General features: G+C 38.0%; 1 long non-coding RNA gene across 3 annotated transcripts; it reads left to right on the top strand.

Moving 5' to 3' along the window:
- The first annotated feature begins 41,108 nt into the window (after nt 1–41,108).
- LOC129649911 (uncharacterized) lies at nt 41,109–126,766 on the top strand. 3 transcript variants are annotated; one of them, XR_008713425.1, is made up of 5 exons: nt 41,109–41,324; nt 52,897–53,043; nt 117,694–117,858; nt 121,158–121,336; nt 125,799–126,766. It is a non-coding gene; the product is annotated as an uncharacterized LOC129649911 (long non-coding RNA). The 3 variants fall into 3 exon arrangements; XR_008713424.1 differs by lacking the exon at nt 52,897–53,043 and having other exon boundaries at nt 125,799–126,764; XR_008713426.1 differs by lacking the exons at nt 52,897–53,043; nt 117,694–117,858 and having other exon boundaries at nt 125,799–126,765.
- Nucleotides 126,767–144,179: the final 17,413 nt, after the last annotated feature.

Raw genomic sequence — 144,179 nt, 5'->3', positions numbered from 1 at the left:
CAAAACAACCAGTAGAACAGCAGCAACAACAACAAAAAACCCAGCTAAGACCCATGCTTAACTAAGCCTAGGAGACACCACTGCATATGATTACAAGGTTATTAAAATCAGAGGATCAGAATGGGAGGAAATAATAGCAAATGAAACAACAGACAGAGGATTAATTTCCAAAATATACAAGCAGCTCATACAACTCAATATCAGAAAAACAAACAACCCAATCAAAAAGTGGGAAGACTTAAACAGACATTTCTCCAAAGAAGACATACAGATGGCTAACAAACACATGAAAAGATGCTCAACACTGCTCATTATTCAGTTCAGTTCAGTCACTCAGTCATGTCCGACTCTTTGCGACCCCATGAATCACAACACGCCAGGCCTCCCTGTCCATCACCAACTCCCGGGGTTCACTCAGACTCACGTCCATAGAGTAGGTGATGCCATCTAACCACCTCACCCTCTGTCGTCCCGTTTTCCTCCTGCCCCCGATCCCTCCAGCATCAGAGTCTTTTCCAATGAGTCAACTCTTCGCATGAGGTGGCCAAAGTACTGGAGTTTCAGCTTTAGCATCATTCCTTCCAAAGAACACCCAGGAATGCAAATCAAAACTACAATGAGATATCACCTCACACCAGTCAGAATGCTGCTGCTGCTGCTGTGTCGCTTCAATTGTGTCCGACTCTGTGCGACCCCATAGACGGCAGCCCACCAGGCTCCCCCATCCCCGGGATTCTCCAGGCAAGAACACTGGAGTGGGTTGCCATTTCCTTCTCCAATGCATGAACGTGAAAAGTGAAAGTGAAGTCGCTCAGTCGTGTCGGACTCTAGCGACCCCATGAACTGCAGCCTACCAGGCTCCTCCGTCCATGGGATTTTCCAGGCATAAGTACTGGAGTGGGGTGCCATTGCCTTCTCCGCTGGTCAGAATAGCCATCCTCAAAAAGTCTACAAACAATAAATGCTGGAGAGGGTGTGGAGAAAAGGGAATGCTCTTGCACTGTTATTGGGAATGTTAACTGATACAGCAACTATGGAAGACAGTATGGAGATTCCTTAAAAAACTAGGAATAAAACCAATATGATTGAGCAATCCCACTCCTAGGCATATACCCTGAGGAAACCAAAACTGAAAAATGCACATGTATCCCAATGTTCATTGCAGCACTGTTTGCAATAGCTAGAACGTGGAAGCAACCTAGGAGTCCATCGACAGATGAATGGCTAAAGAAGCTGTGGTATATATACACAATGGAATATTACTCAGACATAACAAGGAACACATTTGAATCAGTTCTAATGAGGTGTATGAACCTAGAACCTATTATATAGAGTCAAGAAAGTCAGAAAGAGAAAGATAAATACTGTATTCTTAGACATATAGAATCTAGAAAAATGGTACTGAAGAATTTATTTACAAAGCAACAATGGAGAGACAGACATAGAGAATAGACTTATGGACATGGGGAAAGCGGAAAAGAGGATGAGATGTATGAAAAGAGTAACAAGGAAACTTACATTACCATATGTTAAATAGATCGCCAACGGGAATTTGCTGTATGGCTCAGGAAACTCAAACATGGGCTCTGTATCAACCTAGAGGAGTGGGATCGGGTGGGATGGAGGTTTAAAAGGGAGGGGATATATGTATACCTATGGCTGATTCATGTTGAGGTTTGACAGAAAACAACAAAATTCTGTAAAGCATTTATCCTTCAATAAAAAGTAAATCAATTAAAACACACACACACACAGAACCTGGTTCTGGTTACTTAGAACCTACACTAGCAGAGAGAAGCAGAAGAATTACACAGGGAATAGGGTGCAGCAGGGTCATAGAGATGGCCCATCAAAGATAACACCTCATAAGTATTACATCTAAAAGACTGTATTCTATCTTTTAGTTCAGTTCAGTTCAGTCACTCAGTTGGGTCCGACCCTTTGCAACCCCATGGATCGCAGCATGCCAGGCTTCCCTATCCATCACCAACTTGTGAAGCTTGCTCAAACTCATGATCATCTAACAGGAGATGCCATCCAACCATCTGATCCTCTGCCGTCCCCTTCTCCTCCTGCCTTCAGTGTTACCTAGCAACAAGGTCTTTTCTAATGAGTCAGCTCTTCCCATCAGGTGGCCAAAGTATTGGAGTTTCAGCTTCAGCATCAGTCCTTCAAATGAATATTCAGAACTGATTCCCTTTAGGATTGAATGGCTGGATCTCCCTGCAGTCCAAGAGACTCTCAAGAGTATTCTTCAACACCAGAGTTCAAAAACATCAATTTTTCAGTGCTCAGCTTTCTTTATAGTCCAACTCTCACATCCATACATGACTACTGGAAAAACCACAACTAGACAGACCGTTGTTGGCAAAGTAATGTCTCTGCTTTTTAATATGCTATCTAAGTTGGTAATAACTTTTCTTCAAAGGAGCAAGCATCTTCTAGCTTCATGGCTGCAGTTACAATCTACAATGATTTGGGAGCCAAAAAATGTAAAGTCAGCCACTGTTTCCACTGTTTCCCCACATATTTGCCATGAGTGACAGGACCAGATGCCATATTTTAGTTTTCTGAATGTTGAGTTTTAAGTCAACTTTTTCACTCTCCTCTTTCACTTTCATCAAGAGGCTCTTTAGTTCTTCTTTGCTTTCTGCCATAAGGATGCTGTCATCTGCATATCTGAGGTTATCAATATTTCTCCCGGCAATCTTGATTCCAGCTTGTGCTTCATCCAGCCTGGCGTTTCACATGATGTATTCTGCATATAATTAAATAGCAGGGTGACAATATACAGCCTTGAGGTACTCCTTTCCCAATATGGAACCAGTCTGTTGTTCCATGTCCAGTTCTAACTGTTGCTTCCTGACCTGCATACAGATTTCTCAAGAGGCAGATCAGTTGGTCTGGTATTCCCATCTCTTTCAGAATTTTCCACAGTTTATTGTGATCCACACAGTCAAAGTCTTTGGCATAGTCAATAAAGCAGAAATAGATGCTTTTCTGGAACTCTCTTGATTCCATGATCCAGTGGATGTTGGCAGTTTGATCTCTGGTTCCTCTGCCTCTTCTAAAACCAGCTTGAACATCAGGAAGTTCACGGTTCACATATTGCTGAAGCCTGGCTTGGAGAATTTTGAGCATTACTTTACTAGCATGTGAGATGAGTGCAATTGTGGGGTAGTTTGAGCATTCTCTGGCATTGCCTTTCTTTGGTATTGAATGAAAACCGACCTTTTCCAGTCCTGTGGCCACTGCTGAGTTTTCCAAATTTGCTGGCATATTGAGTGCAGCACTTTCACAGCATCATCTTTCAGGATTTGGAATAGCTCAACTGGAATTCTATCACCTCCATTAGATTTGTTTGTAGTGATGCTTTCTAAGGCCCACTTGACTGGAATCAAGATTGCTGGGAGAAATATCAATAACCTCAGATATGCAGATGACACCACCCTTATGGCAGAAAGTGAAGAGGAACTCAAAAGCCTCTTGATGAAAGTGAAAGTGGAGAGTGAAAAAGTTGGCTTAAAGCTCAACATTCAGAAAACAAAGATCATGGCATCCGGTCCCATCACTTCATGGGAAATAGATGGGGAAACAGTGTCAGGCTTTATTTTGGGGGGCTCCAAAATCACTGCAGATGGTGACTGCAGCCATGAAATTAAAAGACGCTTATTCCTTGGAAGGAAAGTTAGGACCAACCTAGATAGCATATTCAAAAGCAGAGACATCACTTTGCCAACAAAGGTTCGTCTAGTCAAGGCTATGGTTTTTCCAGTGGTCATGTATGGATGTGAGAGTTGGACTGTGAAGAAAGCTGAGCACCGAAGAATTGATGCTTTTGAACTGTGGTGTTGGAGAAGACTCTTGAGAGTCCCTTGGACTGAAAGGAGATCCAACCAATCCATTCTGAAGGAGATCAGCCCTGGGTGTTCTTTGGAAGGAATGATGCTGAAGCTGAAACTCCAGTACTTTGGCCACCTAATGCGAAGAGTTGACTCATTGGAAAAGACTCTGATGCTGGGAGGGATTGGGGGCAAGAGGAGAAGGGGACGACAGAGGATGAGATGGCTGGATGGCATCACTGACTCGATGGACGTGAGTCTCAGTGAACTCCGGGAATTGGTGATGGACAGGGAGGCCTGTCGTGCTGTGATTCATGGGGTCGCAAAGAGTCGGACACGACTGAGCGACTGATCTGGTCTGATCCCTGAATTTACCTTGATTCAGGGACCTAACATTCCAGGTTCCTATGCAGTATTGTTCTTTACAGCATCAGACTTTACTTCCATCACCAGTCATATCCACAACTGGGCATTGTTTTTGCTTTGGCTCTGTCTCTTTATTCTTTCTGGAGTTATTTTTCCTCTCTTTTTCAGTAGCATATTGGACATCTACCAACCTGGGGAGTTCATCTTTCAGTGTCCTATCTTTTTGCCTTTTCATACTGTTCATGAAAAGAAAATTCTCTAAGTTTCTGCTTTGGAGGCTGCTTGGGTCTTGTTTGTCACCTACCCTTGACTCCCTTGGGGGAATATTTTTGGGGGAATAAAATGGATTTTATCTTTGCTGCTACTGCTAAGTCACTTCAGTCATGTCCGACTCTGTGCGACCCCATAGATGGCAGCCCATCAGGCTCCCCCGTCCCCAGGATTCTCCAGGCAAGAACACTGGAGTAGGTTGCCATTTTCTTCTCCAAATCATGAAAGTGAAGTCACACAGTCGTGTCCAACTCTTAGCGACCCCATGGGCTGCAGCCTACCAGGCTCCTCCGTCCATGGGATTTTCCAGGCAAGAGTACTGAAGCAGGTTGCCATTGCCTTCTCCAATTCTATCTTTAGAAGGGAAATATTGAAGAGACCAGAGACTTGGTAGTTTAGAGCACTAGCTACTAGGGGCTAAAAGAAAAGAGCATGGTGACTCTATTAGAAAGAAAGTACATTGAGGAAAGATAGAGGCAATTTGAAGAGAGGTATAGGTGTTTACAGGTTTATGGATGAAAAAAGAGATGTAACAACAACAACAAAAAAACAACTGTAAAGATGTTGAACAAAGATATCAAAAATTAAGTAGGTAAAACATATCTTTTTTTTTTAATTAATTTCACTATGGCTCAAAAGAGGTTGCTTAGTACCAAAAAAACCATTCAAAGCCATTATGACATGCCACTGAATTGTTGCTTGTCTAAAAAAGGCAATATAAACACAGATAAACATAAAAGAATCCAGTATCTATGAACATCCATTTAAGAAGGAAACAGAAAATAGAATTATAGATGTTCTATAAATGAAAGCAGTAAAAATAGCTAATAATCAGATGAAAACTATTACATAATATTCCAAGAGGATTTAAATAACATTAAACAAACAATTGGAGCTTCCCAGGTGGTTCAGTGGTAAAGAATCTGCCTGCCAGTGGAGGAGACAGAATAGACATGGGTTTGATCCCTGGGTTGGGAAGGTCCCTTTGAGAAGGAAATGGGAATACCCATTCCAGTATTCTTGCCTGGAAAATTTCATGGATAGAGGAGCCTGGCAGGCTGCAGTCCATAGGGTCACAAAGAGTTATATGATTACTATATTAAATTTTTCTATATGTTATATAAAGACTTTCTTTGCATTGAAAATACTCTGGGAAAATACATTATAGCAACCAGGCCCATTGTGAATATCTAAAACCTAAATCAGCCCTTTTGCTTTCATTTATTTATTTATTTATTTTGGTATAGCTCTTAGCATCTTATAGCACTATTCTATATTTACTGGAGTCAAACTAGATTTCATTTTCATAATAGTTTATATTTTGTTTCAGTGGAGTGAGGGTTTTATTTCAGTATTGCCATAATAGACCAAATTGAGTGGTAGTACTTTCTCCCTTTAAAACTGGCTTTAGCTCTGTCTTATCCATTCAGAAGGAAGTTATGATCCTTGGCTGATTTCTCAGTCTGAGACATTGCAGCTTAAGTCCACTGAAACACTTCAATCCACTTCTTGTCATCTAAACTGGGAGTTCTGATCATATTTGAGACAAGTTCTGTTTCTTGTTTGTTTGTTTTTTTTTTTCATACCCTTGCTTTGATGGATCAGTCTTATTTAACATGAACTTTGAATGACTTTTGTAAGCCTTTGTTTAGTGGATCTCTTCTCAGATGTCTGTGTTCAAACAAAATGCCTTTGAATGAAAGAAGCAATCTAACTGTATTAAACCACCAAAAACACTGGTCTTGTTCAAGGACATCTTGTTTGATGACAGAAGTGAACATCAGTCTCTTCTCTAGAGCAAAACATGTATTTGTAAGCTTTAAGCAATATGGTAGAAAAGTTGATTCCAGATGAATTGACACAAGCCCCTGTTTTTAAGTTCTCAGTTCTTCAAAATATGTTTGAGGAAATCCATTTAATGCACTGAACAAATATATGTTGAAGCTTGGTGGCAAAAGTTGTTGACTTTTCTCCCCAATGCTGATGCAGTATTTATCACTCACCTTTGTACGTGTCTTTATGCTGTGTCATACACAAAGATGACAAAAGGTCTAGTTTCAAGGAGTCAAGTACTGATCCAGGATATGGACACGTAAACTTATACTGCTGATTCTGTAAATACTATGAACATAAAGGGATATATGCACAGGGCATAGGAGAAAAGGGACCTACAAATCAAATCTAAATCCAGGAGTTCATAGTGCTATTTCAGAACTATTAAAAAAACCCCTTCCTTATACCATCTATTATGTTCATTTTCATCAACAGTAGGACTAGATTTATCCTTTTAGACACGATTATTCATTTAATTTCACTTCCAACATACAATACCATTCCTTTCATCATCATCATTTAATAGTGAAGTAAGTTCAAGAATGTGGGAAGTGAAGTTACATTAGTAAAAGATGGAAGAGATTTAATTTCCCTTAACATAATTACAACTGAACTCTGTGCCTCATGTTGCCTGCTGTCTTTTTTATTTATGGCAGTGATTGTTTTGTATATACATTTCAAACCAAAAAATTTCCCTGTGTTTAGATTTTTGATTCTTTCATCACTTCAGTCTGCAGTGGCATGTACTTAATCTTTTGTTTAGAATTTGCAAGGATTTTAGAGAATGACATGGGCAAAATTTCTATCACAGATATAGAATATTTCACTAAATTTTCCCATGAAAAAGTAAGTCATTTAGCCCTGAGAACTTTGCATTTAAAAGTCCAAGAAAAATTTTACACATTGCAAAGTCACTTTATGCTTCCTTCTATAGTGATCCAAACTATAGTGTCTCATGTTCAACATGGTGTTTTTCAACTTCAACTGTAATGTCTTCCTTTGTTCAGTATAGAGAATAACTATCACCTATAACCCAACACCTATGAGAACCTAGAATATTCAACACAATAATGAGGGACACAAAAAACTTTTCTTTAACTGTGACTTTTTATAACAGAGAAAAAGGTTTGATCATAAATTTTTGTATTTTTAAATGGTAAAGTGTATGATGTTACTCGACATATACTAACTACTAAGAAATATTAGTATCTTCAGTCCTCAATTATAAAAGAGATTAAGAGTCAGTGGCATGGAAAGTAGTATATGCATACTTTTGGTGGAAAGAGGCTGAGAGGATCCATTTGGTTAGGGAAAAAATCAGAGATTTTACATTTAATTTTTAATTATTACATTCTATTATGTTGACTATTTTTGTATGTTTTATGTTACATATAATACATTTATAAGATTTATAATAATTTGCTTTTTTGATTGGTACATCAACAGACTTTGGAATACACTTGATTAAACTAGTTTTGTGCAAACATCAGTCCCTCACTGTTTCATCAATTCTGCTCTATCTGACTGTCACTAAAGGTGATTTTAATGCACTACTGAAGATGACACCATGAAGGGCTTGGATTGGGTAGGTGGATGAATAGAGGGATAGATAGATAGATCAAAATCATCACCTTTCTCAGAAGACTTTCAGCTAAACGTTATTTAATTAATGCTTAGAACATTTATAATCATCCTCAGTACCACAACAGCAATTCATGTGTTCTACACAAACTGAATTCGAATGTCCCTACCTTATTTTTCATTTGTCCTAAAAAATAGTATCAGTTCAGTTCAGTCGATCAGTCGTGTCCAACTCTGTGACCCCATGAATCACAGCATGCCAGGCCTCCCTGTCCATCACCAACTCCCGGAGTTCACTCAAACTCACGTCCATCAAGTCAGTGACGCCATTCAGCCATCTCATCCTCTGTCATCCCCTTTTCCTCCTGCCCCCAATCCCTGCCAGCAGCAGGGTCTTTTCCAATGAGTCACACTCTTCACATGAGGTGGTCAAAGTACTGGAGTTTCAGCTTTAGCATCAGTCCTTCCAATGAACACCCAGGACTGATCTCCTTTAGAATGGACTGGTTGGATCTTCTTGCAGTCCGAGGGATTTTCAAGAGTCTTCTCCAACACCACAGTTCAAAAGTATCAATTCTTCAGCACTCAGGTTTCTGCACAGTCCAACTCTCACATCCATATATGACCACTGGAAAAACCATAGCCTTGACTAGACGGACCTTTGTTGGCAAAGTAATGTCTCTGCTTTTTAACATCCTATCTAGATTGGTCATAACTTTCCTTCCAAGGAGTAAGCGTCTTTTAATTTCATGGCTGCAATCACCATCTGCAGTGATTTTAGAGCCCAAAACTAACACCCAAAAAAGATGTCCTTTTCATTACAGGGCCCTGGAATGCAAACGCAGGAATTCAAGAAACACCTGGAGTTTGGCCTTGGAGTATGGGATGAAGCAGGGCAAAGGCTAATAGAGTTTTGCCAAGAGAACGCACTGGTCATAGCAAACACCCGCTTCCAAAAACACAAGAGAAGACTCTACACATGGACATCACCAGATGGTCAACACCAAAATCAGATTGATTATATTCTTTGCAGCCAAATATAGAGAAGCTCTATACAGTCAGCAAAAACAAGACCAGGAGCTGACTGTGGCTCAGATCATGAGCTCCTTATTGCCAAATTCAAACTTAAATTGAAGAAAGTAGGGAAAACCACTAGACCATTCAGGTATGACCTAAATCAAATCCCTTATGATTATACAGTGGAAGTGAGAAATAGATTTAAGGGACTAGATCTGATAGACAGAGTACCTAATGAACTATGGACGGAGGTTTGTGACATTGTACAGGAGACAGGTATCAAGACCATCCCCAAGGGAAAAAAAAATGGTATAGCTAGATGCAAATTATAGAATGCAGTTGACACTTGTATGATATATATTAAAATAAATATTAATCAGTTCAGTTCAATTCAGTTGCTCAGTCATGTCCGACCCTTGGCAACCCCATGAATCGCAGCACGCCAGGCCTCCCTGTCCATCACCAACTCCCGGAGTTCACTCAAACTCACATCCATTGAGTTGGTGATGCCATCCAGCCATCTCATCCTCTGTCGTCCGCTTCTCCTCCTGCCCCCAATCCCTCCCAGCATCAGAGTCTTTTCCAATGAGTCAACTCTTCACATCAGGTGGCCAAACTAAAATATTAACAGGTAACTATAAAAATAATTATGTAATAATTAAACATTAATACATAGCTATAACATAATTATGTAATAGTTAAATTAAATGTTAATATACAACTATAAAATACTTGCATAATAATTATTATTATACAGTTATAATTATATATTAATTTAAATATTAATACATACTATAAAATAATTGTGTACTAATATTTATTTTAATATATATTATACAAGAGTCAACTGAATTATTTAATTTGTATCCAGCTATACCATTTCTTAGGACAAAGTAGAAACTAATGTAGAGGCATTCGAACTCAGTTTGTATGCTGCCAAGTCGCTTCAGTCGTGTTCGACTCTGTACAACCCCAGAGACGGCAGCCCACCAGGCTCCCCCATCCCTGGGATTCTCCAAGCAGAACACTGGAGTGGGTTGCCATTTCCTTCTCCAATGCATGAAAGTGAAAAGTGAAAGTGAAGTCGCTCAGTCGTGTCCAACTCCAGCGACCCCATGGACTGCAGCCTACCAGGCTCCTCCGTCCATGGGATTTGCCAGGCAAGAGTACTGGAGTGGGCTGCCATTGCCTTCTTGTGTGGTACTGAAGATGACTAAAAATATTCTAAGCATTAATTAAAGTTTAGCTGAAAGTCTTCAGAGAAAGATGGTGATTTTGATCCATTTATCCATCCATTCATCCACTTACCCATTCATCTATCATTTCTAAAAATGATATCATTTGAAGCCAATGCCATTTAAAATACCCTTCTCATTCACTCTCAGTACATATACTTCATTCCACATTCAGAGTAATTAACACTAAATGCCCATTTGTTTTGATGACCACCGAGGTAGGTATGTACAATGAACATAAGATGTGGCAGACATCTTTTATTTCTGTCATATACTAGTTTTAAATGACTGAGCCATTAACTCACATTCTCTGAACTTCAGATTTCCTGCAAAGTGAAAATGGCTTACTGTGAATGGGAGATATGAGAATTTGACACAACGTAGAAGACTAGCTCAGCATTAGGCACATGGTAGGTATGCAATATATTAGAGCTACCAGCTACTATAACTATTAGTGTACCTTTTTTTTTGCATTTTCACTTGGTCAGAGCAATTTTTTTTTTTTTTTTTAGAAAGTGTTTTTATTTTTTTTAATTTATTTTTTATTGAAGGATAATTGCTTTACAGAGTATCGTGGTTTTCTGTCAAACCTCAACATGAATCAGCCATAGGTATACATATATACGCTTCCGTTGAATATCCCTCCGATCTCCCACCCCATCCCTTCCCTCTAGGTTGATACAGAGCCCATGTTTGAGTTTCCTGAGCCATACAGCAAATTCCCGTTGGCAATCTATTTTACATATGGTAATGTAAGTTTCCCTGTTACTCTTTTCATACATCTCACCCTCTCTTCCCCTCTCCCCATGTCCATAAGTCTATTCTCTATGTCTGTCTCTCCATTCAGTTCAGTTCAGTTCAGTTCAGTCCCTCAGTCGTGTCTGACTCTTTGCGACCCCATGAATTGCAGCACACGAGGCCTCCCTGTCCATCACCAACTCCCGGAGTTCACCCAAACTCCTGTCCATCAAGTCAGTGATGCCATCCAGCCATCTCATCCTCTGTTGTCCCCTTCTCCTCCTGCCCCCAATCCCTCCCAGCATCAGAGTCTTCTCCAATGAGTCAACTCTTTGCGTCAGGTGGCCAAAGTATTGGAGTTGTAGCTTTAGCATCAGTCCTTCCAAAGAACACCCAGGACTGATCTCCTTTAAAATGGATTGGTTGGATCTCCTTGCAGTCCAAGGGACTCTCAAGAATCTTCTCCAACACCACAGTTCAAAAGCATCAATTCTTCTGTGCTCAGCTTTCTTCATAGCCCAAATTTCACATCCATACATGCCCACTGGAAAAACCATAGTCTTGACTAGATGGACCTTTGTTGGCAAAGTAATGTCTCTGCTTTTGAATATGCTATCTAGGTTGGTCATAGCTTTCCTTGTCTTTTAGGAAAGATGCTTGTCTTTTAATTTTTAATTATTAAAAGACGCTTGTCTTTTAATTTCATGGCTGCAACCACCATATGCAGTGATTTTGGAGCCCCAAAAAATAAAGTCTGACACTTTCCACTGTTTCCCCATCTATTTCCCATGAAGTGGTGGGACCAGATGCCATGATCTTTGTTTTCTGAATGTTGAGCTTTAAGCCAACTTTTTCACTCTCCTCTTTCACTTTCATCAAGAAGCTTTGTAGTTCCTCTTCACTTTCTGCCATAAGGGTGGCGTCATCTGCATATCTGAGGTTATTGATATTTCTCCCAGCAATCTTGATTCCAGCTTGTGCTTCTTCCAGCCCAGCATTTCTCATGAGGTACTCTGCATATAAATTAAATAAGCAGGGTGACAATATACAGCCTCGACGTCCTCCTTTTCCTATTTGGAACCAGTGTTGTTCCATGTCCAGTTCTAACTGTTGCTTCCTGACCTGCATATAGGTTTCTCCAGAGGCATGTCAGGTGGTCTCTCCATTGCTGCCCTGTAAATAAATCCTTCAGTACCATTTTTCTAGACTACATACATATGCATTAGAATATGGTATTTATCTTTCTCTTTCTGACTTAATCGCTCTATATAATAGGTTCTAGGTTCATCCTCCTCATTAGAACTGACTCAAATGTGTTCCTTTTTATGGCTGAGTAATATTTCATTGTACATATATACCACAGCTTCTTTATCCATTCATCTGTTGATGGACTCCTAGGTTGCTTCCATGTTCTAGCTATTATACATAATGCTGCAGTGAACACTGGGATATGTGTCTTTTTCAATTTTGGTTTCCTCGGGGTATATGCCTAGGAGTGGGATTGCTTTATTCCTAGTTTTTTAAGGAATCTCCATACTGTCTTCCATAGTGGCTGTATCAATTTACATTCCCAACAAGAGTGCAAGAATGTTCCCTTTTCTCCAAACCCTCTCCAGCATTTATTGTTTGTAGACTTTTTGAGGATGGCCATTCTGACTAGTGTGAGGTGATATCTCATTGTAGTTTTGATTTGCATTTCTTTAATAATGAGCAATGTTGAGCATCTCTTCATGTGTTTGTTAGCCATCTGTATATCTTCTTTGGAGAAATGTCTGTTTAGGTCTTTTTCCCACTTTTGATTGGATTGTTTGTTTTTTCTGATATTGAGTTGTATGAGCTGCTTGTATATTTTGGAAATTAATCCTCTGTCTGTTGTTTCATTTTCTATTATTTTCTCCCATTCTGAGGGTTGTCTTTTCAACTTGCTTATAGTGTCCTTTGCTGCACAAAAGCTTTTAAGTTTAATCAGATCCCACTTGTTTACTTTTGTTGTTATTACCATTATTTATTTTATTTCCATTATTTATTCCCATAAGAAGTGGGTCATAGAGAATCTTGCTTTGATTTATGTCATTGAGTGTTCTGGCTATGTTTTTCTCTAAGAGTTTGTAGTTTCTGGGCTTACATTGTGGTCTTTAATCCATTTTGAGTTTATCTTTGTATATGTTTTTGCAAAGTGTTCCAATTTCATTCTTTTACATGTAGCTGTACTGTTTTCTTAGCACCATTTATTGAAGAGGCTGTCTTTGCCCCATTGTATATTCTTGCCTCCTTTGTCAAAGGAGGTGCATGGGTTTATATCTGGGCTTTCTATCTTGCTCCATGGGTCTATATTTCTGTGCCAGTAGCATAGCATATTGATGACTGTAGCTTTAAAGTATAATCTGAAGTCAGAAAGATTGATTCCTCCAGTTGCATTCTTCTTTCTCAAGACTGCTTTGGCTATTCGGAGTCTTTTGTGTTTCCATATGAATTGTGAAATTTTTTGTTCCAGTTCTGTGAAAAATGCCATTGGTAATTTGATAGGGATTACATTGAATCTGTAGATTGCATTTGGTAATATAGTCATTTTTACAATATTGATTCTTCCTACCCAGGAACATGGACTATCTCTCCATCTGTTTATGTCACCTTTGATTTCTTTCATCAGTGTCTTATGATTTTCTGTGTAAGGTTCTTTTGTCTCCTTAGGTAGGTTCATTCCTAGATATTTAATTTTTTTTGTTGCAATGGTGAATGAGATTGATTCCTTAATTTCTCTTTTTGATTTTTCATTGTTAGTATATAGAAATGCAAGTGATTTCTGTGTATTGATTTTGTATCCTGCAACTTTTTAAATTCACTGGTTAGTTCTAGTAATTTTCGGATACTACCTTTAGGGTTTTCTAAGTTCAGTATCATGTCATCTGCAAGCAGTGAGAGCTTTACTTCTGTTCGTAACTGGGTTCCTTTTATTTCTTTTTAGCCTTTGCTATGTTGAGGTAGTTCCTTTTTGCCCATTTTTTGAAGAGTTTTAATAATAAATGGGAGATGGATTTTGTCAAAGGCTTTTCTGCATCTATTTAGATTATCTTTTGGTTTTTATATTTCAGTTTGTTAATATGGTATATCACATTGATTGATTTGCATATATTAAAGAATCATTGCATCCCTGGAATAAACCCAACTTGATCATGGTGTATGAGCTTTTTGATGTGTTGCTGAATTCTGTTTGCTAAAAGTTTGTTGAGGATTTTTGCATCTATGTTCATCCATGATATAGGCCTGTAGTTTTCTTTTTGTGTGTTACATTTGTCTGGTTTTGGTAGCAGGGTAATGGTGGCTTCTTAGAATGAGTTTAGAAGTGTTCCTTCCTCTGCAATTTTTTGTAAGAATTTTAGAACAATAGGCATTAGCTCTTCTCTAAATGTTTGATAGAATTCCACTGTGAAGCCATCTGTTCCTGGGCTTTTGTTTTTGGGGAGACTTCTGATCACAGCTTCAATTTCTGTGCTTGTAATTTGGTTGTTCATAATTTCTATTTCTTCCTGGTTCAATCTTGGAAGATTGAACTTTTTAAGAATCTGTCCATTTCTTCCAGGTTATCTATTTTCATCACCATGTAGTTGTTCATAGTAGTCTCTTATAATCCTTTGTATTTCTGCATTGTCTGTTGTAACCTCTCCTTATTCGTTTTTATTTTGTTGATTTGATTCTTCTCTCTTTTGTTCTTGATGTGTCTGGCAAAAGGTTTGCCAATTTTGTTTATCTTCTCAAAGAACCAGCTTTTAGTTTTATTCATCTTTACTATTGTTTCTTTCATTTCTTTTTCATTTATTTTCTTTCAGATCATTATGATTTCTTTCTACTAATTTTGGGCTCTTTTTGTTCTTCTTTATTCAGTTGTTTTAGGTGTAAAGTTAGATTGTCTATTTGATGTTTTTCTTGTTTCTTGAAGTAGGATTGTATTGCTATAAACTTCCCTCTTAGGACTGTTTTTGCTGTATCCCATAGGTTTTTTTGAGTTGTCATGTTTTCATTGTCATTTCTGTCTAGAAATTTTTTGATGTCCCTTTTGATTTCTTCAGTAACCTGTTGGTTATTTAGAAACCTGTTGTTTAATCTCCATGTATTTCTCTTTCTTACATTTTTTTTTCTTGTAATTGATATCTAGTCTCATGGCTTTGTGCTTGGAGAAGATGCTTGATATGATTTAAATTTTCTTAAATTTACTGAGGTTTGATTTGAGACCCAAGATATGTTCTATCCCTGGAGAATGTTCCATGTGCATTTGAGAAAAAGGTGTATTCTTCTGCATTTGGATGGAATATCCTGAAAATATCAATGAGATCCATCTCATCTAATGTATCATTTTAAGAATTGTATTTCCTTAGTAGTTTTCTGTTTTGATGATCTATCCATTGGTGTGAGTGGGATGTTTAAGTCTCCTACTATTATTGTGTTACTGTCAATTTCTCCTTTTATGTCTGTTGGTGTTTGTCTTATGTATTGAGTTGCTCCTATGTTGGATGCATAGATATTTACAATTGTTTGTCCTACTCTTGGATTGATCCCTTGATCATTATATAATGTCCTTCCTTATCTCTTGTAATCTTCTTTATTTTAAGGTCTATTTTGTCTGATATGAGGATTGCCACTCTAGCTTTCTTGCTTCCCATTTGCAAGGAATATATTTTTTCCATCCTTTCACTTTCAGTCTATATGTATCTTTAGGTCTGAAGTGGGTTTCTTGTAGACAGCATATCTATGGGTCTTATTTTTGGATCCATTCAGCAAGTCTGTGTCTTTTGGTTGGTGCATTTAATCCATTTACATTTAAAGTAATTATTGATATATATGCTCCTATTGCCATTTTCTTAATTGTTTGGGGTTGATTTTGTAGATCATTTTTCTTCTGTTGTATTTCTTGACTATATAAGTCCCTTTAACATTTGTAGTAAAGCTGCTTTACTACAGCTTTGGTGGTACTGAATTCTCTTAACTTTTGCTTGTCTGAAAAGTTTTTTATTTCTCCATCAATTTTGAATGAGATCCTTGCTGGGTACAGTTTTTCCAGTAGATGTTTTCCTTTCAGTACTTTGAATATATCCTGTCATTTCCTTCTGGCCTGCAGAAGATATGTTCTTCAGGATAGAACATATCTTGCTGAAAGATCAGCTGTTAAGCATATCAGGTTTCCCTTGTATATTACTTGTTGCTTCTCCCTTGCTGCTTTTAATATTCTTTCTGTGTGTTTAGTCTTTGTAAGTTTGATTAGTATGTGTCTTGGCATGTTTCTCCTTGGGTTTACCCTGTATGGGACTCTTGGTGCCTCTTGGACTTGATTGACTATTTCCTTTTCCATGCTGGGGAAATTTTCAACTATAATCTCTTCAAAAATGTTCTCATACCCTTTCTTTTTCTCTTCTTCTTCTGGGACCCCTATAATTCTAATGCTGGTGAGTTTGATATTGTCCCAAAGCTCTCTGAGACTATCTTCAGTTATTTTCATTCTTTTTGCTTTATTCTGCTCTTCAGAAGTTATTTCTACCATTTTAATCTTCCAGCTCACTGATTTGTTCTTCTGATTCAGATATTCTGCTATTGATTCCTTCGAGAGTATTTTTAATTTCAGTAATTGTGTTACTTGTCTCTGTGTGGTTATTCTTTAATTATTCCAGGTCTTTGTTAATTGATTCTTGCATTTTCTCCATTTTGTTTTCAAGGTTTTTTATCATCTTTACTATCATTATTCTGAATTCTTTTTCAGGTAATTTGCCTATTTCTTCTTCATTTATTTGGACTTCTGTGTTTCTAGTTTGTTCCTTCATTTGTGTAGTATTTCTCTGCCTTTTCATTATTTTTTTTTTAACTTATTCTGTCTGTGGTCCCTTTTTCCCAGGCTTCAAGGAAAGTTAAATTCTTTCCTTGAAGAAGGTTGAATTCTTTCTTCTTTTTGGTTTCTTCCCTCCTAAGTTTGGTCCAGTGGTTTGTGTAAGCTTCATATAGGGTGAGATTTGTGCTGAGTTTTTGTTTGTTTGTTTGTTTTTTCTCTGATGGGCAAGATTGACTGAGGTGGTAATCCTGTCTGTTGATGATTTAGTTTGTATTTTGTTTTGTTTGTTGTTTAGATGAGGTGTCCTGTACAGGGTGCTACTCGTGGTTGGGTGATGCTGGGTCTTGTACTCAAGTGGTTTCCTTTGTGTGAGTTATCACTATTTGATACACCCTAGGGTTAGTTCTCTGGTAATCTAGGGTCTTGGAATCAGTGCTCCCACTCCAAAGGCTCAGGGCTTGATCTCTGGTCAGGAATGGAGATTCCACAAGTGGTGTGCTGTGGCATTAAGTGAGATTAAAACAAATATACAAAAACGAGAAACCAAAGTTGAACCCCAGACAAATGGCAGTTACAAAATCAGGCAAATAATAATTAAAATAGTGGAATATACACATATACATATACACCCATGAGCAAAGTCAAAACAGTCCAATAAAAATAAAGAGAAAAGAAAAAAAAAGGAAAACTCCACAAAACTTCAAAAGCCCAAGATAGAGGCAGATGTTTGTAACAACAATAAAAAACGTGACTGGGGGGGGGGGGGTGGGAAGCTCAAAAGCTTAATTGGATTTCATAGTGCCAAGAAAATCGACAACTACAATAGAGAGGGGAATAAAAGGAAAAAGAAAAAGAAATCCAAAAAATTCTACAGAACAAGTCAAAAAATAAGAATAATGTTTTTCTTGAGTCACTGCTATCAGAGTCCTTTCCCTCGCTGGGAGGCACGGTCCACCCTACCTCCCTAGGATGCCCTCCAACACTGTGCTGATCTCTGACCTGCTGTGGTGCGGGCAGCTCAGATTCTAATCTGGTCCTACTCCTGTGTGTTCTTGCCTCCAATGTCCACAGCTATCAGAATTAGTGTGTTTTCTTTTGTGGGAACTCTCAGTGACCTTTTATATATTTCACAGACACAGAGTCTGCCTAGCTGATCGTGTAGATTTAATCTGCAGTTTGTACAGCTGGTGGGAAGGTTTTGGGTCTCCTTCCTTAGCCACACTGCCCCTGGATTTCATTTGTGGTTTCATTTCCACCTCTACATGTGGGTCATCCACTGGGGTTTGTTCCTGAGGCTTCCCTGGAGGACTTGGGTTTGCCCTTGTGAGGGCCAGGTGTAAAGGTGTTGCAGCTGCTTGGGTTTCAGGGGTTCTGGCAGCATCAGGTACTCAGGAGAATTGGCGGCTAGGGCAGCAGGAAATATAGTGCTCTAGAAGGGTATGACAACCAACGGTGGCCAATACGCTCCAGTATTCTTGCCTAGAGAGACCCCTCCCTGACAGCCACAGTCTACAGGGTCACAAAGAGTCGGACATGACTGAAACAACCCTGCACGCATAGACACAAGAGTTTTTTTGCCTGTGGCAGCTCTGCCCCAGTGAGAGTTGAGCGTGAAGATGGCACAACTGCTCAGCTTATGGGGACCCTGGCGGCACCAAGTATGCAGGGATATCCTCCACCACAGGAGTTATGGCCCTATCAGAGTCTTTTTTCAAGCCTCTTGTAGCTGGCGATCAGTAGGCCTCTTTGTCCAGTCTTTCTCTGTAGCTCCGCCCATTCAGGCACGTAGAGGGTTCCCTTGCCTAGGGTCCTTCTCTGTTGTTCAGTGCATCAGGCACATAGAGGGGTCTTCCTGGCTGGGGTCCTACTCTGTAGTTCAGTGCATCAGGTATTCGATGGGCCAGCCTCTGTATTGTTCAGTTCCCCATGCTAGCATGTGGGGGGTGAGAGGCTCTGGTGATGGCTCCACGCCCTACACGTGACTCAGCAGTATTGCCTTGCTTCCATGGCTGCTCAGCTTTCCTCCACAGGCATTTCCCCTTACAGTCTCCTCCCTTACATCCCCTCAATCAGTCTCTCACAGTCTACAGCAGCCCTCATCCTGGGATTACTCCACAATCCCTAAACTCAAACTCCCAGCTGCTGCACCTTCCAGGGGACCATCATCCCTGTCCAGGGTGTGTATAGCTGCCGCAAAGACTGTCTGATTCTCATTCTATTTAGGCTGCCACAGATCAGCTGTTACACTCTCAGCCTTTCTCCTCTGACTCAGACAATTGCCCCAATGTGGGGATTGGACCCCTGCTTCAGCTCCCCCACCCACCAAGGGCAGGTCCAGTCCTACTAACACTCCTGTTTTTCCCCCTACTTCCTTCATCCTACCAAGTTTTGCATGGTTCTATATATTCTTTCCCTCTGATCAGGTACTCCTGTCTGCTTTTAGCTGGTATTCTGCATGCACTTGTGTCTGAAGGTACATTCCTGATGTATCCATGGAGAGAGATGTACTCCAGGTCCACCTACTCCTCCACCATCTTGTTCTCTCCCAGAGTAATTTTTTAATACTGATGCCATGAATCCAATCTTACTTAATAAGCTTTCATGTGCTGTCTTCCCCATGTTGAAAGCTTGGATTTATGACAGTGTCAAACCAGGAAATTAATTTCAGATTCAATTTTGCAACCTGCAGTATCCTTTTCTTCAGGTATCTAGATGTTGATTTTCTACATCGATGTTCATATACCACATATGAGGAAATGATCTGGTATCTATTCCCAAAATCGTTGCTAGATCTCAGTGCTCACAGCTAATATTGAGTCCTCTCAGACTCATTTCTCTAAGTTTCTGAGTTCCTTGAACTTCATCTAAGGTGGATACACATATCAATCTTTCTCATTCTCCTTTCAAAATGAAATTTCCTCTCGACCTTCTTCTCTGCCCAAAGCAGGAAGCAACTCTCCTACTCCCAAGCAATTCTTGCTGTTTTCACAATATTAGGAAGCACTGTGTGCAATTTGGAATCATTCTGGCTTATTATAAGGGCTCATACTGTACTTCATTAGCAGGGCTGCTGTGAAATTATGAAACATTTTGGTGAAAATTACAAGATATTTAGACTTGTTTTTTTGCTGAAAATATGCAAAGCCCTTCAGGGAAAATACAGGCAGATGGTGTTCAAGACATTTATTGTTTTCCTATGTATTTGTAAACAAATACTATAAATTAAGAGTTTCAGAATGATCTTTAGGAAGTCTAGTAGCAAGTTAACATATGAACCTCAAATTAAAGAAACTGTGCTATCCATTTCCTTTTTACCAGTGTTTTTCTTTCCTGTATTTAACGTTTTGAAAATGTTTCAGAATTGATCCAAAATTGATTGCTGAAAAGGTCCAGAAAAACAAAAGCAGAAGCCTTTTTTTTCCAGGTATAATTTTTGTGAATCCTATCTGCTTTGTAATTACACTACTAAAAATATTAATTCTCCTTCTATATATGCCCATATTGCTTGTATCTACCCAGAAAATCTTAGGTAGCTCAAATCCATTTCTGAGGAAGGGCTGTGATTTTTGGACATTTACACGTGCTATTTGGAGGACTTTATTGGAGAAGCGGTAGCACATGAGTAACTGTGTATTCATAGTTTCTAGCTGCTTTGGCCATGTATTACAAGCATCAAAGGCAAGAAAGTATTTACTGGTTATAATAGAGTTCAAACAGGACTCTCATGCAAACCAAGGAGGTATATTCTGAAAGTATAGATCATCTATATCTCTCCACTAATTGATTTAAACTGTTCCCTTTTACTTTGCCTAACACTATTTCTCCTTGTTCTCATAGCAGTCTGCCTTCTCATTCTGTCCTTTAATTTTCCAATTTTGTTTATAGAAAGGCAAAGAAAAGGTCCAAATGATGTGTCTGATCACCAGAGGATGTTTCTAAGTGTATGCAGTGGAAATAAAACACCATTTAGAGCATGCCTTTGAAGATATGTTATTGATAAGCAATGCTATTTTAGTGAAAGACATTTTATTCTATTTTGACATTCAGATTAATTTTCTGTGGTTGAAGATGAACATAGATACAGGAAGAAAACAATCTATTTTAATGAAAAAGGTTAAGATAGTGAATCATATTGTTTTTCTGACTTTTACAAATAGACATAGTCATTTCCTCCAGTATTCTCATTAGAATTGAAGTTACAAATTGAAGTGCCCATTCTTTATCCTTTCTCTCTCTCCTTTCCTACATTTCCCTCATATTCTCATATATTACACAGATATACATGTCAGAAATTGCTGAGAGTTTATGAAGAGGTATATTGACTTTGAAGATGCTCCTGATGTCATGGACAATACCCAGGTGTTCATCTTAAAATTGGTTGCTCATGAAGGATGAGCTGACATTCTTTACAGACTGTCCACATAGGTAGTTTAGTGAAAATAATTCATACTAAGTATCAGGCATTTCAATGTGAAGAAGAAACAGTCTCGTCTACTGAAAAGTCCCTCTAGTTGGGGAGATAATTACAATATAGTTCTCTAAGTCTTTATTAAATACAAAAATAAAGTCTTTAAAATGGTTTCAGGAGTACAACGCTGAAATCCTCTTCCAGAATGACATTGCCCAGTTCAGTTCAGTCACTCAGTCGTTTCCAACTCTTTGCAACCCCATGAATCGCAGCATACCAGGCCTCCCGCGTCCATCACCAACTCCCAGAGTTCACTCAAACTCAGGTCCATCGAGTCAGTGATGCCATCCAGCCATCTCATCCTCTGCTGTACCCTTTTCGTCCTGCCCCCAATCCCTCCCAGCATCAGAGTCTTTTCCAATGAGTCAATTCTTCATATGAGGTGGCCAAAGTATTGGAGTTTCAGCTTTATCATCATCATTCCTTCCAAAGAACACCCAGGACTGATCTCCTTTAGAATGGACTGGTTGGATTTCCTTAAAGTCCAAGGGACTCTCAGGAGTCTTCTCCAACACCTCAGTTCAAAAGAATCAATTCTTCGGTGCTCAGCTTTCTTGACAGTCCAACTCTCACATTCATACATGACCACTGAAAAACCATAACCTTGACTAGATGGACCTTTGTTGGCAAAGTAATGTCTCTGCTTTTTAATACGCTATAGATGTTCAAGCTGGTTTTAGAAAAGGCAGAGGAACCAGAGATCAAATTGCCAGCATCTGCTGGATCATGGAAAAAGCAAGAGAGTTCCAGAAAAACATCTATTTCTGCTTTATTGACTATGCCAAAGCCTTTGACTATGTGGATCACAATAAACTGTGAAAAATTCTGAAAGAGATGGGAATATCAGACCACCTGACTGGCCTCTTGAGAAACCTATATGCAGGTCAGGAAGCAACAGTTAGAACTGGACATGGAACAACAGACTGGTTCCAAATAGGAAAAGGAGTACACCAAGGCTGTATTTTGTCACCCTGCTTATTTAACTTCTATGCAGAGTACATCATGAGAAACACTGGGCTGGAAGAAGCACAAGCTGGAATCAAGATTGCCAGGAGAAATCTCAATAACCTCAGATATGCAAATGACACCACCCTTATGGCAGAAAGTGAAGAGGAACTACAAAGCCTCTTGATGAAAGTGAAAGATGAGAGTGAAAAAGTTGGCTTAAAGCTCAACATTCAGAAAACAAAGATCATGGCATCTAGTCCCATCACTTAATGGGAAATAGATGGGGAAACAGTGGAAACAGTGTCAGACTTTATTTTTGGGGGGCTCCAAAATCACTGCAGATGGTGATTGCAGCCATGAAATTAAAAGACCCTTACTCCTTGGAAGGAAAGTTATGACCAATCTAGATAGCATATTCAAAAGCAGAGACATTACTTTGCCCAGGATAACAAAATGTATACCTTTTTGAGTGACTTTATTAAAAAAAAAATTCTTGGGGTGAAATTTTTAGCTTGCAGCAGAGCCTCTTAATTGCCTGAACAACCAGTCCACACTTTTCTACTTTGTCCTTAAATAACTAATAAAATATCCTGCAGAAATCCTGATACATCATGCCAATGGATTGAGGGATATGAATAAATTTTCCCCAGAGCCAGAAGACCTAGACTATAACCCACTTTCCTCTGTTCTTCACAAGGAACATAATAGCACCTGGCAATATCATAGTCATCGTCCCTCTTTGCCTCTCCTATACTAAAATAAGTACAGGCACATGACATACGTTTTCCAGAAAACAATTCCCTGGCACCACCCTCTTTTTTTTTACCCATTCCCTGAAAAGCAAAATCCACCGTTTAAAGTTTATTCTCATAAATAGAAAAGATATCCAGATAGTATCCAGGAAGTCCTGGAAATGGAAATTTGGTTCCTTCAGAAAGCAGGCTTTTTTAAAAAACAAACCTGGAAGCCACTCATGATATATTTACCTGTAATACCTTAAGAACAAAAAGTAGCATACTTGGTACCCAGTATACGTGTCCCACAAAATCAAGTAGCTTAATCTTGTGCATTTTATGAAGTTTGTCAACTCAGGTTGTAGGAGCTTAGGAGTACTCAGCTACTAAGTTAGTAGCTTTGTCACCTGATAATGAATATTATCAATGTTTTTCCTTCTGGCCTATACTCACATACAAACAGTGTTAACTGGCATTTTTTCTTTGTTTTTTTTTTTTCTTTTCTTAGAGAAAATGTATTTATGTTTACAACTATAATATAAAGTGATTATATTGAATAAAGTGATTATATTTTATAAGCCCCTTAAAAAATAAAAGGAAATGGTGGATAAGGAATAGGGAGATAAGGAGTAAGGCAAAGTTGTTATTTTCTGCAATGTCTTCAGGAACAGCTTCAGTAACATTTAAGTGAAAACTGGAAGAAGTGGGCCATGTACTTATCTCCTCAGTCCTTTTCAGTCCTTTTGCATGAAACCAGGCTTTTTTTTTTTTTTTTTTTCTGACTGCCTACAACCATTAGAATCTTCAATTCTATGAAACCAATGCTGACTTTGTATATCATTGACAGTGTGTCCATAGATGAGGCCACATTTCTTCAGTACTAGGTGTTAAGGGGTTCAGTCTTAGTCAGAAGTAGCTCTCCTGCAGAGACCATGCTCCTAAATCACTTGAGCTAGCAGACTTCACTAGGCCCTCATTCTCCTTGATCTCCCCATCACTGCTGATATGTTATGAAATGCCTTTCTATCTTGGATATTGAGAAACTACACAATTCAGATTTTCCTAATAATTCTCCAAGTAGTGTTCTCTTTTGCTCTCTTCTTCACCAACTCCATGACTTCATTTGCCCATTAGTGCAAATTATCATATTCTGTGATCCATCTCTTTCTCTGCCATCCTCTTTACTGGCTAAAATTCTGGCTTTGTGAATAGATTGCCTGGGTTTGAAACCATGACTCTGACACTTGCCAGCTGAATGATTTTGTGGAATTTACTTAACCTTTTGTTCTCTCTTCCCTTGTCCGTTAAATAAGCACAATAGTAATACCTCCTTCCCAGAATTGTTGTGCAGATTAAGTGAGTTAATTTATGCAAAGCATTTAGGACAATCTGTGGCATACAATATATGCTCAATGTATGTTATCCATTATTATTAGTCTTAAATGTCACCTTCTTGTACAATAGATTATAGGTTTTTAAGTTAACAGTATAGGTTCTCAATTCTGTTCTAAGATTTATCTTTATATTTCCTGATTTATGTTGAGAATGTCTTCCTAGATCAAATTCCCAGTACCTCAAATTATTATGTCCCAACTTCACTATTTATTCTTCTCCAAATCACACCTTCCTTGTTTTCTGGACCATCATATCATTACTTTTCTTATACAATTCTCTACATACAGAGAAAAAGAGTCCAAATCAGAATATGCTTCCCAAAAATCAACCATAAATTGGATTTTTTCTTCAGAATTGCCTCATTTATTTTTAAGTAAAATTTAAAACCTAATTGGATAATACCTAAATGGCAACCCACTCCAGTGTTCTTGCCTGGAAAATCCCATGGATGGAGAAGCCTGGTAGGATGCAGTCCCTGGGGTTGCACAGAGTCAGACACAACTGAAGTGACTTAGCAGCAAATAGATATTTATTAATAATATTTTATACTAAAATGACTATCTTAAAACTTAATCTAGAAGCAAAATGTGACAAATCAAATTTTGAGTCATAAGACAAATAAAGAAAAGGCAGTACACAACTTTTATTTCACCTTTTTTTCCTTTGCTTAATATTTCTGTTTTGTTTCAGCTATGACTCTAAAATAAATTACCATCTTTGTTTTTATAAATACATATTTATAAATCTATGCATGTATATGTACATATCTATAAAATGAAGAAAGAATGTATTTACCAGAAGATCTTAATAACAGCATTCAGAGTGAGAAAACTACACTTCCTTGTACATGTGCTATGAAGTTGCTGAACCTCCAACCATCACTAAAGCAGCCTTCATGATTCATGGGTGGCTGCAGATATCCTGGAAGTCACTTCCAGCTGGGAAGCACGTAAAAGACCAGAGAAAACAAAAAGAAGTGAGAAAAAGAGAGAAAGATTTATTGCAGTTCTCTGTGAAATATGAGAACCCAGAATATGTGCCTGCCAAGAACTGTGTGTTATGTATATAAGACCCTGGGCTGGCCTCCTTAGGAATATATACCTATAAGAAGGGGCTTTCCTGGTGGCTAAGCAGTAAAGAATCTGCCTGCAGTATAGGAGCTGTAGGAGACACAAGTTCGATCCCTGGGTCAGGAAGATTCCCTGGAGGAGGGCATGGCAACCCACTCCAGGATTCTTGCTTGGAGAACCCCATGGACAAAGGAGCCTGGAATGCTGCAGTCCACAGGGTTGCAAAGAGTTTGACATGACTGAAGCAACTTAGCATGTATGCTCATACCTAGATCTGCCTCTTAAGAAATTTGTATACTGGTCAGGAAGCAACAGTTAGAACTGGACATGGAAAAACAGACTGGTTCCAAATAGGAAAAGGAGTCCATCAAGGCTGTATATTGTCACCCTGTTTATTTAACTTGTATGCAGAGTACATCATGAGAAATACTGGACTGGAAGAAACACAAGCTGGAATCAAGATTGCCGGGAGAAATATCAATAACCTCAGATATGCAGATGACACCACCCTTATGGCAGAAAGTGAAGAGGAACTACAAAGCCTCTTGATGAAAGTGAAAGTGGAGAGTGAAAAAGTTGGCTTAAAGCTCAACATTCAGAAAACGAAGATCATGGCATCCAGTCCCACCACTTCATGGGAAATAGATGGGGAAACAGTGGAAACAGTGTCAGACTTTATTTTTCTGGGCTCCAAAATCACTGCAGATGGTGATTGCAGCCATGAAATTAAAAGACGCTTACTCCTTGGAAGGAAAGTTATGACCAACCTACATAGCATATTCAAAAGCAGAGACATTACTTTGCCAACAAAGGTTTGTCTAGTCAAGGCTATGGTTTTTCCAGTGGTCATGTATGGATGTGAGAGTTGGACTGTGAAGAAGGCTGAGTGCCGAAGAATTGATGCTTTTGAACTGTGGTGTTGGAGAAGACTCTTGAGAGTCCCTTGGACTGCAAGGAGATCCAACCAGTCCATTCTGAAGGAGATCAGCCCTGGGTGTTCTTTGGAAGGAATGATGCTAAAGCTGCAACTCCAATACTTTGGCCACCTCATGCGAAGAGTTGACTCATTGGAAAAGACTCTGATGCTGGGAGGGATTGGGGGCAGGAGGAGAAGGGGACGACAGAGGATGAGATGGCTGGATGGCATCACTGACTTGATGGGCGTGAGTATCAGTGAACTCCAGGAGTTGGTGATGGACAGGGAGGCCTGGAATGCTTCGATTCATGGGGTCAAAAAGAGTTGGACACGACTGAACGACTGATCTGATCTGATAATATGTCATGTTATTTAGGGTTCTAAGTGGGATTTGTAGTTTCTTCAAGAGAAACTCCATGAAAACTGAACCATATATGAAATACATAAACAGAAGATATTAGACTGTAACCCCTTAAAATTTTATTCTCTATTCTTATGGCATGAGGTGAACTTAATCTAAACTAGTGGTATGGAGCCCCCAATAAATAATCTTTATTAAAATCCTAGTCCAGAAATCAGTATCCAGACACATGCACGTAAATATAAACAATATGATGACAAAACTCTTACAGTTCTGATTCTGTTCTGTGATCAGATTTGACTTCAAAATCAGTGACAGTGAATGTAGGAAAAGATATATTTACCTGATACTATAGGTTAGTTTCAAAATTATGCTGTTATTTACAAACAAGTAGATGAATCAGAGAAATGTATGGGATCAGCAAAATGACTAACCTGATTCCCATTTCCTTTCTTCCTTCCAGCTTTTGCTAATGGGTCTACTTCCTTTTCTGCAGATGCTGTCCGTTAGAAATAAGACTTCTACACTCATCACTGATAATGTGACTGCCACAGAGAAAATTCAGGCCAGTTACAATGCATGTACAAAGCTATCTAAAATACAAGTGTGGGTGTTTCAGCTTGGGTCTTATCTCATTTGAAATTGAAATATGTTTGCATGCTTGAATGTGGGAAGATTAATTATCACCTCTGTTTCAAAATAAGCAGCAGTAGAAACCCATCACATGAAAATGTGGAAGTGACATTGTTGACAGCTAACAAGAGAGGGTTTCAGCTGGAAAAGGGTGCAAACAGAAACAAATGCATTCATAGTTCTCATCTGCAGTCAGACAAAAATGGTGTTTGATACTGGTGAGCTTGCCTCAGAAAACCAGGGTCCTATTTCAGTTAGGACTCTAAATGTGGCAAGATGAACCATGGAGTTTTGCCTCCCAATTATACCAATGATTTTACATTTTCAAAGCAGTACAGCTCTCACTTTGGTTTTTTCCCCACTAAGAGAGGGAAAAACCCTCAAAGGCCCACCACTGACTAGCAAGGTGGCAAAGAAATTGATCTCTCTAAGCCTTAGTACTCTCCTCTATAAAATGGACCTACTAAGTACATACTTAATTCATAGAGGCGATGTGAGTCCACCGTGTACTGGTACAGACAATTAGCATAATTTCTGGCATGCAATAAGAGCTCAATAATTATTAGCTACTGCTATTTCAAAGTCATCCCACTACTCTAGGACATCTAAAACAAAAATTCTGGCTTCCTGTCTGAATGCAGGTCTATCTCAAGTAGAAAAAGTATTATCCTTTCTTCTTAAACTTCACTAATTATAAGAGATCATTTTGATGCTTCATTCTGTAAAGATACTTCTTTTGTTTTGTTTTGTTTTAAATGTCATGTCAGGATCCCCATAGTTAATTCAGGTCTTTAAGAAAGATCCCTGGGGCCGTTTGAGCACTGGCATTGTGAAACCCAGGTGTTATTACGGATCTCTTTTGTTAATGGGGACGTTTGAAGTTAGCAAGTCTGCTGTCTATACCGTGCATTAAGATAATGAGATGAAAATCATATAAATTCAAATCATTTGGCCCCCTACCTCATCTCTATTTCTCTCTCAGTTTATGTTGCACAGTGACATAAAGTACCAGTTTTGGAGGTGAGCCTGCCTCATGGTTAATCATCCCCATGCACACTAAAATACACCACACTATAATTTAACATGAAGAACAGCTAGGGGTTGTGTTGAAACTGTCATGACTCACAGAAATCTACTAATTTTGTCCTGTTCACCTTCATTCTATAACTTTGCAAGAATTTCTGCTAACATTGGCAAGGGCGGGGAGAGTGGAGGGGAAGAAAGAGAAAAGAGACTCTGTGAAATGGCACCTCGAGTCTGTGCCATTGATAGCATCTTCCTGACTTCCCAGGCAAGCTCTTTCCGAGCCACTCTAAGCCCTCCAGAGACAATTTCTTTTATAGAAGTCAAGCTTCCTTCTATCAGGCTCTCGCATGTTCGACAACGGCAATCATTTTTGAAGCCGGAAGTGTTGTTTGCTATCTTGATGTTGCTGGTGCTGCAAGAGGCAAACAAAGTCAGCTTGATTGTTTTAGGTTTGGATTAATCTGGAGTGTATAGAGAAACATTTTAAAAGACTTATTTTGACTATCAAAGTGAGTCGATATGACAGCAGTCGTCAGGGGAAAAAATCTGCACCATGCAAACACACAAACATCCCACAGCAACCAGCTCCTGCTACTTTGCAGTAGCACATTAGAGGGGAAATTGCTTTCCTGAGCAACAGTGAGAAAGAGAGCATTTCTCCAAGTTACTTAGGAAAAGATACAACCTCAGAGTGACACCCAGGATGACATAGAGGTCAAAGGAGTTTGGAAATAAACTCGTAAAGCACATAATCTCACTACATTATTCTGTGATTTGGTATGCATGTCTTGGTGAAAATGTAATTATTTATAAATCATTCACAGATAGGCAGATAGTGGTTTATTGTGCCCAAATTAATTAATAGAAAAGAGGATAATTTGGGTTAGGAAATTGGGGAACAATGAATTAACATTTAACAAAATAAAAAGTAAAAGCAAGATTAATGACTAGCTATGGTAACATTTACTTGCTGAAAGCAGTTTGAGAATACAGCTCAACCACCTAAATATGAGTTTGTGAATGAAAAGCTACCTCGACCATTATAATTATATTATGAGGTGCCTTTTTAGATTTGTCATTCAGGTAAGAAAATTCCCATTAACCTGGCATGGAAACTGCATGACTCCTCACCAAAATGCATGAAATTAAAGATGGATTTTTGCTATTACTTCCAAATAATCAAATTTCTATTTTATCAGTTAGAAAGGTCATATGACTGCCACTTTTCAAGAGAAATTAAATCTGCCAGGGTTTATCCCAGCAAAATATTGATGTCTACCTAAACACAATTTGCATTAACAAGCTCTTTTGTTAGAAAAATAGAGCAAAAATACTAACTCACTTTGGTACAAACAAGTATTATTTGGAAATAGTAATCCTCAATATGTTTCCAAGAGGTAGACACACTTGTTGTATGATATGAAAACAAAATGCTGCAATTTATTCCTGTTACTTAAAAAGAGTTGTACAGAATTCTCTTTCAGATCATCTAGAAAGACTATATAAAATCATATTTTAAAGCACTTCTAAAAGAAAATATTCAAAATTCAACATCCATTTATGATCAAAACTCTCCAGAAAGCAGGAATAGAAGGAACATACCTCAACATAATCAAAGCTGTATATGACAAACCCACAGCAAACATTATCCTCAATGGTGAAAAATTGAAAGCATTTCCTCTAAAGTCAGGAACAAGACAAGGGTGCCCACTTTCACCATTACTATTCAACATAGTTTTGGAAGTTTTGGCCACAGCAATCAGAGCAGAAAAAGAAATAAAAGGAATCCAAATTGGAAAAGAAGAAGTAAAGCTCTCACTGTTTGCAGATGACATGATCCTCTACATAGAAAACCCTAAAGACTCCACCAGAAAATTACTAGAACTAATCAATGACTATAGTAAAGTTTCAGGATATAAAATCAACACACAGAAATCCCTTGCATTCCTATACACTAATAATGAGAAAACAGAAAGAGAAATTAAGGAAACAATTCCATTCACCATTGCAACGGAAAGAATAAAATACTTAGGAATATATCTACCTAAAGAAACTAAAGACCTATATATAGAAAACTATAAAACACTGGTGAAAGAAATCAAAGAGGACACTAACAGATGGAGAAATATACCATGTTCATGGATTGGAAGAATCAATATAGTGAAAATGAGTATACTACCCAAAGCAATCTATAGATTCAATGCAATCCCTATCAAGCTACCAACAGCATTCTTCACAGAGCTAGAACAAATAATTTCACAATTTGTATGGAAAAACAAAAAACCTCGAATAGCCAAAGCGATCTTGAGAAAGAAGAATGGAACTGGAGGAATCAACCTACCTGACTTCAGGCTCTACTACAAAGCCACAGTTATCAAGACAGTATGGTACTGGCACAAAGACAGAAATATAGATCAATGGAACAAAATAGAAAGCCCAGAGATAAATCCACGCACATATGGACACCTTATCTTCGACAAAGGAGGCAAGAATATACAATGGATTAAAGACAATCTCTTTAACAAGTGGTGCTGGGAACTCTGGTCAACCACTTGTAAAAGAATGAAACTAGAACACTTTCTAACACCATACACAAAAATAAACTCAAAATGGATTAAAGATCTAAACGTAAGACCAGAAACTATAAAACTCCTAGAGGAGAACATAGGCAAAACACTCTCTGACATACATCACAGCAGGATCCTCTATGACCCACCTCCCAGAATATTGGAAATAAAAGCAAAAATAAACAAATGGGACCTAATTAACCTTAAAAGCTTCTGCACATCAAAGGAAACTATTAGCAAGGTGAAAAGACAGCCTTCAGAATGGGAGAAGATAATAGCAAATGAAGCAACTGACAAACAACTAATCTCGAGAATATACAAGCAACTCCTACAACTCAACTCCAGAAAAATAAATGACCCAATCAAAAAATGGGCCAAAGAACTAAATAGACATTTCTCCAAAGAAGACATCCAGATGGCTAACAAACACATGAAAAGATGCTCAACATCACTCATTATCAGAGAAATGCAAATCAAAACCACTATGAGGTACCATTTCACACCAGTCAGAATGGCTGCGATCCAAAAGTCTACAAGTAATAAATGCTGGAGAGGGTGTGGAGAAAAGGGAACCCTCTTACACTGTTGGTGGGAATGCAAACTAGTACAGCCACTATGGAGAACAGTGTGGAGATTCCTTAAAAAACTGGAAATAGACATGCCTTATGATCCAGCAATCCCACTGCTGGGCATACACACTGAGAAAACCAGAAGGGAAGGAGACACATGTACCCCAATGTTCATCGCAGCACTGTTTATAATAGCCAGGACATGGAAGCAACCTAGATGTCCATCAGCAGATGAATGGATAAGAAAGCTGTGGTACATATACACAATGGAGTATTATTCAGCCATTAAAAAGAATACATTTGAATCAGTTCTAATGAGGTGGATGAAACTGGAGCCTATTATACAGAGTGAAGTAAGCCAGAAAGAAAAACACCAATACAGTATACTAACGCATATATATGGAATTTAGAAAGATGGTAACAATAACCCTGTGTACGAGACAGCAAAAGAGACACTGATGTATAGAACAGTCTTATGGACTCTGTGGGAGAGGGAGAGGGTGGGAAGATTTGGGAGAATGGCATTGAAACATGTAAAATATCATGTATGAAATGAGATGCCAGTCCAGGTTCGATGCACGATACTGGATGCTTGGGGCTGGTACACTGGGACGACCCAGAGGGATGGAATGGGGAGGGAGGAGGGAGGAGGGTTCAGGATGGGGAACACATGTATACCTGTGGCGGATTCATTTTGATATTTGGCAAATCTAATACAGTTATGTAAAGTTTAAAAATAAAATAAAAAAAAAAAAAAAAAAAGAAAATATTCAGAATACTTTTTTCTATATGTTTGTAGAAAAGTCTTGCCTCTTAATTAGATTTCTATGCCAGGAAACAACACATATTTCTGATTTATTATAGAGATAAATATTTTAAAAGATCATAAAGGTAACAAAATAAAAGTAGACATTCATCTTATTTGAGAAGCACTCATAATTTTAAAGGTACCTGCTCAGAACGTCTGCCAAGAATATAGACTTAACAGAGGAAAGCTTGGGCTTCATACCCACCTCAGGGTAAGAGCTCCTGTGGAACTTGATCCTCTCTTTAATACTAGGAGGGACTCCCAGGTGGCTCAGACAGTAAAGAATCTGCCTGCAATGCAGGAGACCCAGGTTCTATCCCAGGGTCGGGAAGATCCCCTGGAGAAGGAAATGGCAACCCACTCCAGTATTCTTGGCTGGAGAATTCCATGGAGAGAGGAGCCTGGCAGGTTTCAGGAGGACAAGTTCAGGCAGGCCTGCAGTGAGGTCCCTGATCTAGAATTCCAAGCAAAAGAAAATTCGTCCTGAGATATTTTAGACAGAGTAGGCCTAATCCTATAGTCTTGATTTATCTCTGTTCTCTTCATGAATATGTATTCCTAGAATAACTTTCCTTATTATTTCACTTAGAGAGCTTGGATACCAAGTTTAATTTTCTTCTTTCCAAGAATACTCTCTAGGTACAATAGACCCTTCTAGTGGTCAGGGCCATTGAGGTTGGTAGAGGCAGAAATGTAACTTAAATCAGGCCAAAGAAAAGGCTTATGAACATGGGGAGGATGGGGAAGACCCTGAGATGGACCAGGGACATCACATAGTTTCTTTTTCCTGCTGTTCCCCACCAGTCACCTTCCTCCCCTCCCACACTATGTGTCACCAACAGTTTCTGTGCTCATCCTTTTCAAACCCTCCAGAGAGAAAAGGGTTCTTCCTACCCCACTGCACTTCCAAAAGATTTGGGGGAGATAGAAATAGATTCTGATTGGCTTAACTTGAGCACATGTTCAACGTTATCTGTGGTCAGCAAGTGACGTGTTACAAATGTCAGACTCTCCTTGAACCACATGTGAAAGATAAAGAGTTTCCCAAAAGGTTCTAGTTGGGCAGAAATGGTGATGCAGGTCTGTGTTATCAAAGAAAGTTAAGGGAATGGGGATGACAGAAAGCATTGATCCCCGCTACATCTTCCTGTGCCATGGGCAGATGGCTATTAGGGATACAATTCATCAAATTAAACACATTCACAGATGTTTGATTCCTCTGCCATTTACCAAATGATGCACTCATTCCACAGAAAAATATAAAATTACCTCTGTGTGCTTACACTGTCTGTGAGAGGTTCAGAAGCCAAGGAAAAACACAGGAAGCTTAGAAACCCCAAACAGAATATGGGTGTGCATTGTACTAGATGGAGACAGAATAATTGACATGACCTACTGCAATCCACAGGAAAAAAGAAATTCCTAAGTCAGGATGTCAGTCCTGAACCAACTGGGTGGACTGAATGGCAATTCTATACTTTTGTAATTGTCATAATATAGAAAGCAGGATCGATCTCTAGGCAATCAAGGGTTGCAACAAAGGGAACTCCTCACTACTCCTCCTCATCCTTCAGCCTCAGCACTCCTGTCACTGTACCTCATGGAGATTTCATGAAAATGAAAATGAGCTACTGTATATTTTAATACATTAAAAACATTTTAATGTTTCCCCCGTGGCACTAGTGGTAAAGAACCCGCCTGCCAATGCAGGAGATGTGGGTTCAATCCCTGGGTCAGGAAGATCCCCCGGAGGAGGATATGACAACCCACTCCAGTATTCTTGCCTGAAGAATCCCATGGACAGAGGAGCCTGGCAAGCTATAGTCCATGGGGTCACAAAGAGTCCTACATGACTGGAGCGACTTAGCACACATGCTTGTTAAAATGTCTATCAAAGATTTTGACACAGAGATACTTGATAAAATTCAGTTCCCTTATTTTGCCTTTTTTCTCCAAATAAAGAGTTAACAGAGCAAGACTAAGACAGCTATGAAGTCCTGCTTCCAAGATTAGTCCTTGGCTAACTTCTTAGAATTTGGCTTTCTTGTAGGTTCCCACCATTCCCTGAGAGATATTATTGGCTCACTGTGCCTAACCTATGCAAACTATATGGTTTATGCTGAACAACCACTTTTCTTCTGGGAATCTCAAATTTTCATCCGTGCTAGGCAGATGGTGCTTGTCTAACCAAGCCCCAATAAAAACCTTGGGTACTGAGTCTCTAATGTGCCTTCCTGATAGAAAATACATCATAATTTAATTCTAGGTGGTACTGAGGGGATCCAACCCAGCCTTGAAATTCCTAGTCACAGTGCTTCAAATTCAATTCAGCTTTCCAAAATCTCTTGTATATAACCCTATGGCCTATTTCCTATTAGTTCTACATAAACCCCACATGCTCAGGAACTATAATATATAATATATATATAATATATATAGTATAACCTGAATATATACCTAAAGTAATATTAGATTTAGAATAGCAATCATTCTTTCTATGATAATTTACCAGTAGAGTTAGTTATCTAAAGAAAATATAACCATATATTCTATATACAAAATTTCAGACTATATCCCTAGTGAAGTAAACATATTTTACATATGTAATTAATGCCCAAGGGTTTATGTCATATGCATAGTTATAGCAGCTTTCGTCTAGAGAAGTTTTAAATCAGGTATAGCCAAGATGACTACCTGAACCACACCAAAAAAAAAAAAAAAAAAAAAGAAAGAAACTTGTAGAATGCCTAACTTTTGAGCAATGCTCATTTATAGCAAAATTTCCAAAAATAAAATAACTGTAAGGTCTATATAAAAGTAACTGGGTGCGATGACAGACAAATGGAATTCTGCATAAAACCAAGGTTGAATAAAGGTATTTTTAGTCATGTAAAAGAATCAAAGGGAATTCTCTGGTGGTCCAGTGGTTAGGACCGTACCATTTCAGTGCAGAGGCTGCTGCTGCTGCTGCTAAGTCACTTCAGTCGTGTCCGACTCTGTGCGACCCCAGAGACGGCAGCCCACCAGGCTCCGCAGTCCCTGGGATTCTCCAGGCAAGAACACTGGAGTGGGTTGCCATTTCCTTCTCCAATGCATAAAGTGAAAAGTGAAAGTGAAGTCGCTCAGTCGTGTCCGACTCTTCGTGACCCCATGGACTGCAGCCTACCAGGCTCCTCCATCCATGGGATTTTCCAGGCCAGAGTACTGGAGTGGGGTGCCATTGCCTTCTCCGTCAGTGCAGAGGGCCTGGGTTCAAACACTCATTGGGGAACTAAGAACTCACAAACCACACAGCAGCACCTCCCACCCCCAGAAAAGAAAAAGACTCAAAAATCTAACTTTCTTTTTACCCATACTGTAGGCATGTGCTCACTAAAGTGAAAGAATAAATCTAGAAAGAGAAAGAAATGGGATCCACAAAAACAGGGCAAACAACAGTTAAAAGGGACAAAGGAAATTCCTAAAATAACGAAGAAAAACCACTGGATAAATATGCAAGGCCTACCAAGCCATCAGTCCAATTGGAGCAGAAATATAGATGGCTCTGGAAGTGATATCTTTCAGAAGAATATGGAACCTTTAGTTTGTTGATGTGCTTGTTCCCAGTGGAAAGACTTTGTCTTTCTGTCACAGAATTTAAGGAATATTTTATGATCTATCCATTGAAAAGTTTCACCAGAGAAAAAAATACCATTTTTAACTTATAGGAAAAGAAATAAATGTATTACTGTGTAGATTAATGCTGAATTATATTTCAGTTCAGTTCAGTTGCTCAGTCGTGTCCGACTCTTTGCGACCCCATGAATTGCAGCACACCAGGCCTCCCTGTCCATCACCAACTCCCAGAGTTCACTCAAACTCATGTCCATCAAGTCGGTGATGCCATCCAGCCATCTCATCCTCTGTCGTCCCCTTCTCCTCTTGCCCCCAATCCCTCCCAGCATCAGAGTCTTTTCCAATGAGTCAACTCTTCACATGAGGTGGCCAAAGTACTGGAGTTTCAGCTTTAGCATCATTCCTTCCAAAGAACACCCAGGGCTGATCTCCTTCAGAATGGACTGGTTAGATCTCCTTGCAGTCCAAGGGACTCTCAAGAGTCTTCTCCAACACCACAGTTCAAAAGCATCAATTCTTCGGTGCTCAGCTTTCTTCACAGTCCAACTCTCACATCCATACATGACCACAGGAAAAAACATAGCCTTGACTAGATGGACCTTTGTTGGCAAAGTAATGTCTCTGCTTTTCAATATGCTATCTAGGTTGGTCATAACTTTCCTTCCAAGGAGTAAGCATCTTTTAATTTCATGGCTGCAGTCACCATGTGCAGTGATTTTGGAGCCCCAAAAAATAAAGTCTGACACTGTTTCTACTGTTTCCCCATCTATTTCCCATGAAGTGATGGGACCAGATGCCATGATCTTCATTTTCAGAATGTTGAGCTTTAAACCAATTTTTTCACTCTCCTCTTTCACTTTCATCAAGAGGCTTTTTAGTTCCTCTTCACCTTCTCCAATAAGGGTGGTGTCATCTGCATATCTGAGGTGATTGATATTTCTCCCAGCAGTCTTGATTCCAGCTTGTGCTTCAATTCATAATTATAATACTATTATAATAAATATTGACTTAAACAAAATTTTAGATATCATTATGTTGAGATTTGGAGGAAGAAAGGTTTGTGTATGAGTATGTAGAAAAAGAGACAACAGTGTCATAAATGAGTCAATTCTAATTTTCCAATAAATTAGAATTATAAATATCAATAGATCTTGTCATTGTGCCTAATATTGTAAAAGCAAACAGTCTAATCATATTTACTTAGAACTTATCAGTTGAATATCTAAAAGTGATGAGATTGGTATCAGAGTAGCTGGAGATGGGAAGAGGTGGGGCAGAAGACCAGAAGACTATAGTTATTTAGAATAAATCTTGCCTATATATATGTATTTATGTGTATATATATATATATATATACACACACATACACATATGTTGTAGAGAAGAGAATATAGCATTCACTGTGATAAATTGCTTATCATATACAATGGGAGGGCTTCCTTCATAGCTCAGTCAGCAAAGAATCTGCCTGCAGTGCAGGAGACCTGGGTTCAAATCCTGGGTCAGGAAGATCCCCTGGAGAAGGAAATGGCAACACACTCCAGTATTCTTGCCTGGAGAATCCCATGGACAGAGCAGCCTGGCAGGCTACAGTCCATGGGGTCGCAAGAGTCAGATATGACTTAATAACTAAACCACCATTACCACCACACACATGCAAACACATATTTATATATACATGTGTATATAAACATTTATATATAAATATATGTGTATATTATATATTTTTAAAAAGTAAAGATTTTATTTTAGAAAGCAAAAAGATAAACTAAATCAATTATGTAATTATTTACTATATGACAAAAATCATGAGCAAAAGCCCTAAGGAAAATAGAATTTAGTAATAGATCAAATCATAAGTAAATTGGAAAAAAGAAAAATTATAAATAATTTTTATGAATAATATAATATTTTAAAAGATCTAAGACTAATCTAATTTTAGTGTGATATAATTCATAATAAATTTGAATGCCTAGAAGCAATACAGCATGCAAAATGGATCCCCATTTTTCTCATATCTCTTAAATAAAAAGATCCTAGCGCATAGACTTTCAAAACTCTTATAAAAATCCCCTTTCTACAATACATGTCTTCTCTAGAGTGTTAGATCACTTGATGCTCTCAGCTGCTGTACAGATCTAGTACTCAGGAAAATTCATTCCAAGGTCCTAGCCTTTGCCTCAGTATAACTTAAATGACTCAAAATTCAGCCAGAAATAAGAAACTAGTAGATTAAAGCTCTTTCGATATGGTTCATTAAAATTTGGAAACCCAATAATTGGCTTGAAATAAGCCAGCTTCCTCACTTGTGTCACTCAAAGCACAAATGTGAATTTCCAAATAGGCCATGGTAGACAGATCCTTGCAGGTCTTTGGTCCACATGCCTACCTCGATTGTAGCAGACAAAAGAAATGACTGAGATGAGGCAGAAATATGTATTTGAAACAAAACATGTAACTTTGAATTAAAAGAAGAGGTGATAATTTAGATTCAATAATTATCATAAACACTATGTGGCTCAGACTGTGAAGAATCTGCCTGCAATGCAGGAGACCCAGCTTCAATCCTTGGATCAGAAAGATCCCCTAGAGGACAGTATGCAACCCACTCCAGTAGAATTCTTGCCTGGAGAATTCCATGGACAAAAGAGCCTGGTGGGCTATAGTTCATGGGGTTGCAAAGAGTCAGACATGATGGAGCAATTAACACTTTCACTTTCATAAACATTGCAGATATGGGTGGGGGAAAATTTAAGTCTTATCTTCCATTAATTAGTATAGGTAGTAAGTAAACATAAGAAAATATTTTTAATACTCAAGGTTGAATTCAGGGTAAATCAGAAGGAACCAAGAATGGGAACCCGTATTGTACCACTACAGATTAAATCAGGTTTTCACATCCAGTGTGAGGCAATGGTTCCTTCTGGAAGGATGGAGAGTATTTCTGAATAGACATATATGACAGCATTATTTACAAATTTCCACGTTTCTGTAGTGAAAGTCTAAATTTAGTCCTTCCTTTGAAGAAAAGGGAGTCTTGTGAACCTGGAAGAACAGCTTCTTATTTGAAGTAGTGTGTCCAAATACGCTGAGAGGTTGTAGGCAAACACGTCTGATTTGTTGTCACTAACCCTTCCATGTTTCTAACACTATTGGTATCAGGTTTAAGGAGTCCTCCTCTATAGGCTTTAACCGTGGCTGCAGCTGGAGATGTCTTGTCTGTTGTCCAAAGCAGTTTATTCAAATTTGGAGAAATTGCTTTTCTACAGTCTCAAAATTTTGCCTTAGTTTTCTTCATTTAAGGTTTTATATACAGTGGCTTAATAACTGTCTCTATTCTCCCATTCCCAACACACACACACACACACACAAATAGTTTTTTGCAATTAGCATCTTTTATTGAACATGTTTAACATTTCTATTTTTTAACTTTAGTATGCTTAAAGAATAGTTCACATAAAACATCCTCTAACACTGACTTATGGATAAGTCACGTGGTCATGTATGGACACTTTATGTCAGGAGTCCCCAACCTCCAGGATCTAATGCCTGATGATCTGAGGTGGAACTGATGCGATAATAATAGAAATAAAGTGCATGATAAGTAAAATACACTTGAATCATTCTGAAACCATCCCCCTCCATCCATGGGAAAATTGTCTTCCATGAAGCCAGTCCCTGGTGCAAAATTTGGGGACCACTGCTTTACACGATGAAACATGAGAGAGATAACTGTGTGAAACTGTGAGGATTCAAAACAACCCAAAAAGGTTGAAACCATAAGTAGACTTTTACTGTCTTTTGGAATATAAAATCATGTGTTTGTCTTCCTCAGGGGACATGATCTGACTGTCCATCAGAATGGTGGTAGTTTTTGTAAGAACTTCTCAGTTGTACACTCAGATGATGGATAAAATTGCCTTGATGGCGGGTTAAAAAAAGAAAGACGTAGTAGAGCAATATGCAGAACTTCTCTAACTTCATTCTCAGTCACTGAAGACTTCAAAAGCCCTGTGGTCAGTCCCTGTGGTTGGGTTCCTACTAAATCTTCCAATTATGGTATATGCCATTCTTCGGCTGGTGACCAGTGAAATCTGGATATGGTTGCTTCCAACTATCAGAGTGACACATTTACTCATTCAGCAAAATAGTTGTGAAACACAGTCTACATCCCAAGCATTATCCTATGTGCTTGGCATACATTCATGTGCAAACAGAAATCTCTGCCAACATAGAGCTTGTGTTCTATCTAGCATAGGTGTTCTAGGGATAATGAGGTGTGAAAAAAATAATAGCCATAATAAACAAGTAAATTACAGTATATATTAGAAGTGACAAATGTTATGGTAAAAATGGAGTCTGGGAAAGGGAAATAGGAGTGCTGGGGTCTCTAGTTTCAATATCAAATAAGGTCATTAAAATAAGCCACAGCAGCAGCAGCAGCAGCATGATGAAAATGATGAGCAAAGACTTGAAGTGATACGGAGTTTACCACTCAAGTATCTGGGTGAAGTGCATTGAAGCAGAGGGTCCAGCCAGTTCCTTAAATTGTGTGGCCAAAGGCAAACAGCAAATTTTTCACTCCAACTCCAATGGTCTGTCTCTGCCTATCATGTCCTAGATTTTCTGTAAGTAAAGAAAACCTAGTCAAGTCTTTACTTAGGAAGGATAAAGACAAGAACAAGAGATGATAGGAATCAGAGGAAGAAGAGAAGGGAGCTGGCATTAAAATTTGGGTGAAAAGCATCTGTAGTGTCACATTCAGGTAAGGATTTCACACTACTGCCACAGGAAAAAAAAAAAATGTAACTGCCCCTGTTTCTTACCCAGACACACAGACACACACACATATTTATGAAAGAAACCCTTCTCTACACTTCTTTACCCTGCTTCCTGCCATAGGAGTGGCAAAGAAAAGTCATCTAGCCCAACATACAAAACACAAACGAACAGCATCATCTTGACTAAAAGTCTCCATGCATTTTCTGGAATGTATATTGTATATTTATTGCTTCAGACTTTTAAAGTTGTTCTGAGTCTTCACAGTGATAGGTGAAGTTTTGCATAAGTTTACATACTTTTTATCTCTCTCACACACATTTTGTCATGGAAAGGATCCATACATTTGATTTCTTCATAAACCAGTGTAGAGGTAAGTGTATGGTCAGGCCATTCTATTCTCTTGCTCTGTGTACATTCGCTGCTCAATCAGGCCCTACTTCACTCACATCACTACCTAATTCTCTTGATTACTAGGCTTAGTTAGTCCTTGGTAACTGATGAGCCCACCTGACATCAATTCCCTATAAATAGTAACCTTCTCTCAGCAAACAAAGACTGCTGCTGTGTCCTATCCACCGCCTGCTGCACTGGGTGAGGTGTCACTCCAGGACTCTTTGTGTTGAGTCCCCTGTCGAGTAACCAACTGAGGTCTCTGTGGCTGTCTTCAGGCTCTTCAGTCTCAAGGCTGGGCAACTACAAGGCTTGCAAGCCTGCAGGGTGCAGCCCAACAGTAAGGTAAGAGGCAAATTGCCCACATCACCCCAAATGAGTGTTCTGTAAAATTGTGTGTATGTGTGAAGGAGAGGAGATGCTACCCTGGAATTTTGTTCTTTGTCCGTACAAAGGACAATCCTGTCCTCTTTCCTCCTGCCTCCATTGACCTTTCCTCATGCCTTAACATCCTACTCCATACTGAAATATGACTGTTCTGGAAAGTGACAGTATCAATTTTGATTCCCTACACCCTGAAAACATCTTTTTCAGTGGTCCCTTTTTAAAACTTGCCTTGCATTATCCTAATTTGAGCATACCATCTGTTTCCTGCTGGAACCGTGACTGATAAAAGCACTATCTCCCCTTCTTCTAAGCCCACAGAAATAATAAAGTATAAAATGATAAAAAGTGAAATGAAATATTGGTGTCCAAATAGGAAGATAAGCACTGCTATGGTCTCTCAAGTGAAAGAGGGACTCAAAGAGTAATAATCTGTCCCCAAAAGCAGACCTAGAGAACCTCAGGCTTGAAAGTGAGGAGGTCTATTCCTTTGGATAATGAGGGATAAAGGTTTTTCATGTGAGGGCCAGGTGGACTGGGTCTAGGTCTCTTATATGAAAAGTGTGGTTTCAGCTTTCCTTCTCTACCTACTAAAGGAGGCAAAAACAACCTCTCAGACTTGCCCTGAATTGTGACTGCTTACACGAATCTGAGAGTTTCCATGGTGGCCCAGTGGTAAAGAAGCCACCTGCCAAGCAGGATACGTGGGTTCAGTCCCTGGGTTGGGAAGATCCTCTGGATAAGGAAATAGCAACCCATTCTTGCCTGGAAAATCCCACGGACAGAGGAGCCTGGTGGACTACAGTCCATGGCATCACACTAGAGTTGGACGCGTCTTAGCGACCAAACAACAACATGAAGCTGAAAACTCAGGGGAGAAGGTAGTGGGACATATCCTGGCAGGTAAAGACTTGAGACAAGCTAGTATCTCTCAGTGGCTGCAGTGTTCCAAATTATCACCTCATCAAGAACTTTGAGCTATGAAGGTGTGATTGCATCTGGATTGGGACCCCTCGGGAGACAGGTAGAAACATTTACAAAATTTGTAGACATTGCAGTGTTTGAGAAAAGAAGGAAGAGCAAGAGAATGTGGGTTTCCTTGTTGACGAGCAATTCAAAACACATGAGTAAAACTAACTGCAAGTGAAGCAATAAAATCAACCAGCTGAATTCTCCCTGGAAAAACTGAAAACCATAGAACAATCAAAAATGACTTTTAAATGTGTGTATTAACTTGTATTAATGATATAAAATAATTGTATATTAAAAATAGAAAATTCATACGGAGAGACATGTAGAGAAGATTCATGAGTTCAAAAGTAGTTCAATAGTGGTAAATAGAAGAAAGTGGCAGGGGCAGGAATCATTGAAGAGACACTAGCAAGGAATCTGCCTGAACGGAAGAGCCACATGCATCCTTATACTGAAAGTGCATATCAAGTGCTGTTCAGGATAAATAGAAAAGTCCACTTCTATTTCTTAAAGACAGAAGTGATACTTCAAATAGTTAACAATCTGAGTGAAACAGGCAACATTGCATTGCAGGGTTGCAAGCCTTAAGGCTAAAGCAGAACTCAGGATTCCCATCCTGAAGTTTCTTAAAATTACAGTTTTTTGGTTCATAGGGAAATCTGGAGGTTTCAGGAAATGGGCTGAGTATACAAGTCAGGAGCTTTGGCTAGTAGCTATGTACCAAAAGCTGTAGAAGAATTTTAGTATTCCTGCAATGAGTACAATCTTACGGATAAACAGCAATACCACCTCCTGCCTATACTGTTTGGCTAACTTGTCCCCTTCCCTTTGTTAATACAATTGCTGTTTCTCTTCTCCTTATCATTCGTCTAGGCAACTGCAATGTTCTATTAACTCTAAGTCCTTTCCTCATAGTGATGATTCGAATCCTGTCTGTCAGTGTTTTCACTTGTTATACTTTTGATAATACCAACATGACTGAGGCATTCAAAAAAGAGTAGTTGCTTTATTTTTGCATCTTTATTTTAAATAGAGTAAATATGTGCTTTGGGCAGCGGGGGAGGCATGCTGGGAGTATGGTATGGAAAGCATCACTGAAAGCAGCAAAATTCCAGAAGAAACAAAATAGCATTAAGAAAACACCTTTAAAAACATATTTTTTTATTACCCTGAAAATTTGGAGAAGAAAGCATCACTTATCTTTTACTATAACTGATATAATTGTGCAGTCTCACATTTGGGAATAGATCTTAATTAATAGCTGTATGGAAGGTGGTAAAAGCTCAATATTTAAGATAAACCCATTTTGTCATTTTAGTTTGTAGCATTGTGTATTTTTCATGACAGTGGGTGATATTTAGTTTTCTCCATCTTAGAAGATTTGAAGATGTTTTTGGCTTAAGCATAAATTCAATTTGCATCTTATTAAATAGTAAACAAAAAAATATCAGCTAATATGTATATTATGGGGATCTTTTCATGTGCTTTCAATGTACAACTAGCTTCTGTCATACACAGATAGCAATTATCTGCTAATTTATGCAGTTTAAAACTCATTTGGAAATTAAAATGACCCCATAACACACATCTCAATGTTATTCATGGTGGTCACTTTGTGAGAGTGAAGATAAATAATATTTTATAAATTTCTTAGCATTCTCCTTTCTAGGTCAGGTCTCTTTAAAACAGTTATGTGACTTTCTTTTAAACAAACTATTTCTACTATTACACTTAATAGTAGAATTTAATACTTAATATTCAATTTTATTTTTTAATGAAAACATCTATTTCTTTAAAACATTCACATAATTTTCCATAATGATTCCAAAATACAAATAATGCTAGTATTTTATGACTAAAGATTGGATTCATGATTTTGGAAAAGTCTGAATATAATTTTAGAATCAATGAAATAGGATATTAAAAAGCGTGACTAAGAAAATTCAAGATGCATGTTTCATTGCTTGATACAAATCTACAAATACACTTCTAATTTCTGTTTCTTAAATTTTCAGAGTAAGCAAGCAAGTTTTTTTCGCAATATATGTTACCTCATCATATGTTACAGATCTGCTAATATTAACCAATATAAGAGTTTCAAATAATAATATTATATTTTATTTATAAACAGAATCATCTGTGTGTATATATAGCAATGCATAGTAATATTATATTCATTATTGTCACCATAATAATTGTGACAATAATATTGTTACCATAGTTAAATGTGTGTTCTAAAAACAGGAAGTAATATTTCAAACAAAAAGCAGGAAGTATTATTTCTCTAAAAGGATTGAAATTCTAATTCTTGAGTTTACAGGACATTGTAAATCCTTAAAAATATTAAGGATCTCAACTTACATCATGTTGGGATTTAGGCATAAGCCATTTTAGTATTTTTTTAATATTTTTTTAACTTTACAATATTGTATTGGTATTGCCATATATCAAAATGAATCCGCCACAGGTATACATGTGTTCCCCATCCTGAACCCTCCTCCCTCCTCCCTCCCTATTACCATCCCTCCAGGTCGTCCCAGTGCACCAGCCCCAAGCATCCAGTATCATGCATCGAACCAGGACTGGTGACTCGTTTCATATATGATATTATACATGTTTCAAAGAGACAAACATTAACCAAAGTGAAGATTTTTATTCTTACTTATTTTTAAAATTGTTTATAACAATGGCCTTCCTACATGAGTAGATTTGAGATCATAAATGTTTTAATATTCCCATTAGAATTGAATCCCAAGAAGAACAGGAATTATTTTCTACTTTATTCATCTTTACATCACCAGGATCTCATAGGTGTCCAATAAATATTTGTAGTGTGGCAAACAATTGGTATTCAATTAATGGTTATCTAATATCTTTAATTAAAAATTGATTCTTAGAATGCTCATTCAACATATAAGTCTTCATTTTTAAAAAATTAATGAAAGACAAAAGGTTCTATTCTTGATATATGGAGAAAAGAATACAGCAAATCAAGTGAGAGCATGAACAGAAAAGTTACAAAACAATATAAACAATTGATAAACACTAACAGAACATTCCATCTTACTAGCAAGTGTTCATAAAACCATTCAAATACTATAGTTTGTCCTTATAAAATTGGGACTCTTTTTAAATGACAGTAACCAGTTTGGATGTGAGTAAGGAAGAGAAAGTTGATATCAACTCTAAAGAACTAAAAAAGTCCTTTTGAACATTTTAAGATTTACTTCAAAATTGTTCAGAGCAATCCCTAACCACAGGTAGTCTCTAAAAACTAGTCACCATTACAAAGAATCAGGTCTACTGAGGGGGAAAAAGTGGCTGATACCAGGTCTAGGACAGGAAAACTTGTCACACCAGAAAACAAGTTTATCAAAGACCACCGGGATCATGTCAAAAAGACACAGGAGCCAAGTCAAAGATTCCCACTGGCCAAAGATGGAACCGTTTTAGAATTCTAAAAACTGATTTTTAAAAATTACATGAGAATACGTTTCTGTATTTTTTAGTCTTAAGGATGATTGACAGATATTTTAAAGCTATATTCCAAAGGAAAATCTAATATTCTACAACCACTGTGATATAAGCACAGTACTATTTCAGTACAGCAAAGATTTAATGCATGACCAAATCTATGAAAAAATGGAAAGCTTTTGTATATAAAAAGTGGTTAGTTTTTACATTTGAAATCAATAACCTATACCATTTCATTACAATTTAATTATATTTATTATGTATACATTCAAAATTTTAGTACTTAAATCCTACCTTTGGCTACATCTTCAAAATCACTTACTTTGGCTACATTTTCCTTTTTAAATAAATAATGAATTCTATACCATTTTATTCAAATTTAGATTATATTAAGAAATTTTTAAACTCCTGCTCCCGGTATACTCTTGTCTTATTATTCAATATATAAAAATCTATCACTTTCAGTGTTGGAAACTCAGATTCCATATCAGCCCTTTAGGGCTATCATTGAACCAGAAAAACACTCATTAATCTCTACCTGGATTAAGACCAGCATCTATAGAATTCTTGATAAAATGACCCCCTCTTATCAGTTCTCTCATACAACTTGATACCATATAGATTGCCCCAAATGTCTCAGATAAATAAAGAAGACATAGTATCTTTCCACAGAAATCAACATCCAATTGCTCAGAACTTCCTGCCAATGTTAAACTTGATAGAAATTTATTTATTTAAATAATTCTAGAATTCTGTGTGAAATCACTAACTTCCAAGTGACCAATTTACTTTTAAAACAGTGAAAGGAGATGTTCAGTTTAATCGAGAAGATTAAACAGCAAATTTTAAATAAAATAAAATGCCAAACTGAGTTTGCTCTTTCTCAAATTACTCACTTAAATTATTTTAGAGAATGTAGGTAACTTAAAAATGCATATACCTCATTGTTTCTCAAATCTGAGCATGCTGAAGAATCACCAGGAGAATTTGTTAAAATACAGATTCCTACATTCCTCCCGCAGAGATTCTAAACGTATGATTGAGTTCACTTGGAAGAGAGTTCTAGAATTTGCATTTCTAACGAGCTCCCAGGTCAATTGGAGCAGCTAGAAGTCGGCACTCCCAGTCGAATCTGTCTTGGTCCGAAGATAATTTGACACTAATTTTTCCCCAATCAGTTTTCTCCCTTCCAATCACTCTCCCTTATTTTTAACAACACCTGCTTTTATGTCAGTTTTTATTTTTAAGTGCCCTTGGAGCTACTATTCACATGCTCTTCCTTTACCCAGAAGATGACCTTAAATAGTTCTGATTATCATTTCATTGAAAGAAACGCTCTACTATAGATACAAGTTTAAATAGCCTCTGGGTCTTGGTCATTACACCATACACTGCTGGAATTAGACAGCTTCATTTCAGTGTCTCAAGAAAACCTTTTTGCTTTGGGTGATAGTGTTTATGTGGCACAATCCAAAGTAAGAGTCTTGACCTGACGTTGCCTTTGAGTTTGAAAAGCTTTGCTCCCTTTATAAACTTGTTGGAAATTATACAATATCCATTTTCTCATTATTTTGCTTCCTATGAAATCATGTTCCATAGATTGAAGACTCATATAGTGTTATGTTAGAAACTAGTTTATGTGTAGACGTCTATTCCTTATAGTATAGTAAGACTAACGGAAAAAATAATAGCAGATACAAATATGGTAAGATTTCTAGGATAAAAAATATTATATGCATACTTATAATTTACAAACAAAGCTAGTGGAGGTGATGGAATTCCAGTTGAACTATTTCAAATCCTGAAAGATGATGCTGTGAAAGTGCTGCACTCAATATGCCAGCAAATTTGGAAAACTCAGCAGCGGCCACAGGACTGGAAAAGGTCAGTTTTCATTCCAATCCCAAAGAAAGGCAATGCCAAAGAATGCTCAAACTACTGCTGCTCAAACTGCTGCTAAGTTGCTAAGTCCATTCTTCTTTCTCAAGATTGTTGGCTATTTGGGGCTTTTTGTTTTCACATACAAATATTAAAATTATTTGTTCCAGTTCTGTGAAAAATTTCATTGGTAATTTAATTGGAATTGCATTGAACCTGTAGATTGCCTTGAGTAGTATGGTCATTTCAACAATATTGATTCTTCCAATCCAAGAAACCAGTATATCTTTCCATCTGTTTATGTCATCTTTGATATCTTCCATCAGCATCTTATAATGTTCAGAGTACAAGCCTTTTGCCTTCCTAGATAGGCTTATTCTTAGTTTTTTATTTTTCTGTTGTTGTTGCAGTGATAAATGGGAATGTTTCCTTACTTTCTCTTTCTGATCTTTTGTTGTTAGTGTATAGACATGCACTATAGCCTTTTGTAATAGACTTCTGTAATATTACTTTTGTGTCCTGCAACTTGACTGAATTCACTAATAAGCTCTAAGTGCTTTTCTGGTAGTGTCTTTAGGATTTTCTGTGTATATTTTAATGTCATCTGTCAACAGTTTTACTTCTTTCCAATTTGGAGTCCTTTCATTTGTGTTTCTTCTCTGATTGCTGTGTCTTGGACTTCCAAAACTATGTTGAATAAAACTAGTAAGAGTGGACATCCTTGTCCTGTCTTCGATCTTAGAGGAAATGCTTTTATTTTTTAACTGTTGAGTATGATACCAGCTGTGCATTTGTCCTAATGGCCTTTTTTATGTTGAGGTATGTTCCCTTTATGTTCACTTTGTGGAGAGCTTTTATAAAGTTTATGTCTTTTGGCTGGAGCATTTAATCCCTTTACATTTAAGATAATTATCAATATGTATGTCCTTATTGCCATTTGTTAACTGTTTTGCGTTTTTTTTTGGTAGAATCTTTTCTATCCTGTTCTTTTTTTGTTCTCTTGTGATTTGATAATTATCTTTAGTGTTATGTTTGGATTCCTTTTTCATATATATATTTTTATAAATTTTTGGTTTGCAATTACCATGAAGTGTTTGCTCAATAGTTTATATATATATATATATATACACACACACACACACACACACACACACATATATATACACACACACACACATATGATTGTTTTAAGTCGCTGATCTCTTAATTTCAAATGAATTTTTAAAAACCCTTTATTTGTACTCTCCTCCTCCATGATTACTGTTTTTTAGATCATATTTTACATCTAATTTTTTGTGGATCCCTTAACTGCTTATTGTGGATGCAGATGATTTTACTAGTTTTGCCTTTTAACCTCCCTACTATTTTTGTGTGTGGATTATTTTCTACCTTTATTTTATGGTTGCCTTTCCCAGTGATTTTTTATTTTTTGTAATTTTCTTATATCTAGCTGTGACTTTTTCTTTTTTGCCCAGAGAAGTATCTTTAACATTTGTTGAAAAGCTGGTTTGGTGATGCTGAATTCTGTTAGCTTTTGCTTATCTGTGCAACTTTTCATTTCTTCATCATATCTGAACAAGAGCCTTGCTGAGTAAAGTTTTCTTAGTTGTAAGTTTTTCCTTTTTATCCCTTTAAATATATCATGCCACTCCCTTCTGGCCTGCAGAGTTTCTGCTGAAAAATAAACTGATAACCATATGGATGTTCACTTGTATATGATTTGTTGCTTTTCCATTGCAGCTGTTAATATTCTCTCTTCATCTTTAGTTTTTGTCATTTTGATTACAGTGTATCTTTGTCTCTTCCTCTTTGGATTAATCCCATATGGGACTCTGATTTCCTGGACTTTAGTGACTGTTTCTTTTTTTCCCAGGTTAAGGACTTTTTCAGCTATAATTCTCTTCAAATATTTTCTCAGTCCTTTTCTCTCTTCTGCTGCTGCTGCTACTGCTGCTAAGTCGCTTCAGCCGTGTCAGAGTCTGTGCCACCCCATAGACGGCAGCCCATCAGGCTAAGTCCCTGGGATTCTCCAGGCAAAAATACTGGAGTGGGTTGGCATTTCCTTCTCCAATACATGAAAGTGAAAAGTGAAAGTGAAGTCACTCAGTCGTGTCCGACTCCTAGCGACCTCATGGACTACAGCCCACCAGGCTCCCCCATCCATGGGATTTTCCAGGCAAGAGTACTGGAGTGGGTTACCATTGCCTTCTCTGTCTAGGACCCCTATAATGTGAATATTAGTACACTTGATGTTGTCCATGCCACAACCAGCATACAATACTGACTTTATCGATAAAAAATTTTTGTAGGTGTTTACTATTGTTTGTCGGAGAAGGCAATGGCACCCCACTCCAGTACTCTTGCCTGGAAAATCCCATGGACGGAGGAGCCTGGTAGGCTGCAGTCCATGAGGTCGCTAGGAGTCAGACACGACTGAGCGACTTCACTTTCACTTTTCACTTTCATGTATTGGAGAAGGAAATGGCAACCCCCTCCAGAGTTCTTGCCTGGAGAGTCCCAGGGACGGGGGAGCCTGGTGGGCTGCCGTCTCGGGTCGCACAGAGTCGGACACGACTGAAGCGACTTAGCAGCAGCAGCAGCAGCACTATTGTTTGTATTTTTTTTTTTCCTATGAAAAAGAAGGGAAATAGAGAAAAAATGAAGCAGCAAGAGAAAGGAACCATAGAGATGGAAAAAAGCTCTGCCTTCAGAGCTGGTGTGACTGAAAGGTTGTTTTGTTTTTTTTTTTTTAAAGAATCTCATACTGTACAAGTATGAGAATCTCATACTCATCAAGTACAATCTCATACTGCTTGCTGCACAATAGGCCAGTAAGACAAGCTGTTGGGGAAAGAAATAACTTGATTTGGAAATTCAGAAGACTGACAAGTTAGTGGACCATCTCACCCAAGTTAGGATTCAGGCTTCTATCATACTAAAAGAGGAGGAGTGTGGTTGATTGTTATAAACTTCTTGGGGTCAGAATCCTTTATTCTTATAGCTCTCCAAATAGACCAGGCCAGATATTCCTATAAACCTCCAATGGGACAAATGTTATTACGTGTTCTGCAACTTTTTATCTGTATATGAATGGGAAAGAGTTATACCTTTAAGGTCAGAACTTTGAGAACTGGGCTATCCTATATATTTCAGTCTATAAGCAATATTCTAAACTTGCAGCAAAAGCAATAGAATACAAAGGTTTAAAAAAAATAGATCCAATGTGGAGTTAGATTTTTTCTTCCCTGTTATAAGAATAGGAGTGTTTTACATGACATGTTACATTCTTTTATTCTTCAGTGCATATTATGGCCCCCTCTCATGATGCCCAAATCAATAGTAAATCTAAAATCATAGTCTTGTAGAAAACAGCAAAGGGGTTAAGTTTTACCTCTGGGTTAATGTTGTACAGAATGTAGATTTCATGGGGGCACACACACACACACACAAAAGAAGCAAGAGCCCCAAATTAGAATTGATCAGCTAATCATAATCCCAGGTAGTTTCAGAAATCTTGGATCAGGCTTTGGACTTCCAGGCTATGGAATTGTGGTTAAAATAAAACTTTTCTATATCTCAAGAGGAAGGGAGTTCCAATAGACACTTGCATTTCATTAAAAATTTTTTATTGAAGTGTAGTTGGTTTACAATATTGAGCTAATGCCTGCTGTACAGCACAGTGACTCAGTTATACACATACCTACATTCTATTTTTCTATTATCTTCAGTTATGGTTTATCCTAGATTAGATATGGTTCTCTGTGCTTTACAGTAGGAGCTGTTTATACATTCTAAATGCAATAGCTTGCATCTACTAACCCCAAACTCCCAGTCAATCCATCTCCCACCCTCTCTCCTCCTTGGCAACCACAAGTCTGTTCTCTGTAAGGTTGCTTCTGTTTTGTAGATAAGTCCATTTGTGCCATATTTTAGATTCTACATATAAGTTATATCATATGGCATTTATCTTTCTCTTTCTGACTTACTTCACTTAGTAAGATGATCTGTAGTTGCATCCATGTTACTGCAGCTGGCATTATTTCATTCTTTTTTATGGCCAAGTATTTCATTGTATATATGTACCACATCTTCTTTATCCATTCATTTGTTGACGGACATTTATGCTGCTTCCATGACTTGGCTACTGTGAATAGTGCCACTGTGAACGTAGAAGTGCATGTATCTTTTTGAATTATAGTTTTGTCCAGGTATATGCACAGGAGTGAGATTGCTGAATCATACAGAAACTCTACTTTTAGGCTTCAGAGGCGCGTCCGTGCTCTTTTCCATAGTGGCTGTAACACTGTGCTGAAAGCATTTCACTTTAAGAAAAATATTTTATTTTTCTCCACAATAAATTGAGGATGAGGATGGCCTATATTAGCAAGTTTTAATAATGAAGCACCATTGCTCAAAGGCCACAATGCCTATTTTAGTTATAATAGAAAACTACATGGATATTTTTAACATTAAGGTAAGATTAATAAACAAGAATACTTTCAAAGACTTTTCTTTGTCAGTGGACAGCTCAGTTTCCATCGGATAGGTAATTGCCATTCCAGTTTACTTTCAAACCATAGGATGTGCTTTTTTTTATCATAAAGATATATTTCCATGGGGCAAAAGTAAATCATTTTCTTTCATCTATAAAGCCAAAATTTTCTTTCTCTTATATGTGGCACCACAGTCCAAACAAGAACAGGCAGGTTGAATAAGGGCCATTTCCAGGCCGGTGACCTGGTTTCTTATGTACACTAGCTATTATTTTGCATCAGAGCCCCTGAGGATTCCCAGACAGGGCTTTAGCAGGTGGGTTTCCTGATAGTGTCAATGAGAGCACTAATACACTAATCTCAGATAGATGATATCCTGTGCATATCTTTGCATTTCTTTCTTCTTCCAAGGAAGTGCTTGCAGCTCACCACTTACAGTGTTCCCATTGGTCTGGATGTTTGCACAGACTTATTTGTTGCACACACAAATAACTTTTTTGGTTGTTTCTTCTTAGTTGTCACAAACTTTTTAAAAGACTAAGAAACTTCAGTGACTTATAAAGAAAATATTTTTGTTCATTCAATAATTAAAACTGTTATGGTGAAGATCAATATAATCTTAACCCTATGCTAGGCATTCTGGGAGGTACAGATAATAATAACAGTATTCATTGTTTGCCACTGTGGTAAGCGATTTTTTTTTAATTTTATATTAGATTCCCTGGTGGCTCAGCTGGTAAAGAACCTGCTTGAAATGTGGGAGACCTGAGTTCGATCCCTGGGTTGGGAAGATCCCCTGGAGAAAGGAATGGCAACCCACTCTAGTATAATTGCCTGAAGAATTCCACGGACAGAGGAATCTGGTAGGCTACAGTCCATGGGGTCACAAAGAGTCAGACATGACTGAATGACTAACACTTTCACTTTCTTTTCACTATAGCTAGTTAACAATATTGTGACAGTTTCAGATGAACAGCAAGGGAACTCAGCCTTACATATACATGTATTCATTCTCCCCCAAACTCCCCTCCCATCCAGGCTGCCACATAACGTTGAACAGAGTTCCCTGTGCTATACAGTAGGTCCTTATTGGTTATCCATTTGAAATATACCAGTGTGTACATGTCGACCCCATACTCCCTAACTCAATACACCATCATGTTTAAACCTCATTACAGCTGTATCAGATATATTGCTGAGGCATGAATTAGGAAACTGAGGCTCAAAGAGGTTATGAATTTTGCACAAATCCAAACAGCCTCTAGGTTACAAAGGCTAGGTATTATTTCTGGTTATGTGACTCCAGGATTCATTCTGTTAATACTTAAAGTAACAAATGGTTCTTGCCCTCAGGAAGTTTATAGTTTAGAGACATACAAAACTCAGTTTAAGAAAAATCAGAATGCATTAAGTGCTACAATAATGGCATGATCCAAGTCCATTAACAGAACAGACTGAAATAACTCTGCATTTTTCACTTTTCTTTGGGGACAATGAAAATTACTCCAAATCCTTCGGGCAAGAAAATACAGGGGCAGGTTTGGGACAGCATAAAAGTCATGCTAGGAAAAGCACAACAAGTTGAATGTGATGCTCGGAAATATGGTTTGAGGCCAAATCAAGAAATGTCTTAGAGTTTACAATCACAATTAGAGAACATCAATGTGTGGTGGTTTCTGGTAAGGAAAACTCAAACTTTAATCCAGTTTCTCACATCAGTGTGTTCATTGTCTATTAATTAAGACCACCAGCTTTTGTGAACTTCTTCTATTTCATAGATCTTTTCTCCTCTCTCTAGTTAACATAGACTGGATTTCACTAAGTGAACAATCCATGTAATCCTAGGTCATGAGGTGAGAAGTGAAGTGAAAGTCACTCAGTCATGTTCGACTCTTTGTGACCCCGTGGACTATATAGTCCATGGAATTCTCCAGACCAGAATACTGGAGTGGATAGCCTTTCCCCTCTCCAGGGGATCTTCCCAACCCAGGGATCGAACCCAGGTCTCCCACATTGTAGGCATATTCTTTACCAGCTGAGCCACAAGGGAAGCCCATGAGGTGTAACAAGCTGCAACTATAGTCTTGTATTCCCCCTAGATTCAAAGTTTAGGTTACCTTATTGGTGGACAAGACAATGTCCAATTTTCCTTGATAATTATGTGAACAGGAACTGAAATCAACCTTCTGATTCTGTTCTCATACAAAGACAAAAAGGAAAAAAAGGAAGGAGAGCTAGATATATCAGAGTTCTCTGGTACACATAAATGTTCCTGTTTGTGTGTGTATGTGAGTGTGTGGGGGGGGGGGGGAAGTGCTGTGGAAGGAGGGAGGGAGGAGGAGCATGCAGGAAAGTGAATATGGTTTCCCTTTTCCCTGTATTAAGTGGGCTTCCCTGATGGCTCAGACAGTAAAGAATCTGCCTGCAACACAGGAGACCTGGCTTCAATCCCTGGGTTGGGGATATCCCCTGGAGAAGGGCATGGAAACCCACTCCAGTATCCTTGCCTGGAATCCCCAAGTTCAGAGGAGCCTGGAGGGCTACAGTCCATGGGGTCACACACTAAGAGTCAGACTCGACTGAGCAACTAAGCACAGCAGAGCTGTATTAAGTAAGCAAGCTAGGTATGTCCATAGTGATAGGATAACCAGTATTTTCCTCTTTTAGTGAAGACTTGGAGTTAATCTTTTAGTTCAGGGGAACAATAACATGGTGAGAGAAGAGGTAACATATATTAGAATTTAAAAACTAAATATTATATGTATCTTGTAACATTGAAATTTCTGATTGCTCATCCTTCAAATATGTTTCCTGTTCTTGGCTGTTTGGGAATGTTGTGACTTCAATAGAACTTGGTAATGTGTATCCTTCTCTGGAGAAGACAACGGTACCCCACTCCAGTACTCTTGCCTAGAAAATCCCATGGACGGAGGGGCCTGGCATGCTACAGTCCATGGGGTCGCAAAGAGTCAGACACGACTGAACGACTTCACTTTCATGCATTGGAGAAGGAAATGGCAAACCACTCCAGTGTTCTTGCCTGGAGAATCCCAGGGACAGAGGAGCCTGGTGGGCTGCCATCTATGGGGCCGCACAGAGTTGGACATGACTGAAGCGACTTAGCAGCAGCAGCAATGTGTATCCATATTATACTTTGTTCATAGAATTTCTTAAAACTTCAAATGTGCCCAATGGAATGTGAATGGGAAAATTATTTTCACCCTTGCAAATCTATTCACTAGAGAATTTTAAGACTTTGCCTTTTTAAATCAATGTCTTTCTGCATTTCTGAGTCTTACCAGTTAACACAGAGTGAAGTGTTTCCTTCAGGAGCCCAAGATAGGGATAGGCAATTGGGGGTCTTCTGTTTGTCTGTCCTGTGTGAAAAGTTGATATAGAGCAGGATTAATTCTGTAGTACTACTGAATGACCTCTCCTTAGCCCTTCCTTGGGGAAAGGCAAAGTTTCCAAGGTACCATTTTGCCCTATAAAAGAGAAGTTAATCCTAGTAAACTGGGGCTTTCTGTCCTAAACATTTATGGGCATGGAATATACACTAATAGCTATTGTCCTATTTTTGCTATGGTGAGAGCAATGCGTTGTCATCTAAATCATTGGGCATGCATAACATCAGAGGCATGGAGCCGGTAGGACTAACCACATTAGGGTGGGAAGTTAAGTTGATGTCAGTTCCCTCGTTTTGTTTTAATGTCCTGCTGAAATGTCTCTGAAGTCTCACAAGAGACTTTGCTTTGATCAACATCCTTCAACCTTCAAAGGTATCCTGGAGGTGTTTGTAAGACAGCTGCTTGCTGAAATAACCTTGATTACTTGTTCTAAGAATTGTCACTGCATGTCTCATAGATTTGTGGGGAGTCTCTACAAAAAGCTGCTGACATTGGTACCCACGTTCAACTACATTCACTGTAATAAGTCCCTCTGACTATTGACACCTCAATTTTTTTGTGTGTCCAAATATGTTTAAATACAAGTTACCTAAGATACTACCCATCTTCTTATTCTAAATGTTCATGTAATTTTTTTTCTTACACAAAAGTAACACATGCTCGGTTATAGAAAATTTGAAAATTCTCCAGTAAGAGAGAAGGAAAGATATCCCTCTTTGAGATCACCACTAAAACATAAGAGTACTTTTCTAGTAGTCTGTAATGTGACTGGTTTTAGTTTTGTGTATTATTATTAAAAAATTATAGTAAAAATATATACAGAGTAGAGTGTACCAGTTTATTTTTAATTAATACATAAAACATGCCTTTCAAAGGTGAAAAAAGAATCATTCTGGTGTTACACTGACTCTCTGATGAAAACTTCCCTTATTCCATTCTTATATTTTCCTTTATAAGAAAATATAAGTTCCTCAAGCTTTACCAATACTCTCTGTTGTGAAAAAGGAAAAATGCCAAGTTAATGGTTGGGTGCTTGAAGAATTGTTGGTTTGGAGCACATAAAAAATCAACTTCTGAATTGTAGTTTCTTTTTTATTACTGCACAAAAACATACTAGTCTTTAAAGTATTCTGATTCACTGGACTGTGTATAAAGAAAGTGAGTTTTGCAATCACTGTTGGAATGCTCATGGAGAATATTGTCAAGGTGATTGGTAGAAGATAATTAGCAGCCACCTGGCATGGACTGTGAAATAGTAATAGGGAGATATTGAAAGCCATATGGAGGAATTGGAGGAAAAAAGCCACAGAGACATAGAAAATTTTGTAAACATAATAGTAAAACAATGAGATAAGAATAGGAGGAGGATAAGGAACTAATATCTTGATTTGTTACTTGGATCAAGTACTGGGCTTATCAATTTCCAAATATTATCTCTTTAAATCTTTATAATTATACTATAAAATACAGTGATACAGTGAACACACAAATGTTAAGTAACATGACCATTTTCTTAGAGTCAAGAGCAACAAAAAGCTGTCAGGTAAATATTAAAAACAAAATGAATCCGGTTTGTTGTGTGTGTGTGCATGTATTTTTGGTTTTTAAAAGCAGCTTTATTGACATATAATTCATATACCAATGCAATTTAGCCATTTAATATATACAATTCAATGGTTTTCGGTAGATTCAGAAAAATGTGCAAATTTCACTACTGATTTTATAATATCTTTATCACCCCTGAAAGAAATGGACCCATGAGAAGTCATTCTCCATACTTGCCTTCCGCAAGCCTCTGGCAACTGCTAATCTACCTCCTGATTCTATAGATTTGGCTATTTTCTCATATCTTATAAATGAATTCATATACTGTCTTTTATAAGTAACAGGAAAATTTGGCCTTGGAATATGGAATGAAGCAGGGCAAAGGCTAATAGAGTTTTGCCAAGAAAATGCACTGGTCATAGCAAACACCCTCTTCCAACAACACAAGAGAAGACTCTACACATGGACATCACCAGATGGTCAACATCGAAATCAGATTGATTATATTCTTTGCAGACAAAGATGGAGAAGCTCTATACAGTCAACAAAAACAAGACCGGGAGCTGACTGTGGCTCAGATCATGAACTCCTTATTGCCAAATTCAGACTTAAATTGAAGAAAATAGGGAAAACCATTAGACCATTCAGGTATGACCTAAATCAAATCCCTTATGATTATATAGTGGAAGTGAGAAATAGATTTAAGGGCCTAGATCCGATAGAGTGCCTGATGAACTATTGAATGAGGTTTGCGACATTGTACAGGAGAAAGGGATCAGGACCATCCCCAGGGAAAAGAAATGCAAAAAAGCAAAATGGCTGTCTGGGGAGGCCTTACAAATAGCTGTGAAAAGAAGAGAAGCCAAAAGCAAAGGAGAAAAGGAAAGATATAAGCATCTGAATGCAGACTTCCAAAGAATAGCAAGGAAAGATAAGAAAGCCTTCCTCAGTGATCAAAGCAAAGAAATAGAGGAAAACAACAGAATGGGAAAGACTAGAGATCTCTTCAAGAAAATTAGAGATACCAAGGGGACATTTCATGCAAAGATGGGCTCGATAAAGGACAGAACTTGTATGGACCTAACAGAAGCAGAAGATATTAAGAAGAGGTGGCAAGAAATCACAGAAGAACTGTACAAAAAAGATCTTCACGACCCAAATAATCACGATGGTGTGATCACTGACCTAGAGCCAGACATCCTGGAATGTGAAGTCAAGTGGGCCTTAGAAAGCATCACTATGAACAAAGCTAGTGGAGGTGACGGAATTCCAGTTGAGCTATTTCAAATCTTGGAAGATGATGCTGTGAAAGTGCTGCACTCAATATGCCAGCAAATTTGGAAACCTCAGCAGTGGCCACAGGACTGGAAAAGGTCAGTTTTCATTCTAATCCCAAAGAAAGGCAATGCCAAAGAATGCTCAAACGACCACACAGTTGCACTCATCTCAATGATAGTAAAGTAATGCTCAAAATTCTCCAAGCCAGGCTTCAGTAATACGTGAACCATGAACTTCCTGATGTTCAAGCTGGTTTTAGAAAAGGCAGAGGAACCAGAGATCAAATTGCCAACATCCACTGGATCATGGAAAAAGCAAGAGAGTTCCAGAAAAACATCTATTTCTGCTTTATTGACTATGCCAAAGCCTTTGTGTGGATCACAATAAACTGTGGAAAATTCTGAAAGAGATGGGAATACCAGACCACCTGACCTGCCTCTTGAGAAATCTATATGCAGGTCAGGAAGCAACAGTTAGAACTGGACACAGAACAACAGACTGGTTCCAAATAGGAAAAGGAGTACGTCAAGGCTGTATATTATCACCCTGCTTATTTAACTTATATGCAGAGTACATCATGAGAAACGCTGGGCTGGAAGAAACACAAGCTGGAATCAAGATTGCTGGGAGAAATCTCAATAACCTCAGATATGCAGATGACACCACCCTTATGGCAGAAAGTGAAGAGGAACTCAAAAGCCTCTTGATGAAGGTGAAAGAGGAGAGTGAAAAATTGGCTTAAAGCTCAACATTCAGAAAACAAAGATCATGGCATCCGGTCCCATCACTTCATGGGAAATAGATGGGGAAACAGTGGAAACAGCATCAGACTTTATTTTGGGGGGCTCCAAAATCACTGCAAATGGTGATTGCAGCCACGAAATTAAAAGACACTTACTCCTTGGAAGGAAAGTTATGACCAACCTAGGTAGTGTATTGAAAAGCAGAGACATTACTTTGCCAACAAAGGTCCATCTAGTCAAGGCTATGGTTTTTCCTGTGGTCATGTATGGATGTGAGAGTGAGACTGTGAAGAAGGCTGAGTGCCGAAGAATTGATGCTTTTGAACTGTAGTGTTGGAGAAGACTCTTGAGAGTCCCTTGGACTGCAAGGAGATCCAACCAGTCCATTCTGAAGGAGATCAGCCCTGGGATTTCTTTGGAAGGAATGATGCTAAAGCTGAAACTCCAGTACTTTGGCCACTTCATGTGAAGAGTTGACTCATTGGAAAAGACTCTGATGCTGGGAGGGATTGGGGGCAGGAGGAGAAGGGGACGACAGAGGATGAGATGGTTGGATGGCATCACTGACTCCATGGACGTGAGTCTCAGTGAACTCTGGGAGTTGGTGATGGACAGGGAGGCCTGGCGTGCTGCGATTCATGGGGTCGCAAAGAGTCGGACACAACTGAGCGACTGATCTGATACAACATATTCTGTTGCTTATCTATTTTATACATAGTAGTTTGCTTCTTCTAGTCCCTGAACCCTAATTTGCCCCTCGCCTCTTCCTCTCCCCTCTACCATTTGACAACCAAAAGCTTGTCTTCTGAGTCTGTGAGTCTATTACTGTTTTGCGCGTACATGTTTGTTTTATTGTTTAGATTCTTACCATAAGTGATATCATACATTATTTGTCTTTCTCTTACTTATTTTAGTCAGGATAATATTCTCTAGGACTAGCTACTTTGCTGCCAAATGGCAGTATTTCATTCTTTTTATGGCTGAGTTACATTTCTTTTTATAGATTCAATATAATCACATCCTCTTTATCTTCTCAAATGTTGATGGACACTTAAATTTTTTAGATATGTATACTGACCACTCCAAATTGATAATAGCTAAGATTCTGCAACATCTGTTTGAAATTAAGAATATTTTTATTTCAAATTAAAAATAATCAAGAATTCCCCTTATTCCAGACAGTTTTATCTTCCTGCTTACAGAAAGTAATACTCTCATACACATCTCCTGTCCTTCCACCTTATTATTTAGTCTGTTACCTAATTTTGAAATGTTTGATTTTAGCCACATATTTTTGTTCTGGAATATAGATAACTATTTTAAAAAAGGTAGTATGAGGAACTCAAATATTGAAAAGCAACAAGTTAGAGAAACATATAGGTAAGATACTCTACTAGAAATTTATGTCAAAATAATAATAATAATAATTCAGTTGCCAGATCCAACTGAATTCATCTTAGCAAATTCCTAAGTGGCACAGCAAGAAAATGTTGAAAAATATACTTAGTAACATTTCTTTTCTATTGTGATTTTCATATATGAGAAACAAATACCTTATAAATAAAATCAGACACTAGAATTTAAAATGATTCATACTGGTAATATATCTTTAAAGGAGAAATACTTGCAAAAAGTACCTAGCATGGTCTCTCTTATTTTGTTATCTAAGACAATATATGGAAGTTAATTTTTAATTGCTTAAGAATTCTAAACATGAGGACATGAAAGCAGTTTTTATCCATTTTGATAAAAGCATATTTCATCTAAACACAAAAATATAAAATAGAGCCTTTACATTTTTTGTCATCAAAGCTATTTTTTTCTTACATATTTATTTAATGTGAATTAACAAATGGAAGAGATAATGTAATTTTATATGTATGTATATTTTGGATGTTTTATTTAATTAACATTATGCTATTAGATATTATACCCAAGTGATTTAAAATATTTGGCTTATAATCGGTGTCAGTTCAGTTCAGTCACTCAGTCCTGTTCTACTCTTTGTGACCCCATGGACTGTGGCGTGCCAAGCTTCCCTATCCATGACCAGCTCCCAGAGTCTACTCAAACAAATATCCATCAAGTCAGATATGTCATCCAACCATCTCATCCTCTGCTGTCCCCTTCTCCTTCTGCCTTCAATCTTTCCCAGCATCAGGGTCTTTTCAAATGAGTCGGTTCTTTGATTCAGAGGGCCAAAGCATTGGAGTTTCAGCTTCAGCATCAATGCTTCCAATGAATATTCAGGACAGATTTTCTTTAGGATGGACTGGTTGGATCCCCATGCAGTCCAAGGGACTCTCAAGAGTCCTCTCCAACACCACAGTTCAAAAACATCAATTCTTCATCACTCAGCTTTCTTTATAGTCCAACTCTCACATCCATACATGACTACTGGAAAAACCAAAGCTTCGACTAGACAGACATTTGTTGGCAAAGTAACGTCTCTGCTTATTTATATGCTGTCTACATTAGTCATAACTTTTCTTCCAAGGAACAAGCATCTTTTAATTTCATGGCTACAGTCATCATCTGCAGTGATTTTGGAGCTCAAAAAAAATAAAGTCTCTCATTGTTTCCATTTTTTCCCCATCTATTTGCCATGAAGTGATGGGACTGAATGCCATGATCTTAGTTTTTTGAATGTTGAGCTTTAAGCCAACTTTTTCACTCTTCTCTTTCACTTTCATCAATAGGCTCTTTAGTTCTTCCTCACTTTCTGCCATAAGGGTGGTGTCATCTGCGTATCTGAGGTTATTGATATTTCTCCCAGCAATCTTGATTCCAGCTTGTGCTTCCTCCAGCCTGGCATTTTGCATGATGTACTCTGCATATAAGTTAAATAAACAGGGTGACAATATACAGCCTGAGGTACTCCTTTCCTGATGTGGAACCAGTCTCTTGTTCCATGTCCAGTTCTAAGTGTTGCTTCTTGATCTGCATGCAGATTTCTCAGGAGGCGGGTCAGGGGGTCTGGTATTCCATCTCTTGAAGAATTTTCCACAGTTTATTTTGATCCACACAGTTAAAGGCTTTGGCATAGTCAGTAAAGCAAAAGTAGATGTTTTTCTGGAACTCTCTTCCTTTTTTGAAGATCCAGCGGAAGTTGGCAATTTGATCTCTGGTTCCTCTACCTTTTCTAAATCCAGCTGGAACATCTGAAAGTTCACAGTTCATGTACTGTTGAAGACTGGCTTAGAAAATTTTGGCCATTACTTTGCTAGCGTGTGGGATGAGTGCAATTGGCATTGCCTTTCTTTGGGATTGGAATGAAAACTGACCTTTTCCAGTCCTGTGTCCACTGCTGAGTTGTCCAAATTTGCTGGCATATTGAATGCAGCACTTTCAAAGCATCATCTTTTAGGATTTGAAATAGCTCAACTGGAATTCCATCACCTCACTAGCTTTGTTCATAGTGATGCTTCGTAAGGCCCACTTGACTTCGCATTTCATGATGTCTGGCTCTAGGTGAGTGATAACACCATCATGGTTATCTTGATCATGAAGATCTTTTTTGTATAGTTCTACTGTGCACTCTTGCTACATCTTCTTAATATCTTCTGCTTCTGGTTAGATCCATGCCATTTCTGTCCTTTATTGAGCCCATCTTTGCATGCAATGTTCCCTTGGTATCTCTAATTTTCTTGAAGAGATCTCTAGTCTTTCCCATTCTACTGTTTTCCTCTATTTCTTTGCATTGATCACTGAGGAAGGCTTTCTTATCTCTCCTTGCTATTCTTTGGCACTCTGCATTCAAATGGGTGTATCTTTCCTTTTCTCCTTTGCCTTTATCTTTTCTTCTTTTCACAGCTATTTGTAAGGCCTCCCCAGACAGCCATTTTGCCTTTTAGCATTTCTTTTCCTTGGGGATAGTCTTGATCACTGCCTCCTGTACAATGCCATGAACCTCCATCCACAGTTCTTCAGGCACTGTCTATCAGATCTTATCCCTTGAATCTATTTCTCACTTCCACTGTAGAATCATAAGGGATTTGATTTAGTTCATACCTGAATGGTCTGGTGGTTTTCCCTACTTTCTTCAATTTCAGCCCGAATTTGGCAATAAGGAGTTCATGGTCTGAGCCACAGTCAGCTCCCGGTCTTGTTTTTGCTGACTGTATAGTGTTTCTCCATGTGTGGCTGCAAAGAATGTAATCAATCTGATTTCAGTATTGACCATTTGGTGATGTCCATGTATAGAGTCTTCTCTTGTGTTGTTGAAAGAGGGAGTTTGCTATGACCAGTGTGTTCTCTTGGCAAAATTCTGTTAGCTTTTGCCCTGCTTCATTTCATACTCCAAGGCCAAATTTGCCTGTTACTCCAAGTGGCTCGTGACTTCCTACTTTTGCATTCCTGTGCCCTATAATGACCAGAGAAGGCAATGGCACCCCACTCCAGTACTCTTGCCTGACAAATCCCATGGACGGAGGAGCCTGGTAGGCTGCAGTCCATGGGGTCGGGAAGAGACCTATAATGAAGAGGACATCTTTTTTGGGTGTTAGGTCTAGAAGGTCTTGTAGGTCTTCACAGAACCATTCTGTGTAACTCATATCAAAAACTTGAAGTTAGTGAGAAATTTCCATAACTGTTCACTAGAATTATATTATTATGAATGAGTTTAGCAAATTAAAAAATAAAATCTCTAACTGAAATGCAGAAACTAAAATTCTGGTTTGGAGGCTCTCCAAAGCCTTCCTCTTCTGAAATGTCATGACTAAAGGATTCTCATCTAGCTTCCATCCACAAACTAAAGGCCTTGATGGAAAGAAATGGAAAACAGAAATAGATAATAGCTCAGGTTAGACAGATGCATATATGAGGTATAAATCAAAGGGAAAAGACTGGATTATTTCTAAGAAAGTCTTTAGACCCCCAACTCCAGATGAACTTTCTTGGACAAAACACTATAACAAAACAAACTGCTAAGTTCAGTAGTTATATGCAACACTAGATCCCCAAACTATTTTGACCAACAGATATTTATATTTCCTTGACAGCACATTTCTAACATTACAATTTATTTTAATTTGTGTTTTCTGCACTATTGGCTAATTAACAAAGTTAAAACATGTAGCATTTGGTAAACCTGTCATGGCACAAAATGACTGATGCCGTCTGTCCTTTCTCTGGATTGAATTTCCTGTTGTATTTTGGGGAAAGTACTGAGTGTGCTAGATAAGTAACTAGTGCACTCTGGTGTGAGAATTATGGTGAAATATATTAAAGGGTTGAATGTAGCATTATGACAAATTACCTAATCTAGCCTTCTGGCACAAAATAAGCAGCCTGCTTTGCACACATTTGGAAGGTTTTATTTTATTTTATTTTTAATTTTATTTTATTTTTAAACTTTACATAATTGTATTAGTTTTGCCAAATATCAAAATGAATCTGCCACAGGTATACATGTGTTCCCCATCCTGCACCCTCCTTCCCCCTCCCTCCCCATACCATCCCTCTGGGTCGTCCCAGTGCACCAGCCCCAAGCATCCAGTATCGTGCATCGAACCTGGACTGGCGACTCGTTTCATACATGATATTTTACATGTTTCAATGCCATTCTCCCAAATCTTCCCACCCTCTCCCTCTCCCACAGAGTCCATAAGACTGTTCTATACATCAGTGTCTCTTTTGCTGTCTTGTACACAGGGTTATTGTTACCATCTTTCTAAATTCCATATATATGCGTTAGTATACTGTATTGGCGTTTTTCTTTCTGGCTTACTTCACTCTGTATAATAGGCTCCAGTTTCATCCACCTCATTAGAACTGATTCAAATGTATTCTTTTTAATGGCTGAGTAATACTCCATTGTGTATATGTACCACTGCTTTCTTATCCATTCATCTGCTGATGGACATCTAGGTTGCTTCCATGTCCTGGCTATTATAAACAGTGCTGCGATGAACATTGGGGTACACGTGTCTCTTTCCCTTCTGGTTTCCTCAGTGTGTATGCCCAGCAGTGGGATTGCTGGATCATAAGGCAGTTCTATTTCCAGTTTTTTAAGGAATCTCCACACTGTTCTCCATAGTGGCTGTACTAGTTTGCATTCCCACCAACAGTGTAAGAGGGTTCCCTTTTCTCCACACCCTCTCCAGCATTTATTACTTGTAGACTTTTGGATCGCAGCCATTCTGACTGGTGTGAAATGGTACCTCATAGTGGTTTTGATTTGCATTTCTCTGATAATGAGTGATGTTGAGCATCTTTTCATGTGTTTGTTAGCCATCTGTATGTCTTCTTTGGAGAAATGTCTATTTAGTTCTTTGGCCCATTTTTTGATTGGGTCATTTATTTTTCTGGCGTTGAGCTGTAGGAGTTGCTTGTATATTCTCGAGATTAGTTGTTTGTCAGTTGCTTCATTTGCTATTATCTTCTCCCATTCTGAAGGCTGGAAGGTTTTAAAAACAAATCAATATAAGACATACACTTAGGACTACGCTAAAAAGAGCCACTGATCCACGCACACCACTCCTCCACAGTGGGCCCATTATGGAGAGCCGCCACATCCAAAGCACCTTGCAGCTGTTGGAGGAACCCACCAGAGGAGTGCATGCACATGCAGATATCCTCAGTCAGATAATTACCTTGATTAAGACTCTCAGAATTGAACAGGGTTTAATCAAGGACCCTGTGAAATTGTGAAAGAGCCAGTTTCCTAGGCTTGCCATCCTTTTCCATGGATGGTGAGTTGCCAAACAAAATCAAAGAAGTCTTAATTACAAGGATAAAAGGCAAAGTCAAAAAGGAATGAGAGAAGCTGTCCTTTGTGACAGAGATGAACCGGCACCAATCCCAGCAAACTCAGCTCTGCTGTGTGGAGAGAGCCACAATGCATATCAGCGGAGCACCATCAACATGCCTGACAATTCTCAGGACTGAATAAATAGCTATGCCAGTATATTTAAGGTCAGGGCTAATACTGAATTCTTTATGATACAATGATGTATGTGAACTTTTTAAGAAATATTTGGGCTGATAGAAAAAAAGCCCACGCCACTCCAGCTGTTACTAAGAAAGCATAAATCAGCTTACATCTAAACTAAATCATTATTGGAAATAAATCCCCACATAAATGGAAAGCCTGAGAATCAGTGATACAGGGAGGTCAATACTTTTTTCAACTTTCTTGCTTCCTTGAATTTGAATCACAAATAGAAGTGATTATAAAAATGATGCATTCCATAAATATGTCAATGTCTCCTAAAGTCCACTCAATTACAACACTAATGTTCTTTCCAGTTAAGTTTCTCCTAAGCCTTTCCACAGTTCTGTATGTCTATACTTAATCTTGTGATTTGCGGGACCTTATATTGATTTCTATTAGTTTTATTTTCATAAAATTTGACCTGCTATCAATATTATAAGTATCATCGATGAATCATTACTTCAGTTCACTTTGTTCGGTCTGCTGTTGCTGCTGATGCTAAGTCGCTTCAGTCGTGTCCGACTCTGTGTGACCCCAGAGACAGCAGCCCACCAGGCTCCACCGTCCCTGGGATTCTCCAGGCAAGAATACTGGAGTGGGTTGCCATTTCCTTCTCCAATGCATGACAGTGAAAAGTGAAAGTGAAGTCGTTTAGTCCTGTCTGACTCTTAACGACCCCGTGGACTGCAGCCCACCAGGCTCCTCCGCCCATGGGATTTTCCAGGCAAGAATACTGGAGTGGGGTGCCACATATCCATATTCTTTGTGACCCCATAGACTGTAGCATGCCAGGCTTCCCTGTCCATTACTAACTCCTAGAGCTTACTCAAACTCATGTCCATCGAGTTGGTGATGCCATCCAACCATCTTACCCTCTGTCGTCCCCTTCTCCTCCTGCCTTCAATCTTTCGCAGCATCAGGGTCTTTTCAAATGAGTCAGTTCTTCACATCAGGTGGCCAAACTATTGGAGTTTCAGCTTCAGCATCAGTCCTTCCAATGAATATTCAGGACTGATTTTCTTTAGGATTAACTCGTTGGATCTCCTTGAAGTCCAAGGGACTCTCAAAAGTCTTCATCAACACCACAGTTCAAAAGCATCAATTCTTTGTCTCTCAGCTTTCTTCACAGTCCAACTCTCACATCCATACATGACTACTGGAAAAACCAAAGCTTTGACTAGATGGACCATTATTGGCAAAGTAATGTCTCTGCTTTTTAATATGCTGTCTGGGTTGTCGTAACTTTTCTTTCAAGGAGCAAGCATCTTTTAATTTTATGGCTGCAGTCACCATCTGCGGTGATTTGTGAGCCCAAAAAAATAAAGTCTGTCACTGTTTCCATGGTTTCCCCATTTGCCATGAAGTGATGGGACCAGATGCCATCATCTTAGTTTCCTGAATGTTGAGCTTTAAGCCAACTTTTTCACTCTCCTCTTTCATTTTCATCAAGAGGTTCTTTAGTTCTTATTCACTTTCTGCCATAAGGGTGGTGTCATCTTCATATCTGAGGTTATTGATATTTCTCCCAGCAATCTTGATTCCAGCTTGTGCTTCCTCCAGCCCAACATTTCTCATGATGTACTCTGCATATAAGTTAAATAAACAGGGTGACAATATACAGCTTTGAGGTACTCCTTTCCCAATGTGGAACCAGTCTGTTGTTCCATGTCCAGTTATAACTCTTGCTTCCTGACCTGTGTACAGATTTCTCAGGAGGCAGGTCTTGTATTCCCATCTCTTTCAGAATTTTCCACAGTTTCTTGTGATCCACAGTCATTACGTACTGGTGCTAATTAACTGGTGCAACCACTCTGAGGATAGAATATTATAATAACCATTGTATCCCCTCCCCGAGTTGGACTTATGATAATATGTTTTCACATGTGAATTTCATGTTTTTAAATAATATTTTGTAAATTAAACATAAATCTGTCCCTGTCTATTTTCCTATGATTCACCATTATTATAAGCCACAGACACAAAGAGTTCCTGGGTAATCAATTTCCCTACAGATTTTCCTTATGTCAATGCTCTATAATTTCTAGATCTAGGACCTTTATTTTTTACTACTTCACTTAATCCTTCAAATATTTCCTTTTTTCTTTGTATACTTCCTATATGTTGGCATCTAGAGCTGTATGTTTTCTCTTTTTCTCAGGGTTTATGCCATGACCATCATATTTCAAAATGTAGTGAATGATAGATTCTTCTACTTTGGGCTTTTTATTCTTATGATTTAATCATATTTTTCTTCCATTCACACATCTGGAATGATCTCTGTAGTTTCCATTTGTATACCTCTGTGGACTAAACAGCTAACTCTCTGACCATATGGCTGTTAATTGCTTTCACCCTGCAAGACCCATCTCTACACAGCATTTTTGCAGTTCTTGCTCCTTCTTGCTTTGTTTTCCTTCTGTCTCTTCTCCCTTTATAATTTGCTGTCTTAGTTTTTCACAAGATGAAACACAAAATCTGAATATCACTATTAATGAGAGAAGTTGAATGTGATTAAAATGTTATTCCCACAAAACCAGTGTAAATAAAATTTTCTATAATAGTAATATTATCATCACAAAGACAGGTACTATTTTATATTATGATTATGTTGTAATTATTAGTTCTATAATAGTTATTTGTTAACCATACAAATTAAGGTATAAAATTAATGAATTAACTACAAATGACAGATATTACATAAAAAGTGTAACTCTGGCAAGAATACTGGAGTGGGTTGGTTGCATTTCCTCCTCCAGGGGATCTTCCCAATTCAGGGACTGAACCCATGCCTCTTACATTTCCTGCATTGGCAGGAGGATACTTTATGACTAACACCACCTGGGAAGCGTGCCATGTACTGTGTTACAGGTTTATTATTACTTATACAGTGTTTGTTTTGTAACAGATATTTTACATATAATATCTCATGTAATACAGCCATTCTGTGACTCAGGCATTATTATACCTTCTTTATAGATGAAAAAATAAAGTTCAGAGAGGTTAATTACCTTGCCTAAACACACACAGCCTAGTAAGAGGCACAATAGCCTCTAGTGTCCATTGCAGTGGATTGAGCTTAGAAGCTGGAAGGAAGGATTTTGATAATATTCAAATATTACTAAATACGGTGATCTGTGTAAGGTGGTACTATTCATGAGGTTAAGAAAAAATAATAATGAGTCAAGTTCTATGTGTTTGTAAAAGTCTTGCTAAGCGCCAAGATATTAAGAAGCGGTAGAAAAACTACACAGAAGAGCTATACAAAAAAGATCTTCATGACCCAGATAATCATGATGGTGTGGTTAGTCACTTAGAGCCAGACATCCTGCAATGCGAAGTCAAGTGGGCCTTAGGAAGCATCGCTATGAACAAAGCTAGTGGAGGTGATGGATCCCAATTGAGCTATATCAAATCCTAAAAGTTGATGCTGTGAAAGTGCTACACTCAATATGCCAGCAAAGCTGGAAAACTCAGCAGTGGCCACAGGACTGGAAAAGGTCAGTTTTCATTCCAATCCCAAAGAAAGACAATGCCAAAGAATGCTCAAACTATCAATAATTGCACTCATCTCACACGCTAGAAAGTAATGCTCAAAATTCTCCAAGCCAGGCTTCAACAGTACGTGAACTGTGAACTTCCAGATGTTCAAGCTGAATTTAGAAAAGGCAGAGAAACCAGAGATCAAATTGCCAACATCTGTTGGATCATCAAAAAAGCAAGAGTTCCAGAAAAACATCTACATCATCTTTATTGACTATGCCAAAGTCTTTGAATGTGTGGATAACAATAAACTGTGGAAAATTCTTTAAGAGATGGGAATACCAGACCACCTGACCTGCCTACTGAAGAATCTATATGCAGGTCAAGAACAAAAAGTTAAAACTGGACATGGAACAAGAGACTGGTTCCATATTGGGAAAGGAGTACATTAAAGCTGTATATTGTCACCTTGCTTACTTAACTTTTTGCAAAGTACTTCATGAGAAATTCTGGCTGGAATCAAGATTGCCGGAAGAAATATTGATAACCTCATATATGAGGATGACACCACCCTTATGGCAGAAAGTGAAGAACTAAAGAACCTCTTGATAAAAGTGAAAGAGGAGAGTAAAAAGTTGTTTTAAAACTCAACATTCAGAAAACTAAGATCATGGCATCTTGTCCCATCACTTCATGGCCAATAGATGGGGAAACAGTGAAAAGAGTGAGAGACTGTATTTCTTTGGGCTTCCAAATCACTGCAGATGGTGACCATAGCCATGAAATTAAAAGATGCTTGCTCCTTGGAAGAAAAGTTATGAGCAACCTAGACAGTATATTAAAAAACAGAGACATTACTTTGCCAACAAACATCTGTCTAGTCAAAGCTATGGTTTTTCCAGTAGTCATGTATGGATGTGAGAGTTGAACTATAAAGAAAGCTGAGCGCCTAAGAATGGATGATTTTGAATTGTGTTGGAGACTGTTGGGAGTCCCTTGGACTGCAAGGAGATCCAACCAGTCCCTCCTAAAAGAAATCAGTCCTGAATATTCTTTGAAGGACTGATGCTGAAGCTGAAACTCCAATACTTTGGCCACCTCATGCAAAGAACTGACTCATTTGAAAAGACCCTGATGCTGGGAAAGATTGAAGGTGGGAGAAGAAGGGGATAGCAGAGGATAAGATGGTTGGATGGCATCACCGACTCAATGGACATGAGTCTGGGTAAACTCCAGTAGTTGGTGATGGACAGGGAGGCCTGGCATACTGCAGTCCATGGGGTCGCAAAGAGTCAGACATTACTGAGTTTCTGAACTGAACTAAACTGAAGTGCCAAGTAGTGTGTTCTAAACAGTTCACAATCATTATTATCTTTTTTTCACACCAACTCTTAGATGTTGAGAAGTGAGAACCAAAGAAATTTGATAACTTACTTTCACTAGATTATGCAGCTAGCAAATGAAGAAACCAGAATTCATACCCTATGACTCCTAAGTCTTGCACTTTTAAATACTGTATTGTGGAAAAATAGTGAATCCAAGACAACCAATGTTGAATGTGGGATGTCTTATTATTTAGATAAGTATCCTTCTGCTTTGGTCCTCAAAAAACTGTTACAGTTTTGGGGAATATCAGGTAGTCATCGAAGCCATATTAATTGTTGATATGATCCATTCTATTTGTGTAGACAAAAGAGCTGCCATTTTAGTTTTAGAAAAGTACAATAAATCTTATTGTACTGAGAGATTTATTAAAGCTGACAACACATTTCCAGAGTTGACACACCACCCATTCAAGTTCACCTCTAACCTCTTGAGGTAGTATATAATTGAAGCTGAGAATAAAAGGATTTCTTGGTATGTGAGTTCAGTTTGAGTGTAGAGGTAGGAAAAGGAATGATGTCAGAAGAGAAGAAAGATTTTGAGTCCTTCCTATTTTGTGTCATCTGAATTGTTTTGTGAATTCCGTTCTGGTCTAGACCTAACAGGGAAAGTCAAAACACTGAGTTTAATTATAATCCAATTAAAAATTAATTAATTATACCCCAATTAAAAATTAATTAGTTTAAAGAAAGAGATTGGGCATCAGGGTGAGTTTCTCAGAAAGTACTTCTAATATTTTAGGTAGGAAAAACATGAAAGCTAATTATAAATAAAACCTGTAAATAAAACTACCTCCTTAAAAACACAAGAAAATTGCATTTTCTCCCTTTTCAATATGGACATTGAGAAATCCAGCCACCTTATTCCTGGTGAAGGTGCTGACAGGAGAGGACAGCCATACCACAGCCCTGGTGGGGACCAGGGCCCACACCGCAGTAACCATGGATCTACACATCCATACCATGAGCTCTCGGGCATCAAAAGAGGGAGAGTGGAGACTTCTGTGTGACCAAGCAGCCTCTGATTGCTGTGACTGGGCAGGAGACATAGGGCCTGCCAAGAGGACCACAGGCAGAAACTCACCATTTACTCAGTGATGGCAGGGAGAGTAGGAGATTGCTAAATCCCATGATTCTGCACAACCAACTGAACAGCCCTGGCTGCCATGGCCTGAGCAAGCACACATTTACTAATTGGTCATTCTTTCCTGTCACCAAGAAATTTTTTTGAGCTCTAATATATCCAGTTATAGTCAATCATTCTAAAACTTGCTCCAAGGAAGATAGTATGGAGATTCCTTAAAAAACTAGGAAGAAAACTGCCATATGACCTAATAATCCCAGTACTGGGCATATACCCTGAGAAAACCGTAATTGAAAAAAAAAAAAAAAACACACATTTACCTCAGTGTTCATTGCAACACTGTTTACAATAGCTAAGGACATGAAAGCAGCCTAGATGTCCATCAACAAATGAATGGATAAAGAAGCTGTGGTACATATATACAATGGAATATTACTCAGCCATACAAGAACCACATTTGAGTCAGTTCTAATGAGGTGAATGAACACAGAGCCTATTACACAGAGTAAAGTCAGTCAGAAAGAGAAAAACAAATATCATATATTAACACATAAATATGGAATCTAGAAAGATGGTACTGATGAATCTATTTGCAGGGCAGCAATGGAGATGCAGACACAGAGAACAGACTTGTGAACATGGGGGAAAGAATTGGGTGGGATGAATGAAGAGAGTAACATGGAAACATATACACTACTATATATAAAATAAATAGCCAGTGGGAATATGCTGTATGGTTCAGGGAGCTCAAACTGGTGCTCTATGACAACCTAGAGGGGTGGGATGGGGTGGGTGGTGGGAGGGAGGGCCAAGAGAGGGGGAGACACATTACCCCTGTGGCTGATTTATACTGATGTATGGCAGAAACCAACACAATATTGTAAAACAATTACCCTTCATTAAAAAAAATAATAATAACCTGTCCCCAGAATCCTGAGTATCTAGTTTAAGATCAAGCTTTCTTTTTATAGAGGATACATACAAAGTCCTGGATTTATAATGCAATGTTTTACTATTGTCAGCCACAAGTTTAATATTCTCCATATTATATTTATTTGGTCTATAATTTCACTAGCCTCTTTGATGTTTAAAAAATAACAAGGTTATACATACATGTAATTAAATATGATACATGCTCAAAGAAGTATATCGTGAGAAATTAAAGTCTCCCACAATCCCACACTCTTGAATCTCCTAAAGAGAGCCACTATTAACATTAATCCTACGTGTGTGTAAGTCCAGAAATTGTTTCTGTGGACATAGCTGCATATCTCAATTTTAAAACATGAAGAATAATCATATTCACTTTTCTATACCAGGTTTGTTTATTAATTCAAGCTGTAGATCTATGCTTCATAGATTAATTGTGGTTTTTTCCAATATGGTATTGGGATATTTAAAGAGTGAGAGGAAAAAAAACCCTTTTGAAAACTTTTGAAATTAAAGAAGATAGGAAAGTCTATTATAAATTATGTATTTTCTTTGTCTCCCTTAACAAATCAGCATGGAATTACATAAGAACCCCAAATATTGAATTTTCTGGAAAAACTGAATACTTGTCTTGGAATGGAAAAATACATAGTCACTAAGGATGGTTAAACAAATTTATGAATAAGAAATACATTTTATCCCATCATAGGATGTATTTCATTGACACGAAGCTTTTACTATATTGATTTTAGAAAATAATTTTTATTGTGCATTTGTACTCTTTTTAATAGCATAGTCATTGACAAAGAAGAATCAAGGAGAGAGACGGGTCATGGAGGGAGAGGAAGAGGAAAAGAGATCAGTGGAGTAAGCATAAGGGAGAAGTAGAGGGAGAGAAATACTGTTGTGAAATGACCAGCTTTCATTTCTTTGTGGGATTCCCTTTATTACTGACAGATATTTCTTTCTGATATAGAAGATTCATGCCAAATAATCCCCATGTATAACATTGTCTTCTGAATTTTGACTTGTTTTTGATGAAGCTGATTCCTGAGTCAACTGGGTTCTCATTTGGGGATTATCAGGTATAAGTTAGAAAATAAAATTCTAAGATGAAAATTAATGATAATAGAAGACATTTCAAACAATTTAGTTTCAGGGAATTCTCATCTGAAGTGATCACTCATGAAATGAACACCATTAGCTGCTTTGTTTTCAACAACATAGGACACACTATTCAACTGGATATACAAGTGTTAAAAAAAAGAAACAGGCCAAAATGGAATCACTGATGCTAACCCCAGGTCAGTAAAGCAAGACTTAATACCTAACCTAATTATAGTTTCAGCCTCTTCTAAGAAGGTAATCTTAACTATTTAGTCTGGAATTTCCTGGCACTACACCCTTGCCTTCCCCCAAAGGAAGATGACCTTACTGAAATAATCCTCTTTTTTTTGCTTATGACTTCCCTGTCCCTCCCACTTTAAAAACCTTTCCTTTTCTGCAACTCTTTTTTTTTTTAATTTTATTTTATTTTTAAACTTTACATAACTATTAGTTTTGCCAAATATCAAAATGAATCTGCCACAGGTATACATGTGTTCCCCATCCTGAACCCTCCTCCCTCCTCCCTCCCCATTCCATCCCTCTGGGTCGTCCCAGTGCACCAGCCCCAGGCATCCAGTATCGTGCATCGAACCTGGACTGGCAACTCGTTTCATACATGATATTTTACATGTTTCAATGCCATTCTCCCAAATCTTCCCACCCTCTCCCTCTCTCACAGAGTCCATAGGACTGTTCTATACATCAGTGTCTCTTTTGCTGTCTCGTACACAGGGTTATTGTTACCATCTTTCTAAATTCCATATATATGCGTTAGTATACTGTATTGGTGTTTTTCTTTCTGGCTTACTTCACTCTGTATAATAGGCTCCAGTTTCATCCACCTCATTAGAACTGATTCAAATGTATTCTTTTTAATGGCTGAGTAATACTCCATTGTGTATATGTACCACTGCTTGCTTATCCATTCATCTGCTGATGGACATCTAGGTTGCTTCCATGTCCTGGCTATTATAAACAGTGCTGCGATGAACATTGGGGTACACGTGTCTCTTTCCCTTCTGGTTTCCTCAGTGTGTATGCCCAGCAGTGGGATTGCTGGATCATAAGGCAGGTCTATTTCCAGTTTTTTAAGGAATCTCCACACTGTTCTCCATAGTGCAACTCTTTGAAGCTCCTTCTAACGGGGTAATGGTTTGCCCCAGGGGAAGGGATCTATGCTTTGCTCTTTCTGTTCCTGTGACATTACATGACCCATCAAACTCACCTAAAATAATACTCTTAGTTTATCAGTCTAGGACATTCATAGTCCTATTGTAGACAACAACTAATATAGAGGTTCACATTGGCACTGTGACTCCATTTTGACTACTTAACATAGTTTAACATAGCTTAAATCCTATAAGTTTCACATAAGATGACCAGGAGTCATAACACAAATCACATCATAACAAGTACAGAGCACTTAATTCTTGTTAAAGGCAGTAGACTGAGGATGTACAGGAAAAGCTATATTTATTGTGGGTATTTCATAACTGAGGTCATGATTCCTATCTCCAAGGCTTACCATGCTGGAACTGGATTGGTTTACTCATTATGTTAATGCAAAGGATGAGTTCATTTTTTAAATCTTTAAGTATCTCTTTCTTTTAAAGTCATAAAACTAAATTAAGCTCAAAGTCTAATTGCCTGAAAAATGTTAATCCCTTTGCTTGTAATTTTTTATCCTTCTCAAAATAGTATGCTTAATGTTCAAGTTCAGCCCATTCAAATGATTTCAGCCCATTTCAATTCATGAACACATATTCTAACCAGAATATAGCATCTCCTTGGTACTGGTTTTAGGGAAATACTTTCAGATTCTTCTTTGGGTATTCTAGAAAGGGCTTTTATTTGAGAGAGTGTGTTTCAAAAGAATGTGTTTGACCTGAGGCATACCTGAAATGGAATAATGGAGACATGAGTCAAAATAACCTATTCTGTTACCTAAAACATTTCCCCAAATCTCCCACTGGTAAAATAGTGATATTTTGGTTCTGAAAACTAGGTCCACTCATGGGAAAAGGCAGAGTCACAAGATCATTGCTTCTGTATTTCCTAAAATCTTGAGATTTTGTCACATTTTTCCCATTTGAGAACTCAAGTTAAAATGACTTAAAAATAAAAAATAGTGAAAACTTTTTTTTTAGATTTGATATAAATATTTTAAAACTTTATTGCGTTTGAGATTTGGGTCATACACACAAAAAGTTAAACCCTTTATAATGTTTGTCTCTAAAACAAAATGGTTATATTTTGGTTAACCTTATATTGACCATGGGCATGATGGGAATCTGAATTTAGAGCTGCACTTAGAATACTTGCCTCCCTTGGGCAAGCTGATAAGCCTCAATTTTTCCATGTTTGGGTTTCCCTGGTGGCTCAGATGGTAAAGAATCTGCCTGCACTACAGGAGACCTCTGTTCAACCCCTGGGTCAGGAAGATCCCCTGGAGAAAGAAATGGCTACCCACTCCAGTATTCTTGCCTGGAGAATTCCATGGACAGAGGAGCCTGGTAGGCTACAGTCCATAGGTGGTAAAGAGTCAGACACGACCCAGAGATTAACACTTTCACTTCACTTTTTCCCTATGATTACTTCAGAGATTTAAAATGAGTATTAAAATATGATTATATATAGCATGGTAGTTATGTAGAAGAACCTCAACAGAAGTAAATTCCCTTTCACTTTGTAGAAATAATCCAAGGACATCATCACCCAGATAACTAATATAGGAAAAAATCAGTATGATTATCTGCCCCAGTTTCAAAGCTATGAGTTCCTGAAATGCACTGCAAGACACAGTAAGTTAAGACAGTTGCATTCATCTGTTCAAGCAGCTAGCAATTAGCCCCCTTTGCCTACTAGCTAACCTGACTGAAGTAACATAGTATAATGTTTAGAGATTGGCTTTTCAAGTCTACCAGTTATGAGTTCAAATCATAAATCCACCAATCTACCACTTAAACACTGAATCACTTAAAAGCCACCTTTACTTTCTGAGGCCTAGTTATCTCACCTATAAAATGAGGTAAGTGTCAAGCACAGTGCTTTCTACTGTATGTTGTATGCTTTTATGTTTTCTTCAAATTTTCTTTCAAAGAAAAAAATAGCTAACATATGGAGTTTGAAAATAATCTGGGGAAAAAGAAAGAAGAACATTAAACACAGGACATTGACCAGAAGAGAAAATAAAAGTGTTAATTCTGTAAACATGAATTAGCAAGTGGCAAATAAGACCATCCCCAAGAAAAAGAAATGCAAAAAAGCAAAATGGCTGTCTGAGGAGGCCTTACCAATAGCTGAGAAAGGAAAAGAAGTGAAAAGCAAGGGAGTAAAGAAAAGATATACTCATTTGAATGCAGAGTTTCAAAGAATAGCAAAGAAAGATAAGAAAGCCTTCCTCAGTGATCAGTGCAAAGAAATAGAGGAAAACAATAGAATGGGAAAGCTAGAGATCTCTTCAAGAAAATTAGAGATACTAAGGGAATAATTCATGCAAAGATGGGCTCAATAAAGGAAAGAAATGGTATGGACCTAGCAGAAGCAGAAGATATTAAGATGTGGCAAGAAAACACAGAAGAACTATACAAAAAAGATCTTCATGACCCAGATAATCATGATGGTGTCATCAGTCACCTAGAGCCAGACATCCTGAAATGTGAAGTCAAGTGGGCCTTAGGAAGCATCACTATGAACAAAGCTCGTGGAAGTGATGAAATTCCAGTTGAGTTATTTCAAATCCTAAAAGGTGATGCTGTGAAAGTGTTACCCTCAACATGCTAGCAAACCTGGAAAACTCAGCAGTGGCCTCAGAACTGGAAAAGGTCAGTTTTCATTCCAATCCCAAAGAAAGGCAATGCCAAAGAATGCTCAAAGTACTGGACAATTGTACTCATCTCACATAATAGTAAAGTAATGCTCAAGATTCTCCAAGCCAAGCTTCAACAGTATGTGAACCATGAACTTCCAGATGTTCCAGCTGGTTTTAGAAAAGGCAGAGGAATCAGAGATCAAATTGCCAACATCTGCTGGATCTTTGAAAAAGCAATAGAGTTCCAGAGAAAAAAAAAAAATCTACTTTTGCTTTATTGACTATGCCAAAGCTTTTGAATGTGTGGATCACAAGAAACTGGAAAATTCTTCAAGAGATGGGAATACCAGACCACCTGACCTGACTCCTGAGAAATTTGTATGCAGGTCAAGAAGCAACAGTTAGGACTGGACATGGAACAACAGACTGGTTCCACATTGGGAAAGGAGTACCTCAAGGCTGTATATTGTTAGCCTGCTTACTTATACGCAGAGTACATCATGAGAAATGCCAGGCTGGATGAAGCACAAGCTGAAATCAAGATTGCTGGGAGAAATATCGATAACCTCATATATGAGGATGACACCACCCTTATGGCAGAAACCAAAGAAGAACTAAAGAGCCTCTTGATGAAAATGAAAGAGGAGAGTGAAAAAGTTGTTTTAAAATTCAACATTCAGAAAACTAAGATCATGGCATCTGGTCCCATCACTTCATGGCAAATAGATGGGGAAACAGTAGAAAAAGTGAGAGTCTTTATTTCTTTGGGCTCCCAAATCACTGCAGATGGTGACTGCAGCCATGAAATTAATAGATGCTTACTCCTTGGCAGGAAAGTTATGACCAACCTAGACAGCATATTCAAAAGCAGAGATATTACTTTGCCGACAAACGTTGGTTAGTTAAAGCTATGGTTTTTCCAATGGTCATGTATGGATGTGAGAGTTGGACTATAAAGAAAGCTGAGCACCAAAGAATTGATGATTTTGAACTGTGGTTTTGAAGAAGACTCTTGAGAGTCCCTTGGACTGCAAGGAGATCCAACCAGTCCATCCTAAAGGAAATCAGTCCTGAATATACATTGGAAGGACCGATGCTGAAGCTGAAACTCCAATACTTTGGCCACCTCATGTGAAGAACTGACTCATTTGGAAAGACCCTGATGCTGGGAAAGATTGAAGGTGGGAGGAGAAGAGCACAACAGAGGATGAGATGGTTGGATGGCACCACCAACTCAATGGACATGAGTTTGTGTAAACTCCAGGCATTGATGATGGACAGGGAGGCCTGGCATGCTACAGTCCATTGGATCACAGAGTCAGACATGACTGAGCAACTGAACTAAAATAATCCCAAACCCCCCTGTTTCAGAAGAAATATATTTTCTTCTGCAATCCCTGGTATTACAAAAATGCTATGCCCTCCATATGACACCTCAAAATGACAGAGAAGACCTCTTATTTACCCCAATGAGATTCTTGAATTTGATTTCCACCTGTGGATCAAAGTGCTACCTTTAATCCTAACAGTTCCTGTCACTGAATAAACCTCATTAAATTTTATTGAAAAGCTATCTTCATAGTACTGTGGCCATCCAAAGCTAATAAGTAATCTGATATATTTTCCACATTAATTTATAAAATCCATAAATAATGATGTGAAATCTAATTAATACATTTTAGACATAAATGTTTATCTTTAAGAATGTTGTGATGGACTATATTAAATTGTAGATATTGTTCTGTTAAGAAATTTACAATTTAACCTCTATCTCATCTTTATCCTGCACATTTGGCTTAGTCTCTAGGTGACTACCTGTCTGCCACCAAAATAACAGATGGTAGAGTTAAACAGACAGAGAAGGAAATGGCAACCCACTCCAGTACTCTTGCCTGGAAAATCCCATGGATGGAGGAGCCTGGTAGGGTGCAGTCCATGGGGTCTCTAGGAGTCAGACACAACTGAGCGACTTCACTTTGACTTTTCACTTCCATGCATTGGAGAAGGAAATGGCAACCCACTCCAGTGTTCTTGCCTGGAGAATCCCAGGGACAGGGGAGCCTGGTGGGTTGCCATCTATGGGGTTGCACAGAGTCAGACATGACTGAAGCGACTTAGCAGCAGCAGCAGAGTTAAACAGAAGTCATTACTTGTAGATGAGGCTTCAGATTTCATATAAGTGGTACAACTAACTCAGTAAGCCAAAAGAATTCCTCTCCTCCAAAATAAGGTATGTGCTAAGTGGAATAGAGTTCTCTCAGAAAATCACCTCCAGGAAATCCCAAGGGATAAGTTTCATTCATTGTTTCATAGCCTAGGTTTATTGATTCGGCCTAAGATAGCAAGAAAATTAAAAGATTGGTTTTTTGTACAGAAGACATCATCTACTTTCAATACTTTTAAGTGAACTAATCTCATTCTTATTCATGGAAGGAAAACACCCACACACTTCTATGAAACCAAAGTCAATAGAAATATTCACATATCCAAAATAAGTATTTTTGCCAAAGAGAGATATGTCCAGAGTATTCTTAATATGAATAACTCTGTATTTTTTTTTAATTTGACCATGTTTCTTTTGCTAAAGTAAATGGAAATGCAGCTCCAAATTCATAAGCTAAAAGCTGTGTTTTTCAGAACCTGCCCAAATATCCAGGAGTATGAACTCTAGACCTCTTCAAATATTAAATGAAAGACATTTATCTTACTTATAATTATATAAATAAAAATTAAAAAACAGTTATGAAAACAAGGTTTTAACACATTCAGTATTGGCAAGTGAATGGAGAAACTGGCACTTTCATATATTTTTGATCAGGGTGTAAACTGGAATTGCTTTGGAGGACATCTTGACACTATCACTCAAATTAATCTTTTACAGACCTTTAAAGACAGAATCTTTCCTGTAAGAATTTATTCTATGAATTTACTTGTATATGTGAACATGAAAATGACAACTGTCATATTTGTTTGTAATAGCAGAACACTGGGGGCTCTAGGAGAAGCCACCACTCCGTGAAAAATGTATGAAAATAAATCTGGCTGCTTTAAGCAAAGTTTTAAATCTGGTTGGGTTAAGCATTCAGTCCCTAGAAGGATCTCAAATGGAGATACCCTCCTATGTGGGCTAGGAGACAGTGAGCCATATTTCTAACATCAGATGGAAGGAACAATGCCAAATGTGAAGAATGAATAAATGAATTAGCATTTCTTTGGTGCTGACCTGGTAAAGCTATAAAGTGCATAACACCTGGTGTTCATCTTTCTGACTTCACTGTGTATAATAAGCTCCAGTTTCATCCACCTCATCAGGATCAGAGGACACATGTACACCCGTGACTGATTCATGTTGATGGATGGCAAAAACCACCACAATATTGTAAAGTAATTAGCCTTCAATTAAAATAAATAAATAAAAAATTTTTAAAGATTTTTAAAAGTTCATAACACCTGGCTATCATGAAAGTCTATTTCTATCTCTTCTTATCATGCTTATGTTTTACAAATCATGATTCTAAGCACAGTGATCCCTATAGATATATATTCTTCTCAAAATAATTATCATGGAAATTACATTTACAATTAATTTTGATTCCACATAGGAGCAATTTGTATAGTACACATATAAACTGATACTTGGGAGCTTCCCTCATAGCTCAGTTGGTAAAGAATCCACCTGCAATGGAGAACCCAGTTCAATTCCTGGGTTAGGAAGATCCCCTGGAGAAGGGATAGGCTACCCACTCCAGTATCCTTGGGCTTCCCTTGTGGCTCAGCTGATAAAGAAATCGCCTGCAACGCAGGAGACCTGGGTTTGGTGCCTGGGTTGAGTAGATCCCCTGGAAAAGGCAAAGGCTACCCACTCCAGTGTTCTGGCCTGGAGAATTCCCTTGACTATACAGTCCATGGGGTCACAAAGAGTCAGACATGACTGAGTGACTTTTACTTTCATTTTCTCTTTTTTTTTTTTAATAAATTTATTCATTTTAATTGGAGGCTAATTACTTTACAATATTGTAGTGCTGTTGCCATACATTGACATGAATCAGCCACAGGTGTACATGTGCTCCCATCCTGAACCCCCCTCCCACCTCCTTCCCCATCCCATCCCTCTGGGTCATCCCAGTACACCAGCCCTGAGCACCCTGTCTTATACATCAAACCTGGACTGGCGATCCATTTCACATATGATAATATACATGTTTTAGTGCCATTCTCCCAAATCATCCCACTGTCGCCCTCTTCCACAGAGTCCAAAAGACTATTCTAAACAGCTGTGTCTCCTTTGCTGTTTTGCATATAGGGTTATCGTTACTATCTTTCTAAATTCCATATATGTACATTAGTATACTGTATTGATTCAAACTCCAGTACTTTGGCCACCTCATGCGAAGAGTTGACTCATTGGAAAAGACTCTGATGCTGGGAGGGATTGGGGGCAGGAGGAGAAGGGGACGCCAGAGGATGAGATGGCTGGATGGCATCACAGACTCGATGGACGTGAGTCTGAGTGAATTCCGGGAGTTGGTGATGGACAGGGGGGCCTGGCGTGCTGCGATTCATGGGGTCGCAAAGAGTCAGACACGACTGACTGATCTGATCCGATCTGATACTGTATTGATGTTTTTCTTTCTGGCTTACTTCACTCTGTATAATAGGCTCCAGTTTCATCCACCTCATTAGAACTGATTCAAATATATTCTTTTTAATGGCTGAGTAATACTCCATTGTGTATATGTACCACTGCTTTCTTATCCTTTCATCTGCTGATGGACATCTAGGTTGCTTCCATGTCTTGGCTATTATAAACAGTGCTGTGATGAACATTGGGGTACATGTGTTTCTTTCAATTCTGGTTTCCATGCTGTGTATGCCCAGCAGTGGGATTGCTGGGTCATAAGACAGTTCTATTTCCAGTTTTTAAAGGAATCGCCACACTATTCTCCATAGTGGCTGTACTAGTTTGCATTCCCACCAACAGTGTAAGAGGGTTCCCTTTTCTCCACACCCTCTCCAGCATTTATTCCTTGTAGACTTTTGGATAGCAGCCATTCTGACTGGCGTGAAATGGTACCTCATTGTGGTTTTGATTTGCATTTGTCTGATCATGAGTGATGTTGAGTATCTTTTCATGTGTTTGTTAGCCATCTGTATGTCTTCTTTGGAGAAATGTTTGTTTAGTTCTTTGGCCCATTTTTTGATTGGGTCATTTATTTTTCTGGAATTGGGCTGCAGGAGTTGCTTGTATATTTTTGAGATTAATTTTTTGTCCATTGCTTCATTTGCTATGATTTTTTCCCATTCTGAAGGCTGTCTTCACCTTGCTTATAGTTTCCTTCACTGTACAAAAGCTTTTAGATCCCATTTTTTAATTTTTTCTTTTATTTCTGGGAGGTGGATCATAGAGGATCCTGCTGTGATTTATGTCAGAGAGTGTTTTGCCTATGTTTTCCTCTAGGAGTTTTATAGTTTCTGGTCTTACGTTTCGATCTTTAGTCCATTTTGAATTTTTTTGTGTATGGTGTTAGAAAGTGTTCTAGCAGATGACATGATCTTCTACATAGAAAACCCTAAAGACTAGAAAATTACTAGAGCTAATCAATGAATATAGTAAAGTTTCAGGATATAAAATTAACATATAGAAATCCCTTGCATTCCTATACACTAACAATGATAAAACAGAGAAATTAAGGAAACAATTCCATGCACCATTGCAACAAAAAGAATAAAATACTTAGGAATATATCTACCTAAAGAAACAAAAGACCTATATATAGAAACAATAAAACACTGATGAAAGAAATCAAAACAAATAGATGGAGAAATATACCATGTTCATGGATTGGAAGAATCAATATAGTGAAAATGAGTATACTACCCAAAACAATCTATAGATTCAATATAATCCCTATCAAGCTACCAATGGTATTTTTCACAGAACTAGAACAAATAATTTCACAATTTGTATGGAGAGGGAGGAGCTAAGATGGTGGAGAAATAGGACGGAGAGACCACTTTCTCCCCCACAAATTCATCAAAAAACATTTAAACGCTGAGTAAATTCCACAAAACAACTTCTGAATGCTGGCAGAGGACATCAGACACCCAGAAAAGCAGCCCATTGTCTTCGAAAGGAAGTAGGAAAAAATATAAAAGACAAAAAAAGAGACAAAAGAGGGAGGGATGGAGCTCCATCCCAGGAAGGGAGTCTTAAAAAGAGAGAAGTTTCCAAACACCAGGAAACGCTCTCACTGCCGAATCTGTGGAGAGCCTTGGAAGCACAGAGGGCAACATCTCAGGGAGGGAAAAATAAATAAATAATTAAAACCCACAGATTACGAGCCCAACGGTAACTCCCCCAGCAGAGAAGCAGTGCAGATGCATGCACCCACCACTAGCAAGCAGGGGCTAGGCAGGGAGACGCAGGCTGCATTGCTTAGAGTAAGGATCTGGCCTGAATGCCCCGAGCACTATCTGAGTGAACTAACTTGGGCTAGCAAACCAGACTGTGGGATAACTACCCACACAAAAAGCCATCCCTAACCTAAGACACCGCCAGGCCCACGCACAGAACAAAGTACTGAATAGAGATAGCTGGCTGCAGACCATCCCCATCCAGTGACAGGCAACCAGAGCTGGAAGGGGCAATTGCAGCCCCAGAGAGACATTATCTACAAAACTGTAAGAAGGCTTCTTTGCTAACTAAAACTTCTTGGGGTTCTGGACGGCCAACATCCACCTGAGAAGGTGCGCCGGTTGTACACCCAGAAAACCGAGCAGCAGGGACAGGGGAGGCGATAAGTCGCAGCAACCGCACTCACCAAACACCTCATCACCTACAGGCCAATATCACTGATGAACATAGATGCAAAAATCCTTAACAAAATTCTAGCAATCATAATCCAACAACACATTAAAAAGATCATACACTATGACCAAGTGGGCTTTATTCCAGGGATGTAAGGATTCTTCAATATCCACAAATCAATCAGTGCAATACACCACATTAACAAATTGAAAAATAAAAACCATATGATTATCTCAATAGATGCAGAGGAAGCCTTTGACAAAATTCAACATTCATTTATGATAAAAACTCTCCAGAAAGCAGGAATGGAAGGAACATACCTCAACATAATAAAAGATATATATGACAAACCCACGGAAAACATTATCCTCAATGGTGAAAAATTGAAAGCATTTCCCCTAAAGTCAGGAACAAGACAAGGGTGCCCACTTTCACCATTACTATTCAACATAGTTTTGGAAGTTTTGGCCACAGCAATCAGAGCAGAAAAAGAAATAAAAGCAATCCAAATTGGAAAAGAAGACGTAAAGCTCTCACTGTTTGCAGATGACATGATCCTCTACATAGAAAACCCTAAAGACTCCACCAGAAAATTATTAGAACTAATCAACGAATATAGTAAAGTTTCAGGATATAAAATCAACACCCAGAAATCCCTTGCATTCCTATACACTAATAATGAGAAAATAGAGAAATTAAGGAAACAATTCCATTCACCATTGCAGTGAAAACAATAAAATACTTAGGAATATATCTACCTAAAGAAATTAAAGACCTATATATAGAAAACTATAAAACACTGGTGAAAGAAATCAAAGAGGACACTAATAGATGGAGAAATATACCATGTTCATGGATTGGAAGAATCAATATAGTGAAAATGAGTATACTACCCAAAGCAATCCATAGGTTCAATGCAATCCCTATCAAGCTACCAACGGTATTCTTCACAGAGCTAGAACAAATAATTTCACAATTTGTATGGAAATACAAAAAACCTCGAATAGCCAAAGCGATCTTGAGAAAGAAGAATGGAACTGGAGGAATCAAACTACCTGACTTCAGGCTCTACTACAAAGCCACAGTCATCAAGACAGTATGGTACTGGCACAAAGACAGAAATATAGATCAATGGAACAAAATAGAAAGCCCAGAGATAAATCCACGCACCTATGGACACCTTATCTTTGACAAAGGAGGCAAGAATATACAATGGATTAAAGACAATCTCTTTACCAAGTGGTGTTGGGAAAACTGGTCAACCACTTGTAAAAGAATGAAACTAGAACACTTTCTAACACCATACACAAAAATAAATTCAAAATTGGCTAAAGATCTAAACATAAGACAAGAAACTATAAAAATCTTAGAGGAGAACATAAGCAAAACACTCTCTGACATAAATCACAGCAGGATCCTCTATGACCCACCTCCCAGAATATTGGAAATAAAAGCAAAAATAAACAAATGGGACCTAATTAAACTTAAAAGCTTCTGCACAACAAAGGAAACTATAAGCAAGGTGAAAAGACAGCCTTCAGAATGGGAAAAAATCATAGCAAATGAAGCAACTGACAAACAACTAATCTCAAAAATATACAAGCAACACCTACAGCCCAATTCCAGAAAAATAAATGACCCAATCAAAAAATGGGCCAAAGAACTAAATAGACATTTCTCCAAAGAAGACATACAGATGGCTAACAAACACATGAAAAGATGCTCAACATCACTCATGATCAGACAAATGCAAATCAAAACCACAATGAGGTACCATTTCACGCCAGTCAGAATGGCTGCTATCCAAAAGTCTACAAGGAATAAATGCTGGAGAGGGTGTGGAGAAAAGGGAACCCTCTTACACTGTTGGTGGGAATGCAAACTAGTACAGCCACTATGGAGAATAGTGTGGAGATTCCTTTGAAAACTGGAAATAGAACTGTCTTATGACCAGCAATCCCACTGCTGGGCATACACACCATGGAAACCAGAATTGAAAGATACACATGTACCCCAATGTTCATCGCAGCACTGTTTATAATAGCCAAGACATGGAAGCAGCCTAGATGTCCATCAGCAGACGAATGGATAAGAAAGCAGTGGTACATATACACAATGGAGTATTACTCAGCCATTAAAAAGAATACATTTGAATCAGTTCTAATGAGGTGGATGAAACTGGAGCCTATTATACAGAGTGAAGTAAGCCAGAAAGAAAAACACCAATACAGTATACTAATGCATATATATGGAATTTAGAAAGATGGTAACAATAAACCTGTATATGAGACAGCAAGAGAGACACTGATATATAGAACAGTTTTGGACTCTGTGGGAGAGGGAGAGGGTGGGATGATTTGGGAGAATGGCATTGAAACTTGTATAATATCATATATGAAATGAGTTGCCAGTCCAGGTTCGATGCACAATACTGGATGCTTGGGGCTGGTGAGCTGGGATGACCCAGAGGGATGGTACAGGGAGGGAGGATGGAGGAGGGTTCAGGATGGGGAACACGTGTATACCTGTGGCAGATTCATGTTGATATATGGCAAAACCAATACAATATTGTAAAGTTAAAAAATAAAATCTAAAAAAAAAAAAATTTTTTTTTCTATGGAAATACAGAAAAGCTAGAATAGCCAAAGCAATCTTGAGAAAGAAGAATGCGTCTAGAGGAATTAACCTGCTTGACTTCAGGGTCTACTCCAAAGCTACAGTCATCAAGACAGTATGGTACTGGCACAAAGACAGAAATATAGATCAATGGAACAAAATAGAAAGCCCAGAGACAAATCCACGCACCTATGGACACCTTATCTTTGACAAAGGAGGCAAGAATATACAATGGATAATAGACAATCTCCTTAACAAGTGGTGCTGGGAAAACTGGCCAACCACCTGTAAAAGAATGAAACCAGAACACTTTCTAACACTATACACAAAAATAAGTTAACTTTCATTTTCAAACTGATACTCACTTAAATGTAAATTTCTCAATGAAATGTAAGTTTCATGGAAGCTAGATTTTGTTTTCTTTAAGTTTGTATCCCCATTCCTAGTACCTGGAGAAAGAACAAGAGACTCATAATAAGCAGGCAATATACATGTGCTAAAAAATCAGTTATCTCTGAGAAAGGTCTTCAGTTGTAACTATTTCTAATATGAACTACATTGTTCTATAAAATAATAATATAACTTTTGTTCAGGATTCAGGCTTGTCTGTGCACGTTTTTACATATTTATCTTAAGAAGATTGGTTAATTTGGGTAGGCCACTGATTTAAGTCTGCTGCTGCTCCTGCTGCTAAGTCACTTCAGTCGTGTCCAACTCTGTGTGACCCCATAGACGGCAGGCCACCAGGCTCTGCCGTCCCTGAGATTCTCCAGGCAAGAACAGTGGAGTGGGTTGCCATTTCCTTCTCCATAGCGTGAAAGTGAAGTCTCTCAGTCACATCCGACTCTTAGTGACCCCATGGACTGCAGCCTACCAGGCTCCTCCGTCCATGGGATTTTCTAGGCAGGAGTACTGGAGTGGCTTGCCATTGACTTCTCCAATTTAAGTCTAAGAAATACCAAAAACTAAAAGAACATTCCAGTAGAATCTATTTTTATTCCCTATATATTTACTAGAATTATGATTTTATGGAAAAGTCCCAGAAATATTAAAAAATTACAGCTTTGTTGTAGAAATGGCTCTACTGCTGATAAGTTTTGTAAATTAATCATGCTCCTCAATCCTGAGTGTCCAAATTTTTCTCTGTAAAGTTGTGGGATTTGGGCTGGGAAATCTCTGTTTCCTTCTAGCTTTAAGTGTTAAATTGTACCACTTCACATCTACCAGTGTTACAAATCTTACCAACAATAATGGAATTATTTTACAGAGCATATGTGCCAGACAGAAACTCACCAATGAGGAAAACAGAACAATAACAGTCTACTGTTTTTTTCATTCCTGCTCTGTTGTGTTTACTTTCGAAGATAACTGAAAAATAAATTGACTCGGATATTTCTCTAAACGCAGTATCTCTTCCCTCTCTCCCTTATCTGTATAGGTTTTACATTTCCTTAGTCATCCATCTTCAATTCAGAACTTGCTGATACATTTAGTAAAGAGTAACAATCTCTTTTATACATGGATTATTTTTAGATAACTTGCTAATTGAGCAATGAAACAGATATTCACATACTGCTGTACCACTTACTGATATAAAATGACAGTGTAAGAGACACGTGTACCCCAATGTTCATCGCAGCACTGTTTATAATAGCCAGGACATGGAAGCAACCTAGATGTCCATCAGCAGATGAATGGATAAGAAAGCTTTGGTACATATACACAATGGAGTATTACTCAGCCATTAAAAAGAATACATTTGAATCAGTTCTAATGAGGTGGATGAAACTGAAGCCTATTATACAGACTGAAGTAAGCCAGAAAGAAAAACACCAATACAGTATACTAACACATATATATGGAATTTAGAAAGATGGTAACAATAACCCTGTATGTGAGACAGCAAAAGAGACACAGATGTATAGAACAGTCTTTTGGACTCTGTGGGAGAGGGCGAGGGTGGGATGATTTGGGAGAATGGCATTGAAACATGTATAATATCATATAAGAAACAAATCACCAGTCCAGGTTTGATGCAAGATACAGGATGCTTGGGGCTGGTGCACTGGGATGACCCAGAGGGATGGTACAGGGAAGGAGGTGGGAGAGGGGTTCAGGATGAAGAATATGAGTACACCCATGGTGGATTCATGTTGATGTATGGCAAAACCAATACAATATTGTAAAGTAAATAGCCTCCAATTAAAATAAATAAATTTAAATTTTTTTAAAAATGACAATGTAAAAAGAAAGCTTTCAAAATATGTATAACATTTGATCCAATAATTCCAATTCTTCAAATATACTCTTTTAAATTATTTTGAGATAATTCAAAGTTATAGAAGAGTTGTATAAGTAGTTCAGAGAATTCCTGTGTATCCTTCCCCCAGGTTATCCAAATATTGACATTTTACCACATTATCATTCTCTATGACTGTGTCTGTCTCCATATATATTAGAAGCTATTCATTGGAGCATAGTTTATAATGCAGGAAACTGGAGGACCTCTAAATGGCATGCATCAGGAAAATGGTTCCTTAAACCATATCTATTATGTGAAATATTAAACAGGAATTAAGATGTTTAAAGTGATTACTGTGAAGGTTAGGCATGTTAGATAATGCTAAGTCAAAATGAAGTTATAAGTGATCATTATAAAGATTAATATAACACTATCTAAATATTACCCAGTGAAAATCAGGGCACATGTGACAAAATGGAAATAGATTCATGTAAAAAAAAGACAAGGGAAGATGCAAAAATAAATGTAGTTTTACCAAGTTAACTAAGATAATGGATAAAACTTCTTTATTTTCTAAATAGTATAACTCTCTTGGACTGTTATTTAAGATCTTATGGATGGCTACTTGAAGGTAAGCAAGAGAAAATACTGAATTTGCAAAATTATTGATAAGATTGTTGAGTAGAAGCTATAACTTAAATTGCATACCATAAACTCTCTGTTTCATGAAAGAAAGAAGAAAAGGGGTCATTTTCCCCAAGGAGAAAATAAATAGGACTCAAAACAGAGAAAGATTATTTGGATTGAGATTTAAATGATTATTTGGATTGAGATTTAAAAAAAAAAATCAAGCTCACATTTGTAATGAATGTTTAGCAAATAGAATTCTGCAACATATAAGTTCAAGATTTTTATAGTATTACATGATGAAGTTGGATTGCTTTAATGTGAAATTTCACTGGGACATTTTATTTTCTGGGTGTTACTAATAAATATGTGCAATCTGACTGCCAAACTGAACACAGACATATAAACTTATAATGAAACAGGTATTTTTTAAGCAGTTAGAATTTCTGATAATTAAAATTTAAAAGAAAAAGATTATAATCTCTTAGCAGAGAACAATCAATATACATGACTTTTAAAGCTTAATTGTATACTCAATAGAAAGAGAAAAGTTTCTGAATATGAAATATTAAAGAGTCACTGAATTCTCCTGCCAAGCTGATTTGGATTGTAAATAGATCTGTTTTGGAGATTTCAAGTATGAGATGTTTATCAATCAAGTGACAGGAAATAATATCAAGTGGGCAGTATTTGTAATATTACCTGATGAATTTCTAGTAAGAAACCTCTTTATCAGAAAATCTAGTTTACATATGGCAGAGATAATCAATTAGTAAATTAGTAAAACAATCTAGGTATAGACAATCTAAATTCCTTGCTAACATGTTGTTGTTGTGTTAGTCACTCAGTCGTGTCCAACTCTTTGAGACCCCATGGACTGCAGTCCACGAGGCTCCCCTGTCCATGGGATTCTCCAGGCAAGAATACTGAAGTGGGTTGCCATATACCACCAAAATTTAACACTTCAGAAACTGGCTCTTGAACCCCAGACTGTATTAATGATGTTATCTTTATTATACTTATGATATACCTTATGGGGCACCAAAACTACACAAAGATTGTTGAAATTCTAAAGCTGATGTGATTCCAGAATGAAACTGTCTTTTTTCTTTTTTCAAGAAAAGGATACATTTCTTCTCCTCATAGCTGAGTTTGTCATCTGTTGTTATTTCACAGATGACATAATTCACAAGTTATTAAAGGTTTCAGTGCAGTCTGAATCTTTTATTCCTACACATTCCAAAACACTCTCAATTTTCTCCAACTATTCTCTAAAGTAATTTCAACCCCAAAGAATAGAGGAGGAAAAAATATACATTGATATATAAAATAGAGGCAGAGCGCTGATCTATTATGACATTTATCTCTATGAAAGAAGATGGAATGACTTGCTCGTGGCTATATTATTTATAAGTTCTTTCTTCTTTTATCTGTCTTATAAAGACAGATGTTTTAAGAAAGGTTACGATTTCTTTACATTTTACACCAGTTATCTCTTCATCCTTCACCATTTTCATAGTTGTCAAAATTCAATTATTACAGGACAATTTATTTTTTTCATAGGTATCATAATGCCCTTCAAAATATGGGCTACTGTTTAGGCGTTAAGCCTTGAATGGAATTATAACCATAGTTAAATATTTTATAAACAAATTAAAAATAAATATCTGTAAAATTCAAAATAGAATTCAGGTGATCTGATGTTAATAATCAGCATAAAAGGGACCTTCAATCCTTCAATGTGATGTTTGTTATTACTTCTCAATTATATAGTACTAAAATCAGTTATATAGGATACAATATTGTATCTATTGCTAACAAAACTGTATTGTGCACTTCAAAATGTGTGACAGGGTAGACACCACATTAAGTGTTCATAAATAAGTAAATAGTTCTATGTCCATCAAGGTATACATAAATAAGTGAATATATAAAATATCAATAAGACATGTTTGTATGTGTCTACAGGTAAATAATTTAAACTAAAGATATGTAAAACTATGTACTAAATATTAATGATTTTCTTCATGGAGTAGGAAAAAGCAATTATTACTTTTTTATGCATTTTTATCTTCACCTTTTAAACAGGCATGAGTTGTTTTGGAAAAAAAGGAAAAACAAAGTTACATGAAAAACTATGGGAAATGAAATAATTTAATTATGGGAATGAAATAAACATACATTTTATGGGGATGAAATAAATATACTTTATATAGGAATGAAATATACACTAATAAATTCAGTAACAAAGCAAATTCAGAAGCCTAATGCAATGTCTTCATAAAGTGATAAAGGTAAAGTGATCTTAGGAAACATGGAACATAAAAGAAAAAACTGATACATTGCTATTCAAAATTATAAACATCAGCTCATTGAAAGTGTACATTGAGAAAATAAATAAGTAAGCATGGGAAAAAATATTCACAATATAAATTGTGACAAAGGACTGGTAGAGTATGTAAAGAACAGCTTCAATTCAATAATAAGATAACATCTCAATAACAAATAGGCAAATTAAATACTTTGAAAAGGAATATATATATATATATATATATGCTACTAATAATCAGTTGAAAAATACCACATTATTTGTCATAAGGGAAATATAAATTAATGTTAAAATATCACTATACCTCCGTCTAGAATGGCTTAAATTTTAAAACCCTGACAACACTAAATGTTGTCCAGGATGTGAAGCAGGTAGGATTCTCATGCATTGGTAATAGGAGTGCAAAATGGTACTACCAATTTGGAATCTGGAAGTTTCTTAGAAATCAAAAATACTACTTACCTTATGATCACATAAGTCCCATGTATTACCCAAGATAAATACAAGCATATGTCTACAAAAAGATTTTTATACACTTTATATAAAATTATTCATGGCAGATGTATTAATAATCACAAAAACTGAAACAGTTTGAATAGCTACCAACAAGAGAATGGATAAATTGTGTTGTAACCATACAATAAAACTGTACTCACCAGTTTGAAGAAGGTGATAAATTTGAACATTACTAAGGCATACTCAGTTTTATTACTGTTTGGTCACTAAGTCAAGTCCAACTCTTTGTGACCCCATGGACTGTAGCCCACCAGGCTCCTCTGTCTATGGTTTTCCCAGGCAAAAATAGTGGGTTGCCATTTTCTTCTCCAAGGGATCTTCTGAATTCAGGGATCGAACCTGCGTCTCCCAGTAGGTAGGTGGATTCTTTACCACTGAGCCACCTGGGAAGCCTCAGAATCAATTTTAGTTAGTGACTAATGTAATGAGTTCAGTTGCTCAGTCGTGTCCAACTCTTTGCGACCCCATGAATCGCAGCACACCAGGCCTCCCTGTCCATCACCAACCCTCGGAGTTTACCCAAACTCATGTCCAACAAGTCGGTGATGCCATCCATCCATCTCATCCTCTGTCGTCCTCTTCTCCTCCTGCCCTCAATCCCTCCCAGCATCAGGGTCTTTTCCAATGAGTCAACTCTTCTCATGAGGTGGCCAAAGTATTGGAGTTTCAGCTTCAGCATCAGTCCTTCCAATGAACATCCAGGACTAATCTCCTTTAGAATGGACTGGTTGGATCTCCTTGCAGTCCAAGGGACTCTGAAGAATCTTCTCCAACACCACAGTTCAAAAGCATCAATTCTTTGGTGCTCAGCTTTCTTCACAGTCCAACACTCACATCCATACACGACCACTGGAAAAACCATAGCCTTAACTAGACGGACCTTTGTTGGCAAAGTAATGTCTCTGCTTTCTAATATGTTATCTAGTTTGGTCATAACTTTCCTTCCAAGGAGTAAGTGTCTATTAATTTCATGGCAGCAATCACCATCTGCAGTGATTTTGGAGCCCCCCAAAATAAAGTCTGATGCTGTTTCCACTGTTTCCCCATCTATTTCCCATGAAGTGATGGGTCCAGACACCATGATCTTCGTTTTCTGAATGTTGAGTTTTAAGCCAACTTTTTCACTCTCCACTTTCACTTTCATCAAGAGGCTTTTGAGTTCCTCTTCATTTTCTGCCATAAGGGTGGTGTCATCTGCATATCTGAGGTTATTGATATTTCTCCCCAGAAATCTTGATTCCAGCTTGTGCTTCTTCCAGCCCAGTGTTTCTCATGATGTATTCTGCATATAAATAAGCAGGGTGACAATATACAGCCTTGACGGACTCCTTTTCCTATTTGGAACCAGTCTGTTGTTCCATGTCCAGTTCTAACTGTTGCTTTCTGACCTGCATATAGGTTTCTCAAGAGGCAGGTCAGGTGGTCTGGTATTCCCATCTCTTTCATAATTTTCCACAGTTTATTGTGATCCACACAGTCAAAGGTTTTGGCATAGTCAATAAAGCAGAAATAGATGTTTTTCTGGAACTCTTGCATTTTCCATGATCCAGCAGATGTTGGCAATTTGATCTCTGGTTCCTCTGCCTTTTATAAAACCAGCTTGAACATCTGGAAGTTCACAGTTCATGTATTGCTGAAGCCTGGCTTGGAGAATTTTGAGCATTACTTTACTAGCATGTGAGATGAGTGCAATTGTGTGGTAGTTTAAGCATTCTTTGGCATTGCCTTTCTTTGGGATTGGAATGAAAACTGACCTTTTCCAGTCCTGTGGCCACTGCTGAGTTGTCCAAATTTGCTGGCATATTGAGTGCAGCACTTTCACAGCATCATCTTTTAGGATTTGAGAGAGCTCAACTGGAATTCTATCACCTCCACTAGTTTTGTTCATAGTGATGCTTTCTGAGGCCCACTTGAGTTCACATTCCAGGATGTCTGGCTCTAGGTCAGTGATCACACCATCATGATTATCTGGGTCATGAAGATCTTTTTTGTACAGTTCTTCTGTGTATTCTTGCCACCTCTTCTTAATATCTTCTGCTTCTGTTAGGTCCATACCATTTCTGTCCTTTATCAAGCTCATCTTTGCATGAAATGTTCCCTTGGTATCTCTAATTTTCTTGAAGAGATCTCTAGTCTTTCCCATTCTGTTGTTTTCCCCTATTTCTTTGCACTGATCACTGAGGAAGGCTTTCTTATCTCTCCTTGCTATTCTTTGGAGCTCGGCATTCAAATAGGTATATCTTTCCTTTTCTCCTTTGCTTTTCGCTTCTCTTCTTTTTCACAGCTATTTGTAAGGCCTCCTCAGTCAGCCATTTTGCTCTTTTGCATTTCTTTTTCTTGGGGATGATCTTGATCTCTGCCTCGTGTACAGTGTTTTGAACCTCCATCCATAATTAGCTCTCAGTTTTGTTTTTTCTGACTGTATAGAGCTTCTCCATCTTTGGTTACAAAGATATAATCGATCTGATTTTGGTGTTGGCCATCTGGTGATGTCCACATGTAGAGTCTTCTCTTGTGTTGTTGGAAAAGAGTGTTTGCTATGACCAGTGCATTCTCTTGGCAAAACTCTATTAGCCTTGGCCCTGCTTCATTCCGTACTCCAAGACCAAATTTGCCTATTACTCCAGGTGTTTCTTGATTTCCTACTTTTGCATTCCAGTCCCCTATAATGAAAAAGACATCTTTTTTGGGTGTTAGTTCTAAAAGTCTTGTATGTCTTCATAGAACCATTCAACTTCAGCTTCTTCAGCGTTACTGGTTGGGGCATAGGCTTGGATTACTGTGATATTGAATGGTTTGCCTTGGAAACAAAGAGAGATCATTCTGTCGTTTTTGAGATTGCATCCAAGTACTGCATTTCGGACTCTTTTGTTGACCATGATGGCTACTCCATTTCTTCTAAGGGATTCCTGCCCCCAATAGTAGATATAATGGTCATCTGAGTTAAATTCACCCATTCCAGTCCATTTTAGTTTGCTGATTCCTAGAATGTCGATGTTTGCTCTTGCCTTGATTCCAATTTGCCTTGATTCATGGACCTGACATTCCAGGTTCCTATGCAATATTGCTTTTTACAACATTGGACCTTGCTTCTATCACCAGTCATATCCACACCTGGGTATTGTTTTTGCTTTGGCTCCATCCCTTCTTTCTTTGTGGAGTTATTTCTCCACTGATCTCCAGTAGCATTTTGGGCACTTACCGACCTGAGGAGTTCTTCATTCAGTATCCTATCATTTAGCCTTTTCATACTGTTCATGGGGTTCTCAAGGCAAGAATACTGAAGTGGTTTGCCATTCCCTTCTCCAGTGGACCACATTCTGTTCAAAGAGTAATGTGAGAAAAAGAGAGGACTGAAGAGGACTTGAAATGTTTAGTCTACTTTTCTAGAAAAAAAAAAAAATTGAAGAAACAAATAAATGTGTGGAGAGAAGAAAAGGCTTTGCAGTGGGAATAAAGGTATATTTGATGATCCTTTAAGATCTACTTATAAACATTTTCTTTCCAGGTGTAGTGGAGAAAGTTTATCTATTGATTGAAGATTCCAGCAGTAAGAATTCGCTTTTTTTCATATATCAACCTTTTCATTTTTGTGTGTGTGTGTGGTTTTTTTTCTCCCTGGGCAGAATTTTCAATAACTTGGAAGGGTGTTTTGGGATTGTGAGAGTCCTGAGAATGGTCTAGAGAGGAGATAACTTATCATGCTTTAGTACTCCTTGTTCTCTTTTCTCAGGAAGTATTTCAACTTCAGGCATTTGTGGGCCGCTGATGAGATGGGTGCCTGTTGTTTCTCCATCTCTTAGGTTGTATTTTAACTGAGAGAATTTGGACTGAGGTGCACTATCTTTTTTGGTATTTATTTATTTTGTCAGTTCCAGATCTTGGTAGTACCAGGGATCTTTGATCTTCATTGTGGCATGCGGATCTTTCAGTTGCAGCATGCAGAATCTTGGTCACAACATGAGAACTCTTAGTTGAGGCATGTGGGATCTTATTCCTGGACCAGGGATTGAACCCCCTGCACTGGCAGCACAGAGTCTTAGCCACTGCACCACCAGGGAATTCCCAAGGTGCAGTGTGTGTAGTGTCCAAAAATGATGGTAAAAAAGGAAAGGAAATTCAGGAATTGATCACCACATTCATCTGTTTTCTATAATACAGTTGTTTTCATATTTTCTTATTTATTAGCTGGTGAATTTCTTGCAGGTAGGCACTACCTCTTCTGTTTTTTTAACCTTTCCTTCCTAAAGGAGTAAATGCTTTAATGAAGTAAGCATTCAGTGAAAAGATGCTGAAAGAAGGACTAAATATGCCTCTAGAGATTTAATTATTCCTACTTCATCTGATATATAAAGTTTTGTTATTAAAAGCAACAAGAAAAGTAAACAAAGTTATAAAGTAGATTTTTATAGAACCTTTTATCTCAAGAAAAAAGAAAATGAAGATAAGCCCAATAATAAAATGGAATATCCTTGACTGAAACATTTAAAAATCAGATTGGAAGGATAAGAGAGATAAAGGAGAAGGAAATCAGATACTCAAGCTTTCTGAACTCAGAAAGTAAAAAAGCAGGAGAGACAGATTGCTGCTGCTAAGCTGCTAAGTCACTTCAGTCATGTCCAACTCTGTGCGACCCCAGAGACGGCAGCCCACCAGGCTCCCCCATCCCTGGGATTCTCCAGGCAAGAACACTGGAGTGGGTTGCCATTTCCTTCTCCAATGCATGAAAGTGAAAAGTGAAAGTGAAGTCGCTCAGTCGTGCTTGACTCTTAGCGACCCCGTGGACCGCAGCCTACCAGGCCCCTCCATCCATGGGATTTTCTAGGCAAGAGTACTGGAGTGGGGTGCCATTGCCTTATCCGAGAGACAGATTAAAGAACTCCATTACAGGAAACAAATGGAAAGTAAAGGAACTAGGTTGTCCCCACTAGGGTGTCTAGAAATAGAGGAAGGACACACACAACCAGAGGGAGATTACATGAAAACTTCCCATGGTTACTCAGGAGCAAAGCTGGCATTGCCATGCAGCTTGATTTCACTCTCCACTCGTGATCTTGTCTCTAGATTATGCACTTCCTGATATTTACTTATAAACCTGGTAACCAATTTAGAGAAAATCCTGCCCATGAAGGACTGATGCTATGACCACACAGCCACCTTGCATATTCCCTGTGTTATACAGTAAGTCCTTATTAGTTATCTATTTTATATATGTTGTTGTTGTTTAGTCACTAAGTTATGTCCAACTCTTTGAGTCCCCATGGACTGTAGCCCACCAGACTTCTTTGTCAATGGGATTTCCCAGGCAAGAATACTGAAGTGGATTGTCATTTCCTCCTCCAGGGCATCTTCACGACCCGGGGATTGAACCCACATCTTCTGCATTAGCAGGCAGATTCTTTGAGCCACCTGGGAAGCCCATTATTTTATATATAGTTGTGTGTATATGTCGATCTCAGTCTCCCAATTTACCCCTCCTCCCTTTCCCCCCCTTGGTAACCATAAGATTGTTTTCTACATAGGGGACTCTCTTTCTGTGAAGAGCAGTATGGAGTTTCCTTAAAAACTAAAAATAAAGCTACCATGTGGTTCAACAATCCCACTCCTGGGCATATACCCAGAGAAAACATAATTTGAAAAGATACATGCACCCCAATGTTCATCGCAGCACTATTTACAATAGCCAGGACATGAATATCAAACCTAAATGTCCATCAACAGAGGAATGGATAAAGAAAATGTGATACATATACAATGGATTATGGTGTGTGCTAAGTCACTTCAGTTGTGTCCGACTTTTTGTGAACCTATGGACTGTAGCCCACCAGACTCCTCTGTCCATGGGATTCTCCAGGCAAGAATACTGAATTGCTGTGCCCTCCTCCAGAGGATCTTCCCAACCTAGGGATGGAACCCTTGTCTCTTATGTCTCCTGCATTAGCAGGTAGACTTTTTACCACTGGCACCACCTGGGAAGCCCAAAAGGTTATTACTCAGCCATAAGAAGGAATGAAATAATGCCATTTGCAGCAACATGGATGGACCTAGAAATTTTCATACTGAGTGAAGTAAGTCAGAGAAAGACAAATATGGTATCGCTTGTATGTGGTATCTAAAAACATGGCATAAATTAACTTATTTATAAAATGGAAGCAGAGTCACAGATGTAGAGATTTCTGTGTATTAGTTTTGTATTCTGCAAATTTACTAAATTCATTGACAAGCTCTAGTAGTTTTCTGGAAGCATCATTAGGATCTTCTGTGTATAATATCATGTTATCTGCAAACATTGATGGTTTTACTTCTTCCTTTTCAATTTGGATTTCTGTTAGTTGCTTTTGAATACCACAGAATGCTTTCCTGAATTTCATCTGGGTTCTTCCTTTCTATGGACAGTATACATAGCAGAGTTTAAAAAGTAAAATCCTGTCTTGATCCAGTTTTGAGTTTCTGGCTACAGGTCAGTTCCCCTGCTTGAGCAGTTGATTAATCGGCTTCCCTCATCAGGTTCTTACACTGAGGGCCAGTAGGCCACTATGCAACGGCCCTCATTACCTTGGAGCCAGGTATCAGACCACTAACCTCTATGCCCTTGAGTTCGCAGGATTATTTAAATTTGCCAGTCCACAGGGAGTCCAGGAAAGCTAGCTAACCACACTTCATTTGCCACATGTAAGCTGCTCCCTCTGGCTCCAGCTTGCTGTCATCCTGTCCCGGGTGCAGCCCCCTGCATGACCTTGTCTGACAGCCTTCTGTCATGTGGAACTGTAAGTTGTATACTGGGTTCTGCCTTTCATCTATCCTGAGTGTCAGTGTCTTATGCCCCTCCATCAAAGACTCCTTAAGTCTTACTAAACTGCGAGCCCTTTCCTCCATCCACCTGTCGGTCCACATACAAATGTTTAGTACCTTTTCACTATGATCAAGTCCTGTGGCAGGCTGCAGAGGTGATTATTGTGGTACCTGGAGGCCATTGAAGGGCAGATTTTTCTCCTATCTGAGCCTTTGCGTGTTGTCAAGTGTTTCTGCACCTCCCCTCACTTTTTAATTTTTTTTTATCATTTGTTGCTGAAATTAATAGTTCTGTATTGCTTTTGTTCAACTCAATCAAGGTACCTGGAAATCTGTGTGCATATGAGTTTTAGAAATAAGATATTCCATTAGCATTTATACAGATTTAATTTGCCACACTAGTGATTGGACATACTCTTTTAAATGTTATGGCCACTTGAAGATACTGACTATTGCCAACAGTTTTCTTCAAGAGGCCTTTGACACTTGAACTACTGAGGAGAAAAAAATACAGAAAACCTTTTGTGGTTGACATGGTGAACTAACTATGTAATAAAAGAAATTCAAGCAACATTTTACCAAATGTTTCCATTTGTAAAAAAGAGTGTATCTTTTTCTATGAGAGGCAGAAAGTATAGTGTTTATTTGAATGACCAGTTCCTTATCTTGCTTTTGTAGGGCAGCCAAAGCCAATTTAGGATGGTGGGAGAGGTTGCAAGCTTATTTGAAACATCTCTGGTGCACAGGGAACTGTATGATTCACATTTGAAGTTCTCTGTTGTTAGAAAGGGATGAAAACACTTTGACTTCAGTAGTACTGGAGGTGTTAGGAGCTGCCTGGCATTTTGACTGTGTTTTTTGAGACAAATATGTATGTGTGACTGCCTGGGGGAAAAAACCACACACAACAAAACCTGAAGTGAATAACATTGGGGGACGTATCACCCCTTACCATCAGTCATATCATATGCAGTGTAAACAGAGGGAAGCAATTTGCTACTTTCCTGGGTTCCATTATGTATATGTGTTTATTTAATCAGAACTAAATGATATTACATGAAGTTCCCCTTGCCCTCCTGAGGAATCCAGATTCAACACTTTCAGCGCTGTTCAGTGCTGGAGAGCAAAGAAAGTGTAACCATAGTGATGGAATGGAAATGATTTTCTTTGTTCAGAGGCTTCAATATCCAACAGACATTACAGTTTTCAAGGTCAAAAATATATTAGGATGAGATAAAAAATTAAAGAAAAATGTGCTGGCTTAGCTACAAAAGCTAATTTAGTTTATGCATTATAAATTATGTTAAAATGACTAAAATGAGATTTCTCAGCAAGAACTAAATGTGTGGTTTCACAAAACTAATTTCCAAAGATGAACATGATTACAGAATTTAGCTTTAAAAGCTTTTCAGGCCATCAGAGAAAACAGCAAAGCTATCAATTATCAGACTTTAGTGGTGCCTCTGTCAGAAATATAATGGTATTTTTAGCATTCTGCTCAGCGTTTACTAAATTAAGAATGTCTACAAACAAATCAATTAATTGGGACATTATTTAATTAAGTAAAACATGTGATCTGCCAAAGAACCTTAAGCAGACAATTATAACAAACATCCCGATAGCCTTCCTCTTCTGTGGAGTGAAATAGCTGGCCGAGCAATAAAAGGAAGATGGAAGCTACAGAAAATGAAGCACTGATAAAACAAGCAAACGCAGCCTCATGCTCTTCTGATTCATACTGCATACTTATGTAATTTTTAAAAGTGCTAATTTTGAAAATCTGTGATTTCCTTGGAGAAGGTCAATGCTATCTGTCAGTCATTCCAATCCTATTAGGTGGATATGTGCCATTTGTTTTTTGTGACAGTGCATATATATGTACACACACACACACAAAAGAATCTGTATTCTTACGCAAGGTACACTTAAGTCTCTGCATGCTAGGAAGTTACTGGGTTCCTGGTATTTGTTCTGGTATTACTGGAAAGCTAAAGAGCTCAGATTCAGTGAGAGTTTATTTTCAAACCACTGTAAGTCAATTCAGTTCAGTCGCTCAGTCACATCCGAAACTTTGCAACCCAATGGATTGCAGCACACCAGGCTTCCCTGTCCATCAGCAACTCCCGGAGTTCACTCAAACTCATGTCCATCGAGTCAGTGATGCTATCTAACCATCTCATCCTCCGTCGTTCCCTTCTCCTGCCTTCAATCTTACCCAGCATCAGGGTCTTTTCAAATGAATCAGTTATTCACATCAGGTGGCCAAAGTATTGGAGTTTCAGCTTCAGCATCAGTCCTTCCAATGAATAGTCAGGACTGATTTCCTTTAGAACGGACTGGTTGGATCTCCTTGCAGTCCAACGGACTCTTGAGTCTTCTCCAACATCACAGTTCAAAAGCATCAATTCTTTGGCACTTATTTTTTTTTTTTAATATCCAACCCTCACATCCATACATGACTATTGGAAAAATTATAGCTTTGACTGGATGGGCCTTTGTTGGTAAAGTAATGTCTCTGCTTTTTAATATGCTGTCTACATCAAGCACTCTGTAAAAAAAAAAAAAAAAAAAAGCTCCCAATTCAACCTTTTAATAGTCCTGTGAGTTAGAAATCAAGATCCCAGTTTTAAACAGAAAGGTAAGGTTCAAGGAGGTGGAGTACTTTCTCTGTATTCATGCACCTATTAAATTGCAGAGCTAGGATTTAAACCCATGGCATATGATAATAATAAGTCCCAAACACTTTCTATTATTCCAGAAAATCTTTTCTGCAGGAAAGCCAGCTCATCCCAGCTTGGATGTTAAAGGGCTGCACCACTGAAATTACTACCATTTGGCTATGAGTCATTGAAATACATTGTCTTAAATGAGAGGTAGCAATGATTTTGTTACGGAAGGAAGCAGAGACTGTTATCAAATACTGCTTGGTCAAGTCAAAGTATCAAATTGCCTAATCCCATTAGGTATCAAGGAAAAGATAAACAACCTATTTACCTACAAACAGACATCCCTGTTGGCTCAGACGGTAAAGCGTCTGTCTACAATGCGGGGGACCCGGGTTCGATCCCTGGGTCGGGAAGATCCGCTGGAGAAGGAAATGGCAATCCACTCCGGTACTATTGCCTGGAAAGTCCCATGGACAGAGGAGCCTGGTAGGCTACAGTCCATGGGGTCGCAGAGTTGGACACAACTAAGCGACTTCACTTACTCACTCACTCACTTCACTTACCTACAAACAACCCAGAGTAGACTATCCTTATTTGAAGTGATGGCAAATGTGGATCAGGAGTTAAAGAAGCGTGATGGTGAAAAGTGGGGTGATGACACTGAGTATTCAATGGCAGTGCTGTGACCTGTTGGAAACTTTGAAATCTAATTTCTTCCTTTCTGTTAATGAAGATAGTCTTTTCACATATATCTATATGGTGAATTTATGTATAGGGGACATCTCATGAACTGTATCAAACATCCCTGAAATCATTTTCAGAAATCATTTGACCTGAGCAATTATGGTTATCCTGTCCAGGTGACTCTTGTCATCCAAGACAATTAGGTCTTCCAATCCTTTGTTCTTTCTTTCCTCCCTTGTCTCCTCTAAGCTCTAAGTACACCCTGGTATCATTATGTATCTAGACTTTCTCATCCTGCTGGGTTTGTCTGAAAATTTCTCAAATATGACACGGATGTAAATCTGTAAGTCACTGACACCCAATTATCTGAGAATGATAAAGAAACCACGAACATGAAAGTGCTTTCAAATTATTGCCTCACTAAATAATAATTTTTAAGTCAAAGTTTTGTTACTTGTTATTCATCACATTTTCACAACTAATCAATAGGTTAAACTTTTCATGAAATGCCATTGTGAAATTTGTAATGTTTCCACTCAAATCTAAAAATAAAGAACGTATGATGTTCATCTCCATACTATAGAGAAAACATTATATTGCTCAGCCCATACCTGATGACTGAGGTAGATATACTGACTGGAACCACAGGGAAGGACACAGATGGACTTCACTCTTCGCCTGGGATTGGCAGCATTTGAGTAAAATGCTTTGCTATAATTAGGGTAATTTGTATGCAATAGGGAAAAAACAACCCCTTAAATATCAGTGTGGGATTCAATAGCAAAATACGTCTAGACATGTGAAACTTTCCACACTGAAAGAAGTTACTGCAAAATGATTCATTTTTGCATTCTCCACCTGCTGCCTAATTTTTCATCATATTAATTTGTGAAAGAAAAAACTTTTTCCAAATCATAGTACTGAACTATGCTGCTAATATGATAGAGTTTTTAGCTCTCAGTCTTTATTGAGCTTCACCTATTTGCTAGATACTGTTTAGAAAAATCAATAAATGTCTTTATCTTAATCATTCAATTTTCATAAAAATTTTCTTTGTTATTCATATTCATTAGAGTTTAGGATCAACTAAACATGGATGTTATTTGATCTTTTTAAGAGCAGGAAATCACAACTTTAGGAATATGCTTTTTATGCAAGGATAGATATTTATTGTAATAAGATTAAAGTTGCTTTTCTCTGTTATCTCACTAATCTGGATACTTCAGAGACATTGTTTTAAACATTCTCCTGTATCAATTTTTTTATAACCTGTAATTACAAAAGAACAGCTAATAGTGCCTTAAACAAATAGTTTATTTTTCTTACATAGCAGGGAGTCATGATGTAAGAGGGTACTCCTTGTTATCTGAGCAGTTCAATGTCCGAGGCAGCATCTCTGCAACTTTCTTTACCTTTTCCCGATAGTCGTAAGATGGCTGCTGTAGCTCTAGACATCCTGCCTCTATCCATGCAGGATCTAGAAGGGCAGATACACTGCTAGAGAAGTACATTTTTATCATAAAGCAAAGTTTTCAGATCCACCACAAACTTCCACTTACAAATTACTGGTTAGAATTCAGGTGTATGCTCATCCTTAGCTGCAAATAATCGGAGACTAACTATTTAGGTATTTGGGAATGGGTTTTAGGTTAGCTATCCAACAATGCTTTATTTTTCTTTTATCCAACTTTGTCTTTCAATGACTAGACTTGATGCTGTGGCTGAGTGAAAGCAGCTATACACTCAAGCTGGTTATAAAGTAAAAGGAAATGGACTTCAAATCAAATCATCTGCGTTTAAATCTCAATTCTATAGTTCCTCTGTTAGGATTTTAAGGAAGCCACTCCTTTTATAAGCTTCAGTTTCCTCTTCTCTAAGTGGAGACAATAATTCCTTTTCATAAGTGTGATAAGAATTAACTAAGTAAGATGTCTCAGAATATCAAGTACAGATTTAAATAGAAATTTACTAAATTGTTCATATGTTCTCTCTTTCATTCATATATGAAGTTGGTCAGTATTAGCTTTATCTAAGATAAGCAATTGAAAAGAGGTTACTACTGGCTAGGTTTGCTTCTATTAAATATGAGGCCAAAGGTGTAGTAGTGATTCACCTCAGGGTCTTGTTCCTGAAGGAGTATATGTCTATATCTGTGTGTGTGTGTGTGTGGTTACTCTAGCCTGCAGATGACGATGAGACAAGGATGGAGGAAGCAAGGAAATTAACTTTTTTTGAAAACCTCTTAACCTGCCTGTCTCATCCTCAGATCATTTTTTACCTGATAAGCAGACATTTTTCTTTTCTTTTACTTTAAACTAGACTATTAGGCTAAAAGCAGAATGGCTTTGACCTCTCATATTTCTAAGTTGCCCATATTGTACAGCTTTTCCATCTCATTCACTCTTTTATTTCCCTGGGAACCCATCACTAGTCCCTGGAGGCTACAGGGAAAGACAGTTTTGTTAAATATTGCTCAGGGTCACACACCAAATCTTTCTTTCCTTTCAACCTCCAACTAATACTCCACAAATAGATCAGTACCCAATTATCTCTCTCTGAGAGTACATTTCTTTCGTATCTAGAACTCCTCTATCCAGTTCCATCCAGAGATAAAAAAGAATAGCCATTACTCAATACTAATTTGGAGTCTGAACTTAGGAACTGTTGTCCACTTCTTCAAGTATTACCTCTTCTCTGACGTTCATTATGTTGTCTTTGCTGCCCTGCTGGTCTGTCCAGATGTGGCCAACATGGCATATCCAAATTTGCTGTGGTTTTATTCCTGAGGCCTGTGATCTGGGAACCCTGCTGCACACAGGTTATGTAACACTTGGTCATGTGCAAAAATTTCTAAATATGAATATGTGAACCTGTGAACAAAAATGTCTCCTGAACAAGGAAATGTCGTCTCTTTGTTCTTCCTTCCATCCATCCCTCCCTTCCTCCAGCCTTGTTTGTGCTCTCCCTCCCCCTTCCCCTCTTCTCATCTCTCTCATATCTGGGTAATTTACAGAAGGGAGGCATCCTGAGAAATGACTGTTAATCTGTGGATGACATACTGATGTTTTAAAAATTGAGAATTCATCTCTCCTGAAGAATGGTACATGAATCTAACCAGTCATTGAATGGTTGCCAGATATGCTGTGGTCAGTCTCTGTAAACAGATGAAAACAGACCTGAGGAAGATGAGTAGGGCCAAGTACTAATTTCAGACTTTCCTCGAGAGGGAGCAGCTGATCAGATATGAGATTGAGGTTGGTCAAAAACTAGTGAGGAAGCTTTGAATGTAGGCAATATCACAAGACTAGGCTGTTGTTCAGTCGCTACGCCATGTCCAACTCTATGTGACCCCATGGACTGCAGTGTGCCAGGCTTCCCTGTCCTTCACTATCTCCCTGAGTTTGCTCAGATTCATTCCATTTAGATGCTGATGCCATCCAACCATCTCAGCCCATTGTCCTCCTGTCCTCAATTTCTCCCAGCATCAGGGTCTTTTCCAATGAGTTGGCTCTTTGCATCAGGTGTCCAAAGTATTGGAGCTTTCAGGATAAGTCCTTCCAATGAATACTCAGGGTTGATTTTCTTTAGGATTGATTCGTTTGATTTTGCAGTCCAAGAAACTCCCAAGAATCTTCTCCAGCCCCACAACATGAAAGCATCAATTCTTCAGCATTCAATCTTCTTTATGGTCCACCTCTCACATCCATATGTGACTACTGGAAAAACCATAACTTTGACTATATGTTGGCAAAGTGATATCTTTGTTTTTTACTATGCTGTCTAGGTATTAATATGCTGTCAAGATTGGATGGGGCTGAGAAATTTATCCTAAACCTGTGGACTTAAAAATCATTGGAAACCCTAAGTATATTAGAATCATCTTAATGCTATTTGCTCAAGCTATAGTCCTAAAATCTTGATTTCATCCCTGGAGACTAATTCAGATTTTATAAACTCTGAGGTACCCACCCCATTCTTCTATCCACCTCTCATTAAATATTTGCTGAGCTTGTATTAAATGCTTAATGCTGTGCCAAATATTGGACATGCAGAATTAAATAGTAATTGTCCCTAGCCTCAAGGAAGTTAATGAAGAAAATAAATACAGAAGCAGAGAGTTAAAATTTAGTGCAAATCACCAATTTGAAAATACGTATATGACATGATCATAGACAAGAAAGCGGGTGGGGGATTAATATGAGGAGTTGAAATGTGTGTGTGGTCCTGCAATGCAGGAGACCTGGGATCGATCCATGGGTCAGGAAGATCCCCTGCGGAAGGAAATGGCAATCCACTCCAGTATTCTTGCCTGGAGAATTCCATGACAGAGGATCCTGGCAGGATACAGCCCATGGGATTGCAGAGTTGGACACGATGGAGCAACTTTCACACTTAGGGTCAACCTACAAATAGCCATCTCAGAAAAATAGGGAACAGGCTGTCCAGGCATGAAAGAGGGCCATCATAAAAGCCCTGAATCAGGGGCTCCCCATTACCTTCCCTATAACCTCTTTGCCTGGTATGCTAGGCTCACCATTTAATTGTTGGCTCTCAACACCCTTTGTTGGTTCCCAGAACATGTCTTGTTATTTTGCATATTCATTTCATTATATGTGTTGTTTCCCCCACTAGATATCTTCTCCCCTTTCATTCTACCCTCTTTTGTTTCAAAGACCCCTAGGATTTTAGATTGACTTCATTCTTCAGAGGGTATCAGCTCAGTTTTCACTGACTCAGAGATGTCCTCCCTTTTCTATCCTAAAGTGGCAACTCCATCCACATCCACCATCACATCATTCTTTCTTATTTTCCTCATGGCACTTTTCATACATCTGAGTTTCTGGTTCATTTATCTGTTTACCATCTATGTCCACCTTGATTCATGAGTAAACTTCCTGAGACAGAGGCTTTGATAGTCTTATTCTCTGCTATATTTTCAGGATCTAAAATCAAGCCTGGTAAATAATTGGTGCTTAATAAACACTTCTTAAATTGATAAAATAAGTAATTAATAGACCTTTTTTTTCCCACTGAAGTGCATGCCTCTTGGGGGAAGGGATCATCAGTTTTCATCTATGTGTTCTATATATACTCTCTGGCACATAGTAGATGCTCAATAAATATCTATTGAAAGACTGAATGGGGCCCAAGAACATTTTTTCAGATGACTCCAGGGCTGGAGCTAAGGTGTTAATTTTTAAGTTCTTTTTGGAGCATGAGCTAGTTGCTGAGCCAGGATGCTTTCAAAGTGATTGCTGCTCCAGTTGGAGCATGACTACTGACCTGAGACTGCCTCAGTTGAGAAATTAAACTTGCTAGCCCTGAGCACAACAATAGGCTTTGCAAACTCAAATAGCTGAAGGAGGAGAGGACAACCATCACACAGCCCTTTTATTTACCATCATCACAGTTTCTGCAGCAATTATGGAACTGTGGACATCTTTAAAAGTCAAGTTTTGAAGATTTTGTATATATTATCTTGAGAAATGGTACTGACAAATTTGGAACTTAAGATCATTTTAAAATACGGCAAAATTCAAACAAGTGGTATCAAAATGCCAGAATATTTGCCAAACGTTGTTCACTTTGATGTCCTAAAAAAGCAGAGTCTATATGTGGTGTCCCCAATTTACATGTGCATTTCGTCCTTTTAAAAAATAAATTTCTGCTGAAATGTAAGACATTTTAACCTTGCTGAGGGGTTTGCCTGTGGCTACATGGAAATTTTAAGATGCAATTTCTTGAGCAGAAAGTTACAATATTTACTAAAAATGTAAATTCAAAAGATGAGGATATTATTTTTCTTATTCAGACCAGTGTCCAAACTGAGTGTTCATGCTGCTTATAATAATAATAATACAGAGATATTCCTGCCTTCATGTATGTATGAATTACTCTGACCAAAGTTTAGAGGAAAACAAAAATCATCCCTGGCCTCAGAATCTTTAAGAAAATCATCAGAGACAAGAGTGAAATTATGTGATAAAATTATTAACAATCAAAATATCTTCTCAAAATTTTGGGTTGGTCAGAAAGTCTGTTTGGGTTTTTCTATAACATCTTATGGAAAATCCTTGAATGAATTTTTGGCCAACCCAATAGATTTGCCTCAAAAGATTCTCTGTGTATGGATTTGATTTTTAACAGGAATCATATAAGTTATGTGCCAAGTGGTGTTGAAGAACCTTTATTTAATTGTATTATCATGAAATGACTGAATTTATTGTTGATGGAAAGAAGTGAGATTTAGTATCAGATTCTGGTGAAATAAGCTTTACTCTTTGGCTTTCATTCCTCCCAAGACTCTGGGAAAGAGCTGGTGTGTGGTAAGGGGGTTACTTTTCTCTCTGAAACCAGCCAGGGTCTGAAATGCAAATTTGAAAAGTAGTAAAATTTCTTTCATGTTAATCACACATTTGTTCTATCAAGATGAGATATTTTGAAATAATATGTAAAGCTGAATGAATCAAATTATTTGGACCTTATTTTATTCAAAGCATTGTCTTAAGTCATTTGGAAGGTGAAAATATTGAATCCTAGCCCTCAATAGTCTTATAATCAATTGATGCGGAAAGGATAATTTGCATATAAAATGTAAACTGTGCAATGAATGGGTCAGCTATGAGATGATAGAGGAATTAAAAAATAATAGCTGACATTTCTAGATCTCATGCTGAGCACAATTTAAGAATCAGTCAATACAACTTAAAAGTTTAAAACTTTTTCTTTTCCTTAAAAGTTTCCTTTAAACTTTTTATACATATTCTCAGTTGGAGTAGAAATATTACACGTGAGGAGCACATATTTCAACCTTTTGAATGATTTGAAATATCTAATGTTTTGATGTATATATTGTTTTAAGGTAATATAACTGTTTTCCTACAAGAAAATTGTATACTGTGAAGATGTGTGTGTGTGTGTGTGTGTGTGTATGTGTGTCTTAGTCGCTCAGTCGTGTCCGACTCTTTGCAACCTCATGGACTGTAGCCTACCAGGGTCCTCTGTCCATGGAATTCTCCAAGCAAGAGTACTGGAGTGGGTAGCTATTCCCTTGTCCAGAGGATCTTTCCAACCCAGAGATCGAACCTGGGTCTCTTGCATTGCAGACAGATTCTTTACTGTTTGAGCCATCAGGAAAGTCCATACTATGAGGATAATGATGCTAAAAGCAGTATCCTGAAAAGCACCTCCCCCAACCCCTGTATGTTCCAATGACTTCTAGTACTTCTTCCATATCAACTTATGATGACACATAATGAGTGGTTATCTCCCCAACTCGAACATAAGTTGAATGGGGGTTTGTCTTATTCTAATAGAGTAGTTGTGGACTTGGTGGTTAATAAGTATTTAATGAATTAAAGAGCAAATGAATAAACTTTCTGTCTTCTTTTGTGATACATCTGGCATATATTATTGGGCATCTCTAACCACATTAGCTTTGCTTCGGTTTTTGAACATACAAATCTCTTTCCTGCCTCAAGCTTCAAATACCTTCTGTTTTCTTAGAAAATTCTCCTTGTTCTCCTTCTGTAGCCTGTCCTCTATCACTGTTACCTCCTCAGAGAGAACTTTTCTGACCACCATGTCTAAAGACCTTTCTTCTGCTACTAGCTCAGGTCATTTTTTTTCCATAATAGCTTATATAATATTACATTAGTATTTATTTTCTTTCCCTCACCATATCTGCTGTATTATAATCTTCACGATGTCAGGCATGTCTTTAATATCCACTCTGGCAACTCCTGTGCCTAGCATACTGCTGAATACATAGAAGTCAATAAATATTGGTTAAAAGAATAAATAATGCTCTTGTATAGGACATATTCATTAGTAAAATTTACTACCAGACTGAGATAGATTTTTGCATAATTTCCTGTGCACAAGATATAACGCCACATCTTTTCAGTGATCTAGCAATTTCGTGTATTGAGACACCATGGTAGAAAACCACTTGGTTATAGTATATGGATACAAAGGAACAGAAAGGAGAGCATTTTCTTTAGCACAGAATATCCCATATGGGAAGGTGAAGTATGTAACAGGAAAGCACCTATGTTGATAACCTCTTGTGGCTTACTGTTTTAGATTTTTTTGGTCATCTGAATTCTTCACCTCTATCTGTCTCTCTCTCTGTCTCTATCTGTTTCTCTCTTGCTTTTTCTCTCTCTTTCCCCCTCCCTCCTTCCCTCCTTCTCACTCTCTCCCTCTTTGTCTTCTCTCTCCTAGCTCTCTCAGCTGTTTCCTGCTACAAGAATGCTGAAATTCTATATCAAGCTCATCATCTGAATATTCTACTTGCTACACATTAACATTATTTTATCTACTCATGCAAGATTTTTATATTTGAAAATTGTGCCCCACTTGACTCTCTAGCTTCACCTACACTAAGGAAACAGGAGAGAGTGTACCTGCCCACAAAAGTAGAGTGGTTTGGGGAATGTTTTATTTCCAATGACCATTTCAGGGATGTCATTCTCTTACAGTAAAGATGTTGATATGAAAGATATTTGTAAACAACAATATATACATGATCGCATGACCCACATTTCCCCCAAATGACATTCAGCCTGAGACCACCAGACTCACAATAATACCAAGAAACATTCTTATTCAGTGTCTTTCATCAGTATCATTGGAACCTCAGCCTAGAGCAAATGAATAAACCCATGTATCCTCTATTGTGATACACTTGGCTTATATTATTGGGTCTCTAATCACATTGGCTTTGCTTTGGAATTTTAACATACTAATCCTTTCCTGCCTCAGCCTTCAAATACCTTCTGTTTTCTTAGAAAATGGGCCTCAAGGTATCACTAGAAAGTCTCACTTTGCTTGATTGGCCATGATAATCCACTGCTTCAACCTCACAGAGTGGTCATAATTTGCCCTGACAATACAATCAATTTCCATTTGTCATAACCAGGTTTGACATCAGGTATAAATCAATGTCAACCCTTTCTGGAATTAGCAAGTCAACACTTTCTTCTCCTCCAGAATCCTCTATTTCTGTGCCATGGCAGAGAATGTTTCACCCACTCTTAACATGTTACAGAAATGTAGTCTTAAACTGTGCTCTCAGTTCTTTAAACTGACCAGTGAAAGTTTTAATCTTCTAGCTTCATCTTTAGGATCCTGGTGAAAATTTCCTTTAAGAATCAGTTCAGTTCAATTCAGTCGCTCAGTCATGTCTGAATCTTTGCAACCCCTTGGATTACAGCACGCCAGGCCTCCCTGCCCATCACCAACTCCCAGAGTTCACTCAAACTCACGTCCATCGAGTCAGTGATGCCACCCAGCCATCTCATAAATATAAATAAAGAATAAATAAAATTTCCTTTAAGAATAGGAAATTTTCACCAGGATTTAAGAATAGTCTAGAATAGATCTTTGCCACTGAAAATGTAGTTTGTGGAGCAGCGGTATAGGCATCATCTGAGAACTTTTTAGAAATGCAGATTCTCAGGCTCTGCCTCAGTCCTGCCAAATCAGAGTATGTATCTTAATGTGAATCTCAGGTAATAAGAGATACATTGATGTCTGAGAAGCCTTCATAGATGATTAAAGCAGTTTTTCCTACTTTCTCCCTGGTAAAGGACACCAAATTGGCTTTTTCATCACTGGCCACCCTCTCTTGCCTCAGTGGTTATGCATAACTGAGTTTCTTGGTGTCTTAAAGGGCTTCCCTGGTGGCTCAGATGGTAAAGAGTCTGCCTGCAATGAGAGAGACCTGAGTTTGATCCCTGGATCAGAAAGATCCCCTGGAGAAGGAAATGGCTACCCACTCCAGTATTCTTGCCTGGAGAATTCCATGGACAGAGGAGCCTAGCAGGCTACAGTCCATGGAGTCTCAAAGAGCTGGATACAACTGAGCAATTAACACATAAAGGTCTTAGTTCTATGCACAGCTGTAAGCCCTCTGTGACGCCTGCCTCATAGGCTTCTCAGTCACATACATAAACTTGCCTGAATGTACAGTAGATCTTTTATGACCCCTTGTGTTGCAGTTTACTATATAAATTATACTTAAAAAGAGAAATCATAGTACTACCAATAATACCTGCCTTAAATTTCCATTATATTTTTCTCTTTTTGAACCATTTGAATTTGTTATATTAACTGTGCTTCCCGAACAACAGCAACAACTGTGTTTCCTAAACAACTCAGTGAAGGGGACAGAACTGGTATTGTTCATTTGCTAATCCAGTCCGACTCTATGTGACCCCATGGACTGCAGCACTCCAGTCTTCTCTGTCCTTCACTATCTCCCAGAGTTGGCTCAGAATCCATGTCCATTGAGTCAGTCATACTACCTAGCCACATCATCCTCTGCTGCCCCCCTTCTCTTTTTGCCTTCTATCTTTCCCAGCATCAGGGTTTTCTCAATGAGTTGGCTTTTTGCATCAGGTGGCCAAAGTATTGGAACTTCAGCTTCAGCAACAGTCCTTCCAATAAATATGTTGGAGCCCAAAGAAAATAAAATCTGTCACTGCTTCCACTTTTCTCCTTCTATTTGCCCTGAAGTGGTATTATTATACCTCTTTTGCTGATGAAGAATTGATGTTACTGAATCCAAGTTTATACTACTTATCACATGTCAAGCCAATACATTGAGGGACAAGGTGTTGGGCCAAGAAATAGCAAATTTATTCAGACAAGATGGTGGAGTAGTGTCCCAAAGAACCATCTTACCGAAGTTACAATTTAAGCTGCTTTTATACTAAAAGAGTAGAGAAGGCAATGGCTCCCCACTCCAGTACTCTTGCCTGGACAATCCATGGATGGAGGAGCCTGGTAGGCTGCAGTCCATGGGGTCACTGAGAGTTGGATGCAACTGGTGACTTCACTTTCACTTTTCACTTTCATGCATTGGAGAAGGAAATGGCAACCCACTCCAGTGCTCTTGCCTGGAGAATCCCAGTGACGGGGGAGCCTGGTGGGCTGCCATCTATGGGGTCGCACAGAGTTGGATACGACTGAAGCGACCTAGCAGCAGCAGCAGCATACTAAAAGAGGGGGAGTGTCTGGTTTTTGCAAACTTCTTAGTGCAGGAATCCTTTGTTCTTGAAGCTGTCTAGGTAGGTCTAGTCAAAATGTTCCTATAAACCTCCAATAAGACAATTGTTATTGTCTGTTCTGCAACATTTTATCTCTGTGAATGGAAAAGTGTTATACCCTTAAGAATGGGCTATCATGTATATTTCGGGCTATAGGCAGCATTCTTTAACAAAGGTGTAAAGCCAGCATGACTAAGCACAGGAAAAGATCCAATATGGAGTCAGGTTTGCTCTCTGTTACACTGAAGCTCATAATGATAAATGTAGTTCCCAGAGAGCACACTTGGCACATCTTTTGACTTCATTTCTTCTGTTACTGCACAAACTAAATCAAGTAAAAATGAACATAGGGCAAGTGAGAATGCAATCATGACAAAATGTGGCTGCTTTTTTGAAGATTTGTGAAGTCATTAGGAGAAGTTTAATATTAGCTTCATGGTCCAAAAGACATGTCTTCACAACTTGAAGGCTTTTAATGCTAAAATCTTTTATTAAACAGAAAAAATTAACTGAGAAAAATATTTCAAATGAGAGATGCTGCTAGAAAACAGCTGAAAGCAATATCACCAACATTTTGACTGGCTTTGTTAGGTTAAAGCAGTTGCTATATACTTTTATTTGAAAATGTTAAAGGTATGCTAACTTTGTGTTTGCATGTCTTCAGTTTTTGAATTTGAATGAATTTTATTCAAATAGTATTGGTTTGGAATCAAATATTTTATGACAACTTTCAAATAAATCCTCAGGTGTAGTCCTAAGACTGCTATATTCTTCAGTGATAAGGCAAACTGTTGACTGGAAAGCAAGACATTCTTTCAAATTCTTCCCCAGAATAAGCATAAAATGAATTGGTTTTATTTTTTAAAATTTAGCCTGCTTTCTCAAGGGGATATTGATTTGGCACCTTTGGAAAGGACTAAACATCCTTTCTTAGGATTTCTTCAGAACACTTTGTTTACTTTTTGTGTCAAATGTAACAAACTTCCTCCCATCCATGGGGAGGGGTGCCTGACTGCTGGGGAGCACCCAGAGATTTTACTGGCTGTGAAAAAATAGGAACCAAAAAGCAAATTGGGTACTGGCTCAGCTAGTAGGTTTTTCACTGAGATTTCTCTGTTCTGGATTAGGTTATGTTAGGTGTGTGTGCTCAGTCATCTGACTCTTTGTGACCCTATCGACTGTAACCTGCCAAACTCCTCTGTCCATGGGATTTTCCAGGCTGGAATACTGGAGTGAGTTGCTATATCCTCCTCCAGGGTATCTTCCCAACCCAGGGATTGAACCTGTGTCTCTTGCATCTCCTACATTGGCAGACAGAGTCTTTACCATTGTGCCACCTGGGAAGCCCACTGATGCAACTACATACAGTTATTCCGTTCCCAGGCCAGACCTCACTGCCTGCATCACCAACAAAACTGACCCTTGTATTTCCAGTTGCCTCAGTCCTTTCTGGGTCCCTTCCCTTGGCTCTCCCAGTAGCCTATCAGTTCAGTTCAGTTCAGTCAGTCATGTCCGACTCTTTGTGACCCCATGAATCACAGCACGCCAGGCCTCCCTGTCCATCACCAACTCCCAGAGTTCACTCAGACTCACGTCCATTGAGTCAGTGATGCCATCCAGCCATCTCATCCTCTGTCGTCTCCTTCTCCTCCTGCCCTCAATCCCTCCCAGCATCAGAGTCTTTTCCAATGAGTCAACTCTTCGCATGAGGTGGCCAAAGTACTGGAGTTTCAGCTGTAGCATCATTCCTTCTAAAGAAATCCCAGGGCTGATCTCCTTCAGAATGGACTGGTTGGATCTCCTTGCAGTCCAAGGGACTCTCTAGAGTCTTCTCCATCACCACGGTTCAAAAGCATCAATTCTTCGGCGCTCAGCCTTCTTCACAGTCCAACTCTCACATCCATACATGACCATAGGAAAAACCATAGCCTATTGTCCTCAAATTCTCCAGGACAAATGAAGCTTTTTCTTTTCATAGTATTTGTAACACTCATTTCTTTTCCCCTTCCATATCCCCTTCTTTCTTTTTTGCTCCTCTTCCTCTTCTCCTCCTTTTCCCTTCCTCTTTTTGCCAATCCTCTACTTCTTTCAGTTTCCCTATACTTAATTTCTTATTTTGCACTAATACCAGTCTTTTCTAGTGAAATCATAGAAGTCTTCAGAATGTTATGTGACAATCTTAAACAACACTGCAGAAATTTATCTGTACCCACTCCAATATTCTTGCCTGGAGAATCCCAGGGACAGAGGAGCCTGGTGGGCTGCCGTCTATGGGGTCGCACAGAGTCGGACACGACTGAAGCGACTTAGCAGCAGCAGCATAGTTACTTCAATGTCATCCTAAGCTTGGACACTGTGTCTGAAACAGTGTGTATATAACCTGAACCAGCCCACTTCTGGATGAGGTGCTTAGCACCCAATAATAGGCCAATTGCCCCAGCTCTGTTCATGACAGGAATTTGTACCTTCTCATCTTTTTGCTATATCTGCTCCATATTTTTTATCTGCAGTTGTTCAGTTGATTAAGTTTTATAACTTTTCTCCCTATCTTGAACATTAGCCTCACCATGTTGGGTCTATTAATAGACTCAGTTTCTGTGATTTGGGGTAATTTGTGATTTTTTTCCTTCTGTATATAGCATAATTAAGTGATGACCCTTGTGACCCAACCCTGGAACTGCTTGATGGGGTTGGTTTTCCATCTCTCCTATCCCAACCTTTAAGAAGTGCTTAATTGGCAAACCCAAGCCTTAAATTCCCTTTTCAGAATTAAATAGAGCCAATAATTAATGTTCAATAAATCCTTGCCTGACTGTTGCAATGAAGGGAAGGATTACCCCAGATATAATGAATCTGAATTTTCTTACAAATTCTTTACTTCTGTCTCACTGTTAAATATTTATGAAAACTTATTGAAACTTATATAAGTGAAGGCAGCAACAAAGATACAGTTTGCTTTCTCCAATAGGTGTTCCTTAAATCATGTGTAAGCATAAGGCCTGTACATGAATTCTTATTAAATATCTTAGGGAGCATTTAAGGAAAACTAAGAATAAACCTTTACAATTGAAAAAAAAAAAAGTCCCTGTTTTCTGTATCAGTTAGAACAGACTGGTTTATGCTATGGTAACTCCCCAGTCATAACAAACATATTTATTCCTCAAACATTTGTCCAAAGTGCATTGGTCAGGAAGCCCTGGAAAGCTGATGGGAGCATCATCTTCACACATGCTTCTAAGATCATTCTAATGGCAGAGAGAGAACCCAGGAGCATCTCACACCAGCAGTTATTAATACGAGTTCTGGCTTGGAAATGTTGGACCCATGTCCAGACCTCCTGTCATTGTCCTACCCAACCAAAAATGGCTAAGATAGTCTTCTGTATGGGTGGAAGGAAAGGCGAATGGGCAATACTAGTGACTATCACAGTCTTCCCTTTTGATTATTAAATTTTTGTCCCTGTCTCCTCCTTCCCCAGGTAAAATACATCCTATCTCTCTAATGCCTAAGAGAGACAACTCCAATTCTGTTCAGTCATAATAACATCAAGCGTAAAGTCCAGAATCTCTGGTAATCTTGTATCAGAAATGAAGCAAGACATTTGCATCAGATCTAGATATGGTTCCTGATGATCCAGAGACATGTAAGTTAAGAAAACAAATCATCAGCCTCCTCATTCACCCACCTCCCTACACCCAGTGCTGCTGCTACTGCTGCTGCTAAGTCACTTCAGTCGTGTCCAACTCTGTGCGACCCCCGAGACGGCAGCCCACCAGGCTCCCCCGTCCCTGGGATTCTCCAGGCAAGAACACTGGAGTGGTTGTCATTTCCTTCTCCAACGCATGAAAGTGAAAAGTGAAAGTGAAGTCGCTCAGTCGCCTACACCCAATAGATGGTGGTAAAAAAGGGCTTGAATAATTTCAAAAAATATTCTTATTAAAGGATGCCAATGGAAGGCATACCCATCACTGGTATATCAGATCCTTGCTGGGTAGATATTATCAAGGTCTCCTCTCGTGGAGCAAGAAGGGCTCCTTGACTCATTATCTCCATGGTCTTTGACTCTACCCTCTGGGAGAGTCTCCCTTTCTATGATCTTCCTTGGCTACATTTGAAGTGGGTGTCAGGGAATATACCTCCCGCTTGGGGGTTAGGCAGACTTCTTACCTTACATCTGATCCAATAATGGTTGAAACTTCAGGGTTATTTTAAGTCATAAGCTATCACATTTTCTTTTAGTTCAGGCTGATTCTTTTGGCAATATAACTCACTCAGAAACTTCACTGGATTTCTGTCTCTTTGATTTCAGTCAGCTTCATGTACCAAAAATGCATGACAGTTCCTTTCTAGATAAATACTCATATTTGTTCAGTGTCTTTTGGAGAAGGAAATGGCAACCCACTCCAGTATTCTTGCCTGGGTAATTCCATGGACAGAGGAGCCTGCCAAGCTACAGTCCATGGGGTCAAAGAGAGTCAAACATGACTGGGCACGCATGCACATTCTGTGTCTGTGCTTCCTCACGCCCATGCCTCCTTTTGTTTCTCTCTTGCCCTTACTCTCTCGATTTTAACGTGGGTATCTTGTGTCTATCAGATGTCCAGAACCACACTTTTCATCTGTTTTCCCTATGCAATTTTGCAATTTTAAAGAATTTTCTAGGTCCCAGTGTGTGTATAATAATGGTCCCCAAAAGATGTCCACACCTTAATCCCTAGACTTGTGAATATGATATATCGTGTTGTAAAGGGGAATCAACATTGCAGATGAATTAAGTTTGTGAATCAGCTGATTTTAAAACAAGGAGAGAATCCTAAATCATTCAAGTGGGTCCAACATAATCACAAAAGTCCTTAAAAGCAGAAGTGAGAGGCAGAAGTCAGTGTAGGAGTTAGAATGATGCAATATGAGAAAGCTTTGGCCATTCCTGACTTTGGAAATGAAAGGAGGCCAGGAACCAAGAAATGTGGGCAGCCTAGAAGCTAGAAAGGCAAGAAAACGGATTACCCCCTAGAGCCTCCAGAAAAACCTGGATTTCAGCCCAGTTAAGACTATCAGAACTTTAAGAGTAAATATACATTCTTTAAAGCCAACAAGTTTGTGGTTATGTGTTACAGAAACAACAGGAAACTAATACACATCTTGAGTTTGTTCAGAGCTTTCAACACTAGCTTTTAACAGTTACTATATCCTTAATTTAGTATTAGCTGTAAGGCTGAGTTTTAATCAGCCTTTGTTGCTAAAAAAAAAAAAAAAAAAAAAAAATTTCTCAATTAAATATGTTAATGTTTAAGTGTGAGAAGTGGTCATTTCTTCTAACACTACATGCCCCTGAATTTGTGAATTTTCTTTTTATTATGACTTGTAAACCAACTAGTTCTTTCCTCTGCTTCTCTGCACTAAAATACTTTGTCATATGGAACCAATATCAGTCAATATGTTACTAATACTTTGTTTTCCAACCTGCTCTCCTAGTTCTCCAAGCTTATTAGATGTATAGTATGCCTTCCAACAGAGAAGGCAGTGGCACCCCACTCCAGTACTCTTGCCTGGAAAATCCCATGGACGGAGGAGCCTGGTGGGCTGCAGTCCATGGGGTCATGAAGAGTCGGACACGACTGAGCGACTTCACTTTCACTTTCCACTTTCATGCATTGGAGAAGGAAATGGCAACCCACTCCAGTGTTCTTGCCTGGAGAATCCCAGGGACGGGGGAGCCTGGTGGGCTGCCGTCTCGGGGGTCGCACAGAGTCGGACACGACTGAAGTGACTTAGCAGCAGCAGCAGCATGCCTTCCGAATTAGAGCACATGACATTTTACCAAATACTCTGTTGCCCCACAACATGGGTCACCATCCTTCCAGTACCATAGACAGTACCCTCACCATAGTTTCCAATCAATGCTACATTTTTGTTATAGCAGAAATTGACTTCTCTGTACCAATTTCCTTTGGTTAGGATCTGTATCCAATCTACTTAAGATGGGAGAGATTATACTGTATAACAAACAATCCTAAAATCTTTAATCATTTAAGGAAGACAATTCGTTTCTTATTCACATTGTATCTATACTGGCAGGTCTGCTCTGCCTCATTTTAACTCCAGAATCTAAGTTAGTAGAGTAACCACACGCTGGAACATTGCCAGGCTCAAAGGCATAGAGAAAGGATGTATGACTAACCACATACGGCCCTTAGACTTTCACTGATAGGTGACACACACATGTTCAGCTGCATTACCTTGGACAAATCAAATAGCAGAACTGCATCAAGGTAGCAGAGAAGCACATTCATATGATATGTCTGTAAAGAGAGCAGGAACTATTTGATGAGCAGCAAAAATGACCCTTTAACTGATTTTTGTAAATTGAGGTTTATTATAGTAGGCTACAGTGCATTCAGAAGTGGGTACCATACTCTAGGAAAAGACAAGTCTGAAGAAGTATTTCTTATTCATATTTTCAGTGGAGTTGTAAATGATAGACACTTGTAGTCATAACTAGATGTTTATTCTGACTTCATATTTTATAAGCTTATTAGTTTGCAAATACATTTTAGAATATAAGGAATAATTTTTTTAAAAAGACTGACATAATACCACAACTCAACACCTAGGTATATATCCAGAAAGAAATCCAAAATGCCAGTGGTGTAAAATTGTGTAACCCAATGTTATTTATAATGAAAACTTTCCAGCATCCCACACACCTTTAAAGTACAGTACATTCATGCACTGTAATATTGTGTGGCAGTTATATAAATATTAAATATTAAACTGTCAAAATGGAAATTGAAAATTAAAACTACTTTTGGTGGGCAAAATTCTAATGATGTGCCTCCAAAACTCCCATCATCTGGTATTTAATTAAACACTAATTTAAGTATGCTGTGAGGCAACTTTGAGGCTGGAGTTAATAGTCCTAATCAGGTGATCTTTAATCAGGGAGATGATCCTGGTGCAGATGGACTCAATGCAACCATGTAATCAGAGGAGAAGGAAAGAAGAGTCAGAGAGAAGCAGTAGAAGGGAAGGTCAGAGTAACTCTGAGCATGAGAAAGACACAAACCACCATTTCTGGCTTTGAAGAATGGAGGAAGGTGACCACAAGTCAAAGAAAGCAGGTAAGTTCTAGAAGCTGAGAATAGCCCCTGGCTCTGTTCGCAGGGAAGTTGGGACCTCAGCTCTACGACTTCAGGGAACTGAATTCTGTCAGCAGCCTGAACAAGTTTGGAAGTAGCAATACTTTGATTTTAGCCCAGGGAGACCGTGTCAGACTTCCAATACGTGGAGACCGTGAGATAAATTTATGTTGTTTTAAGCTGTTAAAGAGGTTGTAATGTGTTATAGCAGCAATATAAAACTAATACACCATGAAATGGAGGTACAGCAAAATAGGCTGATTCAAAAGGCTGATACAGTTATGTGAATGAGGATTAAATGTGGCTTTGAACTTCCTGACAGTCAAAGCAGAAAGGAAAATGGTGGATGACAATTTTATTTATGAGAGCACGAAACATCTCTGACAACTGCCTTAACAGGGACCTGTGTGCGGCAACCTCCTCACCCTAAGTTATAGGCCATCCCAAGTCCAATCTGTATTTACTGCATAGAAAGGTCGTTCAACAGTCAAACTGAATTATGTCACTTTCTTGCTTAATACCCTTCAGTAGCTCTCCCTCACATGGTGAGTTTCAAGCCCCTCAACATGACACAAAGGCTCCGTCAAATCCTACTCATTTCTACTTCCAAATTCACCTCCTGCCATTACACAGAAGCACAATCTACCAGATGCTTGCAGGTCTCCCAACTCAACACCCTGTTTACAGTCTTTGCATTTACACATGGTCTTTCCTGGGCCTAGAATGGCTTTTCCTTCTTTTCCTCCTGAGGAATGCTTCATATACTGCTGCTGCTGCTAAGTCGCTTCAGTCGTGTCCGACCCTGTGCGACCCCATAGACAGCAGCCCACCAGGCTCCCCCGTCCCTGGGATTCTCCAGGCAAGAACACTGGAGTGGGTTGCCATTTCCTTCTCCAATGCATGAAAGTGAAAAGTGAAAGTGAAGTCGCTCAGTCGTGTCCGACTCTTCGCAACCCCATGGACTGCAGCTCACCAGGCTCCTCCGTCCATGGGATTTCCCAGGCAAGAGTACTGGAGTGGGGTGCCATTGCCTTCTCCTGCTTCATATACTATGGTCCAGCTAATGTGTGTTCTTTTTGATGAAGCCTCCCTTACTCACCCCGTTACCTGTATGAAGAGTAAGTCACTTCTCTCTCTGTCCTCCTGTATCGCCCCATCCCTTGTTCAATTGCAGTACATAGTTATTGTGACAAAATTGATAGCTTAGATATCAGTCACTCCTAGATCACGGCTATGACCTCAAACCCCTAAATAAGAAAGAGTTAGAAATCGAAAGCTTTACAAAAAGCTTTACCAAACAAAACAAAAACACTCCTTACAAAATGTTTTTTGGAGTGAAATTATATTTAATATTTTTAGTTAAGGAACTCCCAGGTGAAAAAATAGAAAGGAAAATATGAATATGGAAAAGGTGAATTTAGTTGAGCCAATTTTTAAACTGGCAAAGTGTAATTTAGATACATTTCTAAATTGTCCCATAATTCTTGTGTGAGGTACACCTGATGTAGGAAAAGTTCAAATCATCCTCTCGGGTGACCTCAGGTTACTGCCTTGCAGCTCAGTCAGAAACGCAGAGTCCATGGGATGGGAGGCAGGAGGAGAGGTAGTTGAGAGCACAGGTGCTTGCTGCTTTCTCTGTTGGCTTGATATAGCCAAGTTACCCTGGGCTGGTGATTTAATATCTGCAAATTTCATGTTTCTTCACTGGAAAAATAGGCAAATCTGCCTGTTGAGAGAATTTAATTATATAATTCATGTAGGATGCTCAGCACAGTTCTTGACACAGAAAGTTCAATCTCTGTTAACATTAACATTCTAATCACACGTGGCATAATTCATCAGGAAATGTAAGATGACCCTACTTTCTGAATAGTTACTGAAAAGAGACAATGTGTAACTAGCCCAGGGGCTTTGGAACCCAATGCTCAACGTGTAATGAAGTCTTACCTAGGCCATGTTACCTCCGTAATCAACCTTTAGTTGCTTTCCCTTTAAAAGAGAGTTATCATCTGCATTGCCTCTCCCCCTAGAGCATGTCAAAGTGCTTTGGAAACGGTTAAGCAAGTGTCTGTGGAATCTCCCGCTACTGATATGCCCCCACCATTACTATTGCTAGTATCCTTTTTTATTTTTTTTTAATTACTGGCACTATTTCCCATTCTATGAAAGGAAGTCACACCGTGATCTCAGGAAACATCCACTTAATATCTCCATAGTATGTGATCTAGTACTATAGGTATCAGGGCTTTAGGAAGGACATGAGATAGAAACTCTGGCCTCAAGCGAAAAGACTGATCTGCTAAGTAATATCAGTGACTGGTTTGAGAAAAGGAAGGGGCTGGACTTGGGGAGACTAGTCTGGAGGATTTTGCAATAGCACAGGCAGGAAGTAATGAGGGTCTACCGTAGGATGAGGACAAAGGAAAAGGACAGGAGACTCGGGTCAGTGTCTAAGCCTGGGGTTTGGCTGGTGAGAGATTTGCTTACACTGATAGCCATCCTTGCTCCTGGAACTTCATGTATCCCCACCCAGTGACTTCCTGTCACCTGTAGATCCTAGGGCAGTGACATAATGACACCAACTAACATTTATGGGAGAGCCTACATGTGCCAAGCGTAAGTATAGTTTATTAAACTATAAACTACAGCGTATAGTTTATTAAACTATAAACTACAGTTTGTAGTTCATTCTCAGAGCAATCTGACAAAATTGATGCCGTCATTACCTCTATATTTCAGATAAATGGAGGTAGAGAAATATAAAATCATTTACCCAAAAATACACTCTAGTATAAGTAGTATGTACTAGATTCAAAGTCCAGGCTGGCTCCAGAGTCTGCACTCCTAACCACTGTTCCGTGGTGATATGAATGATAATGGTATTAAGAGCACATATTGTGGGCTTCGTCTATCCTACCCTGTACTTAAGGCCATACGTGAACTCCCTTTTTGATTAATCAAGTAATGGCAGCTTGATCACATAAGCTTTTGCAGCAAGGCCGCAATTTTAAAGCATTAAACCAGGTCGATGTTCCTGACTGCAGCTGCGATTCCTTAAAGTGTATGGTCCACATCCAGGGCATGGAGCATTCAGGGGTGGAAATGGGTCTTGCAGAAAAGAATTTCTATTCTCTGAAGGTCTTCCTGCTGCTGGAAGCCTTTCAGATCTCATTCATTTACTGCATCCAGAAGGAAGCCTGCCAATACCTTGACCCAGTATTGTGACATTCTTAAAACAAGGGATATATACTAATGTCTATGCAGAGAGGCTTCCAGGATACCAGTTGACTAATGTGAAAACCTTGAGCACATTAAGTAACTTAACCATTACTATAAGTAATGTTCTTTCATAGGCATTTAATTCCCTTTATTGTACATTACACAATTAATTTTTTGTCCCCGGATTTGGACTACTTCATTCTCTTGGGCAGGTTAATTTCTATGGACCCTAGTTTTCTCATGTATAAAATTAGGATAATAGTCATTCTGGGGTTTAAATGAGATAGTCCATGGAATATAGAACTTAGTAGTGTTTGACCCATTTAGTAAGTATCCAATAGATTTTAGCTGTTAAATCATCTTTTTCAACTCCATTTCATGTAAAGGCATCTGGAACATTCTGGCATAGCTAAAATTTGTAAGTATGAAGGTTTTCACAAAGAGCTGCCTTATATAAAAAAAGTAGAAAGATGGGATTCTTGTTTCCATCTGATTTCATGCACCTTTGGGTTAAGAATAGTGTAGGGAACTTCCCTGGTGATTCAGTGCTGGGACTTCACCATCCAATGCAGGGAGTGTGGATTTGATCCCTGGTTGGGAAGTTAAGATCCTACATGCCTAGCTGCCAAAAAAAAAAAAAAAAAAAAAAACAGAACATAAACAACAGTAGCAATACTGTAGCAAATTCTGTAAAGAATTTAAAATGGTCCACATCAAAAAAAAAAAAGAAGAATGTAGGAATATGGACTGCTAGGGAAATAAGCTAGCCTTCTGAAACAAAACCTAAAATGCAGAATAATGCTGCATATTTCCATCCAAAGAGCTCGAAGGGGAGCTTAGACATATTAAATCATTTCAATTTTTCCCATCCCCATAATTAACACTTCCATTTTACTTTTAGAGGAGAAAGGAGATTGAATCTCAAGTGGCTAGGGACTTGGGGCAGGAGGAAAGTGTAGAGAGTGAGTTACAGAAGATTGAACAGACCTTCAACCTACATAGTCTCTGTAGTAAAAAAAAAAAAAAGAAAAAAAAATCTAGGGCAAGAGAACAGAATCAAACTCAAAGAATTTAAAATGCAGCAGATTTAGGAGCAATATCTGCAATATCTCATCAACATAAACATGCAAATAACTAAGGAGTGGAGGTTGGAGTTAGGGTGTGAGAATCTTTGAACATCGGCTCTTCAAGTAGGCAAAAGTGCTTTTTTTTTTTTTTTTTTTAGGCAAAATGAGAGGGTAAGCCACGATACCTGGTGTTGCATCACCCTTTGGAGCCAAGCTGCCTCTGAGGGGACTCTCCTGAATGTCACGACTGAGGAGAAGTCCCAGGGAGAGGGGTTGACCCTGCTGTGCTCCTTCAAACCCTAACATTTCCACTGTGAACAGGCAGTCAGGGTGCAAATACACTTGTCACCTCGAATTTTCATGGTCTCTTGTCTAATCTGCTGCTTCTAACCTGTCTTGCACTCAGTTCCTGAACAATTTTCGTTCTTCTCAGGTATTGTCTACATTATTCTCATACATACTTAGGACTTTTCTTTGTCTTTGGACCTATGACTACTTTTGGCCTCAGACAAGGACCTCCTCTGTTCACACATGGCCTTGTCCACTCTGCTCCCCAGAGGACCGAATAGCTTGGTATAAATAACTGGTTAATACACCCAAAGTGTTCGTTTTGGCCCTACAAGATTGAGGACAGGTAAAAAAAAAAAAAAAATTATTACTCTGTTTCAGCCAAAAAGTGCTTGGAGACTGTTAGGAAAGTCATCAAGAAATGTATGCCATTAGACTGCTTCTCTTTACCCATCTGTTCCAGATGAATTTCCCCTCTCTTATCCAGGTACAATTACTCCAGCTCATCTTGAGTCCATATGGGTTGGTCATTTGCATATTTGAATTACACTAATAAAAAAAATTCAAATGAACAAGCCCCAAAAAGTAAAAATTTTCTAAACTGGGCTAAGAAGTATTTTGAAAAATAAATACAAATTATTTCTAATACAGAATATACTCAGCCTAGAATAATATTTAGCTTCCCAGAGGGAACAGAGTTTGATTAAAGAAAAATATGCTTTTATGACTCCAAAAGGAACACAAGTTATTTTGGTAAATGCAGACATTCTGATGAAAGAGGAACAAAGAAAACAGAAATTGCGTGAGAAAATAGCCCCAGATATTAACATATGAAGGAATAAAAAAAAGAGGCTCCTCTGCTTCCAACTTTTCTTAAAGTTTTAGAGTTAAGAGCAAATAAGAAATCCTTAGCTCACTTACATGACTTGATTACCTTTTCAAAATGTAAAACAAAGAAAATCCTTGAGTGTAGAGAAAGTATGCAGAAACGGAAAATGTTTCCATGCAGCATTTTCTATTTTAAAAAGAAAATCTCTTAGAGTTGAAGAGAAGTACATAAGCATGGATCAATAGCTCTGATATTTACCTTTTCTTGTGGAAAAAATTACACCAACCTACAATATCCGATTAGTTGTCTACATAGCACCCTCTAGGGTTGCCACCGCTACACATAACCCCATGCAGGAGTGACTTTAAGGGGAGAAGAGGAAAAAATCACCATGCACTCCAAGAGATAGCCACAGCCTTATTCTCTTGAAAACAGGATGCAAAGATTACACAGTAGCAGAAGTGTCCCTTGATTTCACCCCAATGTAAGAAATGTAGAAATTGAGCTAAAAGATTAGATTGCTTAATAAAACAATTGGTAAACACAAACCAATGGGGATAGATACAAAGGAGAATGGACTGTGACAGCCCTAGAAGATTGTTTAATATAATGTCAAAAAGCTACCAATATAAAAGACTCCAATTTACTCCTGTCTCCAGATGCTGGAAAAGCTTTTGACAGTTAATTGGAAGCTTTTATTTTTGACACTGAAAAGCATGGGCTTGCCACAAGAATTCATTTCATGGGTAGAAACATTATCTGATCATCCAAAGGCCAAAATTAAGGCTAATGTGTATAATTGGAGACCGTTTCGTTTCTTTTTTTTTTTTTTTTTTTGTGACAAGGAAGCAGCCATAGGTCATCCACATTTTCCTCAATTATTTGGCTCATCAATAGGAGCTCTATCAGGCAACATGAAGAAATAAAAATTGGGTACTTAAGGCCCACATTTTTTTATTGTGAGTAGATTATGTGGCTCAATTCTGGGTTGCATGTAGACTTGTGAAATCCACTTCTAGGGAGTCAAGTGGGAGGCCAAATCCCCTCTTCTAGTGGAGGGGTCTATTTGCTTTAGCTCAAGAGATGTTTTCCTCTTAGGAGCAAGTTCTTCATTGCTAAATAAAGTTGTGTGTTACAGATGGTTACTTCTTTGTCCTTGGAAGCAGTAGCATATCCAAATTTTAGCCTATTTGTTCTTGACCAATTTTTTCCCAGAGTAATCTCTGGAACAGAATAGCAAAACTCCCAATAATAGACAATAATTGTTATTTATTCTAATTTTCTCTTCTTGTAATCAAATGTATACAGAATTCAGATTACCCAAGATAAAAGGTAAATGAGAACTATAGGGTCTTATATAGAAACAAAAAATACATATTTTGAACAAATCATAAAGTATAGTAGAAAATTGCTTTAACACTAGTTGCACCTAAGAAAATAGTAAAAGATGTGGTTTCTTGTGCAGTCTTATCCTTTTTTAAAACAGCTTTATTGAACTATAATTCATATTTTCTTGCAGTTTTCTCCTTTATAGTATACAATCATTTTTTTTGGTCTACTCAGAGATATGGAACTATCCCTACAATCATCTTGAGAATAGTTTGTCTCAAAGAGAAATCCCATATTCATAAACAGTCCTCTCTATTCCCAACTCTGAAAACCTTAGGCAATTATTAATCCACTTTCTGTTTCTATAGATTTGCCTATTCTGGGCATTTCATATAAATGGAATCATACTATATGTGACTTTGCATACTGGCTTCCTTAACTTGTATAATGTTTTCCGGATTCTTCCACATAGTGGCATAAATCAGCACTGAATTCTTTTTTATGGATGAATGACACTATATAGTATGGATATACCACATTCTGTTTATCCATTCTTCAGTTAATAGACATTTGGGATATTTCTGTCTTTTGGTCATTATGAATAATGTTATGAACATTCATGTACAAGTTTTTACATAAACATATTTCCTTTTCTCTTGGGTTTGTTCCTGAGAGTGGAAGCCCTAGGTCATATGGTAACTATATTTAAACTTTTTGGAGACTGCCAGACTGTTTTTCCAAAGACGCTGTACCATGTTGCATTCCTTCCAGCAGTGTATACAGATTATAATTTTTCAGATCCTCACAATCACTTGTTACTATCTGTCATTCTGATTATAGTCATTCTAGTAGATAAGAAGTAGTATCTCATTGTGGTTTTTATTTGTATTAATATCATGAATAATGAAGTTAAGTATATTTTCAGTTGCTTATTGATCATGTGCCTATCTTTTTGAAAAATGTCTATTTTGACCTTCGCCTATTTTAAAATATGGTTTCCTTACTATTAAGAGATCTTTATATTCCAGATACAAATCCCTTATCATATATAGGATTTGCAGATATTTTCCCTGGTCTGTGGGTATTAGGTTGTATTTTCACCTCTTGCACAGTGTTCTTTGACCTAAGAAAATTTTTAATTTTGACTAAGTGCAATTTACCCGTATTTGTTTGTTTGCACATTTATTTGTTTGTTTGTACATTGCTTAATCCAAAGTTGTATCTCTCCCACCCATCTCAGTGTGGTCCTTTTATCCTTTGTGGAAAGCAGTTCATCTAGTTTTCAGGTCTTTTTTAGAGGAAAATAATCCATATGTAGCTGTAGGTCTGGTGTGTCTGTGGGAGGAGGTGAGTTCAGAATCTTCCTACATGGCTATCTTCTCCTTTTTATTCTCAACTTTGTTTCTTCAAGATTGTTTTGGATGATTCATCCATATGAATTTTAGGATCAACTTACCAATTTCTGTAAAGAAGTCAGCTGGGGTTTAGACAAGGATTGTGTTAACTCCATAGATCAAAAGATCTGGGGAATGTGCCATCTGAAAAACATTGCCTTCTAGTCCGTGAAGCTGAGATCTTTAATCTCTATACAGAACTTAACTTTCTTTTAATAATTTTTTTTAGTTTTCAAAATATGTTTTGTACTTGTTTTATTAAATTAATTCCTAAATACTTTATTATTTTTGAGTCTATTGTAAATGGATAGTCTTCTCAATTTAATTTTCAGATTTTTATTGAGAGTGTCTAGAAATATAACTGATTTTTGTATATCGACTTTTTTTAAAAAACTTGCTGAATATATTAGTTCTGAAAGATTTTTAGTGACTTAGAGACCTAGAATTTTCTATATACCAAATCATATTATCTGCAAATGATAACTTTGCTAGTTCCATTTCCAATCTGGATTTTGGTCTTACCTAATTGCTTCCCTGGTGGCTCAGACGGTAAAGCGTCTACCTGCAGTGCAGTAAACTCAGGTTCCATCCCTGGGTTGGGAAGATCCCCTAGAGGAGGAAATAGCAACCCACTCCAGTACTCTTGCCTGGAAAATTCCATGGACTGAGAGGCTCCTCAGAGCCTGGTAGGCTGCAGTCCATGGGGTCGCAGAGTCAGACACAACTGAGAGACTTCACTTTACTTTAATTGCTCTAACTAAAATATTTTAGGGCTTCCCAGGTAGCTCAGTGGTAAAGAATCAGCCTGCCAATGCAGGAGACACGGGTTTCATTCCTGGGTTGGGAAGATCCCCTGGAGAAAGAAATGGGAACCTGCCTCAGTATTCTTGCCTTAGAAATCCCATGGAAAGAGGAGCCTGATGGGCTACAGTCCATGAAGTCACAAAAGACTCAGTCATGACTTAGTGACTAAGCAACAAAATATTTGAAGGTAAGGGGTGCAACCAAACATCCTTGTCTTTTTCTTAAATATCTTTTTTGTGGAATTTTTTTGTAGATGCTCTTTATTACATTGAAGAAGTGCTTTTCTACTTATTATGCAAATGTTTTGTAGTGAAAACTATGTGTTTTACCAAATATTTTTTCTATGTCATCTATTGAGATGATTACATGGGTGTTGTCCTTTATTATCTTAATAGGGCATATTACATTGGTTTTTTCCTTTGGGTGTAAATGTTATACCCTGCATTCTTGAGATTAGTGTCATTTGATCATGATTTATAATCCTCTATGTATTTTGCTAGATTCAGTTTGCTAGTATTTCATTGAGGATTTTTGCAACTAATTCCTAAGAAAATTAGACAAATATCTCTTTAACTTGTGATGTCTTTGAAATTAAAGACTGATTTGAAACTGGGATAATGCTGACCTCATGGAATGGGTTAAGATGTATTCTATCATTTTCTCTGTTTTGAAAATGTTTATGAAGAATCGTCATTAAATCTTCCAATATTTGATAGATTCACCAGTGATGCCATCTGGGCCTGGGCTTTACTTGTTAGAGGCATACTCAGATTTTTTAATTTCTTTTTTTTTTTTTCAGTCAAGAAAATTCATTGCCTCACCTAACAGAAAAGCCCAGAAGTACATTAGCTTTGGACATAATTTAGTCCAGAGGATCATGATATCATCAGAACAATGTTTTGTGTTTTTTTTCATTGAAATATAATTTTTTTGTGTTTTTGTTTGCTTTTTAACTTTTATTTTACATTGGAGTAGAGCTGATTAACAATGTTGTGAAAGTTTGAGGTGGACAGCAAAAGAATTCAGTCACACATATACATGTAACCATTCTCCCCCAAACTCTCCTACCCTCCAGGCTGCCACATAACACTGAGAGGAGTTCCATGTGCCATACATTAGGTCCTTGTTGGTTATCCATTTTAAATCTAGCAGTGTGTACAGGTCCATCTCAAACTCTCTAACTATCCCTTCTCTCCACCCTTCCCCTTGGTAACCATAAGTTCATTCTCTAAGTCTGTGAGTCTGTTTCTGTTTTGTAAATATTTATTCATATCATTTCTTTTTTAGATTTGCATATAAGAGCTGTACAATATTTCTCTTTCTCTGTCTGACTTACTTCACTCAGTATGACAATCTCTAGGTCCAACCATGTTGCTGCAATGGCATTATTTCTTTCATTTTAATGACTGAGTAATATTCCAACGCATATATGAAGTACAGTTGTTTTACACTGTTGTGTTAGTTTCAAGTGTATAGCAAAGTGATTCAGGTGTATGTGTATATATAGATATTCTTTTCAGATTCTTTTTCATTATAGGCTATTAAAAATATCAAATATAGTCCTTGTGCTATTCAGTAGGTCCTTGTTTATTTTATATATAGTAGTATGTACCTACTAATATTAAACTAATTTATCCCTCCCCCTTTCCCCTTTGGTAACCATAAGTTTGTTTTCTATGTCAATTAGTGTATTTCTGTTCTGTAAATATTAATAAGTTAATTTGTGTCATATTTTAAATTCCACATATAAGTGACACCATAGGATATGCATTTTTCTCTGTCTGACTTACTTCATTCAATCTGACAATCTCTGGGTCCGTCCATGTTGCTGCAAATGCCATTATTTTGTTCTTTTTATGTCTGAGAGATGTTCCATTGTGTGTGTGTGTGTGTGTGTGTGTGTATATATATATATATATATATATATACATACTACATCTTCTTTATTCATTCCTCTGTGATGGACATTTAGGTTGCTTCCACATCCTGACTATTGTAAATGGTGCCGCTATGAATTGCGGTGCATATACCTTTTCAAATTACAGTTTTCTCTGGGTATATGCCCAAGTGTGGGATTAGTCATATGGTAGCTTTATTTTTAGTTTAAGGAACCTCCATACTGGTCTCCATATTGGCTATACCAATTAACATTCCCATTAACAATGTAGGGGGTCTTCCCTGTTCTCTATACCCTCTCCAACATTTATTGTTTGTAGATTTTAAATAATGGCCATTCTGACCAGTGTCAGGAGATACCTCATTATAGTTCTGATTTGCATTTCTCTAATAATTAGCGATATTAAGCATCTTTTCATGTGCTTTTTTGCCATCTACATGTCATCTTTGGAGAAATGTCTATTTAGATCTTTATCCATTTTCTGATTGGGTTGGGGTTTTTTTGTTTGTTTGTTTTTAATACTGAGCTGCATGAGCTGTTATATATTCTGGCATTTAATCCATTGTCAGTTGCTTTGTTTGCAAATATTTCTTCCTATTCTGTGTATTGTCTTTTTGTTTTGTTTATGGTTTCCTTTGCTATACAAAACTTTTACATTTAATTAGATCCCATTTATTTACTTTTGTTTTTATTTCCATTACTCTAAGAGGTGGACCCAAAAAGATTTTGCTGCAATTTATATCAAAGTGTGTTCTGCCTATGTTTTCCTCTAGAGTTTTATAGTGCCTGGCCTTACATCTATATTTTTAATCAATTTTGAGTTTATTTTTGTATATAGTGTTAGGGAGTGTTCTCATTTTATTCTTTTACATGTAGCTGTTCAGTTTTTCCAGCACCATTTATTAAAGATACTTTCTTTTCCACATTGTATATTCTTGCCTTCTTTGTCATGAATTAGATGATATATAGGTGAGTGGGCTTATCTCTGAACTTTCTATCCTGTTCTATTGATCTATATTTTTGTTTTTGTGCCAGTTTCATACACTTTATTACCATATCTCAGTAGTATAGTCTGATGTCAGGGATCCTGATTCCTTCAACTCTTTTTCCTTTTCAAGATTGCTTTGGCTGTTTGGGGTCTTTTGTGTTTCCATACAAGTTGTAAAAATTTCTGTTCTAATTCTGTGAAAAATGCCATTGGTAATTTGATAGGGATTTCACTGAATCTATAGATGGCTTTGGGGAATATAATCATGTTGACAATACTGATTTCTTCCAGTCCAATAACATGGTATATCTCTCTGTGTTATCTTTGATTTCCTTTATCAATATCTTATAGTTTTCTGAGTACAAGTCTTTTTGCCTCCTTTGGTAGATTTATTCATAGTATTTTATTCTTTTTGTGGCAGTGGTAAATAGAATTTTTCTTTGATTTCTCTTTCTGATCTTTCATTGTTAGTGTATAGAAATGCAAGAGATTTCTGTGTGTTAATTTCATATCCTGCGACTTTACCAAATTTATTGATTTCTAGTAGTTTTCTGGTAGCATTTTTAGGATTATCTATGTATAGTATCAAGTCATCTGCAAACGGTGACAGTTTTCCTTCTTTTCCAGTTTGGATTCCTTTTATCACTTTCTCTTGTCTCATTGCTTCCAAAACTATGCTGACTAATAGTGGTGAGAGTGTACATCCTTGTCTTCTTCCTGATCGTAGAGGAAGTGCTTTCAGTTTTTCATGATTGAGAATGAATTGCTGTGGGTTTGTTACATATGACTTTTTTATGTTGATATAGGTTCCCTCTGTGCCCACTTTCTGGAGAGTTTTTTTTTTTTTTTAATCATAAATGGGTGTTAAATTTTGTCCTAACAAGTTAATTTTTGTGTTGCATCTATTTTTTAAAATATATATTGGCTATTTGCATATCATCTTCTGTGAATTACCTGTTTTTTCCTTTGCTCTAGAAGTCTATTAGTTTCTTTTTATTGAAGGTTATTTATACTTTAGTATTATTATGAGTCCTTTCCTGTTATATAAGATACAAATATTTCTTCAGGTAAATTACTTTTTTTAATATATTTGTAGTGTTATCATTTTTGAAAATTTTACTTTTGAAATTGCCAAATTTGTCTGCTTTTTCATCTCTTTGTGTTTGATTTAGAAAGGCTTATCACCTCCTAAGGGATTAAGATATTCTTCACTATTTATTTCATACTTCTCCACATTTATGTTTGTAATCTATTTGAAACTAGTTTTTATGAATTTTGTAAGGTGAAAATCTTGCTTTACCCTCATATATATAGCCAATTATTTCCATAATTTTCCCCCCACTGGTTTGAAATGTTAAATTGTATAATATTAAAGCTTTTGAATATATTTTAAATATATTTTCCCATATATTCAGAGGTTAGGCTTTGGTCTTTAATTATTTTTAACTTAGAACCCAAACGACAATATTCTAATCACAATAGTTACATGCCATGACTTCATATTTGACAAGAAATCATTACCTTTTTGATTATTTTTTTTGAAACTTCTTGTCTACTCTTAAAAATCTAATCTTTAATATTAAATTTAGAATAGGTATGCAACTATAACTGAAAAATCATATTGAGATATCCATTTTAATTTATCTGAATTTAAAGATTAATTTGTGAAAAATTGACAGCTTTACAGTATTGTATCTTCCTTCCCAGGAACATGAAATATTCCAGTAATCAAGTTTTATTTCGTGTTATTTAATAAAGCTTCATTTTCTACATAATTATTTGAACACTTATTTTTCCTAATATTTTATAATTCTTGTTTCCACTGTTTCTTTTTCTACATTTTCCAATTATTATCAAAGTCATTGATTTTTATATATTGATCATAATATGGCCTCTTTGCTTAATTATCTAATTTTTAAAATAATTTGCCAGTTGGTTTATTGATATTTGTAAATAGACAGCAATCATCTATCAGAAGTGATAGTTCTCTTTGTCTACCAAACTTTATTATGTGTCTTTTTCTAACAGTTCAGTTTCCAGTAGTATCTGTAATGGCAGGCAATATGTTTTATGTATCCTTTTAAAAGAGAATGCCTCAAAGATTTACCTTTATATATATGTATATACACATGTGTGTGTGTGTATATATATATATATATGATATCTGCTATAGGTTTCTGATGGAAATTCTCTATTCTTTGCCAGAGTAATGAGTATATACACACAAACACATGTAGATACTGTCACTGGATATAGATCAAAATCCGTAGTATGATTTTTTTGTGTGTTATTTTGGTGATTACTAGTTTTATTCCTTATATACAATTTTTTTAAAAATTTTATTACTAAAATTTGCAAAATAAAATTTTTCCCTTTTAGGGGGAAAAAACATTTAAAATGTGCATCACTCATCCATGGGGTCGCTAGGAGTTGGACACGACTGAGCAACTTCACTTTCACTTTTCACTTTCATGCATTGTCTCCATTTCATCTCAGGAAATGTCAACCCACTCCAGTGTTCCTGCCTGGAGAATCCCACGGACGGGGGAGCCTGGTGGGCTGCCGTCTATGGGGTCGCACAGAGTTGGACACGACTGAAGCGACTTAGCAGCAGCAGCAGCAGCATCTCAAGCTATCAAAAAATGCACAAATTGTAAATGGTATAGTCAGTCTTCAACAATATGCTTTATGATAAGCTTGTCCAAAGTTTGTTCCTTATATTTCATGTAAAAAGTTGTTGTGGTTCAATAAATTTAAAATATTAGGGGTAAAACAAAGTTTAGCATGACTTTTTACACACAAGATATCTTGAAATTTTTAATACACAAATATGAAGAGTGAAGTTCCAACAGGAAAATGTAAAATCTAGCATATATTCTGGGAGCACCTGTTAACCAGTGTGTCGGTCTTCTCTATTGTTCAGTTGACTTAACATGTTGTTGCTGTTTGCAAAACAACAGTCACCGTTATCTGTGCCTAATTGAGCACCATTTATGTCAGAAGCACTATGCAAGACTAACTTGTATCAGTACCTCACTCTAGAGAGCTTTACAGACTTGCTCTTTTTGTTACTTAATCCTTTAGTCATGTCTGACTCTTTTGTGACCCCATGGGCTGCAGCCCACTAGGCTCCTCTGTCCATGGGATTTTCCAGGCAAGAATACTGGAGTGGGTTGCCATTTCCTTCTCCAGGGCATCTTCCCACGTCTCCTGAACTGGGAGGAGGATTCTTTACCACTGAGCCACTTGGGAAGCCAAACTTTACATGTACTTGTCTTAAAAAGCAAACCAAGGGAACCAAACAAATAAGTCAACTCTATTCCATCCCCTAGAATATTGGATCAGATAGTATACATGGGGAGAATAAATGGACACTAAATGCTAATGCATTAAAAATGCATTAAATTCTAATACATTTTAGCATGCCAATGCTAGAACACTAGTGTTCAGTGTTTAAGAATGACTGTCACCCTCAAGGAGTTCGCAGTCTAATAAGATTTGTATCAGGTATCTTGCTTGTGATGCAAGGGAATCACTGATACCAATCTTTTTCTTTTCTTTTTATCAAATAAGGACACAAACACACAGATGCGTTGGTGATATGATGAGCCCAAGTGCAAAGTAGATTATCAGTTGGGAGCAGAACAGATTCATTTGACTACACTTCTGGTGCCTTATTTAATTGACCTGACTTCCTCTCTGACAAAGCAGTTATAAGAGATTAACTGTTGGAATGAGAAAAATGAGTGGGAGCTAAGAATTTTGGAATATCAAAATAATTTAATTGGATCTCAAATGAATTAAGATGTGTGGGAGTTCAAATTGTACCCCAAATACTACATCTGCAATAAAGCCAATTTAAGAATAATTTAAACAACCTAAATATTACTGTCTCATGTTAATGGAAAAAATGCAAAACTTGCAGTAAATATGTTGAAAAGAATCTCATTCACATCAAATCATAATTATTAAACTCATATTTCAACAAGGAATCTTGTTGAAGTTGAAATCAACTTGAAATATGAAAAAATGATCACTATCTATACCTAACTTGAAGTAGGGGTATTATTGGACAGAGAGTAAATGCATTGGTTTGATTCATTTTAATGACCAACATATTTTAGAAGGTGACACGAGTTTTTTAATTTTTTTCCAAGCAGTGAATTCTGTCTACACAATTATGGATTGGCACCTTGTTTGTGAAACCTAAATACAGAAGAGAAATGGTAGTTTTTTTCTTACCTTCTCCCGCTTTACTCTCCTTTTCTCTCTACTTTTAAGGTTTTCTCTTTCGCCCTTTAAGAACTCAGTGAACGGTACAAAAACCCCAGCTTCTACACTCTTAATTTCTTTTGATCCAAATGAATCTCTGGGATCATATAAGACTTTTTACACCTTCTGGGAGGCAGCTGGTACCAGGAGTATATAACTCAGCACATTCTGCACTTCAGATTCTCCATAGTAAGAGCTAACTTTTGAGATTGTAATTAATGAGCAACAAATGGAATTAAAACCAGTTTATGAGTACAGTCTATATCTGTGAGGGAAAAAGGAGAATCAGGACAGAGCAAAATGGTCCTTTGTTTTTTCTCATGATTCCTGGGGTTTTTTCACATGGACAGTTTAAGGTTTTCTTTCAATACATGATTTCCATTGAATTCTCAAGTCAAGAGGTTTATTTCCTTCTGCATAGATCAAATAAGCCAAATCCCTATCCAATTATTGATAATGCTGGAATGACTCTACTGTCTCATTTTTTTTTTTCATTTTTATTGAAGTATCGTTGCAATACAATGTTATGTTAGTTTCTGCTGTACAGCAAAGTGAATCAGTTATTGCTGTTTGTTATTGTTCAGTCACTCAGTTATGTCTGACTCTGCTACCCCATGAACTACAGTACGCCAGGCTTCCCTGTCCTTCACCATCTACCGGAGCTTGCTCAAACTCATGTTCATTGAGTCAATGATGCCCTCCAACCATCTTGTCCTTTGTCGTCCCCTTCTCCTCCTGCCTTCAATCTTCCCCAGCATTGGGGTCTTTTCTAATGAGTTAGCTCTTTGCATCAGGTGGCCAAAGTATTAAAGCTTCAACATCAGTCTTTCGAATGAATATTCTGGATTGATTTCCTTTAGGACTGACTGGTTGGACCTCCTTACAGTCCAAGGGACTCTCAAGAGTCTTCTCCAATGCCACAGTTCAAAAGCATCAATTCTTAAGCATTCAACCTTCTTTATGGTCCAACTCTCACATCCATACATGACTACTGGAAAAACCATACTTTGACTAGATGGACCTTGATCGGCAAAGTAATGTCACTGCTTTTTAATATGCTGTCTAGGTTGGTCATAGCTTTTCTTCCAAGGAGCAAGCATCTTCTAATTTCATGGCTGCAGTCACCATCTGCAGTGATTTTGGAGCCCAAGAAAATAAAGTCTACCACTGTTTCCATTGTCGCCCCATCTATTTGCCATGAAGTGATGGGACCGGATGCCATGATCTTAGTTTTTGGATCTCCTTCCCATTTAGGTCACCAGAGAGCATTGAGTTGAGTTCCCTGTGCACAGCAGGTTCTCATTAGCTATCTGTTTTATACATAGACGTGTATATATGTCAATCCAAATCTCCCATTTCATTCTCCCCTTTCCCCTCTTGATGTCCATACATTTATTCTCTACATCTTTCTCTATTTCTGCTTTGCAAATAAGTTCATCCATATCATTTTTCTAGATTCCACATATATGAGTTAATATACGATACTTGTTTTTCTCTTTGTGACTTACTTCACTCTGTATGATAGTCTCTGGTCCATCCACATCTCTGCAAAGGACATGATTTCATTCCTTTTTTGGCTGAGCAATATTCCATTGTATATATGTGTCACATTTTCTTTCTTGAACCACGGAATGCTACCCAGGCACTCAGCTACAAAAAGCAGCTTCAAAGCTCAAAGCTTTTGAGCTTCAAAAAGAAAGCCCATTTGAGAGATTGATTGAGGAAAAACATTTAAAGCAATTGCCAACATCTTCCCATTCTTGCTTTAGGCAACTGTTAGCATTAATGAGTGCACCAGCAAAAAGCTAAGAATGACATTTTTGTGGGCCTTAGCTCCTAAAAGCGAAGGATGTTGGATGCTCCTGCTTCACAAACCACTTCAGCTCCTGATTAAGGAATCAGGCAGAGTAGCCTCCTTCTTTGCCCAGTTTCTTTTCCCTCAGTGGTTTGGGAGAATTACTTACTTGGCTTAAATAAAAGCAACACTACTTACATTTGTTTGTATTAACTGTCTGACTTTATGCCCAGTGAACTTATGCCATGATAGCAATTATTCATATCATTAAGTATGAGTTGGATTAACTTTGTTATAAATTACATGTGATAATAATGCTGAGTTTTATTTAAATGAGGCTAATGGTCTTTCTCATCAAATGTAATTATTTGACTTTAAGTATTAAAATTAAGGAAACTTCAGAAGTTGGCAATAATCAAAATTGTTGCAATGAATTGCTAAATACCATTAGGACTAAACTATGGATTTATTTATTCATCCACCCATTTATTCTGGAAGTCAATTAATACTTATTCAATGTCTGATACTGTATTAGGAATATGAAAGCCATAGGTCCACAGTCTAGGATGGAAGGCATTTAAGTAAGCTGACAATTATAACATACTCAGACAGGTTATAAGATAATCAGGATATAAGTGGGGCCCCTCAGCCTCACTGAGGAGCAGGGCTTGGGAGATCAGGAGAATTCCTAGAGTAGACTACCCTGGAGCTGAATCACAGGTGACACGTAAGATTTAACCTCGTAGAGAAATGGGAAGGAAGATGAAAGCAAGGAAATAGCATCATTAGGGGCATAGAAGCAAGAAAGGACATGACATATTTACAGCACTGCAAATATTCCTTTGATTATAGACTGTGAAATGGAGACAGTGTTGAGTGTAACTGTAGACTAGTGTGTAGTAGTGCAAGTGGAAGAGGTGACGTTGAAGCGAGAGGCAAGAGCCAGATGACAGAGGGCTTTGGATGTCTTTCCCTAAGAGGAAAGAACAATTCATATAACAAACATTTCAGTTTCTTGACTGGAAGCTACTCTGTTATGTAATGCTTTTTCATTGCAATAAGTATTTACCATGCTCCCACTATACACCTAGAATTGTACTCTGCCCTCTGATGAATATATTTGCTATAAAGAGGTCTCAGATGAAGTTACCATCTCAACTTGGGTTTTTATATATAACATAAAACCGGGAAACTATAACTGGTAGAATTCAGTTCAGTTGCTCAGTTGTGTCTGACTATTTGCAACCCTGTGGACAACAGCATGCCAGGCTTCCCTGTCCATCACCAACTCCCAAAGTTTACCCAAACTCATGGCCACCACGTCAGTGATGCCATCCAACCATCTCATCCTCTGTCATCCCCTTCTCCTCCCACCTTCAATCTTTCCCAGCATCAGGGTCTTTTCCAGTGAGTCGGTTCTTTGCATCAGGTGGCCAAAGTATTGCAGCTTCCGCTTCAGCATCAGCCCTTCCAATGAAGATTCAGGACTGATTTCCTTTAGGATGGACTGCTTGGATCCCCTTTCAGTCCAAGGAACTCTCAAGAGGCTCTCCAACATCACAGTTCAAAAGCATCAATTCTTCGACACTCAGCTTTCTTTATAGTCCAACTCTCACATCTGTACATGCCTACTGGAAAACCATAGCTTTGACTAGATGGACATTTGTTGATAAAGTAATGTCTCTACATTTTAATATGCTGTCTAGGTTGATCATAGCTTTTCTTCCAAGGAGCAAGCATCTTTTAATTTCATGGCTGCAGTCACCATGAAATTGCCAACATCTGCTGGATCATTGAGAAAGCAAGAGAGTTCCAGAAAAACATCTACTTTTGCTTTATTGACTACTCCAAAGCCTTTGACTGTGTGGATCACAACAAACTGTGGAAAATTCTTAAAGAGATGGGAACCAGAATACCTCACCTGCCTCCTGAGAAATATGTATGCAGTTCAAGACGCAACATTTAGAACTGGGCATGGAAAAACAGACTGGTTCCACATCTGGAAAGGAGTACGTTAAGGCTGTATATTGTCTCCCTGCTTATTTAACTTATATGCAGAATACATCATGCAAAATGCCAGGCTGGATGAAGCACAGGCTGGAATCAAGATTGCCGGGAGAAATATCGATAACCTCAGATATGCAGATGACACTACCCTTATGGCAGAAAGCAAAGATGAACTAAAGAGCCTCTTGATGAAAGTGAAAGAGAGTGAAAAAGTTGGCTTTAAGCTCAACATTAAAAAAAACTAAGATCATGGCATCCAGTCCCATCACTTCAAGGCAAAGAGATGGAGAAGCAATGGAAACTGGTAGAATATAAACATCTTTTTCCTAATTAAATGTTCTATATTTTAATCAAAATTTATCATCTATTCATTTAAGATACATCAGGGGCCTTGATTGAAATTGATCGGTGTTCTTCCAATGGGAAGCATCTTTAGTGTGTTCTTGTAGGTGTGCTTTTCAGCTAATTAATTTGCAAAGCATAGCATCTCCAAAATGTAGGAGGAAATATAGGAGACTTTAAATCACTATGGTATAAAGTTAGGGTGTTTCCAGGATGCACTGCTAAGTCACTTCAGTCTTGTCCGACTCTGTGCGATCCCATGGATGGCAGCCCACCAGGATCCCCTGTCCCTGGGATTCTCCAGGCAAGAACACTGGAGTGGGTTGCCATTTCCTTCTCCAATGCATGAAAGTGAAAAGTGAAAGTGAAGTCGCTCAGTTGTGTCCGACTCTTCGCGACCCCATGGACTGCAGCCTACCCGGCTCCTCCATCCATGGGATTTTCCAGGCAAGAGTACTGGAATGGGGTGCCATTGCCTTCTCCCTCCAGAATGCACAGACACTCATAAATTAGGAAATGACATCTAATTGTTACCATGTTTTGGTGAGGAAGTAGTAGCCCTTAATAGGTTCTGTGCATGTAGTGCTGCTATCACGGTTCTGCTTTTTTTTGTTTGTTTGTTTGATGTAATCATGCCACTAGATGGGGCTTCCCTGGTGGTTCAGACGATAAAGAGTCTGCCTGCAATGTGTGAGGCCCAAGTTCGATCCCTGGGTCAGGAAGATCCTCTGGAGAAAAGAATGACAAGCAACTCAGTATTCTTGCCTAGAGAATTCCACAGATAGGGGAGCTTTGCAAGCTACAGTCTCCATGGGGTTGCAAAGAGTCGGACATGCCTGAGTGACTAACAAGCACATGCCACTGGATACCACATCTCTGGATGCTATTTTGGTAGTCTAGAGGAATAGAGAAATCTCATCTTAGTTGTGAATCTCAATACGTAAATTTTGTAATATTCTTGGTCAATTGTTGATTGAGAATCAACTTTACAACAGATGATTTTATACATGTTATTTCTACATTTCTGAATAACATTTAAGGAGCCCTAATTTTTAGGTTAGGAAGCCATGGCCAGCAAAATAGTCATGAGAAGCAAAATAATGGTCCTTATCTTGAAGCCAAAGCTCTTCCTCCTACTTCACACATACCCACACAAGAAACATTGATTCTGTGTATCAGGCTAGTGTTTATTCACAAACACTAGTGTTTCTTCTCCTTCAACTATTTTTTAAATGGAAATAGAATTCACGTATCATAAAATTCACCCTTTGCTCAGTTGTGTTTGACTTCTTGTGATCCCATGGACTATATGTAGCCTGCTAGGGTCCTCTGTCCATGGAATGCAGGAGTGAATTGCCATTTCCTCCTCCCGGGGATCTTTCCAACACAGGAAATGAAACTTTGCCTCCTGCATCTCCTGCATATGCAGGTGGATTCTTGACCACTGAGCCACCTGGGAAACCCCTTAAAGTGTACAGGTCAGTGGTTTTCAGTACATTTTTAAGTTTGTGCAGCCCTTCATCCGCTAATTTGTAAGCACTTTTACCCCCTAAAGAAATTTTTAACCCATTAGCAGTTATTCTTCATTCTCCCATCCTCGAGCCTCCAGTAAACACTAATTTGCTTTAGTCTGCCTGGATTTACCTATCATGGACGTTATATATATAAAGTGAATAATACAATATGTGATTTCTTTAGCATAATGTTTTCAATGCCCACCCATCTTGTAGTATGTGTTAATGCTTCACTCCTTTTATGGCTGCATAATATTCCTTTGTATGGATATACCACATTCTGTTTATTGATTCATAACTGATGTTTGGGTTGTTTCTACTTTTGTCTATATTCAATAATCCTGCTATGACATGATTTTAGGCTGTCCTAGGAACCTATTATCAGAGGATATATCACCTTGTCATATGATTATTGTCTTGCTGCCGTTTTGTAAACTCTGTAAGTGTACAACATATATGTCTTGTTAGCCATTATATCAAGCTTCATCCATCCATATAAGATGTATAGGAATGAATAAATTAAAGAAGGCAGTCCTGTAGCTCTAGGTGAGAACTTTGAACTGTACATCTAGCTTGCCTTGTGTCACTTAACTTGAGGGGCTGTAATCCTCACTCTCTTTGGAGTGTGTGTTTAAAGTTGAGGATTCTGCTCTAGATTTTTCCTGACATTTTTTATTGTTAGGAGAGAGGAGGTTACATTGATATAGCAGCCTCATAATTTGTCTGGTTGAGTGGAGTGTTAACACCTATCAACAAAAGTCAGAGTAAAGCTAGATTTGTTTTGACAGTTTGTGCTGGGAGCACTTGCGACATTTATTAGTAAGGGAAGCAGACCATGATCCCAAGTTTGTCTGTTGTCTTCCCAATTAAAGTTGCCTGTCTGGGCCTGTGTCACTGTCCCCCACTGGGATTCTTCCCAATGGGACACTGGGAAAGTTCATCAGTGTTTAAAATTTATTTTTCCCATTTTCTCCTCTCACTCCCTCTTCACCTCACTCTTCACTGATTCTCTGAACTCTTTCAGGCAGATTTTCTGTGTTGAGTACAGAATGTTGCCTAACTCCCAATTGTCTCTTTCAA

Source organism: Bubalus kerabau, chromosome 4 (assembly GCF_029407905.1).
Source record: "Bubalus kerabau isolate K-KA32 ecotype Philippines breed swamp buffalo chromosome 4, PCC_UOA_SB_1v2, whole genome shotgun sequence".
Taxonomy (NCBI): Eukaryota; Metazoa; Chordata; class Mammalia; order Artiodactyla; family Bovidae; genus Bubalus; species Bubalus kerabau.
The sequence above is the reverse complement of the archived record's forward strand: the minus strand, read 5'-3'. Positions and strand labels throughout refer to the sequence as shown.